General features: G+C 40.4%; 1 protein-coding gene across 1 annotated transcript; it reads right to left on the reverse strand.

Moving 5' to 3' along the window:
• Nucleotides 1-19,121: 19,121 nt before the first annotated feature.
• Nucleotides 19,122-69,221, reverse strand: LOC134209264 (uncharacterized). Its single transcript, XM_062685243.1, has 4 exons — nt 69,131-69,221; nt 66,258-66,366; nt 19,737-19,804; nt 19,122-19,669 (listed from the first exon to the last, which is right to left on the reverse strand). Exons 1-4 carry the CDS (start codon nt 69,219-69,221, stop codon nt 19,311-19,313), a joined length of 627 nt encoding a protein of 208 aa, XP_062541227.1. The 3' UTR covers nt 19,122-19,310.
• Between the last annotated feature and the right edge of the window lie 74,958 nt (nt 69,222-144,179).

Consider the following 144,179-nt stretch of genomic DNA (forward strand, 5'->3'; position numbering starts at 1 on the left):
AAGAATTAATATGCGAAAAAAAAAGAATTTTTAACTAAAAGTTAATAGAAAATATTAAATTTCCCATTCTTAACACCATAAGCTGTTCTTCAAAAAAATCTTAAACACTATTTTATGTTACTAATTTCAAGAGAACACTTAATTTAGAGAACCATTCTTTATATCATAAGAAGTTCTTTTACGTGACTCATTTTTACAAACAAGTTTTACACATTTTTCCATTATTTACACATTAAAACATTTCATTTTTACTCTCCTGATTTCAAAATAAATGCATTAATTCTATCATTCTTGAATCCATGTGCTGAGATCCTTTAAGTTTTACACTACTAACTAAGTTTCCGTTATTTTACTATAGATTGTTCATCGATAATGAATTGAAACAATTTAATAAATTTCCAGATGCGATTGAAATTGAGCTGGAACCAAGATACATCATCACGGACTTCGAGAAGGCTGTGATAAACTCCGTCCAAGCTGAGTTCCCAGATGCCAAGCATTCTGGTTGCTCCTTCTACTTGAGTCAAAATCTCTTCAAATTTGTTCAACAACATAAATTGTTGAATGATTTTTGCCAAGATCCAGCAGTACTCAGCACCTTCAAAAATATCCAAGCTTTGGCTTTCGTTCCACCTGATGACATTATTAAAGCCTAACTTTAACTGTCACGGTTGAAAATTTGGTTTGTTGGTACATTTCTTCGGAACCACTACACTTAAAAAAGTTTGTACTCGCCGGCAATGGCGCTATTTCTTTCTAGAGTACACACTTAATTTTTTTCACCGAGATCTCAGCATTTTTTGTTTATTTTCCCGAGGTGGGCACCGCCGAGTTTCAGCAAACATGATTTTTACCGAGATCTCAGTTAAAGTGACGTTTCAGTTGCTGAGATATAGTAAATATTTTGCCGAAAATCAGTAATAAACCAAATTTTATGCCGAAGTTCAGTTCTGAAATTTACTGAGCTACAGCGGTGCCCAATTTTGCCGAGCTCGAGAAAGAAAAAGTTAGTGTGTAGAAATAGCGCCATTGCCGGCGAGTATAAACTTTTTTAAGTGCAGTGGATCCGAAGAAATGTACCAACAAACCAAATTTTCAACCGTGACAGCGCCATTGCCGGCGAGTATAAACTTTTTTAAGTGCAGTGGTTCCGAAGAAATGTACCAACAAACCAAATTTTCAACCGTGACATTTAAAGTTAGACCAAACAATAGACAAAACACGACAGTAATTTCCACCTAAGGAAGATACAATTCCCGTGTCGAAACGTTGGGTAAATAACATATTCGTTATACTACATTAAGACTGAGTAGCCGTTTTTTACTAAAATACAAAAGAAACAGTCGTCACACAAACAGTATTATTAAAGCCTTTGAGAGTGTGAAACAGGAAGCTCAGGAGAAAATGATGTCATTCCTGGCTTACGTCGAAGAAACATACGTTTGTGGTCGAAACAAACGGTCTGGAAAAGCGAAGAAAGCAGCTAAAATTCACCTTTTTTTCACCTTCCTTCTGATCAGTTCATACTAACGTTTTGGATAATGTTTCACGGACTAGCAACCAAGCTGAGAGTTGGCATAGTCGTTGGACTAAGATTGTTGGTGCGAAACATGTTGGCGTCATACGAATTCTAGGAGAAATAAAACGAGAAATCAAGTACTCTGCAGGTTGGATATCCGGAATACTGGCGGGCACATCGACCAACCAAAGAAAACACGAAGATGTTGCCAGGGAGGCTAGGATTTTGAAAATAGTTGAAAGCTACAGTCAATTTTCTTTGAAAGATTACCTAAATGCTATTAGTGCTAATCTTGGTTCTAAACGTTGAAGTGACCACCTAATATTGTAAATAAAGTCATTTTTAATAACATTTAAGATTTTCAATAATATTGTTGGGTCCAAAAGGAAGTAAGTACAAATATTGTCAATCATGATTATTCAAATTCATTTATCACACGAACTATTTGACTAGGATTAGGAATATGATCGAGAAATAAAAATGTATTCACTAAAAGTGAGTTATTAACCATTTTATGCCAAACGTCCATTATGCCTAACGTCCATTATGCCTATCGTCCATTATGCCTAACGTCCATTATGCCCAACGTCCGTTATGCCTAACGTACTTATGCCTAACGGACTTATGCCTAACGTCCGTTATGCCTAACGGGGTATACCCAAAAAAAAGTAAGCAAGACTTTTTCACTCATTTTTGTCTTCTTAGCCCATAGTTCGATTCGGCCAATTTTCAATAGGAAGCAATGGGACAGGATTCACCGCTGAATGCAGGATACCCCGTCCTATACAACTTATTGTGAGTAAGGCTAAGCGTCCTAAAAATAAGTGAATTTTCAATTGCATTTTGAGATGAAAAATGTAAATTATTGTAAAAAAATGGTGATTAAGTGGATAGTAATGTAATAATATTCTCTGAATCAAGTAATGATTGCATTTAAAAGTTTTGAGTAATACATTATTATGATTCAATGTTTTTTACGTTATCTGGCACCATCTTATTGTTCGCGTAACGATTTTAAATATTCACCTGACTGCAAGGCCTCCAGTTTTGAGGAAATTCGTGGCGCTCGCGTTGTTTCTAAAATTTTATAATTTCCACAATGAAATTTACTGATGAACATTTTTTTCTACATTTTTGACGTAGGATTACGTCCTTTGAGAAGATTTACAAATAATTAATTAAAAACGCTAAACTATTTAAAAAAAATGAATTTCGTAAAATTCTGTTCAAAATCTGTAAACTAGCCAATCCCGAACGTGCATATCAAAGACAGACCTCATAATTGTGTAACTTATTTATTATTATTATTATTTATTTAAGTATCATCTAAACAAAGCCCTAATTCAACAAGTTGACGCCACAATACACTGGTCGAGGCCGCATATCTCCATCCTCGGATGCGCTCGTCAAACTGTTTTGTCCTTGGTCAGTCCACCTCGCTCGCTGTGCTCCACGCCGTACCTGCCGGATCGAAAGCGAACACCATCTTTGCAGGGTTGCTGTCCGGCATTCTTGAAACATGCCCTGCCCATCGTACCCTTCCTGCTTTAGCTATCTTCTGGATACTAAGTTCGTCGTAGAGCTGGGCGAGCTCGTGATTCATTCTTCGCCGCCACACACCGTCTTCTTGCACACCGTCAAAGATGGTCCTAAGCACCCGACTCTCGAATACTCCGAGTGCTCCTCGTCCTCCTCGAGCATTGTCCATGTTTCATGTCCGGAGAGGACTACCGGTCTTATCAGCGTCTTGTACATGACACATTTGGTGCGGTGGTAAATCTTTGTTGACCGCAGTTTCTTCTGAAGCCCGTAGTAGGCCCGACATCCACAGATGATGAGTCTTCGTATTTCACGACTAACATTGTTATCAGCCGTTCGTTAGCAAGGATCCGAGGTAGACGAATTCCTCGACCACCACGAAGGTATCCCCGTCTATCATAACACTGCTTCCCAGGCGGGCCCTGTCACGCTTGGTTCCGCTCTCAAGCATGTACTTTGTCTTCGATGCATTCTCCACCAGTCCAACTTTTGTTGCTTGATGTTTCAGGCGGGTGCACAGTTCTGCCACCTTTGCAAATGTTAGGCCGGCAATGTCCATATCATCAGCGAAACAAATTAATTGACAGGATCTGTTGATTATAGTATCCCGGCTGTTACATCCGGCTCTCCGCATGACATCTTCTAGTGCAATGTTGAACAACAGGCACGAAAGTCCGTCACCTTGACTTAGTCCCCGGCGCGATTGGAACGAACTGGAGTGTTCGCCCGAAATCTTCACACAGTTTTGCACACCATCCACCGTAGCTTTGATCAGTCTGGCAAGCTTCCCAGGGAAGCTGTTCTTATCCATAATTTTCCATAGCTCTAAGTGGTCTACACTGTCGTATGCCACCTTGAAACCAATAAGCAGATTTTGAAGGATTTGCCGTACAATAAAGATCTGGTCCGTTGTCGAGCGGCCGTCTACGAAGCCGGCTTGATAACTTCCCACGAACTTTTTCACTAATGATGACAGACGACGGCAGATGATCTGGGATATCACTTTGTAGGCGGCATTAAGGATAGTGTTCGCTCGAAAGTTGTCACATTTCAGCTTGTCGCTTTTCTTGTAAATGGGGCATATAACCCCTTCTTTCCACTCCTCCGGCTCCGATACCATCCTTACCATCTGTTTTATTGGTCTTCAGCTGTTGGATGGCATCCTTAACTTCTCTCAAGGTGGGGGCTGGTTGGCTTCCATCGTCCGCTGAACTGACGTAGTCATCTCCTCCGCTGCCTTGACTTTCACTGCCTGTACTCTCAGCGTCATTCAAATGTTCCTCGTAGTGCTGCTTCCACCTTTCGATCCCCACACTTTCGGCCGCCAAGATGCTCCCATCCTTATCCCGGAACATTTCGGCTTGCGGCACGAATCCTTTGCGGGATGCGTTGAGCTTCTGATAGAACTTGCGTGTTTCTTGAGAACGCCACAGCTATTCCAACTCCTCAAACTCTGCTTCTTCAAGGCGGCATTTCTTCTCCTGAATAAGGCGGGCTTGCTGTCTCAGCTTCCGTTTATAACGTTCCACGTTATGCCGGGTACCTTGCTGCAGTTATCCCGCCCGCGCTGCGTCCTTCTCCTCCAGAATCTGTCTGTCGAGCTGAGTCAAACGATATATAACACTATTGGTCTCCGGGCCTCCTATAAAAAGTTCGTTTTTGGAGCGAACATATATCGTCGACGTATACTTTGTATACGAGAAAGGCAAAAATGAAAATATAGCTCTTCAGCTTTTCGTGACTATTAAAAAAATCTACCGAGGGGTCCCGAAACACTTTTTTTTTCTCTTTTGCACGGAGAGTTGGAAAACCATTGATTATTTATTGCGTCTCCTTTAAAATGGGATCTCTGGTTTTTTTCATTCCAATCATTCTATAAAAACTTAGGGGGAATCGAATATTACCTAGTTACAGTCTAAACAACTTGTTTATTGGAGCTCAAGCGTCAAAGTGCATAACGAAGCCGAACTCGATAAATTTATTTTATCCACTGCAAACAGCTAAGAAAGGCTTGGATGAAAATAATGCTTTGCATCGTCATGTTGTGCACACTAATGTACCCAATCATTTCTCAATTCGTACCAAAATTGAAACCTGATATGTGAATGATTAGGTTTAACTAGTGTCACAAAATTATTCAAAGCGATTGATCATGTTAAACAATAATTTGCCACATAAGGGCTTTAGTCGTGCGGAAAGATGTGCGGCTCAAAGCAACACCATGCTGAAGGTGTCTGGGTTTGATTTCCAGTTTGGTCTCGACAATTTTCGTGTTGGAAGTTTTCTGGACATAAAAGTATTAATGAAAAAATTGTAACGATTGTTTTTTTTTCGAAATTAAATGCGGATTCAAAATTTAATCCATTTTTCATTTTATCGTCTCATTATTGCTATTGGCAATTGCTTTCAACCAGAGCCTAAAATATTCATCTTCGTGAAGCAACTTGGGTCCGAATTTTGACAAACATCGCATGAATATTCAAAACGTAGAATGACAAGTCAGACGACTACTCCACAAACTCATTCATTCGACTGTCACTGAGTGTACTTACTATGTGCCGAAAAAAAAAACATAATTAGCATTGTTTATGTTGATGTTTACCATTGAAAGTGCCTCGCGGACGAATATCAGATTCAGTGCTATGTGAAAAATTACTTTACTCATTTGAAACGTGTTCAGATTTCAGATAATTTATTAATTTGTAAAATGCGCATAAATATTCAATGACTAATATGGCCATGTCTACACACTAGCCACATACCTGCGCAGGTTTCCTTCTTCGTCGACTTGCTGGGTTTCGCCGGCGCGATGGGGGCGAACCGGTTCGGAACGATGGCGTCAAACCTGTTCGTGGCGATGGCGGCAAAGCTATCCTTAACGATGGCGGCGACAGAAGGATCGCCTAGCTGCAGAATGGCGCGCAGCTGATGAGTCCGTGCAAGTATAGCCGAACTAAAGTTGCGAAGTGGGTGGCGGCTGGACGGAAGGCCTCTGATTTTCTCGTGAGAGCTGCGTCGACAGATGTCGCGCTTCCCGGGTTGATCCTCCCCTCCTGATAAGGGCAACGTACCTTCGCACGGCTTCGCTTTTTACGGCTATGACCGCCCGTGATGAAATGAACGGTTGATGAAACGATTAATTGGCGATCGACGGTTCACTTTTCGCTTCACTTAACACACGAAACTTCACCACACTTCGTTTCGCTACCCCGAAGGGCGGGCCTTGACGAGCGCACGGACTCCACAAAAACACCTCTAAACGATCAAACGGCGGAAAGGCCGCACGTCACGCGCTTTTTTGGTACACTACACTATTTAAAATAGAAATTTGCGAGAGTCGGCTACACCGACAACAGAATAAAATTTCGACAAACTGAACCTTACTCAAACTCTTTAATAAAAATTCTCAAAACTCGCAAAACTTTTAAATGTCAGCCGTTGTGGAAGCGAAATGCACGAGTTTAAGTTTGCTCTTGAAACCTTCTGCAACAATTAACCCATTATTTAGCAATTGCACCAATTTAAATTTCAAAAGGCGACATAGAGTTCGTGCCTTCGGAGACATCGAGCTAACTTTACTACATTGAACATTATCGTTCAGATTTTGTGTTTGCGTTTTATGTTGGTGTTATTTGGCTTGACCAAATGATTAAACCAAATGATAAAAGCATTAAAGCAGAATTTTTGGTGAAAGCCATCGTTCCGAACCGGTTCGCCCCCATCGCGCCGGCGAAACCCAGCAAGTCGACGAAGAAGGAAACCTGCGCAGGTATGTGGCTAGTGTGTAGACATGGCCATGATCTAGATAAACATTTCCATTTCCGAACCAATTCCAAATACGAGCTCAACCCGAAACAAATAAATCCCACGAATATTTGAGTAAGAATATCGAGTAGTTTTTTAGTTGGAGTAATCGCTGAGAGATCATTCCGTTCCGTTGTCTACTTTGATCATTCGCTTTGCATAATTTCTGCCGGGATTTGTTGGCGGGTTGGAAGAGTTTGAGAGTTCGAGTAACGTAACTTGGGAGGTGGCCAAGTTGGAGAAGCACTTGGTGCAAAGCAATATTTTAAGTTTCAGCCAGCGACCGTTCGAGTGACCCCTGAGGAGAGAAGTCGAGAATTAGTCGGGCAAAACAACTCGACCGGTGGTCTTCCGGATTCCGGAAGTGGCGCTTAAGCCGCCGGTTATAATTAAACCTCGAGCTGAAGCTACGAACGGTTACACGGTGAGTCGCTGGAGGAGTTGAAAATGATGGTGGCGGAAGCGACCGACGCAGTAGAAACCTGGATGAATGGAGTCAAGCTGCAGCTGGCTCACCACAAAACGGAAGCGATGCTGGTCAGCAACTGCAAAGTAATCCAGCGGATGCAGATAACCATCGGAGGCCACGACATCCCGTCGGTGTGGACTCTGAGACATCTAGGTGTGATGATTGATGTCAGGTTGAACTTCAACACCAACGTGGACTATTCCTGTGAAAAGGCGTATAAAATGATCAGTGCGTTAGCAAGGATCATGCCGAACGTCGGCGGTTCGAAAGGCAGCAGTAGGCGTCTTCTGGCGACAGTATCATCCTCGATACTAAGGTACGGAGTTCCAGCCTGGGGAGCTGCCCTCAAGACGAAACGTAACCGGAAGAAGATGAATAGCGTGTTTCGTCTAATGGCCATTCGAATCGCGAGTGCGGCCAAACCATTTCGTCGGAAGCAGTTTGCGTTATCGCAGGGATGATTCTAATCTGCATAACCCTAGCAGAGGATATCGAGTGCTACCAACGGAAAGATACCAAACATTTGAGAAAGGTGGTGAGACTGGACTCTATGGTGAAGTGGCGGCAGGAGTGGGATAATGCGGATAATGGAAGGTGGACCCATCGGCTCATCCCCAATGTGTCGACGTGGGTGAATAGGGAGCATGGTGAGGTGAACTTTGACCTTACATAATTCCTGTCTGGACACGGTTGTTTCCGCCAATATTTGCACCGGTGTGGCCATGCGTCATCGCAATTCTGCCCGGCGTGTACCAACGTAGAGGAGACTCCAGAGCACGTGGTATTCAACTGCCCGAGGTTTGCGGAGGCACGTAGAAAAATGCCTGTCATAAGGGCGGACAAAATCGTAGAGCAAATATGTCGCGATAAAGATACGTGGAATGCGGTAAACAGAGTCGTGACGCAAATACTGTCAGAGCGTCGATGGAGGAGGGACCAGCAAGTAAGCGTCGGTTCGGAAAGAAATCCAGCACAGTGAGCAGTGTTTGGTCTCGCTTCGTCGGGGCGAACCGGAAGTCTTCTGCCAACCGGAATCGTCGGACCGACCTCGGCACTCGAACTGCCAATCTGCTGAAGAAAAAAGTAAGAAGAGGAAGTGCTTCGGGTATGTAAGGCACCGTCAGTGCGGACGTCATCCACCACCGGTACTGTCGGACAACCTCTGCAATCCGAAGACGAAGTCGGCACAATGCGCGAAAGCGTTCCCTGCGATAGCCGCCGGTAGTCGGGGCACCATCAGTGTGGAATTTTCCTCCACCACAACTGGTCCACAGCCCTCGGCGTCGGGGAAGTCAAGTGAGTGGATTCGAGTGACGAAGTTTGTGGCACGACCGCCAAGGGATCGAGAAAACGTAGCCGTGGATCTAAGCAAGCCAGTTGGTGAAATCGCGTAAGCTAGGGGCCGGAATATTAGTAGAATTGCACCCCCCCCCCCCCAGTAGTCGCAGCACCCCGTGGTCCGGGGGGAATGAGGCAAGGAGGATAAGGGACCCGGTTTATCCGTAGGGCATATTTTTAGCAGGTCGGGAGGAGCTCAGCCCTGTTCGCCTTCGAGCATAGTGTGGATGCTTAGGTATCTGTCATGCAGATTTTTGATGGCCTTCAACCCTTGTAAAAACGCACACACACAGACATCACTTCAATTCGTCGAGCTGAGTCGATTGGCATATAACGCTATGAGTCTCTGGGCCTCCTATAAAAAGTTCGTTTTTGGAGCGAACATATAGCCTTTACGTAAACTTAGTATATGAGAAAGGCAAAAATGAAAATATATCTCTTTCCGTGGATTTAACTTATATTAATTCCTTATTCTACATATTATCGTAAAGTTTCTGAAAGTTTCAATTGACTACTGTCTAGCTTTCTCTGAAACTGGGCTGGAACCCCTTATCGACAGAAAGCAAGTGACGTAAAAACGACCGTAGTAATAAAAACCCAACTTAATTCACCGAGTGATGATACTGCCTTTCTCGCATTTAGCCAAGACACCTACCTTGTATGGCGTGAATATGATTCGATGTACCATTTTCTTTATAACTTTCAAACGCAACGGCCGATCGACATAAAATTCAATAGTGATCAACAAGGCTTTGTCCCCTGTCGAATGAAACTTGTTGCGAGAAAATTGGTTAAAGATTACTATATGAAAAGTTGGCTAATGTTTTTCTTAGATTTTGTGCACACATATACACACACATACACACGGACAGACGGACATTTGTTCAGCTCTTCGAGCTGAGTCGATTGGTATATAACACTATAGGTCCCGAGGATTTTCCAAAAAGCTCGTTTTCGGAGTGAAATGATAGCCTTTCGGTAAAACTTTGTTGTACGAGAAAGGCAAAAAAGATTCCTATAGCATTGAAACTGATTGAATATAATTTATATAGAATCGAATAAAATTAGACATGTTTCAATTGAAACGAAAGTATGTATTTTTATTGAAGAAAACTATTTTTGATAGATATAAATTACGAAACATAGAATCAAAAGGCAAAAACAAATCAAACCAAAATACCATTAATTTATTAATGTTAACACGTCAATAGTTGGTGTAATTTTAAAATTAACCCCTTCTACGACCTTCTATTAAAGTTTTAAGTGTTTCAAAATACTTCTTCAAACATTTTCCCTATTTCAGAAATCCTGAAGGCACCATCGCTGAAAATAAGCCCATAAGCGACATCTGCCGGGACATTCCGGTACCAAGATTCAATTGACACTCATTTACATTTCTCGTCCATTACTATGATAATTTTCCGCCGCCGCTGAATTGGTAACGCATCGACTCTACTCCCTACAAAGCCAGCACCAAATGGCAACGATGACGGACGGTGTGCTTGAACGGTAAAGTGCATACTTCACTGGCATCTGGTTTTCCCGGTTTTGCGTACGATGAAATCGGATGGTTTCCCCTTATTTTTACCACGCTGCCGCCACGCCAAGCTCTATAAGTGGATCAAGCGAGGTGGCAAGGTTGGTCAATTGGTTGGGCGCTGTTCATCATATCCGCCGTTGCGTGGCGCAGTGGCCCCTCTGCTTAGAACATGGAGTCAAAACTATGGATGAAATTTGAACACAAGCAAAAGAGAATAGACATTTCTCTCATGTTGTATTAATGAGATCAACATTTTTTTCTAATACAGGCTACAAACAGTTAACTTCGAACAAAACTTTGAAACATTTTAACTGTTATAATTTTGTAACGGTTTGAGTGTAGTCATCATTTTAGTCGTGGTCTCTGATGAATATGAACTCAAAAATTTGTCTTAGGAGCGGAATTTTTATTTACAATCAAATGTTTAGTTTAATCATATTGTACTTATACTGGACTAATAAGGACTGACTCACAGCCAGGCTTGTAAAATGTCATCTGCATGTCATTTGACTAATTTGCTCATAACTTTCTTTAGAAGCAAAATTTCTTCCATAATTTTGAATGTACTCATAACGCTTGAGTAGGGTTATATTTTTGTCCAAGGGTACATTGCTCTAAGTATAACATCAAAGGCTGGAGAGTGAAAACTCTCCAAAATGTCACGTGTCATTTGACATAATGTCATTTGAATGACATTTTGCCTCCCACGCCCCAGATCACATATTTACAGCAAAGTCTCGTAAGACAAAGTTGTAGGCCCATTTAACCGCTATAAGTTCGTCATACAACATGAATTGATAGCTACCTTCTGAAACAAGTTCTGGGAAAATTATACAAACGAATGCAAATGACATTTTACAACACTGCTCACAGCCATTGACAGAACAAGACCCACTGTGCAACTGGTTCGGCTGGCTGCTCGCTGCACCGTGCATGGATCGCCAATGGAGCGCAGCATCATTCCGGAACACGGACGAGTGGATCCATCCTGTTGGTGCCATTCTCCGGGACTGTCACGGTTTACCCACGGATGGACGGGTTGGATGGGCCGAGTGGTGTCTAACATGGTTTCTACTACCCGGTTTCGCAATGCAACGGGCACAAAAGCGCGTGAGATTGTCCGCCAGCCGCTGCCGTTACGACCGAAGGGGAATACCGCGTGTTGAAAACGTTTCAACGGTTTCGCATTCAGGGAGGTCGCTGATGTGCGTAAAATGGTTACAATTCAATACTTTGTGAATTGCAATTGAGTTGCACGGTTTTAACGAGCTGCATTTTCTTCAATGGTACAAGAAGCGTCGAGAAACTTGATTTTTGCGAACCGTATATTTGTGCTCGAGAGTATTGCTTCTATAAAAGAACTTATTCATTATCAAATTGATATTTTTTTGTAATTATTAGAATATTAAAGTAAAGGAGTTAAGTACCTATTTGCTGACATTTCTTTGAAACAAAGCACCACGCGTCCGCTTTTAATATCGATTATGGCTATCATTTCACTTGAAGTAAACCCACCAAAGAATTATTCTATTAACTAACATATGTTATTCAGAATTAACATGCATGAGCCTTACATCGGTTATGAGGTGTCATGAAGCATTAACAAGTTCATCGGATTGATGCTAACATCGCATCGACAGCAAAAAAAACCATTTGACAGGTCTGTGCCTCATGCATCTTGCATTAGAGGAATAATAAAGTTCTTCTTTCTACTTGACATACCCTTTCCCATGACAGGTCTCCTACTCCACAACCCGGTCGGGTGTTAGTGCCTAGCGATCTATTCCGAATTTCCCCCGTATATTTCGCGATTCTATACCACATACCGTCGGCACACTACAGTATACAAGCTTCGGCTGCACAAAGGTGTAAAATTGTTTCGTGCCACGTCAGTTGTAATAACAGTCAAATGCAACTCTGACAGGCAATCCTTACTGGCACTTCCTGCAATTGACGGACTGGTAGGATTATTGCTTTTTCACCTTCCTTTCCCTGATTGAAATACTCCACTCCTGCGAACACATTCACTTTCTCACATAAGTTCCGGGCTTACACTTGAGGCAACAACATCGATGGCTCTCAGATGTGCTGTTTGGTTTAAATTCGCAAAATTGGAGGTGAATCGAACTCAAGTGTTCTGAACGACGGATGTTTTCAGTTATTTTGTTGGATTTTGGCTCATATCCCAAAAGTTGATTTTTTAAATGTTTTGTACGGTTTACTCCCAACACGATTTTTTTTTTGTCTAGTTTATTTTTCGAAGTTAAATTAAAACTCATCATAAGATGACCAGTTTCATTGAATACCATATACTAAATAATAACACTGGACGACAAAATCAGAAAAAAAAATTGTGTTTTCGTCATGCTTATGTATCGCATTTGAAGATCATGACCTCTGAAATTGACTGATGACTGTTGATATTTGAATGATAAAGAAAATTCCGAAATTATTTGATTTCAAAGCAGATATTTCGTTACTTGTAGATGTTGAAAACCTCTTCGAATTATAATCTACCAGACTACCAGATAGACTGCAGTTGGTATTAAACCAAAATCAACCCAGCATGCCCATACAAGTCCTCAGAGTCCTTGTGTATTATATGCAGTTCAAACAAGTTCAATGCAGATGTTCTACGTTCTCCAAATTGTTCTGGAGTCAATTGGTCTATCAGTTCAACCAATCCTTATAGGGGAAGAGGCCCCAAAACGCCCCCCCAGGCAAAGCGCCTTTTGTGGTTTCCTTCATATTTACCATTAAGATGGCCGTAACAAAACTAGATCTAAAATTATGTAGGTTAGGCGAAAAAAGTTTCAAAATAGGTTATGGGAAGGTCGGAAAAATCGAAAATTTCCACATTTTGAAGAAACATCTAACATCTTGGCGAGGCAAAACGCCCTAGTGGCACTAACCTACAATGTACTTGCGTCTTCACGCACTATCCATACCAGAATGCTGATTCGCCGACGCGTGGTGCTTTGTTCCCTAGGAGCTGCCAGCTAAAAGGCTTTTTGCCTCACGAGTTTTCCGGCAACAGAATATCACCACGTTTTTTAAATGTGAATATTATCAATATGATTAAGCTTTTTGACAATTTTTGAATGGCATCAACTAGCTATCTTGTTTAACTGTTGCATAATGTAAAAATACTCATGAATAGCGTTACAAATAAGACAATAAAGCAGTCTTTGCTTAGCTAGGGCATATTGCTCCTCCCACCCCTATCAAACCGAAACCAACCCAGCTTGTCCAAACAAGTCCCGAGAGCCCCTGTGTGTTAAATGCAGTTCAAATTAGTACAGTGCAGATGTTCAAGGTTCTTCAAATTGTTCTGGAGTACAGCTAAATTGGTCTACCAGTTCCACCGCAGTTGATATCAAACCAAAATTAACCCAGCATATCGATACAAGTCCTCAGATCCGTGTATATGCGTCACGGTGTGTCTGTGACCATTATTAACGAAAAAAATGTCCATCCATTCTGAACTCGCCTTTCTAAAGATATAATATCCAGGTGTCTGCTATGAAAATTTCAAAATCTTTCATCAAGGGAATCGGAAGTTATAGCAGTTACAAATTTAATGATTTTTGCGTTCGATATCTCACTAATATGCAACCATATATACCGTGAATTTCCTCCTGATTACATCCAAATAAATTATCATCAAATATGCAATTTGCAACCTCGATCAACTATAACCTAAAACCTATTCTTTGAATAATAGGAAAAAATAGCAAAGGATGTTAGAGATAACATTGTACAAATATCGATGGCAAAATAGACAATACAACCAAAATACAGTATTCAAATTACAGAATTATTGCACTTCAATTTCCTAATCATACTAAAGTTTGAATATTGTCTATGACAGACAAGTAACTACACTCTGTATGATGATTCTGCTTTTATTAAATATGATAATAGTTGGTAACAGGGATGCACTGCTGGTGAACATGAGTCGATTCACGATTGTTCGTTCCACCGCTTTGTTATTGAACAAGTGAATCGGAGCATGCGGTTGTTCGTAGCCTCTGGAGAGTAAGGTGCCTCATCCGACAAAGTTGTTCGGGATTCAAAACAAAGACGAATAAACTTGCTCTCCATGCGCTAGCGACTATAGTTATAAGGTTTGTGGGAGAGTGTAACACTCAGCGATTAACTAGAATCGTAAGTTGTAACAAGAGAGGAGTAAGCTTGTTCGCTGTTGAAAAAAGAGAGCGACAAAGATGATAAGCTGGCGATATAGAGTGTATGGTGCGGGTGGGTTTTACTTCATTTAGTGTGGTTCAAAAGCGCATTAATCGATTTCAACTAAATTTAAACTACATATTCTCTATATCACGAAGCTAATCATTTCTGTTTTAGAAAATAGGGAGGATATATGGGTAGTGGACTTTGTATTGCTTTTAAATCATTTGTAGATTTCAATCACATTTGGAATACATCATTAATATAAAGAGGTCGATTATTCAAGGGTCGAGTGGGTTTTTAGTAGATGGAGAGGCTATGAATGAGGTGTTCATTTAGTGGGATGGGAGCGGTTTTTCGAAAATGAATATGTTATTCGGTATCACTTCCAAGCACATGAATTGATTTCAATCAATCAGGAATTGGAATGGTCATTTATAAAAAAAGGAGAAGATAAATCACACAAATCACACAAACATACACATACACAAACGCGCGCGCGCACGCACGCACACAGACATCACCTCAATTCGTCGAGCTGAGTCGATTGGCATATAATACTATGGGTCTCCGGGCCTTCTAGTAAAAGTTTGTTTTTGGAGTCAACATAAAGCCTTCACATATACTTTTGTCAATCATTGTATAAGCCAAGGCACTAGACTAAAAACTGTGTCCCATTCCAAGACTTTGAGGACTCAAGGAGTGTATATTAGTCCTCCTTGCAATGTCAATCCCAACGATTAATCCATCTTTACTTTCCCGTTCTATGGCTTAAATGTGGAGTCAAGTTGAGCATTCTTCTTCTTCTTATTGGCATTACATCCCCACACTGGGACAGAGCCGCCTCACAGCTTAGTGTTCATTAAGCACTTCCACAGTTATTAACTGCGAGGTTTCTAAGCCAGGTTACCATTTTTGAATTCGTATATCATGAGGCTAGCACGATGATACTTTTATGCCCAGGAAAGTCGAGACAATTTCCAATCCGAAAATTGTCTGAGTTGTCTGGTAGAATTTACCGGGCACGTAAGTTTTACGTGATTTTTTTAAGCATTTGCAGTGAAATGTAGCTGAAAATTCAGATAGAAACAACGTGAAGTGCACAGTAGGGAAAGAGATGGTTTGGTTTCACATTACAATTCAAACCGGATGTATTTATTCATGAACTGGACTTTCGAAATTAACAGCTGGCGCCGATCTTTAAGGTGATTATAGAATGAAGCCAGAAATCGGCCATTTTGTAAACCACGTGCTTTTCCAATATTTTTTTCAAGCGCACGAGATGAAAGAACCATAACGCGTATGGGGCTGAAATAATGGTAGATCGTTTGCTTAGTTATGCTGAACAATCATAATTTGAGTTTCGGCACTGTACGAAAACTATTCCGCCAGATTTGGGCTTTTTGAAATGTATGTAGTTAAACGTGTGGTGAATTTGAAATTCACCACGGGCTTCATTTTATAATCACCTTAAATGATCCATTCCACGCGTCGATGGTCATGTGGTCTACATGCAGGCCTATTGATCCCGACGTCCATGGTTCGAACTCACTTCACTTTTTTAAATCATTTTCATAAGGCAACATATTGAAACTTTTTCTTATGCCAAATTTCCATAAGACGTTTGATTATAATTATGAGGTCCTTTTACCTCAGTGTTAATTTTATAGCCGAACCAGCACCTGGAGTGCAATATTATATTCAACCAGAACCCGACTCAAACTGGAAATATTTTAAATATTCAAACACAAGTCGATCTTTTGACATCCGAATACAAATCCAGTTGGGGGTCTCCAGTCAGCCTGCTAGCAAAGACGTAGGATTTCCAATCCGATGATAGCCAGTTCGATTCTCGGTTCGGCCTTAGGATGTTTACGGGTGGAAATTCAATACAATCTGTTACCACCACAGAGGCTTGACATCTAATTTTGTATCATATTCTGAGAGTCCTCCGAAAATTTACCTGCATTTGGATAAAACTGATTTATTACAAGACGTTTTAAGTTTGTAGGCAAATTAGTATAAGAAAAATTATTTCTCCATTTTATACTGATTATGGAGCAGGTTAAAAGAAAATCTACATAGGGAAGATCCATTAATTATGCAACGCAAGAATTGGGTATTTTCAACCCCCCTCCCCCCTATGTCACACTTTTTGTATGAAACATCTGAAATTTTGTTTATGGAACGTCACACTTCGCTCAATCCCCTTTCCCCTCTAAGCGTTACGTAATTTGTGGACGCTCGCATGGCTGAACGGAGTACTCAGGAGCTTTCACTCAACGAAAACTCCAATAATTAGTACCTTATCGCTTTTTATAGAGGTTGAGTATCTTTAGTCATGATCGCTAAACTCCTCCGAGAGCATCACTGATACGTGCAGTGCAACATAGTAGTCTGAAATTGTCTGTGCTATCTTTCACGCCAGGAGCAGCATTGTTACTTGATGAGTAGTTACGCAATTAGCTCCAAAAAATACCATTAGATTAAATTCGATTACCGTTTTGACTCATATTCAGAACACTTTCAATTAATTTTATTAATTATTAATTTCAATTAATTTTATTGATCAATTGTTTCTATCGGGTAGCGCAAGAATAGAGAATATACGCGCTTGATAATTATATTTTATTGATTGTAACTATCAATGCTGAATAATTTTATTCTGTCAAAAACTGTCTCAAATGCCGAACACTTTGATTCGAATTCCAAACATCACCTTAAATGCACTAAAATGCAAAATTTTATTGTTATCACATTGTATGACGATTCTAAAGTCCTTGTACGTGAAAAATTGTTTATTTATGCAATAATAACGGAATATTTTACATATGAAATATATAAACTATACTAGTTTATTTGTGGACGCAGTAGCGCCCGTGGCAAGTGTTTTCTGTCTGTTGTCTGTAATTTTTTCATCAAATGCTGTGTCTGGTTGTCTAAGGTTGTCACTGGTTTTGTTTTCTGCATCTGATAGTAAAAAAAAATTAAGTGTCAAATATTTTATTTTTGGTGAGAATTTTCCCGCGTGCTGCGTCTGGTTGGCTAGTCACCGGACAGACAAACAGGGCTATTATATTTATGATATATATATATATAGATCTCCATGTTATGATTGTTCGGAATATGAGTTTGTTCGTGATTTGAGTCAAAACGGTACTAACAAATCACGAAATCAAACTGATTTAATTAAATGGGTGTATTTGTCAATTGTTTCAGAGCGTCATTTTTGTTCTTCTGATTAATCCTTCTTCTTCTTTGTTTTCTTTTTCATCTTCAATGGCTCTACATTCCTTCTGGAGCGTGGGCCGCTTTTCAACTTGGTATTCTAGTAGCATTACCTCAGTTATTAATTGAAAGATTTTCTTTGCCCGCCAATTTATGAGCATGTATCTTGGGGGGAAAAAGAATGATACAAACCATTAGAAAAAAAGTTACGAGATTTAAATGTGATTGAAATGCGTTCAAAATCATACGTTACTTAATTACCCACTTATTCCATCCATAATCGTCTTCAGAAAATAAAGAATGTATGTATACCCAATTTAGTTGAAATCCACCCATGGGTGTAGGAGAAAATAATTAATATATGTTCCTTATTTGTTTGTAATCGACCCACGTGTTCAGAATTCACACATAATTCTTTGTTTTCTACAGTAGTCCGTCCCTCTTTACCGAATGACCTATGAAGCCCTAAAAGTAATTCAGCGGAATTTGACAAAAAATACATGAGCTTAGTATCAAATCTGCCATTTCCGTCGCCGTTCCGGTGTATTGCGTGGGAGCCTCTAATCCCATTCATAAGTTGTTCCATTAATAATGAATGTGTATTACAAATTAGGTTAAAATCGAGCCATGCATTCAGAAGTTACAGTGAATTTTATGGGATTTCCCAAATGTACTAATCATCAAAAGCTGCACTTGTTCGTAAAATGAACAAGACGAGATTGCCTTTATTCGCTAACTGTAACACTCTCCGACAAACCTTTACTCCCTACGTATAAAACTAAGCGAACAAGGCTGAATCGCTGGAGACCACGACAAAGGATGAATCTTGTCTGTACTGTAACAACTTATGACTAAACGACTCTAGGAGGTAGGAGAGTCGGTCACATGGCATGATTAACGTTGCTCTCGTACGTTTTGTTCTCTCTCTGCTACGCTTAGCGAGTAACTGGTGATCGCATATCAGAACGAACACAAGCTACTCTGGTGGATCGTTACTCTCTTGTTCTTTGTCGCTAGAAGCGATTTCTTAGCATCCCTGGTTGGTAACATAGAATATCGCGCTGAAACAATGTTGTCTTTCATGGGTACTGGGTAGTTAGTAAGACTAGTAACCAACATTTAAACAACAATGTGCATCATTTGTTTGTAACCGTTCGTCAAAGCTCTAAATGAATTGCCGCAAACTCAGTGACTTATGCGCCACTCTCAACGTTGAGAGACCACTGGTCGTGTTATAATAAGTTGCCCGACTTAGCTTTAGGAAGCATGAGCGCAATCTACAAGGGGTTTTAGAACGGTTCCAAAGCTAGACAACGAAAATTCAGAGGTGAAGTGTCCTGAGGTGAACGCACCGAAGCAGTAAAGTGAACGTCGGCAAAAACGTACTCTATCTGTAGCGCATGAAACGTAAACTCAACACATTCCCGGGCAGACTAATAAACCACAGGGCTTAGCGAGATAAATGAATGAACGCAAGAGGAATTTATATTGAATTCATTTATGTATTATGTTTTTTTCAAGATTCATTTTAGTGTGTAGTGAGAGTGTGAGTGTTGTTGTGTGTGTTACATGGCCATGATTTGCGACATACCTGATCAGGGTTTATGCTGGCGGCTGGTATACCGACAGGGCTGTGTCGTCATCGAGCGATGATAACGACGGTGCCAGCTACAGGGGGTGTCCGATCAATGGTGCGACGGAACACTCGAGCTCTTCGGCAGATGCATCGCCGGAATGGGCACACGTGCGTTGATGGCCGATCTATAGTTGCGAGAAAGGGCGGTGGCTGATGGTCCGATACTCTGCCGTCTCCTCTCCTCAGGAAGCGTCACGGGTCTCCAACTGGCCTTCGTCTGTGGGACTACACAACCACCGGGACTGGGGGAAACTTTCCTTTGGAGAATCTCGGTAGGTCGGAATGCCTCAATCCTCGTTTGGCTACCGTAATGGCGGGCCCGCACGGCCGGGTTCACACCGCGTGGACGAGACGTGTCCAGCGGGAACGGGAAAAAGAAAAACCCGTACAAAAAGCGTCGTTCGGACACTGCTGTCCAACATGAATCTTGGTTAGGTGTGTAATAATTAAATAAATGAATTCAATGGATAATTACCTTTAAGTACTAAAATAAATTGCTCGAGAGTAGAGCGTTCGCCTCGTGCGAAATTAAACGTACTCGAACTATTTAAATAATTTTAAGAAAATAGAAATAAGAATGTATATTAAGTTTTCATCACTGCACTACAAGTTGTACTTTATGTAACTTCACTTTTGATACACACCTTAGAAACTTTTTAAAAATAGCTATCGCACTGAAACAGGCTTCTACTCTTCAGCCAAGTTAAAGTAGAAATGGCAGAACAGTTCCAGAAGCACATGTTAGCTCCTCAAATTTGCGTAGTCATATCTTTAGAATAATTGAAATTTACTAAAACATTCATATTATTTTTAGACGATTTTTATAGTATTACTTTGAAGCTAAATAATTTCTCTAATGACTCATTAATATTTAATCTACTTTAGTTCTAAGCTTTTATCCTAAAAAGCATATTAGAAATGGCAGCTTTTTTATTACACAACTTTATGGCAAGTGACAGTTGTATAAATGGTTCGTGAAATATTAAGCATCAATTTAACTAAATTAGTTTAATTAATTATTTATTAACTGGAACGTAAAAATTAATGTAAGAATATTCACGCAAAATACTAGACACCGTTACATGTTGTCAGTTATACAAACATCATTTCATTTCATTTATTTAGTTAACATCTAAACAGATAACACTGAATCAACAATTTGACGCCACAATACACGGTTCGAGGCTGCATCTCTCCATCCTCGGATACGCCCCACGCTCGCCAAGTCGTTCTGCACCTGGTCTGCCCATCTCGCTCGCTGCGCTCCACGCCGTCTCGTACCTGCCGGATCGGAAGCGAACACCATCTTTGCAGGGTTGCTGTCCGGCATTCTTGCAACATGTCCTGCCCATCGTACCCTTCCGGCTTTAGCTACCTTCTGGATACTGGGTTCGCCGTAGAGTTGGGCGAGCTCATGGTTCATTCTTCGCCGCCACACACCGTCTTCTTGCACACCGCCAAAGATGGTCCTAAGCACCCGTCTCTCGAATACTCCGAGTGCTTGCAAGTCCTCCTCGAGCATTGTCCATGTTTTATGTCCGTAGAGGACAACCGGTCTTATAAGCGTCTTGTACATGACACATTTGGTGCGGTGGCGAATCTTTTTCGACCGCATTTTTTTCTGGAGCCCGTAGTAGGCCCGACTTCCACTGATGATGCGCCATCGTATTTCACGGCTAACGTTGTTGTCAGCCGTTAGCAAGGATCCGAGGTAGACGAATTCCTCGACCACCTCGAAGGTATCCCCGTCTATCGTAACACTGCTTCCCAGGCGGGCCCTGTCGCGCTCGGTTCCGCCGACAAGCATGTACTTTGTCTTTGACGCATTCACCACCAGTCCAACTTTTGTTGCTTCACGTTTCAGGCGGGTGTACAGTTCTGCCACCTTTGCAAATATTCGGCCGAAAATGTCCATGTCATCCGCGAAGCAAATAAATTGACTGGATCTATTGAAAATCGTACCCCGGCTGTTACACCAAGCTCTCCGCATTACACCTTCTAGCGCAATGTTGAACAACAGGCACGAAAGTCCATCACCTTGTCTTAGCCCCGGCGCGATTCGAACGAACTGGAGTGTTCGCCCGAAATCTTCACACAGTTTTGCACACCATCCACCGTTGCTTTGATCAGTCTGGTAAGCTTCCCAGGGAAGCTGTTCTCGTCCATAATTTTCCATAGCTCTACGCGGTCTATACTGTCGTATGCCGCCTTGAAATCAACGAACAGATGGTGCGTTGGGACCTGGTATTCACGGCATTTTTGAAGGATTTGTCGTACAGTAAAGATCTGGTCCGTTGTCGAGCGGCCGTCAACGAAGCCGGCTTGTTAACTTCCCACGAACTCGTTCACTAATGGTGACAGACGACGGAAGATGATCTGGGATATCACTTTGTAGGCGGATTAAGGATGGTGATCGCTCGAAAGTTCTCACACTCCAGTTTGTCGCCTTTCTTGTAGATGGGGCATATAACCCCTTCCTTCCACTCCTCCGGTAGCTGTTCGGTTTCCCAGATTCTGACTATCAGTTTGTGCAGGCAAGTGGCCAGCTTTTCCGGGCCCATCTTGATGAGCTCAGCTCCGATACCATCCTTACCAGCTGCTTTATTGGTCTTTAGCTGTTGAATGGCATCCTTAACTTCCCTCAAGGAGGGGGCTGGTTGGCTTCCATCGTCCGCTGAACTGACGTTGTCATCTCCTCCGCTGCCTTGACTTTCACTGCCTGTACTCTCAGCGCCATTCAGATGTTCCTCGTAGTGCTGCTTCCACCTTTCGATCACCACACGTTCGTCCGTCAAGATGCTCCCATCCTTATCCCGGCACATTTCGGCTCGCGGTACGAAGCCTTTGCGGGATGCGTTGAGCTTCTGATAGAACTTGCGTGTATCTTGAGAACGGCACAGCTGTTCCATCTCCTCGCACTCCGCTTCTTCCAGGTGGCGTTCCTTTTCCTGAAAAGGCGGGTCTGCTGACTCCGCTTCCGTCTATAACGTTCCACGTTCTGCCGGGTGTCTTGCTGCAGCGCGACTGCCCACCCTGGGTCCTTCTCCTCCATAATCTGTCTGCACTCTTCGTCGAACCAATCGTTCCGTCGACTTCGACCCATATACACGACGTTGTTCTCCGCTGCGTCGTTAATGGCTGCTGACTGTATTCCAGCAGTCCTCAAGAGGGCCCCATCGAGCTCACCCTCTTCCGGCAACGCTGCCTCGAGATGCTGCGCGTATGCAGTGGCGACATCAGGTTGCTTCAGTCGCTCTAGGTCGTACCGCGGCGGTCGTCGGTACCGAACATTGTTGATGACGGATAGTTTTGGGCGCAGTTTAACAATTACCAGATAGTGGTCAGAGTCGATGTTAGCGCCACGATATGTCCTGACGTCGATAATGTCGGAGAAGTGCCGTCCATCAATCAGAACGTGGTCGATTTGTGATTCTGTCTGCAGTGGTGATCTCCAGGTGTACCGATACGGGAGTCTGTGTTGGAAGTAGGTGCTGCGAATGGCCATACTCTTGGAGGCGGCGAAATCAGTCGTAGGCCGTTTTCGTTCGTCAGCCGGTGAGCGCTGAACTTTCCAATAGTCGGTCTAAACTCCTCCTCTTGGCCAACCTGAGCGTTCAAATCTCCTATGATGATTTTGACGTCGTGGCTTGGGCAGCTGTCGTACTCACGTTCCAGCTGCGCGTAGAATGCGTCCTTATCATCATCAGTGCTTCCAGAATGTGGGCTATGGACGTTGATTATGATGAAGTTGAAGAACCGGCCTTTGATCCTCAACCTGCCCATTCTTTCATTGATCGGCCACCACCCGATCACGCGCCTTTGCATATCGCCCATCACTATGAAAGCTGTTCCCAGCTCGTGTGTGTTGCCGCAGCTCTGGTAGATGGTATGATTACCTCTAAACGTTCGCACCATTGATCCCTTCCAACAAACCTCCTGCAGCGCTACGATGCCGAATCCACGGTCCTTGAGCACATCGGCGAGTATGCGTGTGCTCCCAATGAAGTTGAGAGATTTGCAGTTCCACGAACCGAGTTTCCAATCGCTAGTCCCTTTTCGTCGCAGTGGTCTTCGCCGATGGTTCCGGTCCGTACTCTCTTGTTGATTGTTCGTTGCTTTAGTTTTTTAAAGGTTGGCTTGCAGGGCCTGACACCAAACCCCCTAAATTTCCGGAGGACCATTCCTCCTTATTTCCGGTGGACCATGGTGCACAGTTTCACTTAGAGTCCCTCGCTGGCACTCGGACGATGATCAGCCGCCCCTAACATGGAGAACAGACGCTGTTGTGAGCCGATCCTGACATGGAGAACAGACGCTCAATAAGATTTGCACCTCCGGAAGGAGCAAACCCCCTTCCTGTCAGCATACGACCATAGTTCACACCGGGGTTGGTTACCCGATCTTCCCTAAGGTTGCTCGTATCCCGGCCAGCACCGCGGGGAGGTAGGGATAGGAGTTGCTGGGTAAGAGGCTAAGGACCGCGAGATGGGGTCTATTTTATTCCTTCAGGTACGCGAAGGTACGCTTTACCCAGCATTTGCCGTGCCTTATACAAACATCATCCAGTTCGATTTAAGCAGTGGTACGAAAACGAGTTCCATTTGGAAAAAAAAATGGGAAAGGCTAGATCACCCGAGGAAAACCGCCTTTTCCGACAACGGTAGACGGAAAAAGCATATATGCACCACTTTGGAACGTCTCAACAATTTAACTGATTTGCTGAAAAACGATGCATTTACTTCATAAAATAATGCATTTACTGGCATATTTGATGATAATTTATTTGGATGTCATCAGGAGGAAATTCACGGTATATATGGTTGCATATTAGTGAGATATCGAACGCAAAAATCATAAAATTTGTAACTGCTATAACTTTCGATTCCCTAGATGAAAGAAAGATTTTGAAATTTTCATAGCAGACGCCTGGATATTATATCTTTCGAAAGGCGAGTTCAGAATGGATGGACATTCTGGCGTTAATAAAGGTCACAGACACACCGTGAAGAAGAAAATCGGAAGAAGGAAGAAGGAAAAAGAAAAAGGAAGAAAGAAAAAGTAAAAAGGAAGAAGGAAGAGGAAGTAGGAGGAAGGAGGAAAGAAGAAGGAAAAATAAGAAAGAAGAAGGAAGAAGCAAGAAAGAAGAAGCAAGAAAAAAGAAGGAAGAAGGAAGAAGGAAGAAGAAAGAAGGAAGAAGTAAGAAGGAAGAAGGAAAAAGGAAAAAGGAAGAAGGAAGAAGGAGGAAGAAACCCTAGTAGCACAGTTCATATCGAATTGGTTGCAGCAACTCCAATGTGACTGGATTTGGTTGCATATGAGTCACAGTGTCTGATATGTGATAAGTGTGCTACTTGGGAAGAAGAAAGGAGGAAGGAGGAAGAAGGAAGAAGGAAGAAAGGAGATTGAAGAAGGAAGAAAGAAAAAGGTAGAATAAAAATAATGGAATAAGGAAGGAGGAAAAGAAAGAATGGGGAAGGAAAAAGGAAGAAGGAATAAGGAAGAAGTAAGAAGGAAGAAGGATGAAAGAAGAAGGATGAAAGAAGAAGGAAGAAGAAAAAAGGAAGAAAGAAGAAAGAGGAGGAAATGAGAAAACTGGATTAAGAACATGGAACATAAAAAAGTGGAAGGAAGAAGGAAAAAGAAGCAGGAAAGAGGAAAAAAAGACGAATGTAGAAGAAAGAGGGAAGAAGGAAGATGGTAGACAAAGAATGAAAGAAGGAAGAAACAAGAAAGAGGAAAAACGAAAAAAGAAAGCAGAAGGACTTGTCTCTTGTCACGTCGTACTTCTCACTTACCACTCACTTTTCACTTCTCACTTCTTACTTCTCACTTTTTATTTTTCACTTATCACTTTCCACTTTTCAGTACTCATTTCCCACTTGTCTTTTCTCACTTTCCACTGTCTTCTTATTTCTTATTGCCGATATAACACCTTGTTTAAAAATGAAAAACCATCTAAAACCCATACTGCCGTCATTCGTATAATTGTCCTATGTTGGCTGGGATTCCTATGTACGTGGGACAGTTATGCGTGTAACAGTAGCATATGTATCTACAGGAAAAGCCCGATATCGTCTCATATTTGTTTCTGTTTGAACTGTTTCATTTACACTGGCTCAAATACTGGTTTGGTTTGAACAAAAATAGACCACTAGTCCTGTTGCCCTAAAAGCTATGTATTTGAACGAGACTGGCACGTTCAAAATCAACATTGCACGCGTCAACAAAAGCCGGCACAGATTTGTGCACATTCCGTACCTGGCTTTACATACTTTTCAGCTTGAAAACGCAACTAGCTGCGAATTGCTCTGAACGAAATGGGAACGACGAGAACCGAAACGTCCAAACAGCTCAAAACCGAGATAGAAAAAAAAATCTGCAAAGTTTAATAGACTTCATAAACAGTTGATACAGAGTTTCCAATTTCCAGAAGCAATATTTCATATTTTCCCTCGGCATGATTTTCCGGGACAATTCTGGAAAGCGAAGAAACACACGCATCCATACAAACAACATCAGCGATGACGACGACGACGTACGACGGCTGAAACGACGGCAGAGATATGAATTTCAAACATTGCAGTTTATGCAAATGCCATCATAACGCAGCATTCCACAATGCTTGGGATGATTCCCTTTTTTTTCGATTCCTCGGATGACACACAGAGTGCGCCCGAGAGCCTCGGAAGTTGTGAATACCATTTGGGTGCAGCGTCTGGGGATGGAGCTCCGCGGAAGCTGAAGCAGTATTTGCAAGTGCAGTGTAGCAACGCCGCCCGGCACCAACAGAAAACAACAGGAAACCAAAGAAACATCGAATCCAAAAATAAATATCCGCATCCGAATGCATCGGCCAAAATCACATGCAGTTGTTCTTCATCTGGATGGGTGAATGGAGTGGAAATGGTCAACAGGCACAAAAAAAAATCGGGAGCCAGAATGGAAAATAAATGGCAACAAACTGGTTGATATGCATGAATAGAGGGTTCAAATGCAGCAGTTGCCGAACCGGAATGGAAAGGGTTGGGCTTTGGCTGGATTTATGTTACAATGGATTACTTTTCACCGAATTTGTATTCCAGGGATGGCACCAATTCTATTCAGATTGGAATTTATTAATTGTTATTGTTACTGTTATTGGGCTGTATGCCCATAAATCTGTATATCTCTATTGACAACTGTTTGCACTGGAGAATTTAATGCATGACTGTTCACCGTGCTACAGATACATAAAAGATATTTATTTCACTTGACAAGAATTGGAAAAATATACAAATTCGCCAAAACTTTTAATAGAAATTAATAAAATTTACGCGCGGAAAAGTTTTTTTTTTAAATTGAAAATTTGAAAAAAAAAAATAGTTGGACCTTCCTAGAAAATTCGGAAGCATTTTATCTGAAAATTCGTAAAAAATCAAACTTGGAAGAATTTTCTCTGGTAATTAGGAAGATTTTCTTTGGAAAATCAGATTCTCTTGTGGCATTTTTTGTACTATGGATAATTGCCATCGAATGTTTAGTGTTTGTGGAATACAACAATATGCGTCTGAAGCCCATCACAAAATGTTTCATAATTAAATTTCTAAGTGTGGGCGATCATTTGATGGTTTTGAAAACTGTTGGTGGTTGATGGAAACTAACTGTGTGTGGTCTAAGAAGTTCACAAGGCCAGTCTGGAAGACCACCGATAGAGAACTTGATACAAAAAAGAAATAAGCGTCTGAATAATGAATGGAAGTGGGAATCGAGTAAATCCAAATAAGGATCTTTGAGGTAACATGTAGATTTTTCAAAAATGGTCTGGAAGATCACCAGGCAATAGTTTGAGATTGAGTAGAATAACTAAAACCCTTTTCAAGAACTGTGCAAACATTTAAGACTGAATGGGTATCCCAATGAAACTTCTTCTGAGCGAATAAACTAATCCAAACCACGAATTCAGTCGATGAGTTTCATAAACGCACTATCAATATTTAAGATATTGAAAGCCATCCCTGATCTAAACAGGATTGCCCGTTTTAAACCAGAGCAGTGAACACAGATCCTGTCGCCAAATGAGTAAACAACGTGTCTCCTCCAGTACTTGGCAGCTACTACAAAATCGTGCCACAACAATGTCTTTGGTTATTTTCCGAAATTGGTGCCACTGTTTCTCAAGCAAACGGTGCATACATAGAAAGTGAACCGACTATCAGTTTCTCTTACTGCGCTTGGCTAGGGCAGTGGGGCTACCGTATTTATGGCCATGGTGTGATTTATGCCTTTGACTTGACTGGTTCCTCCTGGAGGTCCGGTTCCCAGCACGCGAAATCGGAACTCGGCTGGTCGTCCTAAAAATGGAAGCGTAGTTTTCGATTCGCTACAAAGAAAATGGTCAACAAGCATAAATCCTTGGCTCCAGAAGGAAGCGTGCAGGTACGCGCGTTGTTTGCTTGTGTTTTTCCAGTACTGGAATCGGTGGGGCCTGGTGCGATGGGTCTCTCCTTGGGATGGCTGCATGCGCCGAACGAGAATGCACTTTATCGTGCTGCGTGATAGTGCATACATAGTCACATTTCGCACATATATTTGCTGAGCTTTTTTGTTCAGTATCCGGCAATGCAAATGCCGCTGCTTATTCGAATGTTACCGACTGGATTTATGGCTGAGAGAGATTGCTACGAACCCTGGCAACAATAAAGATGCTTCTGATTTTGAATAAATTTAGTCAGCGCAGCACGATTGCAATCTAGAGAGTGTGTCACCCCAAACGATACCCATTCAATCGACCCGGTTTAAACCGAAATGGTTGAATAATCAATTTCAAGTCTGGAAAATCCATATGTAAAACACTAAGTGCCAAAGTTGGCTCGTTCCAACATCATTCACTTCAATCAAACAACGATTCTGACTGCAAACCGACAACTTTTATGGCCATTGTACAAATTACATACATCAAGTTATTAATAGTTAAAGTTATTATTACCCAGTATTATCATTCAATCTTTTGGTGCTTACAACTGTTTGAAATTGCCACCCAGAAGACTTCTGTTTCGAGTAGCGAAGCCATCAGACCCGAGCAAGACAAAGTGCTACCTCATCTAATCATCTCGGCGCGCATACGAACGACCGAAAGGACTGCCCGACGATGCACTCAGTGCAGTGGGACACTTTTCCAACTGTAATAAATTCCCCCCTCAATATTCATAATTCTCCATCGTTTCCAGCAGTGGGCCCGCATGGCTCATAAGCAACAGAGCCGATTCGAGAGAAACTCTGCCGTTGCCAACGCGCGATAGTTCGGTTGGTCTGTCCTTTTTACTTGGCTGTTTTGAGGCACGGGGCAAGACTATTACAACTTTTGCGGATTGCAGCCTTTCACGGTGGAAAGTTGCTGCAACCACTCGAAGCCTTTGTCGTGCGCGGAGATTTCTACCGGCGGCAGTAGATCACGATGTGTTTCAACCCTATTTACAACGGAGCGTTTCAAACCAGTGAACACCGCTGCGGAGTACAGCGGAGACACTCATGAGAAAGTTGGGAAATCCTCGGCATCCCTGGAACACCGAGGCAGCCTGCGGCATATCAGCTAGGCCCCTTTTAGACATGACTGCGACCGCAGTTGACGATTTTGAGTAGGGGAGAATGGGTTAAGAGGTTTCAGTAGAGTAGTAGATCGGCTTAAAAAATATCAAACCATTTATATTAGATTTTGGGAGTCAATAATTGATTTACAATTAACAGAGTAATAAAATGATGCAACACAAATATGTAAAAAAATATTCGCCGATTTGGAATCAAGCACACAAAATATCAGGTTGATGTAGCAAACAGTTGCCATCTATGATTATGACAACATATGTTATATTTGAATTACGACTACCTATGCATTCCCTTCATCTATATCCGACAACAGCTTTAATCTATTATACAGTGTGATATTTATTTTTGACAAACACAAACGCCGTACATTGTATGATATGTGGTTTACTGAGAGCATTTTGAGCCACCATCCCCTTATTTCTCGCTACCACTCTCCAAGTAAAAATAGAATTTATTGAAGTTATTAGAAAGTGTAATTTATATTTATCACCGCTTTCCACATATGGGTGCACCTCGCACTTGTATGTATGAAATCATTTTGTTTTTCTTTTGGGCTAAGGTCTACTGAAAGGATATTGGCCCTGACGGCAGAGCGAAAGCAAAATTAGGAGTGGGTGATGCTTTTTTATTTCACTCGGCAAAGCTGACTCACTGACGTCCTACAGTTTTAAAATGTTTATTAAACGTTAAACACATTTAAGCTGAAAACGTTGAGCCACTGATCAATTTCCATGAATACGAGACGGGCCAGGACCTCCGAAAGGTTTTCGAGTTCAACCCAAGGTCTTTGTAATGTTCTCAGAATCGGTATACAATACACCCAACCCGTTTCAATAAGCATATGATGACCTAGTTTTCAGAAGAATTAGATGTCCAAGGTCGCCATTTGCAAAATGTTCTTGAGTTAAGATTACGTTGTCTGCAAAATGTACAATGACTTAATTTATCGAATGCTTTTAGCTTTTAGCTTTTCCTTAAGAAAGGACCATTGATAGTAGATGCATAAGTATTAGATTGCTAATGGCACTTTAAACCTTGTGATCAAGGTGAATACACAGCTAGGTGTTTTAATCTGCCCAGTTTATGGACGAGAAGAAGGCGGGGGTGAAAAATTCATTTTCGGTGCAAAACATAAACAAACCGGCTGGCTCTTCCATACTAAAATCCAAGATGGCTGAATCGTGAATTTGGAAGATTGGAACACCTAGTGGTGTACTCATCTTGCTTGTGATCAACATGTTTTGTTCAATACTAGACCAACATTTGAAAAGGGCGTAACAGCCAAAATTTATTCCTTCTGATTCTTCGCCTACATACATAGCTATATATGTAGACAAAGGATCAGAAGGAATAAATTTTGGCTGTTACGCCCTTTTCAAATGTTGGTCTAGAATACAGGTTTCAACCAATCACAGTAGTCCAAATTTCATAGGTGGAACAAGCAAACCAAAACAATAAAGTTGATAGGTATTCAAGGTACCGACCAATCCATTTATGAAAAATCCGGTTTACAGATATGCTCCGATTTTATCACGTTCCGATTTTGTTACGCTCCGGTTTTATCACGGTCCGATTTCGCCAACAAAATTATTCCATTTTTAGCAACAAGAAAATTTAATATTTTTTTCTAGAGCTAGCTTTTAAAACAGAATAACTTGAGTTAGTTTTTGGCCAAATGTTGTAATTATAATATTTCAAGCACTAGCGGTAATAAGGCTGTCCGATAGAATTTCACTCATTACTTTCACATGCAATTACAGGCCTTTTTGTTTCTCCAAAACGTCCTTGAATTCAAAACGGTTCAGAACATGTGATCTACCCGATTAACCAAGTGCTGAACGATGTATCCGTCATCGTTGAACATGCCAGCAGGTCTATTGAGCCGATTGGATTTCACTCATTATTTCTACATGCTACTACAGGCCTTTAGTGTTCTCCAAAACGTCCTTGAGCTCGAAACATGCGATCTGCCCGATCAATAAAGTCCTGAACGATATGTCCGTGCATTGTTGAACATCACAGCTGATCCACTGACCCGATAGAATTCCACTTATTACTTTTACAAGCTACTACAGGCCTATTTGGTTCTCCAGAACGTCCTTGAGTTCAGAACTTGTGATCTAGCCGATCAACCATGTCCTTAACGATGTACCTGTGTATCGCTAAACATACCAGCAGATCCGTCGAGTTGATGGAAAGGTACTCATTACTTTTACAAGCTACTAAAAGCCTGTTCTGTTCTCCAAAACGTCCTGGAGTTTCGAACATGCGATATACCCGATCAACCAAATCCTGAATTATACATCCGTGCATCACTAAACATCCCAGCAGTTCTATCGAGCTGGTAGGATATCACTTAATTATTTTATAAGCTACAGTGGACCCTCCATGAGTTGATGTTCTAAATCTCGATATCGAATCGTTGAAAAAATGACGCCATACTAAAATATTTTCACGGTTGCTTTGATAGTCCTTTCGAACAATTTTCCAAGAACTTATGTTTCTCATCTCGATACCGACTGTATTACATCTCCTTAAAACATCCTGGGTCTCAGATAATTTCAATACCGAATTTTCAAAACGACTTTGACCTATTCAATGATCCGAATTATGAATGATGTAAGATATGATGTCCTAGTAAGTCCATTTAGCTCGTATGACTTCAATCATCGCTTGTACCAGCCATTGCTGGCCTTTACGAAAGTTGTATTATATGATGTAATCATCCAAGTTCGTTATACGCATCAAGAAAAAAGTCTGCAGGCAAATTGTTCGGCACAAACACCTTTTTAGTTATTGTGCATCTAGTAGATATCTTGATGTTAACTCAAGATCATTTTGGAGGACCTTTGATAATGGGATAACCGCCTCTTTAGCGTTTTAATACTTATGCTTTTGATACTTATGTATTCCATGACTCTAGGATGTATCGAAATGTGGATCAGAAGCTCTGTGGAAAACTGTTCGTAAGGATCATCAGAGTAGCCGTGAAAATATGTGAACCGTTTGCTTGAGAAATTATATACAGTCAAGTTAACTATCTATATCTCAATGTTCTACCGTTTTGACTCAAATCCCGAACATGACCCATATTCCGAACACTGGCGTTTTAGCATCCTGAAGTTTTCATCGGTTTTTCGTATTGAGGATCAAGATTACAGATGAATTCAAGCTCCTATGGAGAAAATTACACAAAATAAGTCAAAATGGCCATTTAAAAACGAGTGTTCTGAATATGAGTCATGTTTGAAATTTGAGTCAAGAAGGTATATCTCGATATCTCTTCCTATGTCGTTGGTTTTCTTGGCCCCTTCAATTTACATACATTTGGATTTTCTACATCTATCAAGTTGATTCAAAAGTATAAGATTGCTAATGTCGTTCCTGTTCGCCTGACTGACATCTAGGTTACTTTGACCTGGCAGTCAAAGTACCGGTACTACAAGTGTCAAATCGATGTTGGTGACGGAATTAAACATGCACTACAACATGATGCATAAGTTATGGCCAACTGAAGCTCGTTGAAGCATAATTTGGCAAAATAATTCAAATGACTACAGCGCCACTAGCGTTCTAGTACTTATGCTTCTACTATCTATCTCAATGTCGAGATAGGTCTCGATATTTCTCTATCTCGATGTATTCTAGTCATATTTTGTTAAGGATTCTCTCTCCCTATGTCGATATATTCATATTTCTAGGCTACTAGACCATCTTTGGATGATCCAAACACATCAAAAACATGTGACATTTGTTTGCTGACGTTTTCGTAGCAACGAGGTTTTGTCAATCTAGTACCCATTTCAATTTCACTTCGATTTCTCGATTTCTCCTTATCTCGATGATCGCTTCAATATGAGATGTAGAGAGGCGACTGTATGTGATATTTTTGGCCAAATTAAGATTTCTATACATTCTGAATCCTTGTCCAAAAATACGTATTCTGACAAAAACACGAAAAACAAAAATTTTGTTCGAAAATGTGTGAATTTTTTTTTTTGTTTTTTTTAAAACACACACATAAAACACACACAATGGAGTACTGCCTGCCGTTTCCGAGCTGGAAGTGCTCCAGAGCGTCTAATTTCGCCTAGAACTATTGATCTGTATTGAAGAAATCTAAATATTCACTGCCAATTTTTTGGTTTCTCGGAATTGTGTAAATAGATGTATGTTGTATAATTTGCTTTCATGAGTCGATATCGAGTCATATAAAATCGACTCATGGAGGCAACACTGTAGCTTATACAAGTAATGAGCAAATTCTTTTCGGCTTAAAGATACTGCTAAGATACTTAGCGATGCATGGTTTTCGAAATTGGTTGATCGGGTAGATCGTATGTTCTGAACTCCAAAATTTTCGCTTAACGACGAACCAAGTTTGAATGTTGGGATAGTGTTTTAGAAAATCTCCGCAAGTATATTGAGCTGTAATGATAGAATGGAATTACCAGTGAATTGGTTTCTTCTAGCAAATATACCCTCATCATATCCCTTTTTCAGATTAATTACTCAGAAAAAAAACAAGTTAGTTTAAAGTACACCACATAATGCAATTGTCTCTGTTCTTATCAGCACGAATTGTAAAATAAGGATAAGATAATTGATAAAATTTGTGTTTATCGTATTTGAAATCGCTTATAGTAAGTAAAAAGTCTTGAAAATTTTTGTAGTTTTCTGTTCTTCTTGAACTCTATTGTATACCTGTTGCAAACGTTTAATTTGAGCATGCAAATATTGTTTTTTTGTGGGCTTCAAATGAATAATAGCTAAACGAATCTATATGACCGAACAATAAACGGGATTGTTGCTTCTCCATATAACTTTGAATAGTTGTTACCGAAGTGCTCAACTAACAAAAACAAGTGGCCCGCTCACTAGTTATTTCGCGTTTGAATCCAAATACAAAATATCTAAAAGTCAAGGGAGAACTTGCAATAATTTTAGAAATCTGACATACAGCATTACTAAAACGATAAACCCCAGACAAACTGACAGCATAATTAATCATAACTACGCTCAAAAGTGCACACTATCATATCTTACCAAGAAATCAATAAAGCTTGTTTGCAATATGCTATTCTACTATTTGATTCTCCACCGATTGTTGCTATGACAAATAATTTGGTCATGGATAATACTACACTCAAAATAATTTTCACTTAGAAGCTACTTGAAAACATATGCAGATATTTTCCATGTAGTTCCGGGTGTAAAAGTTAAATGATTCATTAGTGATGGCACTCATTATTCTTAATTCACTAGAAAATAAAATAAAATTTAAGTGAATTTTCGTTTAGCCCTGTACTTAAATTTTAAGTGAAATTTCGATAATTTTGTTTTCTATATTATCCCCGTAGTAGTAGTAGTAAAATTCTTCTTTATTTACACAATTTTTGTTCTACAATTATTTTTAACATGTACAGTGATCGGCCGGCTTGGCCCTCCAACTTCAATTTTAATTATTATTATTATTATTATTTTTATGTTTCTACTTAATTTTTAAAATATAATGTATCATGACGGCCTTCAGCAGGCGCTAGTGTGTTTTTTAAAATTTGATAACCTAACTACTATGTGCACTAATATTTACAATAAAAATTTGATAACCTAGATTAATATTATACCCGTAGTTGATGTCCCGTCCACTAGAAGCGGACGAGGGCAAAAAGGAGTAGAAAATTAATTCAAACTCAAACAGATTTTTTGCAAATACTTCTCATAATGCTTCTGCAAAATGTTTCATTAGCGATTGTTAATAAATATACATGTCGCTCTGAGAACCCCACTCATATATTTTTCATACATTCATTTTCATTAGAATTCACTAGAAGAGTATATAGATATTATTTTCTATGTTTTCTAATGAATTCCACTACATTTCTTATTAGGATGCACTTGTGATTTGAGTAAGTTTTATTTGATTCCAGTAGGCCGATGAAAGTTTCGATTTTTAAAGTCTACATAGCTTTTTATAGTGGAATTAAAGTGACAATTATTTTGAGTGTAGTGGAATTAACGTGACAATTATTTTGAGTGTAGTTTCCGCCCCGGAATGGTGGTAAAGTTCAAGATTTGTGAAAGCAAGCAATATGGAACAGCTGAAGCGATAATAACCTGGGATAAGAAAATTATTAATGTGATACAGCAACTCATAATAGAAAACATTGAAGTCGATTTTTCGTAGAGCTTGAAGATTACAGGAATTGATAAGTTAGTGAGAGTTTTGAGTCAGCAATTATCAAATCGAATATCGTACAACTTATGAAACGAGTAGGCATAGATTAACCTTTTCATAAATATTTCGATGACTAGTAAGTGTGCAAATAAATGGACCATACATTGTAATTTACCATAAACTTGTACAAAATACAGCTATCTATCTTTAAGGTGACTTGCGGTGGCACTCCAATCTTTCTGTAGTTGTACCATAAAAATCATCAACTCAATAATAGTAGTCGTGACAAACTTGACACAGACAAACTTGAGGCAGACAAAAATAAACCCTTTTTTGTTAACATCCGATCACCGTAAACATTGCATTAATGTGATCGATTTCAGTCTGAGTTGCACTCAGAATTACTCAATACGGTTTAACTATGTCATAAACTACCGAAATGTGTCCGAAAATCAACAGATTTGCTTTGATTTACGTTGATATTTATGTGTTATGTTTTCATTATGCTAGCTGTTTATGTTCACATCTTGCGACATTGTTGCCAGCTCTTCAAACACACAAATATCATAATTGAAATTTACTGCGTTTTCTCTTTCATTTTTCAAGACGTTCCAAAGTAGAATAATAATGATATAATTACGACATTGATAGATAACAGGTTGTAAGGAGATTTATTATTTTTTCGATATTTTACATGTTTTCACTATGATTTCACAGTGTTTTATGTTGACAGCACTGTCTGCTGTGATAGGGAATGATCAATGACTGCTTGCATACGACGCTGCCGACGACGAGCAACCGACGACGTCGTTGGCATGGGCGGTGGGAAGAGAAATTTTTTACACTTGCACAGTATAAAAATGTTACAGCATATATGATGTAACAAAAAGGCTCCGTTCGATTCGATTCATTTTTCCATCACTTTTTAAAATTACAGGTCGTCGTTACTATGGAGCTTGTATTCAATATTGCATACAATAAAAAGTTGGATGTAAAATTAGAGGCTATTGAACACAAAAATAAGCGTTTAAATATTTCCATGGCGTGTAATTTTCAGAATTTTTAGCTGTGTGGTTTTATTTTCATTGAATCGACGCCAAATGTGCACTAAATGATTCGATTATTTTGTCAATAAGTAGGTTTAGGTTCAAACTTAGTTCTGATACTTTTTCTTGTGAAAGGATAATCAGGTGTAACGGAAATAAGCTGCTTAGTGCTAATCGGAGTGAGAAGGTGGGTAATTGTAAGATTGTGTTGGTGAGCCGCAAGGTAGCCATTCTGAATGACACCGTAAGAGGCCTTAAACGCATTATAATTCTTAACACCAACAAATTGCAATCACACTAACCCCCACCCCATACCGTATTGCGACAAGTATCCCCTATATTATACAGCTTGCAGCGGCGGATTGGCCAACGCGAGTGATTCACAAAGCGTGATCTATATAATTTAAACTCTCGACGGTGTACAACACGCGTCGAAGTCGGACGCCGCGGCTTAACATTGGGCGGCTACAAGACGGTAGACTAGCCCAAGAATACGCGCAGCAGCTGGAAGTGGCACTTCCAACGGAAGAGCAGCTAGGCGCAGCATCTCTTGAAGATGGCTGGAGAGATATTCGATCCGCCATTGGTAGCACCGCAACCGCTGCACTTGGCACGGTGCCCCGGATCAGAGAAACGACTGGTATGACGGCGAATGTGAGCAGTTAGTGGAAGAGAAGAATGACTAAAATAAATACTCCCCCTAAACAATTAGAAAATTCCCATAAGAAAATAGAAAATTGCCAATAAAGAAATCAGGGTATGAGCAATAAATAAATATAAAATTTCCACAAATAAAACAAAATTTCCACAAACAATTAAAAATTTTCCACAAAACAAAAATAAATAAGCACTTTTAAGAGCAAAAATTGCAATTATAAAGAAGAATTTTCCATAAAAAATTAAAATGTTTCGCGAAAAAAATACAAAATTTACATAAATAAATCAATATTAGCAATAAAAAATTTCAAAATTTTCCACAAAATAAATATATTTTTTCCATAACAAAATAAAAATTTTCCACGAAATGATCAATAAAAAGCAATAAAAAAAATTAGAAAATTTCCATAAAGAAATATAAAAAAAGCAATCAAACTGTGCTTTTTTTCCATAGATGACCCCTTCTTTAAAAGCGTTTAAAATTCATGTAAAATTTCATCAGCTTTATTGCTTTCTTGTATTTTTTAATGGAAATTTTCTTATTTTTTTATTGCTCTTTATTGATTATTTTGTGGAAATTTTTTATTTTTTTATGGAAAAAATATATTTATTTTGTGGAAAATTTTGCAATTGTTTACTGCTAATATTGATTTATTTATGGAAATTTTCTGTTTTTTTCGTGGAACATTTTGATTTCTTTATGGAAAATTCTTCTTTCATAATTGCATTTTTTGCTTTTAAAAGTGCTAATTTATTTTTGTTATGTGGAAAAATCTCAATTGTTTATGGAAATTTTGCATTATTTGTGGAAATTTTATAATTATTTATTGCTCATACCCTGATTTTTTTATTGGCAATTTCCTAATTGCTTATGGAAAATTTCTAATTTTAAATGGAAATTTTATTTAGCTGCCGAGAAGAATGCAGCATGGGCGAGATTGCTGCAACACCGCACGAGGGCGAACGAGGCACGATATAAACAGGCGCGGAACAGACAAAACTCGATTTTCCGGAGGAAAAAGCGCCAGCAGGAAGATCGAGACCGTGAAGAAACGGAGCAACTGTACCGCGCTAATAACACACGAAAGTTCTATGAGAAGTTAAACCGTTCACGTAAGGGCCACGTGCCACAGCCCGATACGTGTAAGGACATAAACGGGAACCTTCTTACGAACGAGCGTGAGGTGATCCAAAGGTGGCGGCAGCACTACGAAGAACACCTGAATGGCGATGTGGCAGACGAAGATGGCAATATGGTGATGGACCTGGGAGAACGCGCGCAGGACATAATTCTACCGGCTCCGGATCTCCAGGAAATCCAGGAGGAGATTGGCCGGCTCAAGAACAACAAAGCCCCTGGGGTTGACCAACTACCAGGAGAGCTATTTAAACACGGTGGTGAGGCACTGGCTAGAGCGCTGCACTGGGTCATTACCAAGATTTGGGAGGAGGAAAATTTGCCGCAGGAGTGGATGGAAGGTGTCGTGTGTCCCATCTACAAAAAGGGCGATAAGCTGGATTGTAGCAACTACCGCGCAATCACATTGCTGAACGCCGCCTACAAGGTACTCTCCCAAATTTTATGCCGTCGACTAGCACCAACTGCAAGGGAGTTCGTGGGGCAGTACCAGGCGGGTTTTATGGGCGAACGCTCCACCACGGACCAGGTGTTTGCCATTCGCCAAGTACTGCAGAAATGCCGCGAATACAACGTGCCCACACATCATCTATTCATCGACTTCAAAGCCGCATATGATACAATCGATCGGGACCAGCTATGGCAGCTAATGCACGAACACGGTTTTCCGGATAAACTGACACGGTTGATCAAAGCGACGATGGATCGGGTGATGTGCGTAGTTCGAGTTTCAGGGCATTCTCGAGTCCCTTCGAAACCCGCAGAGGGTTACGGCAAGGTGATGGTCTTTCGTGTTTGCTATTCAACATCGCTTTGGAAGGTGTAATACGAAGAGCAGGGATTAACACGAGTGGTACAATTTTCAATAAGTCCGTCCAGCTATTTGGTTTCGCCGACGACATAGATATTATGGCACGTAACTTTGAGAAGATGGAGGAAGCCTACATCAGACTGAAGAGGGAAGCTAAGCGGATCGGACTAGTCATCAACACGTCGAAGACGAAGTACATGATAGGAAGAGGTTCAAGAGAAGACAATGTGAGCCACCCACCGCGAGTTTGCATCGGTGGTGACGAAATCGAGGTGGTAGAAGAATTTGTGTACTTGGGCTCACTGGTGACTGCCGAAAATGACACCAACAGAGAAATTCGGAGACGCATAGTGGCTGGAAATCGTACGTACTTTGGACTCCGCAAGACGCTCCGATCGAATAGAGTTCGCCGCCGTACCAAACTGACAATCTACAAAACGCTAATTAGACCGGTAGTCCTCTACGGACACGAGACCTGGACGATGCTCGTGGAGGACCAACGCGCACTTGGAGTTTTCGAAAGGAAAGTGCTGCGTACCATCTATGGTGGGGTGCAGATGGCGGACGGTACGTGGAGGAGGCGAATGAACCACGAATTGCATCAGCTGTTGGGAGAACCATCCATCGTTCACACCGCGAAAATCGGACGACTGCGATGGGCCGGGCACGTAGCCAGAATGTCGGACAGTAACCCGGTGAAAATGGTTCTCGACAACGATCCGACGGGCACAAGAAGGCGAGGTGCGCAGCGGGCAAGGTGGATCGATCAGGTGGAAGATGACTTGCGGACCCTCCGTAGACTGTGTGGTTGGCGACGTGTAGCCATGGACCGAGCCGAATGGAGAAGACTCTTATATACCGCACAGGCCACTTCGGCCTTAGTCTGAAAAAAAAATATAATAAAAATGAAATGGTCTGTGTTCGTATCCGCATATCTCGAAAACGGCTGGATAGATTTTCTTCATTTTCTCAGCAGATATTTTCATTATCGTTTCCGACAGGTTTATATGATATTTCCTCATACGAAAATCACGGGTAAGATGGAGTAAATCGTGAAAAACTAAAATTAAGAATCGTATGGAAATTTTGCATGGGAAGTTCATAACGCTCATTTTTGTCTACTACGCAGGACAACGTCTGCGACTAGTACTATATTTAAAAGCCCTGTTTGTCTGTCCGGTGACTAGCCAACCAGACGCAGCACGCGGGGACATTCTCACAAAAAAAAAATGATTTTTCAATTCTTTTTTACTATCAGATGCAGAAAACAAAACCAGTGACAACCTTAGACACAGCATTTGATGAAAAAATCACAGAGCACAGAAGTTGGAATGGAATGGAATTGAATTTTCCTATCATCTTTTTTTTTGTATCTTTATTAGTGAGACTTTCAGCCCGAGGCTGGCTCGTCTCCGGAATCCTATTATCCTATGAAGCTTGGAATTCATTATGACCACGATTCAACTAAGTTGATATTATATAGGTATAATACATCTCATCAGGTCTTCAAAGCTAGTGTTTCTCCTGTTTCCTTCCGGATTACAAAGTAACCAATCGTTTGCTCATGTTGCTGGACGACAGTGATTTTATGACAATCGGAATTACTGCTATAGGGCTTCGGAAGATAATTCTGGCCGCTGTCGAAAAGTTGTATGTCATCCAATCGCACTCACAACCTCGTTCTGATGACACCGATACCACAGCTCACGAGCCAAAAACCCAACTAATTGGTAAACAGGTTACTAAATTTACTGAATAATGATAACAATTATTTAGCACTAATTTGCTGACACTATGTTTGGGGATCTGAGAGTAAAACTTGATGAGGATGTTATGGAACGTACACACGGTCAAGCTGTTTGACCAACATTGACTCCACCTCTCGTTTATTCAAACATCCATCAAGTTTAACCAACAGCGGCACGAACAATCAATTTATTCGACCAACAATATCACACACGAACAACCGAAGCAACAACTTGAGCACCAAACCAACCATCAAAAAATATATGGGGGTTTGTGCAACTTCACTACACGCCAAAAAAGATTGCAGTCAAAACTACACTCAAGAAAATTGACTCCTCAAATGTATGTGAATTTGCTCATACGTTGCTGAAATACGCCTTCTCATTAAATTAATTTGATTCCAATGATCATCATACGTGCGGCACATACTATGTATTTGACAAAGGCCTGATTTAAATGAATCATTGGGTGTCCTTCAGGCATTCACCGACTAACTCGACGACAATGAAATATGCTAATGTAAAAAATGTAATTGCTGAAGCTGAAGCAACCAAATTGAGTGCGTTGAAAGGATATGCTAACTGGATACATTGTTCCGTGGCTAACTCGTTCCTTTGCTTGAATTGGTAAGTATTTCATGTATAAAATAATATAAGAAAATGTTGAAATCATGGACATAGACAGCACCTCACAGAGAACATGTGGGAAGTGGACAATTCAACGAACAACTACCAAGTTTTTTTTATGAAGGCAACATTAGCGTCCAGCGCTTTGCAAAAGTACTCGCTACTTCAGCCATCAAACAATTCGCTGCTACCACTATCAAGAATCGCACTGATAACAGTTTTCATGTAAAATCATATCAGCAATAAAATTTCCAACGTAATAAGCGATTTGTGGTTTGATTTAGAGAAAATAAGCTTGAAAAATTCAAGAATAATAATAAACGCAAAAATGCAGCAAATGGAAATCATTTTTACTACGCATGTATTACATGAACTGACCTTTTAAAAATTATGTGTCAACTTTATGGATTTCATTTTAATAAACTATGTATTTGATAGAAACACTTTTTGGCTCTACACATACCCTTCATGAGTACAACCCCATTGCAAAAATCCATGTGGGTTGACACATGAATCGAATGGTCTTTTCAAGATAAAATTTTCAAAACGACTTATCTGATTTTGTAAACAAAGATTCAAACGTCGATTTTACGAAACTGATAGCACTTCGACACAAACCAAAGCCATCATCAGGTAGCCGAAACCTTAGTGTTTGTTTGCGTGGAAGTGCTACCAGGTTCGTCAAATCGACGTTCGAATCTTTGTTTACAAAAGCAGATAAGTCGTTTTGAAAATTTTGTCTTGTTTTTTTCTTGAGTGTACACGGTTAGAAAAAAGTACCTAATATTAGGTACTTTTCACTCAAATCGGGTGTTCAGTCTGAGAACCCAAAATTATATATTTTTTTCTTGAATTAGAGTAGAATCCACTTAATATTAAGTAAAATATACTTAATTTTAAATGTAAACTAACCAAAAGTTAGGTAAATTTCACTCAACTTTTGTAAACATGAGATTACTCAACGTTGAGCTCCCACACTTTAATGCCCTTGTTGAGTGGTTTTGCTTTTCTTTTTCTGTCAACCAAGGGAGGAGGGAGGGAGATGCAAGAGAAAAAAAGTACCTAAAATTAGGTACTTTTTTCTAATCGTGTATACCATTCCGAGGGTTATTTTAAGGATATGCACCGACGATTTTCAGCAGAAAACAAATCCGTTTGATTTCACCATGCGCGCAGTAAAAATAAACTGTGGCCCATGCGAAATTGACTTTTCCAAATGAAAAGAAGTGTGCGGGATTCCGCAGTATTCCTCTCAAAGTGTTTGTGATAGTTTTGCTGCAACTGGATTACCACCCACTTTTATTTTACACATCCTATACAGTGACATGACATAAGTGTTGGTGATTCTGGCTTTGGAGGAGTCAATAGACCTGTGCAGGAGTTCATCAAATTCACTCACCCGATGGATTTTGACATTTGAGCGGGTCGTCTTCTCGAACAAAAGTTCATTTTGCGTTCATTATGCGACCCGCTCAAACGTCATAATTTCTTGGGGGAGTTCATTTTGCGTTAGTCTATATTGTCACATAAACTGATAAACAGTGATGAAATTCTCTGACACCATGGTAAAATTTACTGAAATTTCATGGTCGTTAAAAACAGAGCATAGTCTACAAAATAGCATCATTGCATTTAGCATGGCGGAGCATTGTCGGCACATTCGGCAAATGATATGCATTGAGGAAATTGTTTAAGATTTATCCATATTTCAGCCGGCATTTATCTGGTGGAAGAGCGGAAATGCAAGTTGGGACCATTCCGGTTACGTCTACCACCGAGTTCGCAGTATTGAAAAACGAATTTCCAAAGAAATAAAAAAATACTTCAGACCTCCTAAAGAACCATGTGACTCAGTTCCAACATTAGTTGTTGAACGAGCGATCAGTTTGGTGGAAAAAAATGCGAGTCCAATAACATTGACAAAATTTTCAAGGAAATGGAGGAATGTTACCCGTTGCATCGATTGCTGTTACGGGAGAATAAGACATTTGATGAAATACTACACACTTTTCCTCATTTTGCGTCGTACAACGGCATAATGGTGAGTACATATGCAATTACAGATTAGCAAAAGTAGCCGATTAAAATCTTGTCGCAATATATTTTAATTATTTGTTGTTTAATTGGCTTTTTTCGGTGATAAATAAATCAAACAGCATTTAAGCGTTACGCGTTTCGGCTTACTACGCTTCAGCCATCATCAGACGCTACTAGCTGGCAACCTCCTAGCTGTTCAGTCAGACAAACATAGCTTCACTGCACTGAACAGCTAGGAGGTTGTCAGCTAGTAGCGTCGGATGATGGCTGAAGCGTAGTAAGCCGAAACGCATAACGCTCAATTCTCGCTTAACTTTTCAAAAGGTCCTAAGTAACATTTTTTTCATGAATTAATTTGAATAGTGCAATCAATAGCTTTCATGTTGTTCTGTTTATTGCGCTATTCAAATTAATTCATGAAACAAATGTTACTTAGGTCCTTTTGAAAAGTTAAGCGAGAATTGCTGTTTGATTTATTTGTCACCGAAAAAAGCCAATTAAAACAGCAAATAAGTGTCCACGGTGATTAAACCCCAGTCAGTATTTTAGTTATTGTTGATAGTTGATATGAATTTCTTACATTTGGCTTATATTTATAATATCTAGTAGTAAAGTACAAACTACTAGGTATTATAAATATATTATTACTGAACAAAACTGTTTTTACCAGGTCAACGAGGCTTTCTACAGGATGAAACCATATGTGCCTCGTCAGCTCGAATTTTCACCGGTATGTTCTCAAGCAACGGATATTGCAATTAATTAAAAAGAAAGACGTTTATTTGACATCTTTGTGTTTTTATTTGGAGTTATTTTTTTTGGGAAATTAATAACAAGAATACTGACTCACCTCAAGAGAAATGAGTAGCGGTTACCCTGTTTCAAAACGTCAAAACGTTTACCCCAGGGATATAGCGCAGCTGTCAACCCCATACAGATGCACCGTAGTAAACATGAATTTGACACTTTTGGAAATTCTGACAGTTTTGGTAATTCTGACATTTTCGGTTTGTGCACGCTTAATTCAGTTGACCTTTTTCCATGAGTTTCAACTGGGTTAAGTCCTCTAAACGACTCGTTTTTTTTGGCGTGCACGTGAGTGCAACACACGATTCAGAGGAATAAATAATTTTCAAGTTATAAATCTGTGTAAGTCAACGAATAAAAGAGTAAACATATCTAGGTATGTATTTTATGTTTGCTACGGTGATTTTGACTTTTGCTATACCCCTGGTTTACCCCAGAGTGAATGTAAATAATTATGTAGTAGTTACATACACGGAAGATATAAACTACCCAATAGTGAGTTTAATTCACCCAACCTCGAACATCCGTACGGGAAGCCAAAATTGAGTAAGTAGGGTCGAAGTAGTTTGCCTTTACTCCCATGTTAAAAAAGTACCCAACGGAAAATTTATTTACCCAAATGTAAGTTTAATTCACTCAATTTCGACCTCAGGTAATAAAACTCAAAATTGGCTTCCCGTATTGAACTGGCGTCGTTGGATTGTTTGGCTTTTGGCTGGATGAAGTGGATGAAAGAGAAGAGAAAAAATAACTCAAAAGTAAGTTAAAAAATACTCAATTTTGGCTACTTTTTTTCTTCCGTGTACACTCTGGTTTACCCATATTTCTCTACCGCATCGTATACCCAAATTTGAGTATGGGTACTCTGACCCATGTTAGAGTAACCATGGTTTTGCTGAATCTGGGTCCCTTTGACAGCATTCTGGGTAGATCCAGGTTAGCGTGTACAGCAGACTACCACAGTACATCACGGCACAGTAGCGATCAAAAAACACTGAATGCCTGCCGAATAAAAAGTATCACAATCAAGTTTTCGGCGGAAAGAAAATCATGGCAAACTCCTGCAGCAGCTGAACATTGTGGTACTCGCAAATGTTGAAAAAATTTCACGTGGTATATGTTTGCGACCCGTACACCATCCGATCGGGTCCTGATTTAGCTGCTATCGTTTTTCGGGGTGACCAAATCGCATCTTCATCACCGCCGCCGTGACATGTGCGTTATCGTTGTCGATATGATATCGGTCGGGATAAAGCGTGTTCGTATCCATCAATCGGTTCTTCTGGAAGTTAAACTTGCCTGGTATTCGCCGATGACGACTGCTCAAGCGGTCTTAATCTGATAAACAGAAAACGCGACATAATTGTATATCACCAGACTAAGGCCGGAGTGGCCTGTGCTGCACATAAAAGTCTTCTCCATTCAGCTCGGTCCATGGCTGCACTTCGCCAACCACGCAGTCAGCGGAGGGTCCGCAAATCGTCCTCCACCTGATCGATCCACCTTGCCCGCTGTGCACCTCGCTTTCTTGTGCCCGTCGGATCGTTGTCGAGAACCATTTTCACCAAATTGCTGTTCGACATTCTGGCTACGTGCCCGGTCCAGTCTTCCGATTTTCGCGGTGTGAACGATGGATGGTTCTCCCAACAGCTGATGCAACTCGTGGTTCATTCGCCTCCTCCACGTACCATCCGCCATCTGCACCCCACCATAGATGGTACGCAACACTTTCCTTTCGAAAACTCCCAGTGCGCGTTGGTCCTCCACAAACATCGTCCAGGTCTCGTGTCCGTAGAGAAGTACCGATCTAATAAGCGTTTTGTAGATAGTCAGTTTGGTTCGGCGGCGAACTCTATTCGATCGGAGCGTCTTGCGGAGTCCAAAGTACGTAGGATTTCCAGTCACTATGCGTCTTTGACTTTCTCTGCTGGTATCGTTATCATCGGTCACCAATGAGGTCGTCGTGTACTTGGAATTCTTCAACCACCTCGATTTCGTCACCGTTGAATGATGTGGTGAACCGATTGATGCAGCTGCTCATTTCTATATTTAAGAAGCTCGACCCAGATCTAATCCTTCCTAGCAGCTGTACTGTTCACAAACTGCTCTGATACTAGAGACAAATTTCGGAATGAATTTATAAAATTAAAACACGGGATGTTCAGCAGAACTTAGTAATTATTGTCATTTTTGCTTTAATCCTGAGGAAATTTTTAATGAATCGCAAATGTAGCTCGCGTCAAAAAGTAACTTACTTCATCATTATTGTCAATCCAGTTGGCTAAAAAGTGGAATTCCCTGTCCAGTTCAACACGGTTATTTTGCGTAAACTAACCTTCTACATGCCTCGTCTCGCACAGTTATGAAACTATCAAGGAAAAATCTACTGAAGCACGTTCCTTTCAGTGTAAGCCGGGTGGTGGTATCTTCAACGGACAGCAACCACTGCAAAAGTTTCCCCACGCAAATAGCGGAATATGACAGCAACAGGGTGGCCTCTGCAATATCTTACCCGCTCCGAAAGGCGTAACTTACATCGAACGCCTCACTCGAAGTAGAGTCCGTTTATGCCCAGCTTGAATCTGCTACGAATACGAACAGATGTGCCCGGCAGTGATGGTCCAATCTCTCGGGAATAGTTTTAATTAATGACCATATTGTCCTACAGCAGCCAGGTTTGCGCGGTGACGTTTGTCTACCAGGTAGATCCATCTCCGTATTAATAGGCAATATACGGAATGGCTGGCAATTCACATTTGTTAAACTAAGTGCCTCCTTAATTACGTTGGAATGCAACTGCCAAGACTGAATAAATTACTCACAGGTTTCACTCTATTATGCAGGCAGGCAGTAGCACCTGCTCTGTCCAGGGCAAGAAAATGCTTCCTCCGGTATCGAAGTTCGAAGTGGAGCAGCAGTCGGTGTGCGCCTTCCAGCAGTGCTTAATGTCTTAATTTTCTCCCCACTCCGTCTTGGGGCCGAAAGACAAAGAACCGCTATCAGTGGAGAATGGAATGGAAGTGCAACTTTCAAGACTGTCAGAAGGGTGGGAAGAAATGTATGTGTTTACGATGTTACACACTCACTCATTCGATTGCAAATATGCAGACCTGTCTTTTCGTGCCTACTTGAGGATGCGGTACAAAAAGACGGGTAACATAGAAGCGTACATTTTGTGCCAACCAAATGAATTGTCGGAGTTTAAATAGTTGCCTTTAGTGGCAGCAAGACACGTGTACTTTCCCAGTAGGAACTGGGCCTAGATAGAAACCGAACCCTCGCCTGTGGCAATTTATGTTACTATCAGTGCTAATTTATGCCTAACTTCTTTGAGATTCCAAACCGAATGGGGTAATTTGTTGGTTTAGGTGAACAGTGCTCTCAAGTTCGAAACTTTGGAACATTAAACAAAATTTGTTTAAAATCATAACACCTGCGTATCAGCGGCAGTTGTGCATAATCTCTTAATGTTGTTTCGTATGAAACTTTTAGATTAACTTCATGCCTTGACTCGACGACCATGCTGAAACCATGGACCATGCTTCCAAAATAGAAACCTCTATGCATCTTGACTGGAGCCTTCCTTGAACTACCAGTGAGATGCAAATCTTAAATATTGGTGTGAACTTCTCTTTAGAAAACAGTCGAAATCTGGAGCATCATTGCGCATTAATAATCGACAGCACTTCCATACAACAGCTTACATGATTTGCTCGTTTCTCGTCGAGATGTTCCACTCCTGATTTTTTTTAATTAATTTTGCAACCTTTAATTTGCGACCTTTATTTGCCATATCAACTGATTTACGACAAGCTTGTCATTTATATTTCTTAAACAAACGCAAACGCCAATGTGCTCAAAAGTTAAATAATCCGACTATCATTCTCGTATCGACGTTGGAACATGAAAGCGAACCTCCTAATGACTTCAATTAAAGTTCGTCTTTCCCCGCCGTGTAGCATAATTCAATTCCAAATTTTTAATTAGTTCTTTTTTATGGCCGTCATCACAGAAATAACCGTCATCAGCGGCACCATCAGCATCTTCACCGACTTCACCGTAGGACGTCGCTCCTGCAAGTGAATGTCATTTCCACCATTGCCCGCGCGGATGTCATTTTAACTGCTACCATTTAACGGCATGAACAGTTCCTGCGATGCTCGCTTTGCAGTTCGCCCAATTTCCAGCCCGAATGCCTCGCGGAAAAATAGCTGTCAACTGTACTATTTTCCTGTCAACTTGTGACAAGAGACGCCTTCTGAACCGAAATTGATTAAGAACGGGGTTTTAAAACTTTGATGAGCAATAACGTCTGGATGATGCTGTTTACACTTTTACCGCCGAACGTCGTTCGTTGGAGAGCCATTTTGGCGCCTTAATTTGGGTGTCCCCCCTCATCATCGTTAGAACCGAGGCTATGACGACTCACGTCACTCCCACGCATATTACTTTGCCAACGAAATAATAATCAAAAGCATCATTACAGCTACTCCAGCAATGCCTGCCCGTGAGAGGACTTGTTCAAAACTTTTAATACTGCGACCCCCGCTCCCTGTTGGGATGGTTCTTGCTCAGTTAGAGAAGGATGAGGCCCTCATAATCTGTTGTTGTGTTGATCTTCTTCCTGTACCATCGTCGATTGTTGCAAAACGCATCTTCTGGTGTGGCGATGGCTTTCGTGAGTCATTCTGGTGTGCGATCTCAGGTGTTTATAAGCCTTCAGTGGACGGAACACACGGTTGGCAGGCGAGGCTCTTTGTCTTTTAATCTTCCATCCAACAAAAGCCCGGCCAAGACCGTTTCCTGAAGAGCAAGAATAAAGCTAGAAGATGCTGTTGGCTTGCTCGGTACCGGCATTATGGATGTAGAGTACGAGGTCGTCTATGGAAATGTGTCGGAACGATGCTTGCGATGGCTCGTTATGACGGGATTAAAAATGAAATAGGAACGTATGATTTTATCACACTGTTATGGCTCATTATGACCGGAAAGAGCTTAGATTGTGGAGATTATCTCTTTGATGTGCAAGGTTGTTAAAGTTGTGTTTTGCATTTTGATTACGATTTTACTGGTGACCCTAATAAGGGGAACGTGCTGCGTAAAATGAGTATTAGCATATTGTTAGAAGTGGATATTTACTTGTTATGGAACCATTGGAGTTAATCCAGCATGATGCGTGGGAGCACTCCAATCATTATTTCACCTAATAAATTTTGCATTATGTTATCCAAAAATAGTAGACTCTATGGGAATTCGATTTATATCTATTGAGGTATTTTTTACGTTTATTTTATTAACGTTCATTTTGGTTAGATAAATTTAGAGATTCATTTGTCAATAGTTCTAAATCTGTTAATGTTTTGACGGTGCTAAACTCATCCGAAGTTTATAGGCAAAAATGTATGCAGAAACATCCAAGTATAGTGATTTGCAGTTGGACGGCACAATTTACGATGAAGAACTATATGATACTCATCCAGTTCTTGTAGAATTAAATACAGAATGTTGTGCTGAAAACCGCGAGAAGAGTTTATTAGGCAAAGATATTGGCATTTTACTGGAGTGTTGTAGAGGTGAATTTATTTCTTTTCAAAGGTAAAAGAAACGAAATTTGCCCAAACTACACTTCAGATAAATGCTAATACCTACGCCGGGTAAACACCAATCTTATCGCGGTTTTCAGCATAACTTCTTCTTCTTCTTATAGGCATTACATCCCCACACTGGGATAGAGCCGCCTCGCAGCTTAGTGTTCATTAAGCACTTCCACAGTTATTAACTGCGAGGTTTCTAAGCCAAGTTACCATTTTTGCATTCGTATATCATGAGGCTAACACAATGATACTTTTATGCCCAGGGAAGTCGAGACAATTTCCAATCCGAAAATTGCCTAGACTGGCACCGGGAATCGATCCCAGCATGGTCTTGCTTTGTAGCAGCGCATAACATTCTGTATTAAATTCTTCAAGATCGAAATAACCATCATGGTTTTTCATCGTAAATTGTGTCGTCTAACTGCAACTCACTGTTTTTGGATGTTTCTGCATACATTTTTCCATATAAACTTCAGACGAGTTTAGCACCGCCAAAACGTTGACAGAGTTGGCTGAAATTTTGTCCAGAGCATCAGGACATTAAAGAGAATCGAAAAAGAAGGTAGGATCGTCATGTGATACTACAAGTCCAACAATGAAGGTATAATTCCTACATAATGCCTTCATTTCAGCTGCTGTCATTCTCAAGTTAATCGTTTTGCCTTTGATTTTCTTGCTGTGAACTTCTTCAATATATGGAATTCGGCGCAAACTTGCGTCAGTTGATACCTTCCCTACATAGTTGCTTCTGGTGTTTAAGATGGTTCGACAGAAATATTTTTTTACATATATGAAAGAATGCAAAGCTGATTAGAATCCAAAATAAGTCATGCATCACATCTACGCTCAGATTTCGACCACCATATTTCGACCACATGAAAGGATGGAAGCTGATTAAACGCAGAATATCCAGTAATGCCTGCTTCTGATTGCTTGTTGATATCAACGTCTTCATAATTGAATCTGTTACGTAGAACCTCTTCACACTCTTCACAATCTTTTTGTTGATCTAAGCGATGCCTAGAAACGACAATAATAATTGGCGTTGAAACCACTAGACAAGTGTATGCACTCCAAGATTGTCTCCATGGGCTAGGCGCAGTACAAAACGGACTCTCACCAATTGCGAATCTAATCTGAAGGTTAAGCCATCGTTTTTCAAGTTTTGAACGGAATTATCAATTTTTCTACTAGTTATTCACCCCGGCTTGAAATATTGTTATTTTTGCCTTTCTCGTATACTAAAGCCTGTCCACGTTAAATTTTGGACAGTTACACAATGTTCAATTGATTTGTCGTCATTCCATCAATTTGAACAAGAGCTAAGACATGCTAAAAGCAGCAGTAAAGCGAAGAGATTGAGCTGTCATGCAAATAGATAGTCTCGGTGGTTCGTAAAAATGTTTAAAAATCGTGTTTGTAGATGGGTATCCGAAATATAACCTGGACAGGCTTTAAGTATACGTAAAGGCTATATGATCACTCCAAAACCAAACTTTTGATAAAAGGCTCGAAGATCCATAGTATAATATACCAATTGACTCAGCTCGACGAGGGTGGATTAATCAGGTTTTTCTTTAGCATATCGCATATTTATTAGCATATCGTGATTTAATATTTTACATAATTTTACATGAAATGTGCATTATTTTCTGATTTTTCCAAATCGTTAGTATTTTGTTTTTTTCTAAATCATCTCTTGTTTCAAAAAACGACTAAATCTGAAAAATAATCGGATTCAAAACCAAACACGAAACTCTTCCAGTCTCATTGTTCGATTCTGTTACTTAATTTTGGTCAAAAACGAACGTTGTCGGTTTTTCAAATATTCTCAAGTACTTTATCTGCGCAAACAATTTTTGCTTACTATCATTGAAGTGAAATGCGTCTTTAAGTTGTTTCAAGTACGTTTCTAACTCATATTTAGTTTGCTTACTTAGAGCATCGATATTTAGTTCCTTTTAAAGGTCTACTGGTCGTGAGCAGAACTTTTCTGTCACCTCTTGGATATATCTTATGTCTTGCACTGTAAAATTATTTTTATGATGCATATTCAGTGTGAATTGTATAAAGCCGATTGCTGAATGGAATTCATATTTTTGTCGAATAGTTTGCTTGATTTCTGTTCTTGTTATTCCACTAAATATATCTGCCTGAAATATGTTATTCGGAATTACGTTTAATACGGAATCATGGGTTTTCTTGCATAATGTTATAATTACTCACATGTTTTTTGAAGCTTTTTAGATTAGTGAACACTTGTATACAATGTTTGAAAGGGCACTTAAAACGATTTTCTAGTGGAAACATTTGAAATGTGATCTATGAACTGAGAAATGTTTACAATTAGAAATGTTACAGGAAATCATTGTGCTTGACTTTGCAAATAGTTGAATAATTTGTTTACACTCAAGTATTCTCCTTGTGTCGGCTGCACGCCGTAGATATATTTCTCTTTAAATGTCCAAACCAATTTAGACCAGCTATAAACGAGCAGTTTCAAGTTTCAACAGAACGTCGACACCACACGAAATACAAGGAAGCTGATATTGAATCGATTTGTACACTACAAAGCATAGTCCAGATGCTGTTTGTAATGCTTCACTGATAACATTCAGCTTTGACACTACAAGTATCTTCTGTTTTTCGTAGATCTCCAGTTTTTTTTTCGCAATTCAGTTCGGCCTGTTTCTATGTTACTTGCAATGGTCGATTTGATCCCTTGTGCTACTTTGACGGGGATGAGAACTGTTCTCAATGCATTCAACAGATGCAACGAACGAACATCAAGAACAAATCTATATACATAATCTATATCTATATTCTACTAGTCGACCCGGCAGACGTTGTCCTGCATAGTAGGCGAAAATGCGTGTTTTGAACTGCCCATGCAAAGTTCGCATAGGAATCACAATTTTAGTTTTTCACGATTTGCTCACCTTTACTCGTAATTTTCGCATTAGGAAATATCATATAAACCCGTCGGAAACTATAACGAATGTTTCTGCTGAAGAAATGAAAAAAATCCATCCAGCCGTTTTCGAGTTATGCGGATACGAACACAGACCATTTCATTTTTATATATAAGATATCTATATACATAAAAATGGATTTCTGTCTGTCTGAACCTTATAGACTCGGAAACTACTGATCCGATCGGCGTGAAAATTTGTTTGAAGAGGTTTTTGGGGCCGGGGAAGGTTTATAAGATAGTTCAAGACCCCTCCCTGCTTTGAAAAGGGGGGCTCCCATACAAATGAAACAGTAATTTCTTCATAACTCGAAATCTAATCAGAGAATAAATATTTTTTTGGCGAAGCGAAGTTCGTCGGGTCTGCTAGTATGTACATAAAAATGAATTTCTGTCTGTCTGACGCTTATAGACTCGAAAACTACTGAACCGAGCGACGTGAAAATTTGTATGTAGAGGTTTTTGGGGCCGGAGAAGGTTCTTAAGTTGGTTCGAGACCCCTCTCCTCTTTGGAAAGGAGGGCTCCCATACAAATAAAACACCAATTTCATCATAACTCGAAAATTAATCAAGCAAATGGAACCAAATCTGGCATGTGGAGGTTTTGGAAGGGAAGATATGTTTCAGTGGTGGTTTGAAACCCATATCTTTATGGAAAGGGGATCCCAGACAAATGAACCAGAAAATTCTGCATAACTCAAAACCTAATCACGAAACGAAGTTTGTCGGGTCTGCTATGAAACAATAAAAAATAATTTTTGGAGAAAAATACATACATTGTAAGTTGGACAATCCATGATCGTTAATCAGTCTCATATAAACATCAAGCGGTAAGAAGCGCGACTACAAAGCAAGACCATGCTAAGGGTGGCTGGGTAAGATTCCCGGTGCGGTCAAGACCATTTTCGGATTGGAAATTGTCTCGACTTCCCTGGGCATAAAAGTATCATCGTGCTAGCCTCATGATATACGAATGCAAAAATGGCAAACCTGGCTTAAAAACCTCGCAGTTAATAACTGTGGAAGTGCTTAATGAGCACAAAGCTGCGAGGCGGCTCTATCCCAGTGTGGGGATGTAATGTCAATAAGAAGAAGAAGAAAAAGAAGAAGATATAAACATCAACACATATAGGGCTAGTATGTGATTCTATTCGCAACCAATAAAAAAAATAAACTAAATAAGTTTCATAATTTTCTTCAATATATCCAATCAAGGATGTTAACGATCATTCAGTAATTTGCGTTCGATCATTTAGTAGTTTGTCAATAACACATTCCAGAGACTGAATTCTAAAATATGTTGTATGGAGGACTTCTAGTGCGAAGGTTTTTCTACAACTTTGCCTAATGGTTCGTGATTAGAAATCAACTAATAACGGAGTTAGAGCGCTAGTTGCAGTAACTCAAACTAAATGATTGGAATTTTGTCTTCATTTAGTCTAAGTTACCAGGGCAGCAGGGACTATGTCCAAGGGCTTGACGATCCCTCCCCAGGCCATCTGCGAGTTGTGGGGCTTGCCTAGGATGTGGTGGGGTTTCACAGTGGGCCCTGTTAAACCTCTATAAAAAGCTGCATGTATCCGCAAGTAGGCCCCACCAAAGCGACCGTGTGCCGCTCAAAGCGCACAAGCCCAAGTCCTGGTGTTAGGTGGGACGCTAAACAGCCCTGACACGACGGCCCTCCGACGAGACAGGAGGTTTGCGCTGGCCCAATAAGCCGCCTAGAAAACCAATCATTACGAACAATATAAGAGATAATGCGACTCGATATAATCGGCAAAGACCTAGGCGACGAATACAGGATCACGATTGGAAGCTTGGAACATGGAATTGCAAGTCGCTAGGTTTCGCAGGTTGTGACAGGATGATCTACGATGAATTACATCCCCGCAACTTCGACGTCGTGGCGCTGCAGGAGATTTGCTGGACAGGACAGAAAGTGTGGAAAAGCGGGCATCGAGCGGCTACCTTCTACCAAAGCTGTGGCACCACCAACGAGCTGGGAACCGGCTTCATAGTGCTGGGTAAGATGCGCCAACGCGTGACTGGGTGGCAGCCAATCAACGCAAGGATGTGCAAGCTGAGGATTAAAGGCCGTTTCTTCAACTATAGCATCATCAACGTGCACTGCCCACACGAAGGGAGAACCGACGACGAGAAAGAAGCGTTCTACGCACACCTAGAGCAGACATACGATGGATGCCCACTGCGGGACGTTAAAATCGTCATCGGTGACATGAACGCACAGGTAGGAAGGGAGGAAATGTATAGACCGGTCATCGGACCGGATAGTCTGCACACCGTATCGAATGACAACGGCCAACGATGCATAAACTTCGCAGCCTCCCGCGGAATGGTAGTCCGAAGCACCTTCTTTCCCCGCAAAAATATCCACAAGGCCACATGGAGATCACCTAACCAAGAAATGGAAAACCAAATCGGCACTTACCGCAGTGCGAATATTGAATCCGACCACTACCTCGTTGAAGTATGCCTGCGCTCAAAACTCGACGGTGTACAACACGCGTCGAAGTCGAAAGGATGGTAGACTAGCCCAAAGATACGCACAGCAGCTGGAAGTGGCACTCTCAACGGAAGAGCAGCTAGGCGCAGCGTCTCTTGAAGATGGCTGGAGAGATATTCGATCCGCTATTGGTAGCACCGCAACCGCTGCACTTGGCACGGTGCCCCCGGATCAGAGAAACGACTGGTATGACGGCGAATGTGAGCAGTTAGTGGAAGAGAAGAATGCAGCATGGGCGAGATTGCTGCAACACCGCACGAGGGCGAACGAGACACGATATAAACAGGCGCGGAACAGACAAAACTCGATTTTCCGGAGGCAAAAGCGCCAGCAGGAAGATCGAGACCGTGAAGAAACGGAGCAACTGTACCGCGCTAATAACACACGAAAGTTCTATGAGAAGTTAAACCGTTCACGTAAGGGCCACGTGCCACAGCCTGATATGTGTAAGGACATAAACGGGAACCTTCTTACGAACGAGCGTGAGGTGATCCAAAGGTGGCGGCAGCACTACGAAGAGCACCTGAATGGCGATGTGGCAGACGAAGATGGCGGTATGGTGATGGACATGGGAGAACGCGCGCAGGACATAATTCTACCGGCTCCGGATCTCCAGGAAATCCAGGAGGAGATTGGCCGGCTGAAGAATAACAAAGCCCCTGGGGTTGACCAACTACCAGGAGAGCTTTTTAAACACGGTGGTGAGGCACTGGCTAGAGCGCTGCACTGGGTCATTACCAAGATTTGGGAGGAGGAAGTTTTGCCGCAGGAGTGGATGGAAGGTGTCGTGTATCCCATCTACAAAAAGGGCGATAAGCTGGATTGTAGCAACTACCGCGCAATCACATTGCTGAACGCCGCCTACAAGGCACTCTCCCAAATTTCATGCCGTCGACTAGCACCAACTGCAAGGGAGTTCGTGGGGCAGTACCAGGCGGGTTTTATGGGCGAACGCTCCATCACGGACCAGGTGTTCGCCATTCGCCAAGTACTGCAGAAATGCCGCGAATACAACGTGCCCACACATCATCTATTCATCGACTTCAAAGCCGCATATGATACAATCGATCGAGACCAGCTATGGCAGCTAATGCACGAACACGGTTTTCCGGATAAACTGACACGGTTGATCAAAGCGACGATGGATCGGGTGATGTGCGTAGTTCGAGTTTCAGGGGCATTCTCGAGTCCCTTCGAAACCCGCAGAGGGTTACGGCAAGGTGATGGTCTTTCGTGTCTGCTATTCAACATCGCTTTGGAAGGGGTAATACGATGGGCAGGGATTAACACGAGTGGTACAATTTTCAATAAGTCCGTCCAGCTATTTGACCGACGACATGGCACGTAACTTTGAAAAGATGAAGAAAGCCTGGATGGATGGAGGAAGAGTGGAGGACCAACGCGCACTCGGAGTTTTCGAAAGGAAAGTGCTGCGTATCATCTATGGTGGGGTGCAGATGGCGGACGGTACGTGCAGGAGGCGAATGAACCACGAGTTGCATCAGCTGTTGGGAGAACCATCCATCGTTCACACCGCGAAAATCGGACGACTGCGGTGGGCCGGGCACGTAGCCAGAATGTCAGACAATAACCCGGTGAAAATGGTTCTCGACAACGATCCGACGGGCACAAGAAGGCGAGGTGCGCAGAGGGCAAGGTGGATCGATCAGGTGGAAGATGACTTGCGGACCCTCCGTAGACTGCGTGGTTGGCGACGTGTAGCCATGGACCGAGCCGAATGGAGAAGACTCTTATATACCGCACAGGCCACTTCGGCCTTAGTCTGAATAAATAATAATAATAATACGGTCGACAAATTTGTCTCTCACTCCGAATTTTCAAAACCAGTTTTTCATAGTTTTTGGATGTGAAGTAAATTGATTGGTGTTCAAAATTGAAGAAAAATGTAAAATGGATTGTTACCTGAAATCAATCCTCCAACCATTGGTACAGTGTTCCAATAGTTGCGGAACTCCTGTATTCATGTTCCTATAGTTGCGAATCCCTAAGGTTTTATACCGGATTCGCAACTAATGGAACACTACCGTAACTACTGGTACAAAGGTGAGAAAAAAATGGAATTTTAAAGATACTTTACCAGTTTGAAAGGAACTACGATGCTGTTTTTGTCTCTATCGTATTATGGCAGGTCAACTAATTGACAGGTAATGTGGATTGCTGCGACAAATTTGTAGATTATCTGAAAACCTTACTATCGTAACCTGGATCGTAACTATAGGACCACCCATAATGCAACGTACACACCAGTCAAGCAGTTTGACGAACATTGACTCCACCCCCAAGAAAACGCTTCGGTTGCTGCTTTGTTTGAACGTGTGTGAAGTTGTTCGAACAACCATTTGACAGTTGGCGGCTCGGTTGGAAAAAATTAAAACGGTTTGATTTTGGTTTGAGTTGTCGGGGTGGAATCAAGGTTCGCCGAACATGTTTGAGCATTTGTAGTGAAGTTGCACAAACCCCCATATATTTTTTGATGGTTGGTGCCAAGGGGCAACTAACTCTAAACTTTGCGTTAGTATTACTCATGTTCCTACAATAGTATTTCGTGATATTTCTTGTATCCATGATTTTCCACAAACAAACATTCGGTTGCTAGTTCGGTTGTTATGGCGTTTGCCAGTAAGTTGTTGAAACACAGTTTTCCCCCGTTTTGGAAACACCTGATTACTACTGTCTACAGATTCTAGGAAACTTTCAAACTGCATTTTATATTCCTTATGCCATCAAACCAAAACAGGAGCCCTAGAGATTGTCCAAAAAGTATTAGTAATAGAAATAGGTAGTTGTTCAGTGATTTTTTAGAACTTGAAGGAGACAGAAATTATGTGTTGCATAAAACGGGGTAGACTGTGTTGACTGTGTGGCGTTATGCTTCATGCTTTCCCAACCAGGGCTTTTTGATCAATTTGCCATAGATACGACGTAGTTTTTCGCTAGTATTTGTTAGTATTTCTGAATACTGCCGAAAGTTTAGAGTTAGTTGCCCCTTGGTTGGTGCTCAAGTTGGCGCGCGGTCGTTCGTGTGTGATATTGTTGGTCGAATAAATTGATTGTTCGTGCCGCTGTTGTTAAAACTTGATGGAAGTTTGAATAAACGAGAGGTGGAGTCGATGTTGGTCAAACTGCTTGACCATGTGTACGTTCCATAACTATCAGAACTATTATCCTAGTAACCGCTTTTGGTACGTCGCATATTATTTGAAGGTTCTTAGACGAAGGATATCTTGGGTATGTTCTCTTTGTCCAGACATCTATCGAACGATATTTTTCCAGCATGGATCAAAGAATAAAAGCATTATGAGCATTATTGACAATCTTCTTCACATTGTGTTTGTACCTCAACAGAGTGCACATTGATAACATTTACTTTATAATGTGCTTATTGAACTTTGCGTACCTTATATTCTGACCAAATTTAAAATCCAACCTGAAATAAATGCAGCCACTGCCAACTTTTTCGCCACTCAGCCAGCCGAAGAATCTTATCTCTTTCAACTCGACTTATCACCTAATGGATTACCCAGCACCGGTTTTCGTTCATGATTCGGCTGTCAAAGTGTGATATATTTCGCCGATCTTACTCCTTTGCAATTGGTGCAGGATCTGAGCAATGGCAATTTAAATTCAATGGTTGAGTTTGCAAGGACCGTCATCATTGGCGGCGTCGCAACCGCAGAGCAGCGACCAAAGCGCACACGGAAATACATCCAAAATGTAATCAAGTGGAAAAGTTTGTTTTTAATCAGCTTTTCGCGAAAGTTTGCTAATTTGGGAGAGCCCTCATAGCGTAGTCCTATTTCACTTTGTCGAACGTTTCCAAGTTCGCTGGAACGCTGACCGGCTGAATAGGTACTAAGAGCAATTATCGGTTTCTCAAATTTTTCCCACTCAGCGCCTCCAGCGGGTGTTTCCGGGAGGTAGCGTTCATCGTTCAAGCGTAAGCAATTAATCTTTATCCCTCCAACCGAAATGTATTTATTTACTTTCTTAAGTGTAATCAAGTAGATTTTCGTGGATCTTCTTGACGGTGGTTTTGAAAATATAAGTTGATAGGCTTGTTTAAAAAGGCTTGTAATAATTACCATACTCTACAAATATCTCGAGACCTTTTTGTTTCTGTTTAATTCAACAAAACGTTACCAGAGAGATTGGTTTTGAGCATGTTACTCTCACATTCGAAATAAAAATAAAATCAGAACATGCGACCGGTCTAATAAGTAATAAGACTCATCAAAATCCCATCTTCAGCATCATACAGACTCTCGATTTTCCGCCAACCATAAACCAAAACCCGAACCACTTGGAAAATTATTCCGAGTTTGCGAAAAATTTATCGATTCACAGCTTGGCTCAAGCTGGGCTTCTTAAATCGCGGTAACCAACTTAAGCCAGCAACTTTAGTCACCGCAGGATATCGCAGGAAAGCTTCACTGGAGTGCAAAGCAATTAATGAATTAAAGTGCTTCAGGAATATTTCATGAGCGAACGGAAAGTTGTAAATTTAATCCGGTACGGGGGACTTGCTTTGGAAAAAAAAACACCAAACCAGTCGGGAAAAAGACGGATGCAGAAACTTTGGGCAAATCACGAATTTGCCAAACCGTCTGCCGGAGCATAGTTTCAGCAGTTCTTATTCTTGCGCTTTTTCGCTCAGCAATGTGCATGTTTATGAATGTTTAATAGTTCACAACTTTAGGCACTTTTCGCTGATGCTGAGAATGTCGAGTATCGGAGAAGTGGAGAAACTTTTATAGTTTATCGGGACAAAACTTGCGTGGAACAATGTGGAAAAAATTACAACTTTTTGCTCCACCGAACACCACTTCATCGAAGCGATGCTTATGGCTAAACAGGCGTGTAGACTCCTGGAAAATTGTTCATTGAAACTTATAAACAATAAAAATATGTTAATTATTCAGTTTCCCAAAAAAAGGAAAAACTGCTCTTTATTTTTTTTTTTTCAAAACAGCTGACAATTAATTAAATTTTAAAACGATTGGCTTCTGAAATCTCGACGTTTAAGCATGCTAAGTGTATTTTAAAGCACAGTGGAGAGTACAAGACTGGAGCCCAAATTTAGAACAAAAGCGCTTGCCACCATAGTTCTAGGTTCTCAGATACATTTTTATATTTTAAACCAGTTACTTGGTGATCAAGTCTGTTCTCTCGATCTCCCTTAGTGAGATTAAACGGATTTCAAAACATTTTTATTCAGGTTTGTACATCAACTGGTTGGGTGTACCAAGAGATTAGTTGGGAAAAGCAAAGCCATGCACATAGTTAAAAAGATAAAAATTGTTTCATTTCGCTCTGATATCAAACTCTAAATATAATACAAATGTGAAAAATATCTTCACATCAAGGGTAATTTTTAACACTCTGTGCCTGGTACTTCTGATTCAATTCCAAAAGTATTAAAACCATAATTGGGTTATGCTTTCCCCTCATAAAAGGAATAACTCACCCAACAAGCCAAGATTACGACAGATGCCGGTTTTTTCGCGACCCCTGTGTTTTGTCATTTGCCTTTTTTCTCTCCATGTTGCCACTCGTTGCGCTGCTTTCTCCCACCTTATGTAGATTACACTGGGAAGGTGTCGATGACACAGACTAACGCCTATCTCGTCAAGAAATGTACTTCTCGTTTCCCGGCAATGAACTTCCGACTGCTGATGGGGCGGGTGGCAAATAAGGCAGAATAGAAGAACCCTTCCCAGAGCAACCAGCCAGCGACACACAATAAAGGCAGACCGCCAGAAATAGGGTGAGAGGGGGATGTCAGGACGAAAGGCGAAAGTGAAAATCAAGAAGAAAATTATACATCTCGGGTTCATTTAGACCGGAGCCATTTGCATAGATATTACTCCCTGGGGATACTTGTTAACACCGCCGTTGTCTTTTTAATATTGTGCTTCGGTGGGCTGCCGCCACTCGGGTGGCCTGGGGCCAGTCAACGAGAAAAAAAGAAATGCAATGGAAACAAAAACTAAGCAAAAATAGAATAATACGAAGTTTTTCTGAGGTAGATTTGATGTTTTTTCCCTTTTTGTATTGGATTGTCGCTGGAAACGATAATTCAATGGAATGAGGATTTGTAATATCTTATGTAAATGCAAAACAAATACTCATGTTGGTCTCGCAGGAAAAAAAAGTAAATATGGTTATGTCTCGGTATGTATGGTGGTGTTTGCAGATATTGTGTCAATTTACAACAAGCAGCCGAAGAGAATCAAAATTTCAATTTTTATTGATTGCAATACACGTTCCGATTATTCTTCGAAAATAGATTTTAATAAATGAGGGGGTCAAACGCAAAGGGGTGTAAGTGGCAAAAAGTTTGGTTAGAGAAAAAATGGATGCGAAGTTTTTTTTATATTTTTTCGCTTCATACAAATTGTATGGAAGTTAAAAAAATAAAAATTTTCTGTGACTATTCACATTTTTTATATACAACGTACATACAATAGCCACACATTCCCGCAAAGCTCTAGAACCAAAGTATTTTTTTGCTATAATCAATTCAAATTTGACCAAAATATCCCTTGCAGCCCTCTGCTTCTAACCCTCTAAAATGTATACCGTCAAATGGGGTTACTTTCAAAACTTTCTACTTTCAATATCATTGTATTACACAAAATGCAGTCAAGAAAGAGAATTACCCCACCCATATCCTAATGGGTACTCGTAGAATGTTTTATACATCTAACTTAAAAGACATAGCGATTGGATTAATTTCGATGAACGAAGAACATGCTTATTGCAAGTTACCCATATGAGGGGTGATTTGCGATGGCGAGCCAAACGCTTTTTTCTATATCTGGCGACCAAATGAAAGAATCGTGGGTTCATTGATCAATTTTGCATGAAAAGCAGTCATGAAAGGATGTTGTGCTTTGTTTTAAAATTAAAATTTCTAAATAATTTAAATAAATATTTGCACAGAATAATAACTGGACGATAAATTAATCACATTCCTTGAATCCAACGAGTTAAAAGCGGTGATAAACACAATAATAAAGCAGTTATTACAAACTTTCATGTCCTGTCACGGAATAAAAATTGGTGTAATTTTTGCAGCATGCTTTTCATTCTTTGCGTTTCTATAGAGAATGAGAGGAGCAGATATGTAAACATCGCGTGACATCTCTCATTGAATTTGAGAAATTGCAGTACTGATCTTAATCACTCACTCTCTCTTATTCACTCACTCACTTTTACTCACTCATTCACTCTTGCTCACTCTCTCACTCTTACTAACTCGCTCATTCTTACCACTTACTGTCACTCGCTCACTCACTCACTTTTACTCGTGCACTCATTCTTACTCACTTACTCACTCACTTACTCACTCTTGCTCACTCACTCATTCTTATTCACTTACTCACTTACTCACTCTGACTCACTCACTCTAACTCACTCACTTACTCTTACTCACTCACTCACTCTTACTCATTTGCTTACTCACTCTTACTAACTCTCTCTTACTCGCTCACTCACTTTTACTCACTCACTCGCTCTTACTCGATCATCACTCACTTACTCATTCTCTATTACTCACTCGCTCTTACTCATTCACTTACTTTCACTCATTCGTTCACTCATTCTTACTCACTCTTACTCATTCGTTCATTCACTCTTACTCACTTACTCACTACAACTCACTAACTCACTATAACTCACTCACTCACTCACTTACACTCACTCGCTCTTACTCAATTACTCACTCTAACTAATTCAGTTACTCACTCATTTTTTGTTTCTCACTTGCTCCACTCAGTCAACCACTCTTACTCATTCGCTCACTCACCCACTCTAAATCACTCATTCACTCCTACTCACTCACTCTTACTCACTCTTACGCATTCACTTACTATTACTCATTGCTAACTCACTCTTACTCACTCACTCACTCTCTCTTACTCACTCAATCAGACTCACTCATCCACTCATTCAATCGTAAATTCTAAGAATTGGATCACGCTTCATCCGGAAAAACTATAGCGACCAAGGAGCAACTTCAACCTTGTTGCCTTTGTAGCCTTGCTGACGTGGACCGCAGCTAACCGCATTGGATGAAATTGACCTCCTCAATCGTCAAATCTGAAACACATGCAAGTTGGCGGCCATTACCACTTGCGGAAAATTGGATACTTATTTCTATACTGCGTTGAAACAATTCCAGGTGAAAGGCAAATTATGATTGATTTATATGAATTCTGAATAAACTTTTATGGAGTAACATTTTTTTCACCGAAATGAAGTATAAACTTGAAATAAGGACTTATTCGGGGTAATGGCATTCGGGGTAGTGGCCTACGGGGTAATGGCATTATGGGTAATGGAATTATGGGTAGTGTCATAGAGTCATTTGCAACACATCCCGAGCAAAAGAAAATACCTCAATAATATAAAATTGGGATTTGATAGCGAAATGCCTCTGGCAGTTTGGATTTTTCTTCTGGTTGAATTGAACCATGTTAGAATTACAATGTTTTTAACTTTTAAAAATTTTAACGATTTTTGTCTAAAATTGTGAATTATTTTATTGGACATTTGTTGCAATGTCTCAATATAATTGAAAGTAGAACTGATAGGATTATAAATGGCTTCTTGTGAGATTTCAAACGCCTCAAGAAGGTCATCAGAGTTTTTCGCTTTGGGGATAATTTCCGATCAGCCCGTAGACCATTATTTCATCTTCCCGGATAGTCTTAGTTCTATCGAGGCACTCCGGTCGATGAAACCTGTTAAGCACGCATCTTACTTTCTTACAACTATAAGAGAGCAGATGTGTGATTTGGTCGAAAGATCATTCAAGATTACCTTTGTATGGGTCCCATCCCATTGCCTAATCTATGGCAATGAGAAGGCGGACTCGCTAGCAAAGGTGGGCGCACAGGAAGGTGAAGTTTATGATAGACAAATCTCGAACATCGAGTTTTTCCCATTAGTCCGTCAGAGTACTCTTCAAAATTGGCAAATGATTTGGTCACACAATGAACTTGGACGGTGGCTATTTTCCATAGTTCCTAAAGTTTCTGCGCGAGCGTGGTTCAGAGGTGAGGACTTAAGTCGAGGCTTCATTCGCACGATGTCGAGACTTATGTCCAATCACTATTCACTAAACACACATCTCTACAGAATAAACCTGGTCGATAGCAACCTATGTAAGTGCGGAGCCGGTTACGATGACATCGATCACGTAGTTTGGTATTGCTCGGAAAATGACGCCTCCAGAGAGCAACTATTGGATACCCTTGTGGCCCGAGGTAAACAACCCTTCCGGGATATAAGAGGTGTTTTGGGAGATCGCGATGTGATATATATGCAGGCCATCTATGCCTTTCTTTGTTTGGCTGACATCAAAGTTTAATGCCTATATTCTTCTCTTTCTCAGTTTTTTTTCTTGTCCGATTCTGTTTCTCTGTACCATGTACCCCGAAGCTCTGGCCATCCGGAAGATGCTCCCTGACGAACCAAAATCGAGCACGACGCCACGCAAAACCGTTTTCAACGTTCAACGTCAAACGCCCGGATGAGCAGTTGAAATAACCTAAACCCAAATCCCTACCCCGTCCGTCCTGTATTAAGTTTTTCTAACCTTGAGTCGCCACGAGTATTATGGTCTATGTCCCCTCCCAACTAACTGTTAAGATAAGATGATATATCATGTAAATATATCATACTTGAGAATTGCGGCTCCGCAAAGTGTCACACACGACTGAGCCTACAAAATAAATGAACTGGTTAAAAAAAAAAGGTCATCAGAGTCAAAGTCAGCATGAGTTACCAACTTTTGTTAAAGTGCACTAAATAAAATAATTGAAAATTACTCCTCTGGAAAGTACCAGAGCTAAAATTTTTTTTCATCTCAATTACTTGGACTGGTTAAATTCCATGTAATTGAGAATTTAAATTTTAATCTCATCCAGTGATTTATCATCACCTTTCAAGACGACTTTGAACAATCGCTCAGTTTTGTCGTCTCATTCCTAAAGCCAGAAAACTCGGCAACAGATACCACAATTGACGGAATCCTTTGCTTTTTTGCACGAATCGAATCACCTGGGCTAGAGGTAGATTCGATTTGCTCAATTTCATCATTAATCAAATCGAACCTATTGCTCAGTTCGATTAGAGAAGAATTATTTTGAATGTTAGGGTTAGAAGGAATATCTGAAGTATATCTCCAGAATATCTCCAGCTTTCTTCTATTTTTCTGCGCTTAGGCAGAACGGTCTTGAAACCTTGTTTCTTAAAAGGAAGTGGAGAATTCAGCGACTCCCCCTCCTCTTGTTTTTATTAATGCTCATTGCTGAGCGTGGAGACGTGACCTTCTAAAAGTTTTTTTTTCCAACGTAAACGAAGGCACGGGTCCAAGCAAAGATCACAACGGGATCAGTAAGTACAAATAGCGCTGAGAAGCACTGTTAAAATCAAAATAGTTAAAACCTTCCTTCATCAAAGAGAGAAAAGAACCTCTCAGCACGAAAGCACGTTGCGGTCTGGGATTCTTGGAAGTCGTTTACGTGTTCCAGAATGATACGGTGTATGGCATTCTAGCTCACATAAAGTCGTCCAGCGGGGAATGACCAGCTGCCACCGTACTGTCGCATCGATCTTCTCCTGAATCACTTTTCATAGAATTTTCAGAACAGTACATAGCTATATACTGTCTCGCGACTTATTGCATATAGGTTACGTTTAGGCCACCATTTCCAAGCAGGTTCGCTTAGATTCATTCAGTCGGCCGAACAAATCTCAAATAGCACAACTCAAATTGAATTGGTTGCAGCCGCTCATATGCTCGTACATTAGCTACAGAAACTGTCAAGCGAGATACTTGGAAGTTTATCCTTATAATATTAAGTAGCTTGACTGGTTGTATTAACACTTAAACTGCAAATTGTTCCCATGTTTATTGCTTTACTCACCACGCTCAAACGTTACACGGCCACCGATTGAGGAAACAGAAAATCTTAGCAACAGGAAAATAACCCGGGACGAAACAGTTTTTTTTCTCAACATAGCCACATGTAAGGAAAAATAATGCGCTCAATTTCCCAGCTGGGAGTAGACCACTATCAAGAACCGATCCCTTTGCGAAAAGTGCACATCACAGTGAAAAAAAGTAGCAAATGCCACCAGCGTCAGTCACCACACGTCCTCGCTACTCGAACGACCTGGGTCTATCATAATAATCGTAATCGTAAAAAATGTGCCACTCTTGAGAGAGAACGCTTTTTTCTGGTTTTTACCTCATTTCGCCGGAGCCGCTATTGTGTGACTTCACGCCTCGATATGGCCTGGCCACTCTGTAGCAGGTCTGCGGGTCCCAGTCAATGTAGCGGTCCTCTAACCGCTTAGCTGTAAAAGACTCTTTTCATGTCATAATGGGACGTCTAAACCGAGGGACTTCCCCACTCATTCACGGAGTTGCGAAGCTTACGAACAACCAACAACGGTTATGACGGTGAATGTGTGTTGTGGTAAAAAGTGTGAAATTTTACTTCCATGAATAATCAAAGGTATGGCCGCGCCACCGCCACGGAAGCTGCGATGGGGCTTATAAAGACTAATTTGAGTGAAGTAATGGAATGCAATTTGCGACAACGGTATGGCGAGGATTTCGGAATGAATAAAATAAGAAGAGCAGCGGTGACTGAAGTCACGATCCGTAATCCAAGTGACATTTTTATTTGCTTCGTGGATTTATTAAGTTCTTATAAGGGATGTATTTCAGTCATATTATTATCGAGCTAAACAAACTATTCTATTCACCCTATTCTGAATTTAATCGGATAAAACACCCGTGTAAAAAATCCCACACAAAATTTGTTCAAAGTTGTTTTATTCTGCATGATTGGGTGAGAAATGATAAAACTTTTCTTACACGGTTTTTTTTAAATTTGGAACTGAAAACTTTGATAAGAAAATAATATAGAGCTTTTAGTGGAATGTCTTCACTTGTATTCAATACGACGAGTTTGTACTATTCCATTCAACTCCACCACTTAATTGTTACTTTACCAGGTACATATTTCGCCCTCAGCCCGACTTCAGTAAGGCTGGGTAGTACAAACTCGTGTTATGACAACTGAAATTTTTGTTTTACGTGGAAAGCATCCCTGTGTAAAAAAAATTGGATGTACTAATAGAGAACTCAAATGTCTAGCGAGTTTACGAGTTGTGACTTCACGGTTTTGCCGTTCTCGAATCGCGGGCATGCAAACATCACATGCTCTGCCGATTCTACCTCACCTACACATTCCGAGCACTCCGCAGAATCAGCGAACCCGAACCTATGCAGGAAATTTTTAAAGCAGCCATGTTCGGACAACACCTGTGTTAGGTGGAAGTTGACCTGACCATGCTGTCTACCAACCCAGTTTGACGCATCCGGAATCAATCTGTGTTTCCAACGACCTTTGACTGCAGTGTCCCATGCTCTTTGCCATTTGAGCAGCGAGGCTGCTCTCTTCAGGCTGTCTCACTTGCACCGAGTCCCTTTCGTTGTAGCACTCCACATCTTCCTCTAGGAGTATGTCTATCGACATTATCCCCGCATGTGGTATGTGCTTGCAACCCGCAGACACATCAGCGGATGTACCCTGATTAAGTTCTTAACATTGCACCCGGCCTCTAGTGCTTTGGACCATGCTGGTACGCCGTATCGGATAATAGACAAGTGTCTAGCAATCCAGCCTGTGATCATCAGCCGTCCCGGCCCTGTGTTTGAGACCGGTGAAGGGACCTTCCAACAGCAGTTATCAGGCAAGTACGCTCTCAATACGTTCATTTCATCCTCCGAAAAGTATCCTGTTTCCAGCCAATGCGCAGCGACGTTTCATTCATCAGAATATCTTTTTGATCGCTTTGTGGAAGGTCCCTGTCCGCTCATCACAGTCGAGCCAATCCAGCCTGCGATCATCAGCCGTCCCGGCCCTGTGTTTGAGGCTGGTAAAGGGACCTTCTAACAGCGATTATCAGGCAAGTACGCTCTCAATACCCCTCCTTAGCCGTGCGGTAAGATGCGCGGCTACAAAGCAAGACCATGCTGAGGGTGGCTGGGTTCGATTCCCGGTGCCGGTCTAGACAATTTTCGGATTAGAAATTGTCTCGACTTCCCTGGGCATAAAAGTATCATCGTGTTAGCCTCATGATATACGAATGCAGAAATGGTAACTTGGCTTAGAAACCTCGCAGTTAATAACTGTAGAAGTGCTTAATGAACACTAAGCTGCGAGGCGGCTCTGTCCCAGTGTGGGGATGTAATGCCAACAAAGAAGAAGAATATGCTCTCAATACGTTCAGTTCATCCACCGAAAGGCCTCCTGTTTCCAGCCAATGTGCAGCGACGTTTCTCGCATCTGAATATTCTAACGATCGGACACCGGGTCGCACACTTGCCCCCAGCCTTGTGAAAGGTCTCTGTCCGCTCATCACAGTCGAGCCTATCCAGCCAGCGATCATCAGCCGTCCCGGCCCTGTGTTTGAGGCAGGTGAAGGGACCTTCCAACAACGTTCATTTGGCAAGTTTCCATTCAACGTGTTCAGTTCATCTTCTGATAAGATTCCTGATTCTAGACAACTCGTGACCACGCTTCTTCCGTTTGAAAATGATGCTCCCCAACATTCCAGTACTCGTCACTCCCACATCAGCAACGAAAACGGTGGTCTGCACATCTACTATCAGAATGTTCGCGGGCTTCGTACCAAAATCAACGATTTCTTTTTGGCGGTATGCGAAGGAGATTGCGATGTTGTTGTATTAACCGAAACTTGGCTCGACGACGCCATACAATCAGCACAGCTTTTTGGACGCCACTACTCGGTGTTCAGAACTGATCGCAATCCTTTGAATAGCCGTGAAACCCGTGGCGGTGGTGTACTAATCGCAGTTTTATCTAAGTTCAATTGTGCTCGTGATTCTGCTAGCAGCGTTAGTGATACCCTCGAACAATTATGGGTTCGAGTCAATATGCCTGGATTCATTATCAGCATTGGGGTTGTGTACTTGCCACCTGATCGTATGAACAATTTTGATGATATTCAACGCCATCTAGAATCTATCGAAACGGTTAATTCTACACTCAGGGCTAACGACAAGGCCCTGCTGCTCGGTGATTACAATCAATCTGCGATTCGTTGGTGTTCGGTCGAGAGTTCTCACCCGACTGTTGACTTGATACGTTCTCGTCTATCAGAATCCAGTTGCGCATTGTTGGACGGATTCAACTTTCATGGATTGACCCAGATCAACTCAATCGTTAATCCAAATGGTCGTGATCTCGTTCTGGCAAACGATGCAGTGCGGCCTAGTTGTGCAATACGCCCTGCTCTTGAACCGCTGACACCTGTTGATGTCAACCATCCTCTGCTTACCTTGGAGTTGTCGTATGCAGTTATAATTTCCGAAAAGCAGATTACTCTGCATTGAATGAAATGCTACTTGCAATGGATTGGGATTGCATCAATTCATTTGATAACGTCGACGGTGCTGTGGACTTTTTCACTGACAGTATCGTTCGTGCATTTGCTATCCATGTTCCGATTGTGGGAGCTGCACGAAAGCCCGCGTGGTCCATCCAATCACAGATTACGAATACTTAAACGTCGCCGGTCCTCTGCACTTCGGAGATACTGCAATTATCGTTCCACTTACAACAAGCTACAGTTCAATAGTGCCAGCAGTGTATACAGAAGTTATAATCAGTTTTTGTATTCCCGATTCATCAGTCGCACACAACGAAATCTGCGTCTAAATCCCAAGCAATTCTGGACATTTGTTAGGTCCAAACGGAATGAAGATGGTCTTCCTACGTCAATGCAACTGAATGGTGTTTCTGCTGACACTCCAGCTGACAAATGCGAGCTCTTTGCTGAACAGTTTAAGACCTCCTTCAACGATTTCTCAGCTCCGCTATCTCTTGTCATCGAGGCTTCTCGTGACACTCCTCGAGATGTTCTGGACTTAGGCATCTTTCCCATCAGTGATGAAAATGTGTGCCGAGCGATCCGGAAACTGAAATTTTCGTTCTGCGCTGGACCGGACGGGATACCGGCTGCTTTGCTGCGCCGGTTCTCGAGCGCTCTTATTAAACCGTTAGCAGAAATCTTCAATCTTTCCCTTCGAACCAGAACGTTTTCCATGCGCTGGAAGTCGTCATACCTTTTTCCAGGTCATAAGAAAGGAAACAAATGCAACGTGAGCAACTATCGTGGAATAACCACTCTCTCCGCTTGTTCGAAAGTTTTTGAAATAATAATGAAAGACACGCTTTTCGCCTGTTGCAGGCAGTACATCTCTACGGACCAGCATGGATTTTTTCCTAATAGATCGGTCGCGACCAACTTGATAGAATTCACAACAACTTGTATTGAGGCTCTGGACAATGGGCGGCAAGTGGATGCGGTATACTTAGATCTTAAAGCTCCTTTTGACCGAGTGGATCCTCGTATTCTACTTGGTAAACTTGAGAAGTTGGGAGTTTCCATTGCGTGTTTTGATTGGTTTCGATCTTACCTGACGGATCGAAAATTGCGTGTGAAAGTCGGATCATCTCTTTCGGATCCCTTCGTAACGCCGTCTGGTGTATCACAAGGGAGTAATCTAGGACCATTATGGTTTCCGATACTCGTCAACGATGTGACACTGGTGCTACCACCTAGTGTGAGACTGCTCTATGCTGACGATGCAAAGCTTTACATTGTTGTCAACAGTCTTGAAGACTGCATTCAACTACACGGGAAATAATCCGGAACCAAAAAGTGGCAAAATGAGTCATGATTTCGAGAAAAATGTGTGTTCTTATGTTATGAAAATACACCATGAAAAAAGGTCATGAAATCATGACTCTTTTTGCTGTGACGCAATCTTGCCGTTACGTTTTCGATATTTGATGACGAAAAGTGGCAAACTGAGTCATGATTTCATGAAACATGCACTCAGGAACCATGAGCCAAAGTTATGAAAACATAATCATAATTCATGAATCTGGCATCTGTCATTTATAATTCCGATTTATTTGATGAAAAGTTGGCATCTAGGTCATGATATCATGACGCATGCACTCTGGAACCATGAACTAAGGTCATCAAAGTAGACAAATAGTTCATGAATCTGGTATCTATCATTTATGATTCCATGGCTTCACTTCAAATCTTCAAATCTCAGAATAAAAATCCCTTACTTTCCAGTCCATTTTTTCCACTCAGAGATGCCTAAGACATACCTATTTATTAGAATATTTGTTGTGGCAACCTCAGTTAAAATCATGTATAACTGACTAAAAAATCTGTCAGCAGCTAAGGGGAAGCAGGGGAGTTTATGATTTTTTCCTTGTTTAATTTTTTCTATACTTACAATTATCCATTTGTTACATCACGTCGCAATGATCGCAAATAGCTCGCCCCCAACAGCTGGACCATAGCTAGTGTGGTTCTACAGTGCCTCCTTCAGCCAACCGAACTCGCACAGGAACAACCCCAACTGGAGGTCATTGTCCATGCAGATAAACGCCATCCGTTCAACGTGAGAACCGAGAAAGTCCTCCAAGCGTGCCTCCTTCAGTGCCGGAACGTGCTCGTTCTTCTGACAGTACACGTTCGACAGAATTTGATACGCAGCTCTGTGACGACGGGCGCCCGGGCCGTCATTAGTGTTTGAACGAACTTAAACATGATCTGCTTGAGGAAGGGCTTTCGAATCACTATTTAGAAGGTGTTGATTTCGGGGGAATGTTTGAGTGAATCGTGGTTGCACTTCTGTTCTAAGACGCTTGCCAGTACTGCAGTCGGCAGCATCGGTAAATCGACTGGAAATCTTATAATCCAGGTTCCAGGCGCATAGGCCAGCAGGCAGAAACTGTACAGTGTAACAGATTCACTAACCATCCTTCCCGTCGTTTCTTGCTATGTTACTCCCTTTTCACAAATACAAAATGATGGCTCGGGACCAGACACTTCCGCGACTCGATTTCAGACCGGAGACAATATAATCACACTATCTATTCACGTACAAGAACACAATTTGGTTATACAAACAAACGAGAAATAAAATCGATTTAACCCCTATCCGATTCGGATTCGACTGCAGCGGGGAGAATTTGTTTTGCGAAATTGGACTACCTGGAGACGGAGGATTGTCAACACACAAATTTTACACTATTCGATAGAAACTTTTTTTTTCAGTTGCTTCGCGGACACCCAACTGACAAAACTGCGTTACGCTGATTCCAGAAATTTTTGATATTTTCATGATTCTGAGTCATGTTTTCATGACTCTGAGTCATGTTTTTAAGACTCAGCGTCGTTTTTCATGACCCAGCGTCATGATTTCATGACTCCGAGTCGTGATATTTAATTTATGAAAATGGGAGTAGCATTTTGATAACGCCTCTGGAGGTTACTACCTTACTTTAAGATAAAAATGCTATTATTATTCATGGTTATCGTATTTTAGGTCATGATATCATGCATTGTAGTCATGATATCAAGAAGTAACAAGTTTTATGAAATCATGACTCTTTAGTCATGGATTTGGCAACGGATTTTTACCCGTGTACAAATGCTTTTAACCCGTTTAGAGGGGTGGTTCGTGCGTAACTGCTTGTCACTCAGTATCCATAAATGTCAGACAATAACATTCAGCAGAAAACGAAAACCTATCATCTATAATTACATGCTTTCTGGGACAGTTCTTCAGCGAGTGAATCACATCAGGGATTTAGGAGTTATACTTGATGACGCACTAATCTTCCGTTTCCACTACGATAACGTGATTTCTAAGGCAAATCGATAACTTGGCTTTATAATGAAAATCGCCAAAGGATTTCGTGACGCTTATTGCCTGCGATCACTATATTGTGCGCTTGTACGATCAATACTGGAGTTCGCTGTCACTGTCTGGTTCCCCTATCAAACTACTTGGATCTCGAGGATCGAATCTGTGCAAAAAAGGTTCGTGCGCTTTGCATTGCGCAATCTCCCTTGGCGTGATGACGCATTTCACTTCTTAGTCTTTATGAAAACCTCTGTCGGTTGCTTGGGCTGGATACTTTAGATGTTCGACGCCGTGTGGTACAGGCAATGTTCGTAGCGAAAATCCTGAATGGTGCTTTTGACTCTCCAGCAAAACTTAACAGGATGAATTTTTACGCTCCTATGCGTCCGCTGAGGAGAAGGGATTTAATTCAGCTTGGTGCTCGAATCAGTCGTTAAGGTTAGCATGTTCCAGTTCGATATATGTCGTCCAATTTCAACGCAGTGTTCCATCTCTTTGATTTTAGTCTATCGCCAACTCCTCTACAGCGAGTTTTTACAGCATACTTTCGTGACACAAATTGACACTACAACCATAGATTATTTAGTTCAGTTTTATTATAGTGATGTATTTCGTGTGTATATATTCAAGTGTAGCGTCGGATTGAAAGATTTGCTCATCGGTTTTGATTTGTGATATCGAAGGCACTCTGGAAGAGCGCTGGATTGAAAAATGTGTTGTTCCCAACGGTATCGACATAAAAAATCGAAGGCGCATACATGATTTGTTTTTTCATCGGTTTCGATATGTGATGTCGAAGCTGCTGTGGTAAAGTAAAGAATAATTTGCCCATCTGTTTTTGGCTTGTGGCTTCGAAGACGCTTTGAAAGAGCACCGAAATAAGTTATTTGTTTTCTCATCGGTTTGACTTAAACGAGTTAAAATATCTAAAGAAGTCTGGAGTAGCGCCGAAGCAAATGATTCGGGTTTTCATCGGTTTCCACTTGTAATGTCGAAATGGCCCAAGTACTCCAAAATTAACAATTTTTTCATGTGATGTAAAAATTATATTTTAGGGAAACAATGACATACTTTCAATGCGAAACTACGCACCTACGAGGGCACAAAATGTTGGCTTCAAGGGAGTTGATAGTAACTATTAGTGCACAATTTTAAGAGACTGTTAAGGTGTTCGGCCGTACGGCACACTATTTTTGTACACACATACTCTCTCACATCCACACATATCGCTTAAATAGACGAAATGAATTTTTTGCATTAGGACAAAGCTTCTTAGTTGTCGACCAATCGTCTGGCTGGTCGAAGGCACGAGTTATTGATTTGTTGTTTTGATCGGTTTCGACTTAATATAATTTGTTTCCGGAATCAATGATTTGTTTTCTCATCGGTTTTCTGCTGGTGTTGTCGAAGTTGCTCTGGAAGAGTATCGGATTGTTGCAGCTTTTGATGGTGAAAGTTGTGTAGAAGAGGGGCGGATTGTTCGCGTCAAAGAAACGTTAATGCGGTTTACCAGCAGAACCCAACGATTCAAATTTGAATTTCGAAGGTGTTGTGTGAGAGTGCCAGCCTGATTGAACAGGATAAGATAAATTGTTTGTAAAAATTACTTTGAATCCCCTTTAATTTATTAATATCTTTTGAGATGGACGGATTTCGGTGCTGTACGGATTTCGGTCCCTCACGGTATAAAAGATTTGTTCTAAGATGGTTTTTTCCAGATGTTTTCGTTTCGTGACCATTTCTATATATATAAAAATGAAGTTCTGTCTGTCTGACCTTTATGGACTCGGAAACTACTGAGCCGATCGTCGTGAAAATTTGTATGCAGAGATTTTTTGGGGCCGGGGAAGGTTCTTGAGATGGTTTGAGACCTCTCCCACCTTAAAATAGGGGGGCTTCCATACAAATGAAACACCAATTTTTTAATAACTGGAGAATTAATCAAGCAACTGGAACCAAATCTGGCATGTGGAGGTTTTGGAAAGGAAGATATATTTCTGTAGTGGTTCAAAAGCCTCCCATTCTGGAAAGGGAGGCTCCCATACAAATACAATAGCAGTTTCTGCATAACTCGAGAACTAATCAAAGTATAAATCAATTTTAGGCGAAACGAAGTTCGTCGGGTCTGCTAGTTCTAAATAATGAACAACGTGAACATCGTTTCTGAGCAACTGAATATAAGCGTCGAAAGCAATTACTAGTGTTTAACGCGGATTTTGAAAACTAAACGTTTCCCTAAAAAAAATTTTTTTACGTCGGTTTGGGGGTCTAACGAGTTTTTTAAGCAGAATATGAGGATACATGCTGACATAAAGGATAGTCTATAAAAAAATCACGTATGAATTCATATGAAATGATTTTTGTACGAACAAAATATCACAAGTCAGTCAAAAAGCCGCTTGGCAGAATCCCGACCATATTTAAAGCTCATAAAGAATGAAGTTGAACACCACAGTTTGCCATCAATTCAAACATACAGTTCCGATGAATCATCCGCCAATGAAATCAATGCAGAATTTCTATTCGTACTGTGTCACTAGTCAGTACACAACCAACAATCAACTTAGTCCAGATGCATGAGAGCATTTTCGAACGTGATAGGAAAACATTCAACCGAAGCGCCAGTCTGTCTGCAAGCAAACCTCCAGTCATACACCACATACTCGATCATATAATTTCCAGTAATAGTAGATGAAGCGACCACTGCTACAAACGCTAGGAAAAATGAAATTACCATTCGTAAAACCCAGCATTATCCGACTGCATATCGCAGAAGCAGCAAGCGCCTATTTTCCCACAATATCCCACCCCCTTCATTTGGGTGGACACCGCAAACGCAGGGAGGCCGAGGTGGACATTGCAAGTTAAGAAACGATAATGATTTTAATGAGTTTAATTACACAGGCACGTATTGCACTGCATACTCTTACTGGTAGTCGCAGAGGGAATAAAATTGACCACAATTTGTGTGTTTGTGTGCGATGGCCTTTTTCACATGAAATATGGAAAATTGGTTAATTTTGAATGCGGCATTTGTATGTCGTGCGCGCAAAAGTTGCGATTGGAAAAAGTTGACCCATTAAAAATCAATCAAATGCTCATACGCAATTCTGTAATAGATGTCATTGACAATGGTGTAGCTTTGTTGTATGGTGATTGATTAGTTGAAATATTTTATCAGATGAATGAATTCTATTGGACATTTGTTGTTACGAGTTGGACATACCAAAAATGAAAATCGTAACCCGCCATAGCACATTGGTAAACAAAATCGAACCCACTTTTGATATCATGTTTTCAATTCCAATATTTAAATCGCGAAAGACCGATGGTATCCTCGGCTTCCAAGGCCAAGGCGTGGTGGTGCATCTTGTTAGACTCCAGGAAGGAATCACTTCGCAAGTACCCGCCTAGGCAAATGTTTATTCTTTAAATGGATTTTTATTTTCCCATATCCTTCTTCCAAGATAGCTCTTTCGATCTGGTGGCGCTTTTGCTCGTCAATCCATTTATTCCTTCGATCAAACGTTTATCGGTCTGAGAAAAAAAAAGTTTCACAGGGCTGTCGTAAGGTTACGAGCAGTATTTACAGTCTTATTTTGATTTTTAATTAATGCAGTGCGATTTTTGTCTATCACAGGGAATTGTCGTTTCATTCTAGCCTCTGATGAAGCAAACATTCCATGCGATTGGTAGGTGTAAGTAATCTCTGAATCAAGTATTGAAATAGGCAAGAACTAAACTCATCCTGCCATTTTAATACTCTTTTATATAAGGCATGTATATGAGTTGCTTTCAACTTTAAAAGTATAACTATACTAATTCTATTTGGCCTGCCTTCCTACGCCGTTGGCAATTCAAAGTCTTTAGTATCTCGTCACATTTTGGATGAGACACTCTCATGAAATGATATTCCTCGGCGAAGCATCATCAGCACCCGATTGAGCGAAGGCGCGTGACGGAACGATTGAATCGATTGATGACTGTTTGCGGAACACTCAACTAGGTCCTTGCTCAAGCAAAGAGCCCAGAAACTCGCCATAAAAATCTCACAAAGAGCACGTCGAGGCATTTTTGGTTTAGTAAACGCGAATTGATGCACGTTCTAAGTGGATTTTGCAAGACATCGAAACGGTGGGATAATGTAAGCATGCTTCCTTTTCTTCAGCTCGACATCATTGGATGACTGTGGGTTTCGGTACCGACAATGTTTATGAATAATTAAATTAGAACATATCATCCGTGGAGAGACATGTATCCGGAACATGTCGTAGGGCTTCAAGCTTTATCATGTGCTACTGTTATGCAAGTGTCATGACCCGCCGGTCATGAGATAGGATATTAAATAATTTATTGGCGAAAATCAAAAGTGCACATATACTCCGGTTAGCATGATGCTGTCAGAGCAACCATTAAAGTCAAATCTCGCATAAAGGAGTGCAGACTAATTTTTTAGTTCAAATGAGAAGACAGGAAGACAAGAAGACAAGAAGACAAGAATGCAATAAGGTATTCGACGGGGAATCCTATTCTATTGTTTCCTGTCGAAAATTGGCCGGATCGGATCACTTACCCTTAATTGATTTGCTCTTAACAAGTTGCAGTCAATGGATAATCATGTCCCATTGTTACTTATTGAACATTTTCCGGATCGGACTTTGGGCCCAGAAGCTATGGCCAAAATATGACTTTTTATGCCAAAAACGTGCAGTAAAGTGCAAGAGTTCTCATTATTCGCAACGCACAATTGGAATCGACACTATCCGGTGATCCCAAATGTCTCTACTGCAGTGTAATGTTTCATTTTGATGAGGCTGAACCCGGGTGAGGTATTTTGCACGTCCTGATCGTGAGTCGTGAGGGACGTTCACTTTTCTGCTGGTCACGGTGAAAATATTACTCTATATGAGCATTCCAAGCATGTGTACACGTACCAGCGAACTCCCTCTTCCCCCCATTTGAGATGGCAGAGGGACAGACCCTGAACCCGTTCGAACACGACCGACATGCAAAAGAAAGGACACTTTGTGCTTATGCTTATCGAACATTGTCTCATTAAAATTCATCGACTATGAGAGAAGAGCCCGAGTTGCGATACGGTCTAATGAATCAATTTAGGCGATGACACGTCGTACGAGTTGAAGTTGGCACACTGTGTGAATTGGAAACTGGGCTACCCGCCCACGCATAGAGTGACTATATCCTGCACCCATGAAGTTCGGGTGTTGTATCCCTACGGAAAGGACGGTGCAATGATCTGAACCTAATTTGAAATTTTGATAGGGTCATGTGGAACTTTGCCTCGTATCGGTATTATCTCGGTTGAATGTAAATTACCTGAGCGATATGCGGTGACGCCGTTGTCACAGGTTTGAAACTATTTGCGATGATAGGGAGGTGCCTTTACGCTTGAAGCATTGTATAATGACGGTGTTTGCATTTCAAAGTGCATGAAGTATTAACTCGAACCCTACAGTTTCACTTATCAATTGATGATAGTCTTTGCTATTTTTTTTATCAAAACTAAAATTTAATCGAAAACTTGTACATATATACAAAAATTCGCTTGATATTATTGCAATTGTTACTCTTTAAAGACAATATCAAAAATTCGACAGATGTTAAACGGTATTCCAATGCTTGCACCCAAAGAAGTTTCAATAGTTTCCCACCCGAGCATTTGAATAATTCCAATACGATAACCCGCACCCGCAATCCGATTCCTGGAATAGCGGAAGCACTTTCGTGCGGTTGGTGGGCAAACAGAACCATTCAGCTGCAATTATGGGGGAAAACTGCGCTTTGAAGCGCATTTCAAATAAATCTTGATAAGCTTTGCTTTTTCCGTTTCGGTTCGTATCGTGCAAGTTGAAGCTGGCTGCTAACTGAATATGGAACAAAACTGCATAGGAAAACGTTTGACCGCTGCTATTTGCTGCATTCGCAAGCTACCCGCCCGCTTAAATGAGCAGCGATTTACGGGCTTTTGAGAATTGTTTGAATTTGATTTTACCTTATTTTACTTTGATAAGCAAGCTCTTAAATAGAAAGAAAAAAGTACGAAAATGTAAAGAAAATAGAGAATACGTAAACCCCCAACGAGGGAAAAAAATACCTGTGAGAAGCCAGGAATTTTCGTTTCTCCAAAACGATTTCGAGTTCAGCCCAGAGGATCTATTGCAGTAATGTGACCAGGCAGTGAAAGCGTGATTGAAGCGGACGAGCATTGATCTAATTCAATCATAGCATCCAATACCAGTGAGTGAACAGCCTTGCTCAGATAGATACCAAACAACGATTATGAGCGATCGTTGCTGCGTAAACAACGAGCAATATAGTTCGCCAAGCCAAACTTGGTATGGTATCCAGGGAAGCTACGACATGAGCGTTTGTGTTACGCTTGCTTTACTAGAATAAAACCAAAACACATCAGTTGTTCTGCTTTATTCACTCTGCTTCGAAGTTGCTGGGATGGAGGAGAGAAAGTATCAAAGCCTCCCATGCAGTGTATCCGAGTTCCATACTCTTAGCGGACTTAATTTCCCTAATGTCTGGAAAGATTTTTCTAACAGCATGTGGTAACAACAGTCATTGTTAGGTTACCAAGTGATTTGCCTCGCTCAGTTGTCTCCCATTGGTGAGCGATGAAGATCTTTAAACATTGAATCAACGAACGCCAAATTTCAACGATCTAGAAAGCATCAGCGATTAGACCGTAGGAGAGCATCAAGTTGGCATGAATTTATTCGATTTTTACTCATGATCTGATTTTTTTCAATGCCTGAATGTGACAAACCGTCTCACATTATATAAGTTACGGACGTAAATGCAACCAGAGTCAAATTGCTGGAACGGCAACTGTTAGCGTCCAACTCTAAGCTAGCCACATTGGACCGGACGTAACCGGAGACCAACACCTTGCATATTCCGCACCGGTGTTATTGGAGCCGCGACCGACGCCCATGATTGATGGTTCTTGCCAGTATCAGCATAAAGTATTCCCCAGCTAGGTTCCATAATAATTAGTTAACAATAAAATTCATTCGTATTTCTTCACTCGAGCAGACAGGTCGATTGTTTAGTTTTTAAAAATGTATCTCGAACGACCAAAAACATAAGTGGCGCAGTCGGTAGGATCCGGTAGTTTTCGGTTGAGATAAGTGTAAAGTGAAATCGCCCGCCAACTGGAAGAACGTGGGAATAACGTCACCGACAGGAGGCATCTTCGACGGATTATTGAAGATTCGAGACGATATCCAGCACTCATCAAGCGAAAGCCTGCGGATCAACTTAATCAACCTATCCCCCACGCGACGGTTCATCGCGGAAAACTAACTGTAAGTAAACGAATCTATCAACAACATTATCGATTGATAGTGATAATAAGTGAAACAGTGAAAGTGAATTAACAATAAATCCCTAAAATCGTTAGATAAAATATTTGTGAATATTAAGTGAATGATTACAAGGAGAATGTCTGAGGAAATTACACAACAAATTGAGGCTCTTACAGCCCAAATTGAGCAACAGAGACTACAAATTGAAGCTCTATCATCCCGTCCCCGTTCAAATTATGAAAGTGAAGTAGAGTCTAGAGTAAGATTGCCTTCCAATCCTACTTCCTCATTTAACCCATCTAGAGTGCCAGATGCAATCAAACTAATTGTCCCATATAAAGGAGATAAAAAATCATTAGCCACCTGGATCGCTTCCGTTGAAGAAAAACTTGATCACGCAAAGCAATTATGTCCATCAGCAGCAGATGTCACTATGGTGTTACCTCTTTGGACAAGTATTATTAGGGACAAGATAACAGAGGAGGCCAGCGAAGCTCTTGAAGCGCGACACACCCCTTGCGATTGGAATATTATCAAAAAAGTACTTATCGAGTACTTTGGTGATAAACGAGGTCTTTCTAGTCCTGTAACCCAGATTTGCTATTTAAAACAAGGCAACAAGAATATAACGACCTTTTATAACGAATGCCGTGAATTATTATCGGATATTGTTGCAAAGCTAGCCTTAGATCCTGACTTGAACAGAAATATTCAAACCCTTTCTCGCAGTTATGAAGACATGATCCTCAATTCATTTATTGATGGCCTCGTCGAGCCATATTCCACACTCGTTAGAACTACATGCCCTACTACTCTTCTGTTAGCTTATCAACGTGCGCTTGATCAATTTAACACTGCTCAGCGCAAGAGAGAAAAATTTCCAAAACTTCAGTTTCTTCCGAATAACACTAACAGAGCCCCGCCTCAGCAAAGTGGAAATTTCAATAGATACCAAAATAATTTTAGGGCTCAACCAAATTACAACCCGAATTATCGCCCATACTATCAAGATAATTTCAAACCTCAAAATCAGAACCAGCATAACGGTCAATTGCAGAACGCAATTAAATTCGAACCCCAATCTTCCTCAAACTTCAGACAGAACAACCCACCCCAAGGCAACATGAGAATTAATTGTCACGAAGATCAACATGAGTCCGACCAAACTTTCCCATATTGCACTAATTCCGATCAGTACACAGATGAGCCATATGAAGATCCTGTTGAATATCATGACGACTCAAATTTTCAACCAGGCCAAGATGCGGAAACCAAAACGTAAATAATTTTCTTCCCTACATCGTTGTGCAAGTACAAACGAAGCAGCTAAAATTCCTTATTGACACAGGTGCCAACAGGAATTATATTGATCCAGCCAAAGTTTTGCCAAATGAAATTTTTGAGTGTAAACCTACATGTGTGAACAATATTAATGGTTCATATGAAATTAATCAAAAAGTAAGGTTGACCATTTTCCAAAATAAACCTGCATTAGATTTCCAATTATTCAAATTCCACTCCTTTTCGATGGCCTTATAGGATATGAGTCCCTTAAGAGTCTCAGGAGTAGAAATATTGACTTCCACTAATACATTAAAATTTCCGGAATATTCCATTCAAATGTTACGAAAATATCCTGACTCTTTTTCGATATCTCTCAATGCTCACGAAGAAGTTCCCGTAGTTTTGAATACAAAAGTTAGTCATGGAGATTTTTACATCGAATACCCTCTTCCCCTAACACAAGATGTGATGATTGTACCAGGTCTGTATAGGGCTGACCATAATAAAGCCCACATTTTATTGAAAAACTGTTGCAATTTCACCGTGAAATGCAACCCAAACTGTTTAATTCCCTCTGAATTGAATAATTTTGAAGAACGTAAATTGAACACAACGTCTAAAAATGAATGCCGCTTTGATCCCGCTCCAATTAACCCGAAATTGAGAAATCAACTTCGTATCGATCATCTTAATGGAGAAGAAAGGGATAAACTTCTAAAACTTATTTCTAAATATCAGGACGTTTTCTTCATTAAAGGCAATGACTTGACCTTCACTAACGCAATCAAGCACAAAATTGAAACCAGGGATGAAATCCCTACCCATGCGAAGAGCTATCGGTACCCCTATTGCCATAAGCAAGAGGTACAAGATCAAATAAACGAAATGTTAGCTCAAGGCATTATACGGCCTAGCACATCCCTTGGTGCTCACCAATTTGGGTTGTCCCAAAAAGGCGGATGCCTCAGGCAAACAAAAATGGCGTTTAGTTGTCGATTATCGTAAACTAAACGATAAGACAATAGACGACAGATACCCGCTACCAAATATCACCGAGATTTTGGACAAACTTGGTAGGTGTCAGTACTTCACGACGCTGGACCTCACCTCGGGTTTCCATCAGGTAGAAGTTCATCCTGATGATGTGTCAAAAACGGCGTTTAGCGTTGAACATGAATTATACGAATACTTTCGCATGCCGTTTGGGTTAAAGAACGCGCCTGCAACATTTCAGCGCGTCATGGATAATGTTTTACGAAATTTATTAGGCAAATGTTGTCTTGTGTACATGGACGACATAATTGTCTTTTCAACTTCTCTGCAAGAGCACATTGAAAACTTAAATAAAGTTTTCCTAGCTCTCAAGAATGTTAACTTGAAAATTCAACTCGATAAGAGTGAATTCCTAAAGAAAGAAGTAGCATTTCTTGGTCACATTGTCACCGACCAAGGTGTGAAACCAAATCCTGATAAAATCAATGCCATTCTTAAATGGCCTATTCCAAAAAATCAAACCGAACTAAAAGGGTTTTTAGGAGTTCTTGGCTACTACAGGCGGTTTGTCCCTGATTTCGTCAAAATCACGAAACCATTAACCGCCCAACTACGCAAAGGAGAATCCGTAGAGCACACGCCTTTGTTTATGAAAACCTTTGAAACCTGCAAAAGTCTACTGACTCATAGTAACATTTTGCAGTATCCCGACTTCGATAAGCCATTCGTTTTAACTACGGATGCGAGCAATTTCGCCCTAGGAGCGGTGCTTTCGCAGGGACCTATCGGAGCGGATAGACCCATAGCTTACGCCTCGAGATCATTGACCAAGTCCGAAGAGAATTATTCGGCCATTGAAAAGGAATTGTTGGCCATTGTATGGGCAACTCGATACTTCCGCCTGTATCTCTTTGGTAAGAAGTTCACACTCTATACTGACCACCAGCCTTTAACATATGCCCTAAATTTAAAAACCCCAAACACAAAACTCGTAAAATGGAGACTTCAGTTATCCGAATACGATTTTGAAATAAAACACCGGCCAGGGAGACAAAATGTCGTGGCAGATGCTTTGTCTGGAATACCTGAAATAAATGTAAACGAAGAATCATCCGATTCAAGTTCAATTCATTCGGCAGATACTAACGTGTCAGAATTCATCGAATGCACCGAACGTCCCATTAACTTCTTTCGCAATCAGATTATTTTGAAAATCGGCACTGAAGATTCTGAAACCTATGAGGAAATCTTTCCGAGAGTTCATAGACGAATCATTACCAAACTAAATTTTGGAGTTCCATTAATGATTCGAATCTTCCGGGAATGCATGGACCCATCAAAACAAAATTGCATACTTTGCCCCGAAAGCTTGATTCCAACTATCCAAATTGTCTATAAAAATTACTTTAGTAGACATAAAATCTTCAAGATCAAGATATCGCAGAAAATGTTAACAGATGTAACTAATATTCAAGAGCAAGATTCGCTCATAGAACAAACCCATGAAACCTCACATCGAGGCATCAAAGAAAATTACGCAGAAATGATTAGACGTTATTATTTCCCTAACCTTAAGACTAAGATTAGGAAATTTATTATCTTATGCCAAATTTGCAATAAGGCCAAGTACGAGAGGAAACCGTATAAGATAAAACATGGCGAAACTCCCATCCCTAAAAAACCATTGGATATCATCCATATCGATGTTTTCATTTCGCAACCCTACTTATTTTTGTCGGTAGTCGACAAATTAACTAGATTTGGAAGCCTCATCCCCATAAAATCTAGAGCTATTCCGGATATCAGAAAAGCTATACTGAAATACTTTTGCCTTGTATGGAACTCCTCAGCTAATAGTTTCAGATAACGAACCGGCTATAAAGTCCATTGAACTAAGAGGCATACTCGCAGATTTGAACGTCCAACAATATTTTACTCCCGTTGATCGTAGTGAAACCAATGGCATCGTAGAACGCTTCCATTCTACAATAGCCGAAATATTTAAATGTAATAAACATAGGTACCCGAATGTCACTGTCAAAGAAATGTTCCTTATTTCCTGTACTCTTTACAACAATAGCATACATTCAGCTACCAACATGAAACCACGAGAGATATTCTACGGGATAAAAGACGACGAAGAAAGGCCATTGGATCGTGAGAGAATGTTAGAAGCTCGGAATAAAATCTATGACGAAGCTGTGCACCAAATCTCACAAATCCAACGTAATCAAAATGCTCAAAGAAACCAAATTCGAGAAAACCCCCCACCTCTGGATGTAGGTCAACTGGCGTTCACCAAACGACACGGAGTAAAAAACAAGAGACAGGATAACTTCACCCCCGTCGTAGTCGCCGAGGACGGGCAACAGACGTTCCTTGATGAAAATCAAAGGAAGTTACATAAAGAAGCCCTTCGTCGAATCAGAGAATAGGAATACTTCAAGTGAAAGGCTAACTATATACAATACTGTAAGAATATTCCTTTACGCAGAACGTACTGCTTGGACATATCCCAGCACTTGCTCAACTTTTCCAAGCTTAATTACAAATCGCAATAACTCCTAAACCAGATAGTCGACCTGCTAGCACTAATCCAATTAAACCCTATCACCATACAAATTCCATTCTAAATAATCCATCTTTGCTTTAAGCTATCGTACTAAACCAGAATAAATTTAGTTATTTTCACTAATAAAAGTTTTTCTAATTTTAGGACAACATTATGAAGGCTACCACGCTCATCATTTTCGCCGTGATCATCTCTTCATCTACAGCAAGATCCTCCCCTAGCATCCAAATAACCGATCTCCAACGAAATCCTGGTTTATTAACACTAGACATTGGGAAAACCTTTGTAAAAATTGGGAAGCATCAAATTTACCACACAATTGACTTGAAACGATACGAACCAATTCTTGCAAAGCTCGAAATTATCCTTCAAGGAATCAAAAGTTTTGAAAATTATACAGATATAACCAAAATGCTTGAGTCAAAATTTAGCAATACTCAAACTCTGTTTCACAACCTAATGCCAAGACATAGAAACAGACGAGGATTGTTCAATTTTCTCGGTTCTACTCTAAAACAAATTACAGGCAATCTGGACGATAATGATCTAATAAGAATTTCGGAGAATATCAAAAAGTTAGAGTCCAATAACGAAATTTTGATAAACGAAAATAACGAACAAGTCCAAATCAATAGCCAACTTCAAGATAGGATGAATGGAATTATCAGACAGTTAGAAAAGGACCATGATCAAATCAAACGAAGTCTAATAGATTCACGAACTAGTTCAGGTGTAGCGAATAATTTGATAATTCTACAAGACATTTTAAAAACCAATATTTTAATTGATAATGTAAATGATCACTTTAGAACCATTTTTGAAATAGTACAGCTAGCCAAATTAAGAGTTATTTCCAAAGATATTTTGACTCTGATGAATTAAAAATTATAATACAACAATTTGAAACCCAAAAGCTTAACGTAGAAACCGTAGATCAAATGTACGAATTCCTTGAAATAAGCAGCTTCCATAATGAACTCCAAACTAAGATTATTTTTGTAATTGAAATTCCCTCGCTCGAAACTCTTGCCTATAAAACTCTCTTACTAGAACCTTTGATAATTAAAGATAGGACGCTGAAGGTACCGGCAACCATAGCAATCATCAACGATTTCAATCTCTACTTCATCAACAAACCCTGCCAGGAAATAGGACGCAACCACATCTGTAGCTTGGAAAACCTTCAAAACTCGACAAACGATGGCTGTTTCTCAATGCTTCTCAACGGAAAACAAGCAAACTGCTCATTTAAGGAAGTAAGCCAAGTATCGGTGGTAAAACCATTAACCCCAAATCATTTGGTCGTCAAGCAAATCAAAAACCAAGAGATCATTACTTCTTGTGGAATACATAACAGAACTCTAACTGGCACATTTTTAATAGAATACCATAACTGTACTATCTATATCGATGGGTTGGAATTCACCAACAAAGAATGGTATAAAACAGGTCAGTTATCAATCGTTCCACTGGACGGTTTGGACATCCAAATTAAAGACCTAGAGCCTGAGATGAGTTTCGAAAAATCCACATCAACAATAGACATCATCTGGATTCTCTAAGAAAAACCATGAATTCTGTCGTACTAACGTCAATGTCTTTATCAGGCGTCAGCCTGCTTGCCATTATAATCGCCATTTTATTTTTTTATATGAGCAGAAAAATTTTCCATGAGAAGCAACGTGCCAAACCAACCGGAAACGAGGACGTTTCGGACTTCAAGGAGGGGCCAGTTACGGACGTAAATGCAACCAGAGTCAAATTGCTGGAACGGCAACTGTTAGCGTCCAACTCTAAGCTAGCCACATTGGACCGGACGTAACCGGAGACCAACACCTTGCACATTCCGCACCGGTGTTATTGGAGCCGCGACCGACGCCCATGATTGATGGTTCTTGCCAGTATCAGCATAAAGTATTCCCCAGCTAGGTTCCATAATAGCAAATATACTATATTAACAATATGATTCACTCTCACGAAATTTTGGCGACACCACATGTGGCGCCAACTCGCGTCCAAAAGGATCGATACACACGTAAATCGAACTACCCAAAATATGACGATCGTTTTACACACACTTCAAAATGTCATCATGAAAAAAAATAGGGATGCTTGATGTTTTTTTGCAAACTTAATCGATTATGTTTAATCGAATGCAAACGGAAAATCAAATGTTGTAGCAGAAGTGTGGTAGGCATATTTTGTGGAAATGTATAATAAATTTGATTTAGCTCGCTGAACTGTATCCGGCGGGACCATTCCGGTGCACCATATCGAAATTGACGCACGCTGAAGCAGTTGGAGAGCTATACGAGGTTGCTGTGGAAGTTTACATTCTTCTAGCATTGTACCTACTCGCTCTCTGTTTCGCACACCATGTTGCTGTTTGCTCATTTGACTGCAACACTTTTATCAAATATACTATTGTCGCGCTAATCTTCTAGAATGCTGCGGTGGTCTTACACTCGCAGGCTCGACTGCGAAGGTAAACGTCAAGATAGCCGCCGTGTTAAAAGATAGGCAGAATTTTCCCGCTCAAAACAAAACCACGTGCTTTTCGCGAAATGACAGCAGTGTTCGATTGTTTTAGTGAGAGGCAACCGGAATCACTGAGTACATGGAGAGTGTTTATCATGGCAAGTGCATACAGTGGGTGAGATTTTCATCGACACTGTTGTGTTTAGTGATCGTTGCGATTACCTGAGAAGCAACCAGCAGGAAGCCGCAGTATTCTATTTTATCTCGAGATGCATAATATATTAACAATATGATTCACTCTCACGAAATTCTGCGACCCCACATGTGGCGCCAACTCGCGTCCAAAAAGTTCGATACACGTTATAATTAAACTACCCAACATATGACGATCGTTATACACACACACTTACGGAGCCGAATTTATTGAATTCAACATTTGGCTAGCAAACATTACCGCTAGGCAATGGTTAAACTCACTGGTATTTTTTAACAGCAAGGAAGTGACCCTGATCAATTTACTTATGTTTTGTTACACTTTACACTTTACACAGCTACGACAGCCAAATTCCTTTTTTTTTCCCTAAATACTCTTACAGGGTATTCAATAAGTTCGAATACACTTTAAAAAAATGTTTAAAAATTGTAATTAAATTATTTCTTTTCCGGTTACATTTCATTGAAAGTATTGATTATAAGGAACGTTTGTAACATCTCTTCTGGAATGACCTTTATTTTGTACTTCTTCACGAGCTTCAAACGTTTCTGAAATCCATCGCAAGCGGCACGCACGGTCTGCATAGGCATTTCGTTCCAGATTTTGAGAATTACGTCTTGAACTGGTCCAAGTTACTGACCTTGTATTCGTACAGCTTTAACATAATAAAGGATCAAACAAGAAAGTTAAGAGGGTTCAAATCCGGGAAGCTGGGAGGTCGCAAAGTTTTGTCCAAAAAGTCGATGAAATTGTTCCCATATAAGGCTTAAATCGCATGGTTATCGTCCTATTGGAACATGTAGGGCTGATCTCCGTCTTATCACCGGCCCACTGGGGGTATCAATCATCCCCGAAATCTCAGTTTTGTAGTGCGGTGTACGGTGTTGATCTTCAAAAAATGCTGTTTGCAATGCCCCAATCCATTTTCACCGCGCGTAATAAACAAACAACAAGTGACAGAATGTCAACACCACTCACATCCGTTAGCGTATATATACCGCTAACGCTGACACCAATACTTGTACAGAATATGTACATTGGGCTTATAAACACAATGATCAAACATTTGTATTCGAACTTATTGAACACCCTGTATAATAGGTTTATAGTGGTTATCTAGAGGGCCACTTGGCCATATTTTACACTTATAGTGGTCATCGGGAAGTTGTCGTGTAATATTGGGTTTTAGTAGTAGATCCTATAAATTGATCTTGAAAACCATCCCTAGAACGGAATAAAACTTGTAATGTTGCTTGGGATATCACCGCATGGCTAAGGAAGCCTTTCATTTTACTATGGTAGATTATTGTTTAGCATGATCAATCGTTTTGAATAATTTTATGACACCAGTTAAACTTATTCATTCGCATAACAAGTTTCAATTTTGGCAGGTGTTGAGAAAGAATTGGATATATGTGTAAAAAAGATATCGAACCAGTGCATAATCTTCATCCAAGCGTTTCTCAGCTATTTTCAGAGGATTACATACAATTATCGAGTTTGGCTTCGTTATGCTCTTTAACGTTTGAGCTTCAATAAACAAGTTATTTAGACTACAACTTGGTAATAATCGATTCCTCCTTAATTTTTTATATGATGATTGGAAGAAAAAAATCGAGGAAACTCATTTAGTAGTGACGTGGTAAATAATTGACTGTTTTACAACTGAAAGGTTCCGTTTAAGGGAAAAAAAAGTTGTTTGGGACCCTGGGTAGATTTTTCAAATAGTCACGAAAAAAAAAGCTTAAAGGGTCAAACACAATGGATACGTTTGCGTGCGTTTTGACAGTTTTCCCATGGGAAAACTGTCAAAACGCACGCAAACGTATCCATTGTGTTTGGCTCATAAAACTATATTTTCACGTAGTGAAAGTATTAGCGATGCTAATAATAAGCTCGCATGCATAATCCCATTTTTGAGAATTCCCAAATTGTTTTAAATTTTTGAATATGATTTGACAGAGAGAAACGAAATTTTGTGAACAAACTGCCCGAAATGAGCGTCTGATATAAATACAATTTAAACATGATAACGTTTGTGGTACAATCTCTCTATATAAAAATGAGTTTCCATTTCCTTTGAGGCAATATAACTCACGAGCGGGTTGACCGATTTGTACGGGTTTCTCATTAATCGATTCGTCTTGAGGACTGCGCTGTTATAAAATATCACTAAATTTTGAGGAGAAAGTTCAGAAATTGTAAAAATACAATTTTGATGCGAGTTGTAAGGAAACCCAATACGATCGCGCTAAAAATGATCTGGAGTGCGGCGCTGAATGAACTCAACAATTGACAGTAAGAATGCAAAATATAGGCGACTCTATAAATCTCGATGTTCTATAAGCCATTTTATGAGACAGATTCGATCAGCTGATCGAAATTTTGAGTGAACGGCTCGGTCTTTGTTTTGGTAAATTTGCATGCAAACCATCATCATTTCGTCATCATCATCATCATTTCATTCCATTTTCGCAAATGTTCCTTGTAAAATGTAAATATTAGTGTTAGGTCTCCTGTCATATGAGCTTTCTATAAAATAGCTTATATCTCGATATCTCTCCCTATGTCGATGGTTTCCTCGGTCCCTTCAATCTATATACATTTTGGCTTTCTACATCTCGATAACTTCCCTATCTCGAAATCTTTCTATCCCGATGTGTTATAATCGTATTTTGTTCTGGATTCACTCTCCTTATGTCGATATGTTCAAATTTTTAGGCTACTAGACCATATTTGGACGATAACAATACAGATCAACAATAAGTAATGATATTTGTTTTGTTGTCGTTTTTCATAGCAACAAGCTGTTTTGGATCTAGTACCCATTAAAATTTTCTTTCCATTCCTCGATCTCTCCCTATCTCGATGGTCCCTTCAATATCGAGATGTGGAGAGCGACTGTAGTATCCAGTTTTCCGCGAGCGGTAATGGTCGCCAGCTTGCTTGCGGTTCAGTCTCTGATTTGACGTGTCTGGAGGTCAGCTGCACCCACCGCTCCGAGCATTCTGACCAATGTAGCATATAAGAAGGTGCTGATTCAATGAATTCAAGCCTTCTTATATACCACATTGATCAAAATGCTCGAATGGTGGGTGCAGTTGACCTCCAGAAATGTCAAATCAGAGACTAACCCGCAGGCAAGCTGGCGGCCATTACCGCTCGCGGAAAACTGGATAATCCCGAGCAAGGTCGGGTACGTTCAACTAGTTTTTCTTGCGAAAGTATCGAAAAACAATCTATTAAATCCCAAAAAATATCTGATATTGGATACGAAATCGAGAAAGCACAATAAAATAGGCGTGATTAAGTTTAGCCGAAATATCTCACCGTAATGCTACGTTTTGAAAGGGCAAGTGAATTGAACAACTTAGTTGATTGCAATTTACTTGCAATAGAGTTGAACATGTTCAACTTACTGTCCGTTCAAGTGAGTTGAGCGAAGGTGTTTGGACGCGTTTAATCCAAGCGACTTGTTCAATTCACTTTCCATGTCTAAATGTAACAAAATAATCATACCCATTATGATAAGCGCAACATAACAAAACGCAATCGGATGAGTGTCATCATCATGGCTTTCCATTCAAGATACATATTCATTCAATCAATGGTGGGCAGCAAAAGTTTTCAATTCATAATAAGTTGAAACGCAGGTGTTAAGTTCCAGTAGGAATTTAGGACACTGAAGTGGAAGAAGAATGATGCATTGGAATAATATCGATAATATTCAGAAAGAATTAATCAAATTTCTTGCTCAAGAAAATGATAGAAATATTTACAGTGGAACAATCATTTTAATGTTTGCGGAACGGCTTTCACAGTTTAAACGATTGAAGCAAAGGTGTAGTTTGTCTGCTTTGCACTGCTGCATCGAAATATTTACAGTAGTGTTTGCATTTAACAAAGTCGATATTCCGGTAATCGATTTATTGAAAAATGTATGGACATCCCCACACTGTAAAATGTCATCGAACAACTGTATGACTACTCACCGGAAGATGGCAGGAGGGTTTTCCAGCACAAGCTAGAAAAAAACATGTTTAGATTCCTCTTTGCTCGCTAGATGATGTTGTTATCACCGGCAAATTGTTCGCCATTTCGTTGTATGGGAAAACTCGAAGTGAACCATATTGTTAATATAATATATTTGATAATAGTTAGTTAACAATAAAATTCATTCGTATTTCTTCACTCGAGCAGACAGGTCGATTGTTTAGTTTTTTTTAAAAACGTATCTCGAACGACCAAAAACATAAGTTATATATATATATATTGAAAAAAAAAATTAGCCTATGTTTTGTAAGACGATTATTTATTGACGGAAGTTTTGAGGTTGGACAACGTCTTACCCGAAGGTACTTGGTGTCAAATCAGAATATTAAATTTGGGGACTTTGCCGATGCCAGTAAGGCAAGAAGAACATCATTAAGCCCGGCAACAGCCGAAGCGGAAACCGCAGAGGAAGTTTACGACTTTTTCGAGCGCATCGCAGCCGAACCCAGCCAACACAAAGTCGCATATAATAGCGAACAAGTATACAAAGTGGAGGCGATATAGGCGCATGCCACCATTTGACTGCATGTAAAATGTACCTATATGGCCTCCACTTTGCACTAGGGTGGTTTAAACGGTAGTACCGAAACCGGTAATACCGGTATTACCGACCAATTTGGGATACCGAAAATACCGGTATTAGAGACGGGAAATACCGGTATTTTCGGTATTTCAAATTTTGCTGACAGTAAAAAAAATCTCGAATATTTTTCATAGACATAGACTTAGATGGAACAAATATTCGGTTTCAAGCAATAAATACTTATCGTGCAATAAATTAACTTTGCTCAAGTAAGCATCATTGACAACGTTCACGGTACAACAAAAATTGATCATCATCGTCATTAATCATACGTGCTTTATTCTCTTAGACCCTGCCGAATTGCAAATAACTTTTTTTTCAATGAACATTGTTGACATCGTCGAGAATTTTCCCGCAATATATGAAATTGTGAAAAAAGTTTGTGACGTAGTAGTTTTTTTTTTCGGAGATCATCTGTAAAAAACGATTTTCTACAAAAACATTATTATTTATTATTTATTCAGACTAATTCTACAAAAATATGTCCGTTCTGAATTCGGAAAAGAATTTCAATTAGTGGCTGATGCCAAGGCACGCTGGAATAACATGTTATGTATGCTCAAACGGATTTATGAGTTGAAACTTTAATCCAATTTCAACTTCAGTTGGTGAAATAATTCAAGTCTTTGAACCTGTTCAAGATGCTGTGGAACTACTCAGCTGTGAGTTCTGTACTCTATATGAAGCCGACGTGGCGCTCCAATTTATGTTGGAATAATTATTGTGCCTTGCAACAAAATGACAACTTTCGTTATCATTTTCCAAGGCTCTCATAGATGTGAAAAATTTCTCCGCAGTACAAAAAGCACGTGCTATCCAAGCATTCACCGCCGGAATGTACCACGTGGCGGTCAAATTTAAAAAAATATCGAAGTAGCTTTTTTTCTGTAGGTATGTTTTTCTTAGTCGACTATCTGGCGCGTATTTTTTTTTTGCGACCAAAAATGAGCGGAGGAGTAGATTTTATTATGAGCGGTACAGTATCAAATCAAGCCACAGAAATTTCCGCCACTTATTCGATGCTTTTAAGGAATGAATTCAAGAAAGACGATCGAAAAACGCCGATCTTTTGCTTTTTGAAAAATTCTGCCGTGAAGCAATTGATAGGAAACAATTTTGGCATTTTCTTCAAGACATCCAGAACTACTTTGATTAAGCAAGCGGACGGGATCTTGAAGCATCTAATCATTCCTGATGCGATCGTTGAAACTGAGACAACGACATACCTGACGATTGGTACGAGGAAGATGTCTCTATGAATAATTTTTCTCTTTTATCGGTTAAAGAACAACTTGTGAAGAGACTGTAGCAGAGCAAAACACTTGCGTTACTGGTGGCAAATACGTTGACGCCAGGATGCTTGCATGCAATCCGTAAGGAATTCTCCTATTATGAAGCTGAAGGGATTAAGGGCAAGTACTTGACACTGATTTTCGACGGTATCTAAGCAGTTTGCATCATTGCCAACAAAATCAAATGCAGATTGGGGAATGAGTCGCTCAGTATGTTATATATACTTAAGTTTCGCTTCGCCCAGCTCAACAAGCAATGATTTTAACATTTAAAGTTTGTCAACAATAATACCTGAAATTTTCACAAAACCGGTATTCTACCGGTATTACCGGTATTGACTCCACCAAATACCGAATACCGGTATTTGTCAAAAATGGCCAATACCGACCACCCTATATACGACCTTATGTTTGCTGGGAAGCCTCTCATCTGACGCACAACAACACAAGCTCAACGATCACCAGCCGCAAGATTCAGATCGACGTCTGCCTCCTGGATCTTTTTGAATGGTGAAGCATTCTCAAGGGTTCTAGGGGCTTAAATGGACACGCTGGATTGCTATCGGTTTGGTACCAGATATTGTTGACCTGGTAGACAGAATGAACTCTACTTGAAACCGATTTCTATTAGATCTCCCGTATTTTGACCGACACGGCAAGGCTCATCAACGCTTGTAACAGTGCAATTTATGAAGTGACCAAAATAAGCAATGGACCACGACTCGTCAAGTCAAAGCACACCTTTCAGTCCGGCTAGCTACACTGCATCTATGAGCTGCAGTTACAGTGTGCGCAAACTCTTCACTAACATGAACTCAAAACAATGAAATATAGGCATGGCGATAATGGGTCTAGGTAATTGGTGGTCTTTATTTGCATACATACTTGCTAATTCTCCTACTCACGAATTAAAGTTACAAACTACTCGTTGGGGGCCCCGTTGTGTCACACTTGCTGCATCTATCCAACGTTGTCGCAGCCGATGCACCGATGGATGTAGCGCGACCAGCAAGCCTTGCTGGTCAGTCTATCCCTGCTGCTCGATGTTGTCACACGATGAAGAGTGCGACGCTACGTGACACGTTGGACTGCACACGTTGCATGTGTCTTTAGATGCTGCAACAATTATTGCGATGGCTGTAGCCGATGTTGTAATAGCGTGCGCTTGCTTTTGTCGTTCCGTCGCCGCCCAAGCATGCGAGCGATGGCGTTGCTCCCCAACACACCTTCAGCCCAACCACCCGTCCACTACACACCTTACGCGCTTCTGCGGCTCGCTCCCGACGCAGGATGAACGATCTCTTGGCTGCGGGCAGCCCGTGCCGTGGTTGAGCCGAGTCGAGTTTGTTTAGAGCCTGATGAGAGCCTTTGGATTGCGCCAGATGGTTCGTTGGCTTTGCAGTACATGCAACAATTGACCTCTGATGGGTTCTAGTGTGCCTGCATTGATTTCTTCTGGGATTGCTGTTCGAGCTTGATCGAAGATCTTTTCAATTGATTTGTGCCGCGGCCGATCAACACTTTGCAAAAAGCACGTGGATCAATTGCCTATCATGGCCGTTCCTTGCATTAGAAAGTAATTTGTTCCGATAATGCTCACTCTTTAAGTCACATGCATTGATTTCTTGGCAATAATTTATTCCGCGTTTTCGGCCACTTGCATTCGATTTATGGTCACTTTATGATGACACCATGCACTTATTGCCACACGCCAACTTGGCTTCAGGTATAATGATGGCTTGTTGTATCAGTGAGTCCGGTCTTGTGATCGCGCACATGTATGTGCTAGTGTGTTGGTCATTTGGGAGTAATGGTCAGCGTTGGTTGTTGGGAATGAAGAGAGAAATCATCAACATGTATTCGAGGGCTGTATTTGTCTTGCGGGATACACAGTGAAAATTTTGGGTTGCATTTTGTCGGCATAATCTCGTTCATGTAACATACTCCCGGACAATTTGGATAATCTAGAACATCTGCGTTGGACTTATTTGAATAGTGAAGCATTCGAAAGCGCTCTAGAGACTTATACGGACATATTGGATTACTAGGGGTTCATGCTTCATGCACCTAAAATTTTTATTTAATCAGAACAACTTTACCGAAATTTTCCAGATGTATTGAGGGATTACGATAATTTTTGTTATGTTATTATGTGCACAAATCTCATACAATTGAGTTATGAACGAGCTGTTAAACGGACCATTAAATCGTCATGTATGACTAGTTTCAAAAAGCATTGAAAGAGCCGTAGCATGGACTTTCAGCGCCCTTGGCAAAACCTTTATTGGGCACCCCTTCTAAGAAAGTAAAATTTACAATATTTTACATTTTGTGAATAATTTTAATTTTAGGAAAATGATAAATTTTACTGCAGTTGGGTCGACTGTAACGTCGAACCATAAATGAGGGGGTAAACGCAGAGGGGTGTAAGTGACAAAAAGCTAGTTTTGAGAAAAATGGGCAAAAAGGTATGAAAGTTTAAAAACTAACTAATTATCTGTGAATTATCACATTTTTTATAAACATCGTACAAACTATATCAACATATTGCCAAATGAAATTTGAAATTTAAAAAATAAGGAAATAACAGAAAAGAATTTTTGACTGTGTGTACCGATACCAGCTAAATCAGAAAGTTAAAGTTAGACAAAACATAAGACAAAAAACCCAGATTAATCCACCTAGCGGTGATGGTGCCTTTCTCGTTTTTTTTTTCGAGTGAGTAATTTCTACGCACTTTTGGTATGAGTATTTTGGGCATATCTACCGAGCCCATAGTCCGATCTGGCCAATTTCCAATAGGAAACAATGGGACATGTTTTTGCGTCGAATGCAACCTGTTGCGAGGAAATTGGTTGAGGTTAAGTGCTAAAAAAGTGAGCTATAAATTTTTACGCGCTTTTTATGAGAAAAAGTATTTTGACCATAACTTCTGAGCCCATAGTCCGATCCGGTCAATTGTCAATAGGAAACAATGGAACAGGATTCTGCGTTGAATGCAACTTGTTGCGAGCAAATCGGTTAAGGGTAAGTGCCTGAAAAATGGGCTAGACTTTTCCACTTGTTGTTGCCTAAAAAAAAGTATTTTGACCATAACTTCTGAGCCCATAGTCCGATCCAGCCAATTTTCAATAGGAAACAATGGGACAGGATTCTGCGTCGAATGCAACTTGTTGCGAGCAAATCGGTTAGGGCTAAGTGCCTGAAAAGTGGGCTAGACTTTTTGCGCACATACACACACATACACACACACATACACACGCACACACATACACACACATACACACACACAGACATCACCTCGATTCGTCGAGCTGAGTCGATCGGTATATAACACTATGGGTCTCCGAGCCTCCTATAAAAAGTTTGTTTTTGGAGCGAACATATAGCCTTTACGTATACTTTGTATACGAGAAAGGCAAAAACGTACAAATTACTCTTTCCCTAAAGAAGATACTAAATCCGTGTCGAAACGTAGGATGAATAACAAAACTCGTTTCAATTACATGAGACTTCGTACCGGTTTAACTCATATTTATAAAAATGTTAAATAGTTTAAAGGTTCCCCCCAACCTACGAGACGCGTCTGTCGCCGCCGCTGGCTGTCTTCAATTGTCTGTCGCATTGAAATGGAAGTATCAATGCAAACTTTCCTGCAGTTACTCAGCGGTAGTCATGCCGCGTGTGTGTAAGTAGTCATTGGCAGTGTATAGGAGCTAGTACCTGATGGTCGATGTGGATCAAAATCGATATCGGACCTTGCCGAATCAAGAAAAACCTTAGGTAGAACCGGGTTGGTTGATGGCCATCGAACTTATTCCAGTCAAGTAAGACAAATAAGACTAATAAGACAAATAAGACAAATAAGACAAATAAGACAAATAAGACAAATAAGACAAATAAGACAAATAAGACAAATAAGACAAATAAGACAAATAAGACAAATAAGACAAATAAGACAAATAAGACAAATAATATAGAACATCCATCACACTTAACAAAGAGCAATAACATTTTTTTTTCCTTGTAGAAGACATCGAACCCGATGCCGAAACGTTGGACAAAATTTAAAAATTTGTTCTAACAAACCTGACTGCATAGCCAAAAAATCTCAAAAATTAACACTACAGTCGAAGTCAACAACTGTTCCATATAAATAAAAAATGAATTCAAAACGACGTGTTTTGTTTTGCCCGACGTTTCGGCCTTTAATTTTGGCCTTACAAATCTTCCAGTCGATCTCTCTCTTCAATAAAAAATGATTTGTATGTGAAAAATCTTACATGGGGGGAGGCGGGGTTTAAAAAGCTAGGAAAATTGCTTACGTAATTAGTGTACAGCCCCTAAGGCAAATAAAGCAAATAAGACAAATAAGACAAATAAGACATATAAAACAAATAACCCAACTAAACCAAATAATTATTTCTTGATCTTCTTCCAGCTATAGGTCCAAGAATACTTCCGGATATTCCTCCAGGAATTGTTCTTTATATTCCTCCAGAGGTTTCTCCTGATATTTCTCCAGGAATCCTTCGGATATTCCTCCATGCTTTAGTCCAGATATTCCTCTATGAATTCTTTCATTAATTCCTTCAAATATTCCTTCGAATATTCCTCCAGGAACTTCTTTGGATATTCCAACAGGAATTCATCTGGAAATACCTCCAGGAAGACTTTCGGATATTTCTCCAGGAACACCTCTGGATATTCCCTCAGGGGTTCCTCAAGATTATTTTCACCAAGAATATATCACCAAGAATTCCTTCGGATATTCCTCCAGGAGTTCCTTTTGATATACTCCCTGGAATTCCTTCGGATATTTGTTAAAAAAAATGCTCCGGGTATTCGTTCAGGAACACCTCCGGCAATTCCTCCGAATATAGATCCTAATATTCCTCCAAGCATTCCTCCAGGCATTCTTGCAAATATTTCTCCAGGAATTCCATATCCTTATATCCAGAAATTCGTCCAGATATTCCTCCAGGAATTCCTCCGAAAGTTCCTCCACATATTCTTTCCGATATTCATCCAGAAATTCCTCCCAATGTTTCTTCAGAAATTCCTCTTGATTCTCGCTGGGTTTCTTTCAGATATTCTTCCATGAATTCTTCCGGCTATTCCTCTAGGAAGTCGTCAACATTCCTTTGAAAATTCCTCCAGATATTCCTTCGATTATTCCTACAGGAACTTCTCGGGATATTCGACCAGGAATTCTTTCGTATGTTCCTCCAGGAATTCATCCGGGAAATTATTGAGGAAGTCTTCTTAATTCCTTCAAGAATTCCTTCCAATATTTCTCCAGGAGTGCCTCCGAATATTCCTACGGATATTTCTCCAAAAATTCTTCCGAATATTCCTCCAGGAATTCCTTCAACTATTCTTTCGGATATTCCTTCAGGATTTAATCCGAGTATTCGTCCTAGAATTCCTTCGGATATTCCTCCAGGAATGCTTACGGATATTCCTCCAGGAATTCCACTGAGTTTTCTTCCAGGATTTCGTCCGGATATTCCTCGAGGAATTCTTCCGAATATTCCTCCAGATATTTCTCTGGATATTCCTTCTGGAATTCGTCCGGATATTCGTCCACAAATTCCTTCGGATACTTCTCCAGGAGTTCCTCCTGATATTCTCCCAGAAATTCATTTAGATGTTTCTCTCAAAATTCTTCCAGAAGCATTCCTAGAAGAATATTCGAAGGATCCTGAAGGAGCATATCCAAGGGAATTTCTTGAGAGGTTGCAAGTCGGGTGAAAGTACATTTTTGTACAGAATAATCATATCAACGTTTGTTATACTGTTGATATAAGGATATCAACCTCTGATTTAATTGTGTTACGGCTAGAGGGATGTTATTTTAACAACTAGCCAGCCAAATTTGTAACACATTTTGTTACAATATTTTTTTGAAATAAAATAATCCCCTTGTTATAATTTTGTTATGCATTATTGATGGGGAATGTAGCCACAATGGACTTTTTTTTAACCATATGAAGAATATATATATACATATACATAATTTATTATATATTTATATATTATATATTATATTATATATTATTTGTATAATTTACATAAAAATGAATTTCTGTCTGTCTGAACCTTATAAACTCCGAAACTACTGAACCGATCATCGTGAAAATTTGTATGCAGAAGTTTATGGAGCCGGGGAAGGTTCTTACGATGGTTCGAGACCCCTCCCTCCTATGGAAAGGGGAGCTCCTATACAAATGAAACAGACATTCCTGCATAACTCGAGAACTAAGCAGAGAATAAATCAATTTAAGGCGAAACGAAGTTCGTCGGGTCTGCTAGTTTCTGAATAAAACGAAAATTTATCTCAAATCTACAGTAGATTAGGAGAGTAGTTCCTGAGGGAACCAACAGAGATAAATTGAATCATTCCAAACCTGACTGTACAACATTACAGACCTGAAAGTCCCTCGTTGAGTGGCCAAAAATGAAACGATGTATATGATAGTAGCAGATTTTCTGTTTTCTATTTAACTGATCTCTAATGACCGGAAATTCTTGATAAACCTGAGCAGCAGCGATTCAAATTAAGATCAATTTGCATGCATGTATAGGAGAAAACATAATTAATATTATGAAATATTATTTGTTTGATCTAGCTTAAAATAGCTCTACCGATGACATTTTAATTTCTGTCGATTTGTTATTAATTGTCCTTAAATTACACTTTTGAGCCACCTAGTATTTACATAAAAGAATAACCATTCCTTTGATTTTAGTGATAATTCCAAACAAAACCTCTAGTCTTGGAAGTGATAAGTTTTAATAATCAGTTTAAATCAATTTGATTTTTGTTTCGGATATGGATTATCTATTTATCGAGACAAAAGTATATTTTCGATTTTTTTTAATAAACGTAACAAAGATTCAAATTCAGGTAAGCCTAAATTAATCTAAAATGAACATAATGTGAAACTCCGCCTTGAACAGGACATACTGTCCAATCAACGTGCACTCAGGCAAATGAACATACGAAATACATAAGGCAAAAATTATGAATCCGCAAGATTGCTGTAAACGGTTGCATATAAAGAATTTCATAAGACACATTAAGGAATTTCGTTCAAAGCTGGTTTGAAGGAAATCATAAAGCATATTATGAAAGACATCGTGCTCATTTTAAAGAAATGCGTTTCAGTCAAGAGAATCACATTCTGACATATTGTAAAATTTTTCAAGTCGCGCGGTTGGAATTTACATCGAGGAGGACAGAAATAAAAATAATTTTGAAGTGTTCCTCAGTGTCAACGGTGAAATAAAAAGTGTTCAATGGTGAATCAATAATTTCACCAGCATGTGCATCGAAATCTTTTCAAATCGAAAACATGCAATTAACATATCGTAGACATTTAGGAATGCGTTCAACACCGCTTTTTATTGATACCTCCTCGATGACCTCGATACAACTAATAAGCGATTTTGAAACTGTACATGTATGCATAACTGTTATGAACAATGAATGAACTCAATTTTTAATTTATTTTAAACAATAAGCACATGCTTAAAATCAGAGAAAATTTTCATTATACTCAGATAGGAAATTCATAATGCAGCATTTTGAATTGATTAGTTTGCAGTAAAATGCAATAAAAATTTCATAAAGCTGCATTATGAATTAATTAAGATGCTTTATTAAAATTACGAATTCCATACGGCGTGGTTATGGCCTGCAAATGCTACTTCTGCATTTCATAAGGTAGGGTTATGGATTGAATAATATCCAGCGAACAATGTTCATAATGCTTCATTGTGATTTCATAAATAAGCCTTAAGAAAATGTTATATTTTGTATTGACCATGAAAATTTATTTCATAATGAGTCCTTTTGAATTTCAAATTCAAAACTTGTGGCAAATTTCCAAAAGGCAGTATTATGATATTCGATAGCCAATTTGCCTGAGTGTGGGCATCAAGTCTGAGATTTGCCATGAAGGACTCGGACTTCGTTCCGGAGGTCAATCGCAAGACCAAACACCCGTGTTTTTTTTCTCCTTTATTTAAGTGATTTTTACATGAACACCCGTGTGACTCGTTCGTCAATAAGCCGTGCGGCGGGAGCAAGCATACTGAAAGCTTGTCACTCCACATTGAAGGGACGCATTTATCCTTATTTGACGCCGGCGCGCGAGTCTTGTTGTGATACCAGCCCGCTGTAGTTTGCCATTTCTGCGATCCGGTGAGTGAATAACCGGTAAGTCGGCCTCCGAAGAGCTCAAGCCATCCATCGGACCCCGTGGGACATCCGACGATGGATTGACCCGTGCGAAGGTAACGTTTTAGCAAAATCTGAAGGTTACTATTAACTACGAAAAACACGTGACGTCATAGTAGGGTAAATAGGTTTGCGGTAATTCGATTCTTAATCAATAAATTTTGCTTTGAATTTAAATTATAGAACTAAACTCGATAAATTAGAATACATTTGATTAAATTTAACATCGTTTTGGATTTGAATTACAATAAACTTACTTCTAGATTAGTTAGACTACTCTACTATTTTTGCTAACGTCACGAAATAAATGAATAATAATTAAGGATTGGTTTGTGTTCATTCTAGTAGCTAAGCTTTTCCCCAAAATTCATTACTCAATTTCTATTTATTCATTTTTGATTGCATTAAATTTGGCTCAGCTTAATTTTTTTAGATGTTTGGGATCTGATTGCGACTTCGGTTCTAAGAAAACTTAATTGACCTGCCCTGAGTAAAAGGTTGCAAGTCGGGTGTTCGAGACTCGAGCTAACTGCCTTTCAATCGGAAGGTGGCGCTTTAAGCTGTTTGCTTTATCGTACTCTCATGCAGGCATCATACTGGTACAAATGTGGGACTTATTTCTGGAGAGAAATGGTTATACATTCTACGAAATTCATACAGCAATGTTTCTTTACAAAAAAAAACTTAAGCCCAAATCCCAAATCGATCCCGATATTGATTTGCAAATAAAAAAGGAGAGTTTTAATGATATATCAAGTGCACACAAATCAGCAAATTATATCAAAATCCACATACAGTATAGAAAAATACGAGAAAAAATACATCGTATTCCATCTGTTTTCAGCTGCACTGCAAGAGTCTTCTCTTCATATGCTTATGAATTCAAATTGGCATCCAAAGCACATTCTAAATATGTTTTATATTGGATCTATCGCCATTCTAAATCGACCATATCCAAAAAGCGAAACGATTCTTGCATGTATATATTTACATCACCACCAAAAAATTGTATGATGAATATCTCCGCTCTCATCGGATGGCACCACCAGTAACTACAAATAGCTTACAGCCAGCAGCATCTTTCCATGCAAGATGGCACGAACCGCGCCTAGTAAACCGGAAATTTAATTTCCCGCTCTTTTGAATTTTCGACGGCAACAAGAAGTATGTACTCTGATGCTTCCAACCAAGAATTGCCTCTTTACGCCCATACATTGCCTTTGCGCGGTTTACGGCTTGTTTTTTTGACTATGCTCCATCCATCCATCGTACCGAGAGGGCATCATCCCAACGAAAACCCGAGTACCATCATATCAAACTGCCTCCATTGCAGGAAATTCGAGCTGATCGCTATCTGGTGTCTCGTCCCGGAGCAGATTCGCCGTGTGGTGGTTCCACCGAGACATGCAGGAGAATGTTGATACAAATTCGAGAACCATGCCGACGCGTCGCGCCGTATCGAAGAGGACGACGACGAAAACGATGGTGGACGGGGTTGCTCTTTGGCAGTTGAGAACTTCAATTTCTTACATGTCGATTCTTGTTGACTGGAAGTAGGTTCGTCTGCAGATGTTAAAAAATGAGGCTATCCCTGAAAGATTCATACGAAGGGAGCAAGCGGTGGAGTTACTTGGTTCTTCTGTACGATATCGACGGGAAGGATTCAGAATGGTAAATGAAACTCCCCAGTCTTACCCAGCAGCAGCCGCAAATACGGCAGGAAAACGGCACTTCCGGAATTGGTATGATAGCAGACCGTGCGCTTACAGATGAATTCTGCTGTCGTACCTGTGAGCCGTTGAAAATCAGAGGGGAATATGTGCGGCCAAGTACAAAGTTGAGTACAGTTTACAACATTTTGAAATATTCGTAGCAATTACATTTCGTAACCAAAATTGGGTTGTGTATGTTATAGACTGCTGCTTTTATGATTAGTTTGATTTTCTTATCAAAATGCCAGCCGCATAGATTTTTTTTCATTTAACTAGAACTACTAAGGGAAATGAAGCAGTGAAATGTCCTGAAGCGATGGTCTTCCATAATAAGTACAGTAATATACATAGTTTCCTAATGGGGGCAATTTGACAAACATCAATGTTGCTTACTTTTTATATTCAACATAGCGAGTTGATGGTCTTTTTATACGGAAGTAATCAAGTTCCATTTCGACTCTAGACAAGTCAGATAAGCATTGTGCAAAGTTTAGGCAAGTTTCGAGCTACAGAACTACTAATTTCATTGCAGATGCATAAAGTTTGATCTTCTATTACACATCTATTAGTGGTCTAGTTCTTATATATGCTGCTGCCTTATGTAACATGACGCAAGAAAAGCCTTCTTTACAGCTCGCGAATTTGTTTTATTCAATACATAAAGCCGCGTTCTAATCCATGACTAAGCAGTAAGATAACAGTGGCAACTCGTATATTTGGAGAACCAACTGTTGTTTTGAGTTCAATCCCATCGGGATTCCTACAGCAAACGTCACCTTGCTAGGCATTGCGAGAAGCGGATTTTCAGACGATATACCGTCAGTACACCACCCACCGAGACTGGAGTGACGAGATGAACGACTTGTCCTTTCTGCTCCATAGAAGGATTTATATTTGTATAAAATTATCTTCGACTAAAGAATCCAACTGTCTGTCTGTCGCATCCACCGGGGAGACTATGAACGAGCTTTGACATATCCTGGGAAGATTATCGTGTGCTGAAGGTGTGAAAATTGTTTTCTGCTGCCGTCTTCTGCAGCCATCGAGGCAACGCCAGATATAATCGAGCCTAGACGAAGCGAAAAGCGGTTGAGTGACAGTGAGATTGTCTCCGGAGTCGGTACTCCCCAATCCGCATCCTGCTCGCACCCGGTTGAGAAGCGGCAACCGATATCCGAAACCGTTTCCGAGACAAAGATTCCCTGAAAATTTAATTTTGGAACATGACTTCTAACGGGGACATACCGTGCTATTTTCTTGCCTTTGTGCATCACACGCACTGATTGAAGGTATGCGATATGTTAGTTGGGTCCGTTTGCGTTGCGTTTGATATAGTCAATGGTTATTTATCATTGTAGTTAGTAACACTACCTTTTTCGCATTTAGCCAAGACATCAACCATTTTGATCGAGCCACCACAATCTTAGTAAATTTTGAACGCAATGGCTGATAGTTTTCAATACCAATGGAGATCAACTAGGCTTTGTTTCCTGTCAATTGATATTGATGCGAAATATTTATAAATTTCCTAAAAAAACCTTCTGATGTTTTCTTCTAATGTAAAAAGCCAGTAGCCAGTTCTTTACTTGGCTAAGCGAATAAGTATGACGACATGTGTATGAACAGTACCAAGCGTTGACTCTCAGTCATACTCAATTCTAAATACCAAAATGTGAGTATCCTTTCATATCGCCACCAGGGACCTCAGATCAACTTGGGAATACCCTCTCTTACAACTTATAAGTTGTGTCGAGTAGACAATGGGTTTTGGTTTCTCAAGCATTGGCAGCAGCATCAATTTCTGCCGGTCTGGGAAGCTACTTTCGTCCATACATATCGTTGCAGGCAGCTCCCAAACATAAATCTATACCATTTCGTCGAATAACATAACATTAATTCGAACGACATTTGGACGAAAACACATTACGTCGAATGGACATTTGGTCAAAGGGAAATTTAGTCGAAAATGATTTTCTATGTCCACTACAGACTTGGGACATTTGGTCGAAAGGACACTACGTTGAATGGACATTTGGTCAAATGGTCATAAAGTCGAAATCAAATTTTAGATTGAAGAATCTTCGTACATTTGGTCGAAAGGACATTTGGTCGAATGGACATTTGGTCGAAAGCAGATTTTCGAATGAATAATCTTGATACATTTAGTCGAATGACGTTCTTTCAAATGCATATTTGAGAGAAAGGAACTTTAGTCAATGATAATTTAAAAAATAAATATTTATGGCGGTATTTCAAAAAGTAACATAATTATTGCTCCAATATTGTCCAAAGATAATGAGTTCATAAAAAGAATAAAACATAGGAAAACACCGAATATTCCCAACAGGATATTGACTTGGGTGAACCCCTCTAACCAACTACGATGAATCTATACCACCTGGTCTAAAGATATTTAATCCAATGATGTTTCGTCAAATGACACGGAAAGACGTAACGTCTAGACATTAGGTCATATGACCATTTGATCGATCGACCATTTGATTTCTGGTTCGGCCAATAATTAACAAATTATGGTTTGAAATGAATTTGATTCGGGACAAATTTTTGTATAAATATTGTGCCTTGCAACGAAATGACAACTTTTGTGATCATTTTCCAAGGCTCTCAAAAAATGTGTAAAATTTATCCCCAGTACAAATAACACTGTGCTATCAAAGCATTCTCCACCAGAATCCTTCATATGACGGCCAAATTTTCGAAAACATCAAAGTAGGTATGTTTTTCTTAGGCGACTATCTGACGCTTATTTTTCGTTGCGACTAAAATGAGCGGAGGAGTAAGTTTTTTTTATGAGCGGAAAGAATTTAAATGAAAAGAATTTAAAAAAATCTATTTCCATTCGACCATATGTCCCTTCGATTAAACGTCCTTTCGACGAAATGTAATTTGACCAAATGTCATTCGACTAAATGTCAATCAACGAAATGCCCCAAAGCCGACTACGATGAAGCATTGGCAAAATAACAATGATATCATTGGTTTTGAGCTTGTTCCGAAAAATAGAATAGAACGTATTTCACCATCACTGCCATAATTTTAAGAAAGTGGCGAAAGCGCCAAATTTCAACATGCATGTTTGCCATTTTTCTGTTGAAGAGCTCGATGAGTACTACTCGTTTATACCATTTTTGGAAAATGGCGTAAACGTAACTTTTTCAGATTACGGCAGATCAGTACCGTCATCTGGGGGCAAGATGATCAAGAAGACAAAACATGCAATAACAATGTGTGTTTACATTTTAAATCGAAACAAATATTTTAAAAACATGTACTGCTGTACGTTGCAATAATCAACAATAATTAGTTTCCTGAAATGTGTTCGCATTTGATAAAATAAATAAAATTAAAACAAATGTTTTGAGTAATTTGGTTTGGGGTGAAGTTGATCAAGACAACTCTACTAAAATCATTATGTCCTAGTCGTCAAAATACTCTACATTATTTGTTGTTGAGTATACCACGTAAAGAAGTATACGAAGTCAATATTTGGAACGAAAATAGCGTCATTTATGACTATCTCTCTCAAGGGGCCCTCCTTAGCCGTGTGGTAAAACGCGCGGCTACAAAGCAAGACCATGCTGAGGGTGGCTGGGTTCGATTCCCGGTGCCGGTCTAGGCAATTTTCGGATTGGAAATTGTCTCGACTTCCCTGGGCATAAAAGTATCATCGTGTTAGCCTCATGATATCTTCTTCTTCTTATTGGCATTACATCCCCACACTGGGACAGAGCCGCCTCGCAGCTTAGTGTTCATTAAGCACTTCCACAGTTATTAACTGCGAGGTTTCTAAGCCAGGTTACCATTTTTGCATTCGTATATCATGAGGCTAACACGATACTTTTATGCCCAGGGAAGTCGAGACAATTTCCAATTCGAAAATTGCCTAGACCGGCACCGGGAATCGAACCCAGCCACCCTCAGCATGGTCTTGCTTTGTAGCCGTGCATCTTACCGCACGGCTAAGGAGGGCCCCAGCCTCATGATATACGAATGCAAAAATGGTAACTTGGCTTAGAAACCTCGCAGTTAATAACTGTGGAAGTGCTTAATGAACACTAAGCTGCGAGGCGGCTCTGTCCCAGTGTGGGGATGTAATGCCAATAAGAAGAAGAAGAAGAAGATGACTATCTCTCTCTTTCTTCCACGAACTACACTTTCATGATTATAATCGAAAAACTCGGATTTTCTACCTAGCGGTAACATTATTTGAACAGATTATAATTTTTGACCTACTACATCACCGTTTCATAAAAAAAATTAGGCACTTTTGACTGACACATCAAATGATCATCTTCGCCCCAATGATCATCTTCCCCCCATATGACGGTACCTAATATTTTGCTATTTCTGTAGGATTTCTATTTTTCTATAGTCCTTCAGGATCTTCAGAAGTTTCCATTCTCTCAGGTGAAAATCCTCAGTAGCTCCGTATTCATTTCTTCCTCTAATCAGTTCATCCATGTCTAATTTATGCAAAAAAAAATCTGCCCGGGACATCCTGGCTACGATCTGGCGATGGGCTTAACAATATTATGTCAGGAATTTCTTGAGGAACTTCTGGTGGATCTCCTGAAGAAATCTCCGGATGAATTTATGTTGGAACATCCAAAAGATTTTCTGAAGGAACAACCAGAGAAATTTCTGAAAGAACTTCCGAGTAAATTGCTGAAGGAATTTCAAAGTGAATTCCGGAGGGATTTTCTGGAAGAATTGGTGAATTATTTTTCTGAGTTATTGCTGGAGGGATTTCCTATACACAGCTTTTCTATTTCACCGGAGTGGGTAAAATTTTACTGAGTTTTTGGACCACCCAGTAATTTCAATAACAATATCCTACATTACCGAGTTTTCAGCGAAAATGTCAAATAAATATAAACATAACTGAGTTAGTCAGTAAAAGAGGATTTGTTTTATGGAAAAATATTTTACTGACTGGACAGTATATTTAATCAATGTTTATTTGAAAAAGAGAAATAAAGACTTTGGCAGAATGTCAGACAGAGCCACGGGATTGAATGAAAATAAAATCTATTATCATCTTCACTTACGTAGATTGCTTAAGCCAAGTAGGAACGTATGAATAGTTGCGTGAAAAATTCCAATAATTAGCGGCAATTTGTAGGCATGTCTAAAAAAAGTCACTGGAGATCACAGCAAGTCATACGCGCGGATGGTTGGTTTTGAATTTGCTGTCACGTTTTTGTTCGTTCACGCAAGAAACAGATTCGGCTGATGTTTATATTTTGCATGTACTAGAAAAGTGTTTTGAAGTTTGGAATTTACCTTTAATAAAGATATCTAACAAAAAAAAAAAAAATAAAGTGTATTTCTTAATTGAGTGCGCGAAGTCGTTTGTGTATACGGGGATGTTTTTGGTGAAATATGTGTGGCTGTGTGATAATACCAGAGATAGATGGTTATTTATCCATTATTTATCAATTACTCAGTACAGCTTTGAAAGAATGAAGTAAATTGTTCGTGGAAGTGATTGGATAAATTTGGTGAGATTGTTTCAATATGTTTTTATATGATTCCAAAATTAAATGCGCGTTGGATTAAAAAAATCCGGAAGTTTGTTTATGGATCCATTATCCAATTGATAATGGTAGCATAAACAGACGGGGCTTATTGCTAGTGAAAGTGACCTCGGACTGGACGTGAGTTACCAGGCAGTCTGAAATGGGTCACTGGAGCTGCAGTAGAGCTAGCACCTTCTTATTCCCGGGCTAAAGCTGACTTTATTAAAGACAGCTTTCTTCCATAATACCACTGCCGGACAGTGGGGGTTAGATTGAATAAACAGATACACACACCTGTCCTAAAAAATTCATTGATCGCTAGAACTGTCTTCGAACGCCGAACAACACATGAGCAGGTTGAAATCGCTGTTATTTTGGCTGGCTTGGTAAGACAGTTCCCATCAGCCAAGCCGCTCCCGGGTGGACGTTAGGCAAAATAACAGCGATTTCAATTTCGTGTTGTTCTTCAATGGCCCTCTGCTTACTTTTCAACTTCTATACGATTTCATACTTGTCGCTCGCTTGCTATAACTTTCAATTCTGTGCTCCATCGTGCTTTGTTAAAAATGCTCCCTTCCACTTTGAGCTTAGGTAGTTCGATCTCACCGATAAAAGCGAATGAAAATCAATCAATAAATGTCATTCGACGAACTTTCCCAAATCCCCTAAACATATATGCTGCAATCACGTGCTTAAGGATCAGGTTTGGAATAGAATCCAGACCAGGAGCCTTATTTAATCTAATAGCCTATTCAGATTACGCCATTAATGACATAATAATTGGCGTTTCAGGGTAAATACGCTTTATGATGTCATTATTTACGTAATATTCCATACATTTTGCGCTGTCAAAAGATACCCGCTAAAAAGAGTCATGAAGAATTTATTACGAACAATTATTACGAGAGAGCTTTCTTTCTAACTGGGATGCAGGGAGAAATTCAACAAAACAAAACTGACAAGCGTCACGCTCTCTTTGCCAGAGAGAAAATTCTCTCTGTTTACATTTCGTTTCGTAGTTGACAGTCATGCTTTTTCTGTCGCAGCAGGGTCGAATGCATGTTAGATGGAAATCTTCTGAGCGCTGAAGAATAACTCGGATTGTGATGGTTTTGTGGAAAGCATTTTATATGATGAAAAATAATGATGATAATTATTTATTCTCCACTTATTCAACATGTTTTCTTTAAAAAACAGATGCTCTCTAGAATTAACATGAAGTATTTAACTTAAACCTAGATTTAATAGAACAAATCGAATAAATTTCAAGGGCCAATGCGGAAGACAATTTAAAACGTAGGAATGGTTGTAAAACGAATATATTTGATGAATAAACATGGTTTCATAAATTGTTTCAATTCTGCTCCTTGAATGGCTTAATATACTTTGGATTTCAACATTTTTCACGTGAGACAACTGTACGATTTGAATGGGATGTATATATAAAGTAGAATAACCTTAAATAAAACATGGATTGGTTATGCATTAATTCATCAAAAATCCAGTTTAAATTATATCACATTCACACGATTCGTTTTTGTTAAAAGCTGTATCATTGATTGTCGAGTAGAACGCAACAGTTCAGTTTCCATTTTTGAAAAAAAAAATAAATTGCTGAGTTGCCCTTCATATATGGAGATACTGGTGGAAATACATTTTAGTTCGATAATATTTCTTGAAAATTGGTCCAATCGTCCTTTTTTTATTTATTTGTGAGAATTCCCAAAAGTATCTAAATTTTTCTATCAAATCTCCGTTCGATCATAGTACAGAATCAAAATACTTTTTAAACGTAAAAATAAATTGAGGAATAGTCTGATTCCCCGAAGAATGGCGCACCCAACTAATGAATGTAGCTTCGCTCATTATCCTTAATGAGAGCTTCAAATATTCTTCGAAAATCCCTTTTCATATTTTTTTTTATATTTTTTTTCGTAGAAACTTTGTTCAGAAAAAAATGTTCGATTGTCGCCACACAAATTGTTGATTTCGTAAATTAAATTTTTAAACTCTCCTTGAATTCAACCCTGTATTAGCGTGCAAATGAGGAAACATGGAAACGTCAAGATATATTATCTTGCTGCAGTCTGAACACCTCGTAATAATTGGATACCCTCTCACTTAACAAAGTCATAAATAGCCCAATCTGAATAGGCTATAAGATGTTTATAGTATTTAGATGTTTTATACTGAAGTAAACTTCTTAATGATCGCTCGGCGTGGAAAAACGCTCCATCTGGGATCATTTGTCCATCCCACGCTGTAGAACGTATGAAGTAATAGCAGCAAAATAGACTTGTTCAATATTTTAAATTGCTCATAAATCACTGTGATTTTGTTTTAGATTTTATTTTAATAGTCCTGCTTGATTGTTGGGTATTTCGAGAGCCATGTTGATATATGTTGAAAGTTGCCCTCTTCTGGATGCAACTAAAATTCCTGGTTTTCAGGCATTTTTTAGTCTAATCTGCTGAAAAAACTCAGAATCAGCATTCTAATCACTCTTATATCAACGACAAAGTAGTATAGTCCGAAGAAGATATTAAAGTCCAAGCTTCTATTATGTGGAGTGGAGTACAATTAAGTATTCAGACGACATTAAAACTAACACATCTCGTTTGAGGCACCCCTAAATCTTCATGGATTCGGCTGGAAATTGGCCTGTAGACTTCATCCAAGCTGTTAATTGAAATGAAGGGGTGTCACTTTGAATCTGAAATATTTTCGAAATAGTGAACAGATCTACTGCAAAATTGAATTCCGTTCACTTTCGCTGTAACGAATTCATCCTCATCAGGAGACGATATTAACCGATCGACTTCTGGGTGGTAACCTCACTACCCGTCGATCGCATGCCGTGTTAGAGACCTAACGGTGTCTTTCACTAACTTTCACTAACGTTTTGGAGACGAGTACCCCGGCAACAACCACCGCGCATGAACAGCAGTGACTTCCGTATTTACATACGTTGGTCCTGCAGCCCAAACTCGACATGTTTGCTGCCGGTGTGAGCTTAGTGTTTATAGCATAACAGTACACACTTAATTTTTTTTACCGGGATCTCAGCAAAATGTTGAACTTTTACCGAGATTCGCACAGCCGTGTCCCAGCAAACATGTTTTTGTCGAGATTTCTGTCAAAGTTGCTGAAAATCAGCAAATAATTTGCCAAAAATCAGCTAACAAACGTCATTTTTGCCGGGATATCAGTTTTTATTTTGCTGGGCAGACGGCTGTGCGGATTTGTGCCGAGCTGCAGAATTAAAAACTGAGTGTGTAGTCTCTACTGCATTCGCTTGTTTTGTTCAAGACACTAAGCAGCACAATTGCCATAAAAGAATTACTGTGACCTATTTACGACCGAATCCAGTCATATATAAATTGCAGCAAACAAAACGGCTTAAATTGTGCTACTCGGGCCGCCATAATCTGTTGATCTATCGTGTTAACTGCATTCCAAATATCCTTGTCACGATACATTCTGCCAGCGAGGTTGTCCGGAGTCGTATCCATGCCGCTGACAAGCAGCATGTCGTTGCATGATGGCCATCTGCTCTACGGCATAGCTTTCTACGATCGGGTCCCTTACAGTCAAATGACTTTTGACCACAACTGGGACACTTATAGTAGGCCTGAGGAGGCTGAATTATGTTCAAAGAACATACCGACCAGCTCACTTTCAGTTTAGAAGCTTCTCGGCGTCAGCCCGAGGTACTTAGAATGAGGCCACCTGCATTCCCGCTAAGCCTTTCTGAAACCGAATCTCGACGCTACACTGATCTCTCAACGCATCTACTAGATCTTCGGCTTCGGTTATCTTATCCAGGCCTCTCAAAACTTTTCGGAGCAGCATCCCGTTTCAAGACGAGAATCATCTCACCTTTCCGCATTCGATGGATGCAGTTGATATACCCTCCTTGGCCAGAAAGCTTCTCGTCGCTTCTCATGGCCGTCAAGATATCAGCGTAGCTTTTATCTTCAGACTTGACGATAAACCCTTCATCTTTGTCTTTTCGTTTACCACGGCCATTGGAAGGTGCACCCTTTTGAACACAGTCTCTATCCTTCTTTGCCGCAGCCCGGCTCTGTGTCATCCGTTTTTCCTCAGTGAGGAAATAAATCTTCGATTCGGCATTCGACACGCCTCCACCGTCAACTTTTTTTTAAGAATTTGTAGAGCTTATTGCTATTGAGTTTCCCTTGCGGCAGCTCGCGAATCATGCTCTGCCGTAATCTGAAAAAGTGACGTATACGCCATTTTCTAAAAGTGGTGTTAACGAGTAGTATTCATCGAGCTCTTTAACAGAAAAATGGAAAACATGCATGTTGTAATTTGGCGCATACGTCACTTTCTCAGATTACGACAGTGCTGCAGTAGTCGCCTTTGTGATCCCATGGTTATCTATGCATGCCTTGCGGTATGCAGGGAGGCCATGTGTGCATTGACACTTACATGTTAAGAGCCTGGTCAGCGCTAGTCAGGGAGGAACATCTAAGCCTACTACCACCCAGTAGACAAAACTGGGTGACAGGATTGGACAGCGTGCTACAAGGTCCACCATGGTTTTATATACAGTCTGTTTTTTTAGACAGTCTCGCCATTAGTCCACTTGCCGTTTCAGGTCGGTGTCACCCGGCCTTATTAAGAGAGCCCTCGCTTTCACAAAAACCGTGTGAAAGGATAAAAGCATAAAAACGGAGCTCCGCAGTCTAATATTCTGCCAACTGCTTTTCCTCACGCTGCAACTGCTTAGCTGCCAACTCATTTTCCTCAGAAAGAAGGGAAATCTTCCAGGTTTTGTTGTATGCCAAGTTAAATGATCGTCTTCTTTGAAGTACCAAGACACAGCAAATAGAATTGAACTTGTAGAAAAAAGCGGAAAGTGCCTCGTCAATAGTACTAGACCTCAAAAGAACATCCAGATTTCAGCGAAAGCTGCTTTCAAGAGGTTGTGAACGCACGATATAAAATCATAAGCAACGAGATCGACGGCGTTTTCGGATGATATTTAATTATGGTTGTTAACATCAATAAGTATTCCAAAATGGCGATTATGAGTATAAAATATTAAACTTAATTAAGCAATTCCACCTCGAATTTTGACAAACGTGGGATTATTATTAAAACATATAATGACTCAGTTTTCTTCTTCATAGACTCACCTAACTTACTGACCTAAGAGATCCGTAAGTACTGAGAATGAGTTCTGCATAGCTTAGGAGACCCCCTTTCCGAACTCTAACGTAGGACCGGGATTACTGCAAGTCACTAGCAAGAGGATTAGCAGGCGTAGACCCGGAGCGAGTAACGATGGAAGTTGATGACAGCTTCACATGTCTTGTAGTGTCGGAAGCAGGGATTGGATCCAAAAGAGAATGAGCAAGTCTCTGTATACATATACGATATGTAGCATCCCCCATCATTTCTTCGCAAGTTATCATTATAGAGAACTGATTTGGGAGGCTATACCCCATGATAAATTTCTTTTACAAAGCTCCAAATGCGGGGAGCACTGGCTCTGATGATGCATTTTAACTTGTTCTACACAGCTGTGCAGTAACAAACACGAAATGAGCGAAAACAAAGCGAGAATCACTATTCTGCTGTGGGGGCTGCCTATCCGATTCTGTTTTTTCGCACTTGTATACAAGTTTGATAAATTTGTTATCATGGCTTGTTATGATTTGGAATAGTTTTTGCCTCTCTTTTATCGTTGTTCGTTATCTATTGAGACCGATCTCTACAAACCCTGGTCGGAAGTAATGTGCGATGTAGTGATATTTGGTAATGTGAAAAGAAACTCGGAAGAATTACGAACACTAAAGTAGAACGGTGCGTCTTCTGGACCATTGCACCAAGTTGCATTGTCACCAAAAGTTGGATTGAGTTACTAAGTTATGCAGCTGGTTTCGAATTGTTGATTCGGATGGTTTTCGTTGTCGAGTTTACGAGTTGGTCGAGAGGTCAGAGAAAAATTGCACAAGATTCTACAAAAATCTATCCGGATTTTAAGCAAAAGAGCTGTTTATCTCATTCAGGATCTCGAACAAAGACTTTTCTTCATAGAATCTGGTTCGGTTTGAAGATCGTCAATGGGTCGTCAAAGCTCAGCTTCATTTAGTCGAACGTATTGGTCAATTTACAGTGTTGATACGTTACCCGCCTTTTCAACTATTGAAGATTTTCAACGCCTTTTCAACTATCGAAGAGTTTATTCGGATTATCTACCAAGTGGATAAATTCCAAATTTTCTTTGTCTTCTCACAGATTTTAAAATGGCTAACTCAAGAATATTTGCCTATATGGCAACAGAATCATCGTGTTCGATCAGATGTCGCACAGACTAAACAAAAAAGTATTTGACAAAAGACAGGACATTTATACAACACCCAATTGACTAGGGGAGAATTTCCCGCTTCACGAAAAAATTTCTCATTGCCAGGGTGTTAATCGAGCTCACACTTCATGGCACATTTTTTCATTTTTAGAAATTGTATATGTTTCATATTTGTTATACTTTTTCTACCGTTTTGGTGCATGTGCTTTTTATATACCTACCTGCCAATTAATATGTTATTAGTGGTAACAATTCGCATATGTCACACCACGATCTTTGGTCATACCACTCATAACGGGCTTGACCAAAAGATATTTTAGTTACTAGATAAAGATTGTCGCTGTCGTCGCTGTCCGAAATATCTTTTGCTGGCGAGGATAGGGGAGCTAAATGTCAAAGAATAAAAATCCATACGATTTGACAGGTATGTACCACACATGTTTCGGACAGCAGAACAAAGGGAACCGAAGCGACAATCTTTATCTAGTAAATAAAATATCTTTTGCTTGAACATATCCTATCAAATTTACTCTATCTGAAACTTACTTTGTGGATGTTGACATTGAAAGTTCTTTTTGATAAGAAAATTATTTTGAGCTTTTTAGTGGAATGTTTTCACCTGTCATAAGACGAGTTTATACAATCCCATTGAATTCCACCACCTAATTGTATCTTGACAGATACGTATTTCGACCTCAACAGTAAGGCCGTCTTTAGTGTCTCTTGACTCGACTTAAGTCGAGTCAAGTACGAGACACTGAAGACGGCCTTACTGTTGAGGTCGAAATACGTATCTGTCAAGATACAATTAAGTGGTGGAATTCAATGGGATTGTATAAACTCGTCTTATGACAGGTGATTGAAAGTTCGTTTTTATGTGAAACAGTCATCTTTGGTATAAATGAGTGAGGAAAAAAGGAACTTTATTTGATTTTGTGAAGTTCGGTTTCTTCTCTGGAAAAATATATACCGCATCCCATTGACATCCGTATGGGTTTGGGAAAAATGAATTTCCACACGCGGAAAATTGTCTTAGCTTTCGCATCACGCACGTTCCGGGTGAACATTTTTGCCTCTGCATTTGAACAACGGGAAGATGCGTGCGTGTTCGCGCGGATCCCGATGCGGGAATGCTATAACAATCGAATCACGCTGAATCATCGCGTACGCAAGTCATGTGAGAACACTTCGGTGTGAATGGGCTACGTACTTTGTTGAATCATCTCTTCGAATAAGTTTGGCTTCCACCTATTTGTTCAGGAATTGCTTCGAAAAATGAGTCACGTCACTGTTCATTTGTATGTAATCAATAATCAATGATGAACATAATAACTCACGACTCACAGTTTTATGGTGTTGTTCTGCTTTTCCACACCGTTGACTTTAGCCTTGAGTCAGACATCGGTTTTCCTGGCACGTGTTAGTTTTTATTTGATAATAAAAAAGAAACTACTGAAACATTTTTATCTGTTTGTCAATTCTATTGTCATTGAATGGAAATTTTAATAAAACTTGGATTTCGTAGCCTATAACCTAGAGATATGTATACGATTTGAATTATAGTTTGAATACGTCCTCTACACTAATATCTATTGAAATTGTTCATTCATCCTGAGCACATTTAAAAGTACATAGGGCCAACGTAAAGGATCTCCATCCTTGGCTGCTGCTTAGTTTCAAACCGGAAATGCTACTTTCCTTTTTAATATGTGAACCCATACTGCTTTGATTGAAGGATGACTCAAGTATAGTGTTTTAGGTTTCAAATAAAAATAAAAATTATAATTACTATATGAAGCTAGGCATGAGTAACATTTAAAATAAAGCATGAGGTTCCCCTTCATACCCATGAAATCATAAATGTTAGAATTTGAAAACAGAACAGAAATAATTTTGCTAAATAACGTATTGATAACTGGGAACTATAACTTCTAATTAGGCATTCTTCATTAAATTCTTTATCTTTATTTCAATCTGTGCCCTACAAAAATAAAAATCAACCCCATGAATAAACATCAATGTTGTTAATAAACTTCAGAAGTTCAGAAGCAAGAATCAAAAGATGCAATCTCTACAATTCCATTCCCGCAAAATCAAAAACAAAAAACCCATCATCGCTGCATTAATTAAAGAAACAACATCTTTCAGAACCTCCACCGCGTGGCACGGAATCATTCATTACGGTTTTGCATCAAAACTTATAAACAGTAGCTGCAAACCACCGCCGCTCGTTGAGTAGAAAAAAAAACACAACATCTTCTCGAGCTGGCCTTTCATCTTTTCTTTCCCATTGCATGGATTCTTGATTAACCACTTGTGCTATTTTATCCACTCCAAAAGTGCTATTTTGCTCCCACCGTTCTTTGATATTATTCTGAACTTGAGTTTTCTCTAGACGACAATTTCCATTAGTAGAAAATTAAGTAGCTCGCAGAATGCAAACACGATAAGACGTTCGCAGCCACACAAACGGATGTGTGGATTGTGGAAGTCATGCATTCCGTATAGTGTACCTGCCCGACAATCCTTTCCGGTTCTGGCACGGTCGGCCGATGGTGGTAAATGCGCGCCACTTGATTATTCAACTGTTCCCGTCGAGAGATTATGTGCATTTTGGAATAACATGCGACACGACAACTGTACATTTGAACGTCTTCCGGCGTATCCCCCAGGGGTGTTGCGTTAGCACTCATTATGTTGACACCAACTCACAGTGGGGCAAAATCACCTACTAGGGAATCCATTTATTGCAACGGCTTTCCGCTTCTAAAAATTACTGCTACCGAAATCTTAAGATCCCTTATTCATTTGGCTGGTACTTTTTTGGTTCGATGTAACTATTTCCTCCATAAATTTCCAACGGGTAGTACACTCAGTTGTTAGAAACAGGTACATGCATGACATAGTTGAAAGTTTGAAGTGAAAAAGGATAAGCGTGAAGTAAGAAATGAGAAGTGAGAAATTAGAAGTGAGATATAAAAAGTTATAAGTGAGAAGTGAAAAATGAGAAGTGAGAAGTGAGAAGCAAGAAGTGAAAGGGGATAAGCGAGAAATGAGAAGTCAGAAGTGAGATATAAAAAGTTATAAGTGAGAAGTGAAAAATGAGAAATGAGAAATAAATAGCAAAAGGTGAGAAGTAAGAAATTCGAAGTATGAAGTGAAAAGTGAGAAGTGCGAAGTAACAATGTGAGTAGTGGAAAGTGAGAAGAGAGAAGTTGGCAAGTATGAAATTCTAAGTGCGAATTCGTTGTGAGAAAAATGAGAAGTGAGAAATTCGAAGTGTGAAGTGAGAAGTGCAGTGTAAGATGTGAGTAGTAGGAAGCAAGAAATTAGAGATGAGAAGTGTGAAATTAAAAGTGAGAAATTCGAAGTGCGAAGTAGTGAGAAGTGAAAAGTTAGGAGTTAGAAGTGAAAAGTGATAAGTGAGAAATGAGAAGTCAGAAGTGAGATATAAGGGGGGCAGCAGGGACTATGTCCAAGGGCTTAACGATCCCTCCCCAGGCCATATGCGAGTTGTGGCGCCTGCCTAGCGCCACAGGCCACTTCGGCATTAGTCTGAATAAATAATAATCCGCAAGTAGGCTCCGCCAAAGCGGCCGTGTGCCGCTCAAAGCGCACAAGCACAAGTCCTGGTGTTAGGTGGGACGCTAAACAGCCTTACACGACGGTCCTCCGACGAGACAGGAGGTTTGTGCAGGCCCAATAAGCCGCCTTTAAAAACAACCATTACGAACGACATAGAAGATAATACGACTCGATACAATCGGCAACGACTAAGGCGACGAATAATGAATAACGATTGGAAGCTTGGAACATGGAACTGCAAGTCACTAGGATTCGCAGGATGCGACAGGATAATCTACGATGAATTACATCCCCGCAACTTCGACGTCGTAGCGTTGCAGGAAATCTGCTGGACAGGACAGAAAGTGTGGAAAAGCGGGCATCGAGCGGCTACCTTCTAATAAAGCTGTGGCACCACCAGCGAGCTGGGAACCGGCTTCATAGTGCTGGGTAAGATGCGCCATCGCGTGATTGGGTGGCAACCAATCAACGCAAGGATGTGCAAGCTGAGGATAAAAGACCGATTCTTCAACTATATCATCATCAACGTGCACAGCCCACACGAAGGAGACCCGACGAAAAAAAAGAAGCGTTCTAAGCACAGCTGGAGCAGACGATGGATGCCCACTGCGAGACTCAAAATCGTCATCTGTGACATGAACGCTCAGGTAGGAAGGGAGGAAGTGTATAGACCGGTCATGCTAGGCGCAGCATCTCTTAAAGATGGCTGGAGAGATATTCGATCCGCCATTGAAGGCTCCGCAACCGCTGCACTAGGCACGGTGGCTCCGGATCAGAGAAACGACTGGTATGACGGCGAATATGAGCAGTTAGTTGAGGAGAAGAATACAGCATGGGCGAGATTGCTGCATCACCGCACGAGAGCGAACGAGGCACGATACAAACGGGCGCGGAACAGACAAAACTCGATTTTCCGGAGGAAAAAGCGCCAGCAGGAAGATCGAGACCGTGAAGAGACGGAGGAACTGTACCGCGATAATAATGCACGAAAGTTCTATGAGAAGTTGAACCGTTCACGTAAGGGCCACGTGCCTCAGCTGCACTGGATGATTACCAAGATTTGGGAGGAGGAAGTTTTGCCGCAGGAGTGAATGGAAGGTGTCGTATGTCCCATCTACAAATAGGGCGATAAGCTGGATTGTAGCAACTACCGCGCAATCAAATTGCTGAACGCCGCCTACAAGGTTCTCTCCCAAATTTTATGCCGTCGACTAGCATCAACGGCAAGTGAGTTCGTGGGGCAGTACCAGGCGGGTTTTATGGGCGAACGCTCCACTCTTTACCAGGTGTTCGCCATTCGCCAAGTACTGCAGAAATGCCGCGAATACAACGTGCCCACACATCATCAATTTCTCGACTACAAAGCCGCAAATGATACAATCGATCGGGACCAGCTATGGTAGCTAATGCACGAAAACGGATTTCCGGATAAACTGATACGGTTGATCAAGGCGACGATGAATCGGGTGATGTGCGTAGTTCGAGTTTCAGGGGCATTCTCGAGTCCCTTCGAAACGCGCAGAGGGTTACGGCAAGGTGATGGTCTTTCGTGTCTGCTATTCAACATAGCTTTGGAGGGCAGGGATTGACATGAGTGGTACGATTTTCACGAAGTCCGTCCAGTTATTTGGTTTCGCCGACGACATTGATATCATGGCACGTAACTTTGAGAGGATGGAGGAAGCCTACATCAGACTAAAAAGCGAAGCTAAACGGATTGGACTAGTCATCAACACGTCGAAGACGAAGTACATGATAGGAAGAGGCTCAAGAGAGGTCAGCGATACCTGCAGAGAAATTCGGAGACACATCATGGCAGAAAATCGTACGTACTTTGGACTCCGCAAAACGCTCTGATCGAATAGAGTTCGCCGCCGTACCAAACTGACTATCTACAAAATGCTCATTAGACCAGTAGTTCTCTACGGACACGAGACCTGGACTATGCTCGTGGAGGACCAACGCGCACTGGGAGTTTTCGAAAGGAAATTGTTGCGTACCATCTATGGTGGGGTGCAGATGGCGGACGGTACGTGGAGGAGGCGAATGAACCACGAGTTGCATCAGCTGTTGGGAGAACCATCCATCGTTCACACCGCGAAAATCGGAAGACTGCGGTGGGCCGGGCACGTAGCCAGAATGTCGAACAAGAAGGCGAGGTGCACAGCGGGCAAGGTGGATCGATCAGGTGGAGGACGATTTGCGGACCCTCCGCAGACTGCGTGGTTGGCGAAGTGCAGCCATGGACCGAGTTGAATGGAGAAGACTTTTATGTGCAGCACAGGCCACTCCGGCCTTAATAAAAAAAAGTGAGATATATGAAGTTATAAATGAGAAGGGAGAAGTGAAAAATGAGAAGGGAGAAGTATGAATTGAGCTGTGCGAAGTGAGAAATGAATAGTGAAAAGTGTAGAGTGAGAAGACACAACTCCCTCTAAGTAGTAGTGAGAAGTTAAAAGTGATAAGTGAGAAATGAAAAGTGAGATATAAGGGACTTTAAGGGAGAAGTGAAGAATTTCAAATGGGAAGTGAGCAAGGAGATGTGCGAAGTGAGATGTTCGAAGTGAGAAGTTATAAATGAATAGTGAGAAGTGAGGTGAGAGGTGTGCGAAGAGGAAAGTAAACAGAGGTGAGGTGAGAAGTGTGCGAAGGGAAAAGTAAACAGGAACGAGAAGTGAAAAACGGGGAGTGAGAAGTGAGTTGTTAAAAAGGAGTAAGAAGAAGTGAGAAGCGAGGACCGGGGAACGAAAATAAGATACGAAATTCTTTCTCTTTCCTTCATTTTTTTTCTCTTCTCCCTTCTTCTATCTTCCTTCTTCTTTCTGTCTTATATCTCTCCACTCATTTCTCACTACTCAAGATCTCGCTTCCAACTTCTCAATTATTTTTCATTTCTCACTCCTTGCTTTTGTTTTTGTCACTACTCACATCGTACTTCTCACTTCACAACTATCTCTTCTCACTTTTCACCACTTACTTCTCACCACAGACTTCTCACTTCTCATTTCTCACTTTCCACTAGTCAAATGTTACTGCACATATCTCACTACTCAATACTCACTTCCGTTTTCAGTACTCGTTTCTCACTACTTTGTACTTATTTCGATACCTCCCCAACTCGATGGTCTCTTCAATATCGAGTGAAGGAAAGGGAGAGGCAAGGGAGAGGCACTGTTTCGTCTTATTTTAGAAGGTTTGAATCAACAATATTAAAACCCATCGAATGCATTCTGATTATGTAGAGATGGTATATTAGTCATATTTCAAATAGCGACCATGATTTGCTAGATATATAATGTATCTATGGTGCAAAATCAATTTCTGTATCTGGTAGCTGTCCCCCGGGTCCGGACAGTGCGTTTTTTCATGTGATCAAATAGCCATCCTTCACACCTGTTATGTTAAAGTTATGTTAAACTTACTTCAATTCAGTTATTTTTTCTTACTGAGGTATCAGAAAGCTATAGAAATAAGCAGAAACAAAAATTGAAGATGTCATTGAAAATGGAAGGAATTTTGAGTAAGATGTAAGAAATTGAGCTGGGGATTCAAAAAAGCTCTACTAGCACGTGTTAATATCTACAACGTGAAGCAAGTGAAAAATATTACTATTCTAAATGATTTTCATACTCATGTAATAGGAACTTTGTCATATTTGAACATGATGCAATAGTGTCCGGTACTCGGGGACACTTTTCTGAACCGTGAAAATTTTCACTAAAATTCATTATAAAAATACATCGTCCAAAAACGTGTTTAAATAATCAAACATAGTTTGTATGAATCATCAATGATAATATTTTGTGTAAATGGTATACAAGTAAGCATAATAAGGATAATTAGAGAGTTTTTCGTTAAATGGCATATGTGTTCGGCACTGAGGGATCTCTCCCTATATAATAAATTATCAAAATGAAGTTTTTGATGATTTGGCTGCAACTATCTCTTATTTATGCTAAAGCAATGTATACTTGCAATCATGATGACAAACTATTCTCGACCTACCATATACAGCATAATCAGCGATGCCCATTGTCCATTCTTTGATTGAGTGACGTTTCCGGCTGTCTATTAGTAACAGTCCATCTAAAAGGCTTTTTGTACTACGTTGAATAAGGTTTGTTAAACGAATATTGTTTGATTATGGAATTTTTATTTAACTTTGGCGACCCTAGTAGATTCAATAATGTATCCCTATTTTCTGTAGAACTTTTTCATCTCATTTTAAAGCTGTTCTTTTGAATTTTCCCTCCCAATGCCTGCACCTCATCATTATCCACTAGTTTCGCATCGCGATGCGGAGAAAACACGATGAAAAATCATTTTCCGATAGCTACTCGCATCAAATGACTCGGAATAATTATTGTCTTCTGTTTACCCCACCCACATCAGTGCACTTGAATTTATAATCCCTCCACAGACAGACCGACAATCGGGAGGCGAAAAATCACGTCAGCGTACAGTCGAACTTTCCGTCTGAAAGTGGAAGGAAAACGTAGCAATTTCACCCGCAGACAGTCTGGAGCTGGAGCTTCTGGTCTGCAAGCGTAAGAAGCGGTCCCGCAAACCTTTTCAGATTTTCCGAGCATCCGAATCGTCGAAGGGCAAATGCAACGTCACAAATCGATTCTCCCCTTCGTACATATATTTACATAATCCTCTCGAAATCGACTCAAAGGTTACCAGGGGTTCGTGACTTAAAGCGATCCCCCACCATCTGCAATCACGTAGTTATCTACGGTGGCGTTTCAGCAGTTTCCATCTCTCGGGTGTTTTCTCTATCCCAGATTTGCACTTGAACCGAACACTGAAGATTGGATGATTTAAGAAAATTTTCATCACCATTCTTGGAAGGGTGCTCAATTCTCAAACATTGTCGTAGCAGTGAGTAGCGTTTTCCAAGAGAGCTCTACACAATTTTCCTATATTTTTGTAAAGGACTAAGATAGACAAGTTCGTAGGTAGGAATCCATCTTTCGCTCGGCCACGGAATACAACACAACCCTGTCATCTTTCGTTGAATCGAATGGTTTTACTTTCTTGTCGCGGGCATAATGCCCGGGACCGCATAAAGAAGATCACCGTGGGAAAGAGGCCAAGTTTTCTCCGGAGATGGTGTTTCCAATTTTCTTGCTCAAATTCACGTGTGCTTTGCAAACAGTTTTTTTTCTATCTCAAAGCACACATATTTGATCTCCTTTGAATGCACCTTCTCTGTCGTCGATTGGTCGACTATCGAGTCTAGGGCAAAGATGGCGAAATGATGCACGTGCATAAGGATTGGCGATTTGATATGCTTGGTGGATCGTCTTAAAATGAAGGGTTCCCCGTGGCAGCTGACAGTGCAGTGTGTTACGAGATAATCGAAAGGAAAAATTGCCATTCTGAACAGGCGGGAGGAGATGCAATTTGGATTATCAGTTACTTCGCTGCGACAATGTAATTCGGGGTATCACTATAAGTGGTTGACTGTTTGGGGAGTACGTGCAGTGAATCGAGTTTGTATATAAAGATGTTATTCTTTGGTGTATTTTTTCGATGGTTCTCAAAATTGATGAACATTTTACCGTTTTACAAGAACCCATTTCACAACGTTTATTGGTAACCATTTCTCTTACGCTCTTACTAGACTAGATAATTTCTTGGATGATTTTCAAACGATTAGACGAGTTTGAACAATTTTCCATTTAATTCCACCTCTTGATTGTACCTTTGACAGATACGTATTGCGATCTCAACAGTAAGGCCGTCTTCAGTGTATCGTACTATACTCGACAAGTACGAGGCACTGAAGATGGTCTTACTGTTGTGCTTAGCCTAGATTAGCTTGATTGACTATACCCATTTTAGTTGATAGTAGTGATTGACCAAGAAACAACAAATAATGCACAGCTCACCAATTGAATAGTTTTCTTGGGACTAGAAAGCTATTCTCACTGTACATGCTTCGGGGTTTCTTTAATTCAAGACCGGCCACATCCTCACAGTCAATTAGGATAAGGGGAGAAAAATTAGTTCGACACTCATTGCTACAAGAGACCGAGGAATCCTCTGCATCTCCATAAGAGCACTAGAAAGGAATAGTATGTTAGTTGGGAAGGAAATATATTGGAAATCGCCTTGGTAAGCGACTTATTATTTCTTCTGAACGACGCCATATTCATGATGATACAAACACGGAAAAGCAACGCATGTCTTATGTATTATCCTGAAGACTGATTCGATATATCAACTACTTCGCGACGGCTAAAACACGCACTGCACAACGCTTGCTCGATGGCTACTGCAAACCATTGAAGATCGAGCTAGTATAGTAACAGATTTATATCAGAACTTGTTATTCTGTTACATCAGTTTTTTATAACAGCGGTTGTTATAAAACATGAACCATTAGTAGTTAAAATAACAAAAAATGTAACAAAATTTCTTATAATTTTAACAAAAATATTACTAAAATTGTTATTATTTGAACAAAAATATAACTTGAAGTGTTACATGAAAATGAGTGAAAATAGCTTAAGCCCTCCTTAGGGCCCTCCTTAGCCGAGCGGTAAGACGCGCAGCTACAAAGCAAGGCCATGCTGAGGGTGGCTGGGTTCGATTCCCGGTGCCGGTCTAGGCAATTTTCGAATTGGAAATTGTCTCGATTTTCCTGGGCATAAAAGTATCATCGTGCTAGCCTCATGATATACGAATGCAAAAATGGTAACCTGGCTTAGAAACCTCGTAGTTAATAACTGTGGAAGTGCTTAATGAACACTAATCTGCGAGGCGGCTCTGTCCCAGTGTGGGGATGTAATGCCAATAAGAAGAAGAAGAAGCTTAAGCTATAACAAATTATGTTATTGAAAAGATTTTCATTATTCATAATGTAGGCAATTAACTTTGTCCAGATGGTTCTACTTTGAATGTAGGTTCAAGTTATACTGAAGGTGATACCTTCGTTTTCTTTCCAACTCCTGTCTACCAAAAATGTAGGCAATTTTTTCGGAACGAATAAACATAACATATTATGTTATAATCATGTTATGACGATCATAAAAATTGTCTTTCCTCCATTTTTGACAGAGAATTTATAACAAAATTATTGCAAGTTTTGTTATTTGTAACACATATTGATATAATTGTGATTAAATTTTGTTATAACTAGCTGGTCGGGTATGTATGGGAGATGAGTAAAATGCCTTCAGCGTGTGTGAATAGATTCACACATCAACGTGTGAATCGGCGAACAGTAAGCCATGACTTTGCCCTCTTCTAGTCAGACCTCCGCGGCGTGCACACACATCCAAGAGGATTGGTGTCATAACTTCGTTCCGCCCATTAGGGCCACACATTTTGGCGATCCTGCCATTCTTTTTTTGGTTCATGTCACTAAATTCATGACGTGAGTTGTATTCAAGTGGTTCAATTGTGATATATTTCAGTTTGCAAAATCATAAGACGCGTCTAGAAGACCGTCGGAAAATGGTTTGTGGTTTGCTAAATCATAAGACGCGTCTAGAAGACCGTCAGAAAATGGTTTGTGGTTTGCTAAATCACAAGACGCGTCTCGAAGACCGTCGGAAAATGATTTGTGGTTTGCTAAATCATAAGACGCGTCTCGAAGACCGTCGGAAAATGGTTTGTGGTTTGCTAAATCATAAGACGCGTCTAGAAGACCGTCAGAAAATGGTTTGTGGTTTGCTAAATCACAAGACGCGTCTCGAAGACCGTCGGAAAATGATTTGTGGTTTGCTAAATCATAAGACGCGTCTCGAAGACCGTCGGAAAATGGTTTGTGGTTTGCTAAATCATAAGACGCGTCTAGAAGACCGTCAGAAAATGGTTTGTGGTTTGCTAAATCACAAGACGCGTCTCGAAGACCGTCGGAAAATGATTTGTGGTTTGCTAAATCATAAGACGCGTCTTGAAGACCGTCGGAAAACGGTTTGTAATTTGCTAAATCACAAGACCGTCGGAAAATGGTTTGTGATTTGCTAAATCACACGACGCGTCTCAAAGACCATAGCGAAATGGTTTGTGGTTTGAAGAACATCAAAGCATCGCCTGGAAGACGTTAAGAAATTGGTTTGTGGTTTGCAAAATTACAATGCGCGTCTGGAAGATCGGTGGAAATTGTTTGTTGTTTAGAAAATGTTTTACGATCTAGCAAATTTCAAAGTCCTGCGAGCATTGATTTTGATTAAAACAAATTTAGATTTCATGAAGCCACTTGGTGGCTTGGTACATGAGACTACCAGTCTGAGAGAAATGAAGAAATATTCAATGCTGTACTGTTTGAAATTGTTCTGAAATCCAAATATATTATATATAAATTTATCTTAGAATGTACTGACTTAGTAGCCATAGCGAGATTATCTGTAGAAGCAGATATCTCGGAATTTGAAAAATTAATAAGGTTGCCGGATTTTACAAAGCTATTCGCAAGTTCGAATATATATGCATAAGATTAGTTTGGATTTATTGGCTAGCAGAACTAGTTGATGGCAAATGGTTGATGGTGTACCATACGCGAAACTAAAAGTTGGATTAAATGTACGGACTTGCATTGGCTTCCCGACCAGTTAGTCATAACAAAATTTTATCACAGGTATATCAATATGTGTTACAAATAACAAAACTTGTAATAATTTTGTTATAACAGGGACAAGTCGGAGGAAAGAAAATTTCATGATCGTCATAACATGATTATAACATAATGTGTTAAGTTTTTTTTCCGAAAAAATAATTGCCTACATTTTTGGTAGAAGGGTCAGAAGGGTTATATACAAGATACGACCGCCCGACGTAAACTACGTAAAACAGATCATAAGATAATTATTTTGGTTAGAGCCTAGAGTGATTGAAATTTTGACTTTTGCGCTCCCTTATGCTTGAACGATAACATTTGCTGTTTTGGTGAACCTCCTGAATTTTCAACTGAATTGGTTATAATATAACTAAATACGAGCAGTTTGAAGTTTGTATGAAAATTACTATAGAAATCGCCCCGTATGTGAGAGATCGTTTCGTGAGGCTGATCATTAACTATTTAGGGGGAGATCTCCCAACGCCGCGGACACCTCCCAATACCGGACACTACTTGCAGAGGTCCCTCATTCATCTTATTAAGTACAAAAGGAAGCTATTGAAAAGGCTTCTAACGGCAAGGAATATCAGATCTTCATGTGATAAACTTTGTACAAAACTTGAAGTTGAATAAAAAGTCTTCACACCTGTTTTGTTACACTTACTTCAATTCAATTGTTTCTTCTTGCTGAGAAAGCCACAGAAATTAGCAGAAACAAAAATTGAAGAGGACATTGAAAAAGGTGGGAATTTGGATTAGGATGTAAAAAATTTAGCTGAAGAGTCAAATAAGCTCCACTAACAATTTTTAATATTTACAACTTAAAGCACGCGAATAATTTACTATTCTGAATGATGTCTTTACTCATGTAACAGGAACTTAGTCACATTTGAACATGATACAATAGTGTCCGGTACTAGGAGACATTTTTCTGAATCGTAAAATTTTTCACCAAAATTCATAGTTGAAAAACGTGTTCAAATGATCAAATATAGTTTGTATGAATCATCAATGGTCAATAGTCATATTTTGTGTTTCTTCCTTCTATCTATTCTTCCTTTGAAGCAATATAACTCACGAAGAGGATGACCGATTTGCGAGATTTCCTCACTAATCGATTCGTATTGGGATCAGCTGTGTTTCTATATGCAAAAGGTTAGTAAATTTCAAAGGAAAATTTGGGAAAATTGTCAAAATACAATATAAGGGCGAGTTTGAAGAAAACCTAATGCGATCGCTCGAAAAATTATCTAGAGTGCGGCGTCGCAATCAACGCAGAAAATGACATTTCCAACGATGAACGTAAAAACCCGAGCAACGCAGGGTACGTTCTGCTAGTATGGTATAAATGGAAACACAATCCGGATAGTTGAAGTTTTTTTTTGTTAAATGGCTTATGTGTCCGGTACCCGTAATGCTGGGTAGATACCTCTTCGTGATGTGTTACGGGGTAAGTTCTACCATGGTCACATTGCCAGCTACAGGCACATCCTGACCCAACGAATACCTTCCCAATATCCAACTCCGTGGTACTTATTACTTCTCTCCCTAGTAACGGTACAGATAAGCGTGGCCAGGAATAGTAATTCTAATCACCCATATTCTTGTTTGCGTACGAGCGCGCTTTCGAACGAAAGTTAAGCGCATTCCCGTTTTCGCCAGCAAAATCAATTTGAGAAACGGTTCGAACGAATCGCATTCGTTCGAAAGTATCGTTCGTCCGTGGACAAGAATAAGAGTGAATGCTTTTGTCATTTTTGTCATAGATTGAAATTAAGGACTACACCCACCTTGATTTCTGATAGCAATCTGGACCAGTGTTGTAAAATGTCATTTGCATTCGTTTGTATAATTTTCCCAGAACTTTTTCCAGAAGGTAGCTATCAAATCATGATGTATGACGAACTTATAGCGCTTAAATGTGCCTACAACTTTGTCTAACAAGACATTGCTGTAAATTTGTAATCTGGGGCGTGGGAGGCAAAATGTCATTCAAATGACATTATGTCAAATGACACGTGACATTTTGGAGAGTTTTCACTCTCCAGCCTCAGATGTTATATTTAGAGCAATGCACCCTTGGACAAAAATATAGCCCTACTCAAGCGTTATGAGTACATCTAAAATTATGGAATAAATTTGGCTTCTAAAGAAAGTTATGAACAAATTAGTCAAATGACATGCAGATGACATTTCACAAGCCTGATCTGGACAGACATTTCAAAGGAAACATGAGTATCACTAGTTTCCAGTCCACGAAATATACCGTAGCAATGCCATGCTTTCGTATTTTCATATATTCATAGGGTAGAATACGGCATTGGCAGGGTGCGACCGTTGTTGGCACCCCCAACAATATTTGCGTTTTCCAGCAAACATACACTATTTATGAACATAATTTTGATTCAATCACACAATTTCAAGTCTAAGCTTTCATTTAAATAAGTTGTTTGTGAAGAAGTAACAAGATTTGATGTGTTAATCACCGAAACAAATTTGCACCTACGAAATCCTTGCCATTATTGCATTGCCAAAGAAAGCAGCGCACGAAAAGCAAACTGTTACTTACTTTTTTGGATCGCCTGTTTCTCCTCTTTATTGCGTATGACACGACAAATTAGGTACGTGAACTACTTTTTACACTTTATCACCACTAGATTATCACTATAAAGAGCAAATTTATGCAATATTTGCTCTATGTTTCACTAAATAAAATCGGGACTGTTCGTTTTCTTTGGCAGCAGCACACTTCGGAACAGAGCGGAAGAATGTGTTTGTGAGCATATCAAACACACGCTAAAAAGATACCACGCACAATTCTTTGTGATTTGATTTTAGGAAAAATACGAACAAAAAATCCGGCAATGGCATTTATTTAAAAAAAAAGTGTTAAAATACAAATGCTTCTATTCAGATTTTTACGCAGACCATGAATTATATCAAAAGTGATAGCAACACCGTAGTATTTTTACCCTTATGTGGCTGACAGGACCGTTTTCCTTTTGCAACTTCAATACTTTCCAAGCTCATAAAAAAAATCATAACCATCCCCGTTCCTACATAGCGCATTTCAACCATAAATAATTGCCTACTTTTAGGGTATTATTTATTATTCAACTGTGAAACGTAGGCTGGATAGTACAGTGCTGCCCATTATTCAGCATATGAAGACTCACGAGGTGGAATATATTGTTAATATACTATACTACCAGAACCGACGAGCTTCGTTTCACCTAAAACTGATTAATTATATATTTATTACATTATTTAAAAGGTTAAGTATTCGAAATTCGCAAATTTGGATTCCATTTTTAAGATTAATTTTTGATTAAAGCAGAAATTTGTACTTCATTTGTATGGGAGTCCCCCTTCCAGAAGAGTAGGGGTCTAATACCATCATAAGAATCTTCATCGTTTCCAAAAACCTCTACATACAAATATTCATGCCGTTTCTTAGTCTAAAAGGGCAGACAGACAAAAATTCATTTTTATGTGTATGGATTTGGTTTTACGTAGTTATGTCGAGCGGTCGTGTCTTGTACACAACCACCATGATTTTTTTTCTATGAAACAAACATATCATGTAAGGACCGCAAAGAGCAAGTTGTTTATTTGAAACTGGTTGATAGACTTTTGGCATTACAAAACTCTAAGACTCTAAGGCATTACAAAAGACAAAAAATGTAAATCTTGGCAGCGAACAAAAAGCATATAAGTTCCCTTCTCTAAAATGGCCAACATTATTCAAATAGGTTGAAAATGGTAAATGTTATGAAACGGTCAATATCTGGGTACACGGGTACCCTATCTGCCATTCACGTCTGTTCTTTATTGGCCGCATAAGAGTTAAATTTGTATTACAATGTGTTTAAATGCTTTTGCCTATCTGTCTACATGACATAAAATTGATGCCAAGGCTAAAAATTCATGTTTTGCTTTAAACCAGTTTTGATAAACCATAAAGTTTGTTCCAAAATTGAGTGAAGCAAGATGAGCGTGCGGCCGATTAATATGAATGAATTTTACTACTGGAGGATATAAACAACCAGCATTTGGCACCAATACATTACCAGTTTTCTACTTCCATGTCTAGTTGCTAAAGGGAGCAAACTCATTGCTGATAATAGAAATTGCTATGCCAACAGAAGAAACGTTAACCTGTTACTTTATATTATATTTACTGAGTTTGTGGTAAAAGCTGTTATATTTAGTGAACACCAACCATCAAAGAAAGAGCATACAAATGTATACCAGTTAAACTGGACCTGTGTTTTAGTGTAATTATTCATTATTTTTATTATTCAATTTGGCGAATGTCTTAGACTGCCAAGAATAGGTATTTTCCCCTATTACATTTATTTTCCATATTTCATTATACTTATTTTTCATACTTCGTTATATTTATTTTTCATATTTTTACATTTTATTTTTTAAATTTCCATATTTTTATAATTTCATATTTTTACATTTCAATGTTTTTTATTTACGTATTTTATACTGTCCGAATTTTACACTTTCATATTTAATATTTAATGTTTTAATATTTTTAGACTATTATATTTCATATTTTTGTATTTCCATATTTATATAATTTCATGTTATTACATTTTCATATTACATATAATATTTTTATATTGTCATATTTTCCATATTTTTCCTATTTTTATACAAATATTACATTATATGATGCTTTTATATTTTTATATTTTCATGCTTTCAAATTTTTTATACCTGTATATGTTCATATTTTTATATTTTTGTATTTTTAAATTTCAAATTCCATATTTAAATCCTTTGTATTTTCATAAATGTGTATTTTCTTTTTTCATGCTATCATATTTTCATATTGTTATAATTTCTAATATTTAATTTTCATATTTTTTTGTCTTTCTTTATATATTTATACTTTCATGTTGTTATAATTTAATTTGCATATTTATATATTTCTATATTTTCAGGTTTCCGTTTTCATATTTTTGTATTTTTATATTTTTATGATTTAATTTTGTATATGTACTTTAATATTTCCATGTTATATATTTTTGTGTTTCAATATTTTTATATTATCTTATTTTCAGATCTTCATATTGTCATATTTTCAAAATTTTATACTTTAACATCAATTACAAGATACAAAAATATGAGTGCATAGAAGCATGGAGGCGTGCGATTGTGGAAATATTGAAAATTTTAAAATATAAAATTTTCAATATTTTCATATTCTCATGCTTTTATGTTTTTGTGTACTCATATTTTTGTATCTTCATTTTTTAATTTCATGTTTTCATATTTTTTATTTTCATATAGCAATTTTTATTCTTTTATTACATTATATTTTTATGTTTCTTATTTTCATAATTCTAGCTTTTTATTTTTATATTATAGTGTTATGTACCTTCATATTTTCATGATTTTACATTTTCATAGTCCACTATAAAACATCCCAGAAATGAAAGCTTCACAACCTGCCATGTAACATTTATACAGACGACGTCCTGGCACATAACCTGCTATCTGATACTCATAACTAAAAAATTCTATATAATTTCCAGCTTCTTCTACAAGAGATGTACATCCCGAGTTAACTTCGGCTCCTAGTTGATGTTATATTCTACAAATATATATAAAATTTGATATAATTTCTTATCATAATGTTATTCATGTTACTACATATTTATATACAACCACCAAAATAAGAACTTAAAAAGAACGCGGTGCGTATGGTACGGTATGTCCACGCATCCTTCAACCCCTGTAGATTCGTGATATGTATCACACGATACATCTCTAAGAATTATCTCTGCGGCAAACCACTGGTATGCTGTGAGCCTCAATATTGACAAGAAAAATTATAGGGCGTCATCTAACTCAATGATTTTCCAGGATGCTCTCTTTGTACTGGCTGCGTTTGTATTCGATTCGATTCGATTAGATTAGATTAAATACCTAGCTTATGTGTCCGGCACTGGAGGATCTCCCCCTAAATATAATCAACTCGAAGACTTCGTAGAATATTTCTAAATCTGTAAGACGATTGTTGTTGCAAACCGATCGGATTTTAGTAACCAAAGTATAAATAAAAGTAAATAAAAATGCTCATTATTGTTATTCTTTTACGTGCTCAATTATCACGATTTTTCATTTTTCACACGATTTAGTATTTCCTTAATAATTTTTCTTGCAAGCAGCGAATTGTTTGGCAATAAAGACGATTTATTCACTTGCTAAGTTTCCTATGTTGCCAATGTATTCATATATTTTTAGATATTAATGACCAACGTTGCAAAACGGTTTTCCGAAAAATCTACTGTTCTCATAGTAATTCTCATACAAACTTCAAACCGCGCGTGTCAAATTACAACCATTGGGATGTTGGATATATGGGGTCGGGAGGTAGCGAGGCTTGTTTTGGTAAACGTTTCGCCGCGTGTAATGTGTAGTTTTTCCGCAAATCATGTTCGATCGCAGACCAATCCATTTATGTTTCGAACAAAATTGGCGTAACTCACTATATATGAAAATGGTTGGATATGACAATTTAAAATTTTCATTTAAAGCCCCAAATTTATTATTCCACAGTGGTGATGATGCCTTTCTCCGATTGTTATTCGACTTAGAGTGATTAATGCATTTAATAGTTAATTGCCTATTAAATGGCAATTAATGCTTTTGAAGTGTTATTTTAAAGGGATGCTGCCGAAATATATCCTACACGCTAACTTTCACCTACTCAGTGACTGAGTAAAATTGCATTGCTCTCTCTTTCTATCCCACAGAAATTTTACTCAATTCCCGTCAAAACAGTTATAGTGTAACCTTGTTTAAAGTTGATAATCAATTTTATATTCACCTCTTGCTAACATGAACATGTCCAGCATCTGTAGCACTTTTTCATAAACACTACTTTTTTGGCTCCGGCCGCTGTCATTGCTCTGGTTCTATTTTGTACTTTTTGTGCGAATCACCGCACAAAAGTAGAGCGCAAGAACCAACCGCAGACGGCGGTCGTCGTAACGAAACTGTGAAATTTTACTAGGTTGGTAAAGATTTGGAATTTTTAATGTTTTTACGTTGATAATTAATAGTTCCAATAGGCTTAAAAATTGCTGGAGAGTTGCCGATTCGATTGATAATAAAATCTCGAAAATCCATTGAAAGATAAAGGAGCTGTTAGCGTTCGAAATCTATCCTAATTTCGTGACGGAATTTGGAAATTTCCGTTTTACACCCTGTATCAGAGTCTTCCCCTTAGACGTAGTTTACGTCAAAAGCGTTAATTTATTAAGTATTGTATTTCTTACCGTGTTTTAACCGTGTTGTTGCTAACCGTGTTTTAAGCAGCAAAGGCAATCTGTTAGACTATCCCCTAGACAGAGAAAAGCCATACACTTTTTGGGTTTTATGCAATACTAGCAGACCCGACGAACTTCGTTTAGTCTAAAATCGATTTATTCTCTGCTTAGTTCTCGAGTTATGCAGAAATTTTTGTTTTATTTGTATGAGAGCCCCCCTTTCCAAAGGAGGGAGGGGTGTCAAACCATCTTAACAACCTTCCCCGGCCCCAAAAACCTCTGCATACAATTTTTCACGTCGATCGGTTCAGTAGTTTTGGAGTCTATAAGGTTCAGACAGAAAGAAATTTATTTTTATGTATACATATAAAAGAAGAAGATAAGTAACAGTCAATCGAACCATTTAAATGATACTGAATTTACAACAGGCGGAGATCCTTCCATAAGACGAATGTGATAAGTTGGCTATATAACAGGTCAACAATTTGATAGAAATGGATTGAGAATTGATTGAGATCCGTTTGCTAAAGCGACCTGGTGGAAAATGACTTGCAGACCTTCTGCAGACTGCGTTGTTCATGACGTGTTGATGTGGGCCAAGCGTTATGGAGAGCGCTTCTACATATACTGCGCACGTAATCTGGACCTGCACATTACTTTTATTATTGAGGATGGCTCACTTCAAATTTCATAATAATAATTTCTAAAAACAGCAGGTGAACCATCTGCCGTGGTCAACAGCTCGTTTAACAAGTTAAAAAATGGCATTCACACGCCGTAACTCAATATAATCCTATTTTATTTGCGTACAAACTTTATTCCATCCTTCAAAAATTTAATAAAACCATAATTACCAAAGTTCTCTCCACCGCGGCGCGACGTTTGACTATCAATTATGTGTATGAATCTCATTTTGGCATAACTGCATGGCACGCGGTGACTACCCATTCTAACCACGAAAATCCAGACGGAGCAATTGTCGGAGATTTCCGAGCCCGACTGCGGAAACATTAACATAAAATGACACATTTTCGGCAGTGCCTAATGGATCTCGCGAGTAAGGGCCATCCCCACGGTGGCGCCTCTCCTAGCTGTAGAATATGATTCCATTTTTCCGGGCACGCGGTTTGCAGGGAAAAGGGGACGGAGAATCTGGGGCCAAAAAGCCGAAATTCCATCTCTCAACCGCGACATAAAATCCCGTCAAATTGCATTATCATTATCGTTACCATTGTTTCCCGCGAGCTCGATGCCAAATGGCTCCATCCCGAGCGGTGTACGCGAAGGTACGACGACGGGTACGATGGATGTTTTTCTGTCTTTCCGTGCAGGGTTATCCCGCTGGGCATCATTGGGCGTAGGATATGATGAGGTTGGTTTGGTATCCGCCGGCATCAAAGGAACTTCGTTGAGCTGAAAATTCGGAAATATGTTCGCGGAAGGATGGCGCACGTGTTCCGCGCGACTCTAGAGGACGTGGTTGGCAAATTTCGAAGTCAATCAGGCACGGATCGCGCTAAGGCTCGAGTTCGCTGGAAGAAGTAGGTGGGAATGTACCACCGAGTAACGTAACTAAATGAAAATGAAGAAGCATATTGGGAAGGTGAATTAACATAGATTGCGATTTACATGACGTGTATGAATTATTGAATTAAACTCCGAGTCGGTGAAGGTGTCATTCGGTGTCGGAGGGAGCTGCTCAGAAGATTTCGAGATATGAGGAAAATTACAGTTCATGGATAAATATTTACCAATGTCAGTTTTATGTTGAGCTGTCAGCACGTAATGAACTGTCACAAATGAGACAAATGTATGCCCTCGTGTGATTTAGCACACAATCATTGCACCATGTGAATTGGCAAGATGTATAATTTAATCACACAACGTTACCATATTTCATTAGTAAGATCCATTCTGCTGATTGTACCAGAGTGTAGTATATCCAAAATCTAAGTGGTATGGTACATTTAAGTTTGCTCCAGTATTCGTTTGCTAACAGTGGTTGCTTAGAATTTACGATTTTAATTTTTATTAACTATTGCGTCAAAAGGGCTGCGAAATGGTGAGTTGACATCCGGGAAGGGGCGCCTAACATAGCTCTGGTCCTCACAAGTTCCAATACTCACGCTTCCACGGGTCTTCCGATGACAATTGACCGCCAGCTAAGAGTTGCGTACTTAGCTGGTAGTGCAGCCTGGGCATTGTTGTCCTTCTGACATCAGCTAGAGTGAGAGGGTGCGTCCTGTGGGGTCTGCCTAGGATGTGGTGAGGTTCGACAGTGGGCTCTGTTGAACTTCTATAAAAAGCTGCATGTGTCCCCAAGCAGGCCCAAAGCGACCGTGTGCCGCTCAAAGCGCACTAGCATAGTCCTGGTGTTGGGTGGGACTTTAAACAAATTTGACCCAACTGATCGAGCGTCTGTCCACCAAGGATGTGCGGCTCCAACAGATTCTGTTCCGGCATCCAGCGGCTGAGTATGAAATGCTATTCCCCGGAAGCTACACCTAAGATGGCAGCCCCATCACAGTGGATAGGGAACCTTGGGCCAACAACCTACTGTTCCCGAAACATCAATTTGTTCGAGAATCCGATAATGAAAGAATACGGACTGATTTTACGGCGACGACTCTTAGCGCGAAACAACGGACACGAATAGGAACATGGAACGTTTTAACCCTAGCCCAGCAGGGTAAATTGGCACAACTTGCCAATGAGGCACGCCGCATGAAGCTTGAGATCCTGGGACTGAGTGAAGTCCGTTGGCCAAACTTTGGAGAACACAGAACGCCGTCGGGACAAATTCTGCTATACTCTGATTTACGAGGTGAACACGCTCCCCGGCATCGCGGAGTTGACTTCCTACTAAGCGCTCAGACACACTCTGTGCTTATGAAGTGGGAACCTATTAGTTAAAGGATAATCGTTGCCAGATTTAGAACACGGGTCCGAAACCTTACTATAATCCAATGTTATGCGCCAACCGATGCTGCCGATCTGCAAGACAAAGAGAACTTCTACAGTCAACTCAATGCCGTCGTAGATAGAATTCCGAAGGGTGATATCATGATCTGTTTGGGCGACTTCAATGCGAAAATCGGATCCGACAACTCGAACCATGAGCGCATTATGGGACGCCATGGTATCGGAGAAATGAGCGAAAACGGAGAGCTGTTCGCAGAATTTTGTGGTAATAACGACATAGTGATCGGGGGATCGCTCTTCCCTCATCGACCGGTTCACAAGGTCACGTGGGTCTCCCGTGACGGCTTTACAGAAAATCAAATCGACCACATCTGCATCAGCCGAAAATGGAAACGGAGCCTTCTTGATGTACGGAATAAACGTAGTGCCGATATCGCGTCTGATCATCACCTCCTCATCGGCGAAATACGCCTGCGCAGTGCGCGGATTCGTCGGCAGAAGGAAAGAGTTGGACGACGATTCAACACACGCCGACTGGAAGATGCCACGGTGAAACGGTCCTTCGTTGAAGAACTGGAGACGCGTGCTGCAGATATTCCGGAAGGTGGCAGCGTGGAAGACCAATGGACCGCCATCAAGAATGCCTTCATCGCCACCAGCGAGAACAATCTGGGCGAACTACGCGCCCAGAGAAAACAATGAATCACCGATATGACCTGGAGGAAGATAGAGGAGCGAAGAGAAGCCAAAGCCGCGATAGAGCGATCGAAAACCGTCAACGATACGTGGCTCTTGAGAAGGAAGTAAAACGCTCATGTCAACGGGACAAGCGAGCGTGGGCAGACTCTCTGGCCGACGAAGGAGAGAGAGCCGCCGCAACCGGGGACATTCGCCTCCTCTACGATATCTCACGACGCTTAAGCGGGGCGAAGATGAATGCAACGATGCCTGTGAAAGACGCGAATGATCAGTTATTGACCGACCCAACTGACCAGCTGAAACGCTGGTTCGAGCACTTCGAACAACTTTTTCAAGTGCCAGCCAGGCTACCACCACCTCGGCATGATCTGCCTAGGATCCGACGTATAACACGCGTCAATACCGAAGCTCCATCACTGCTAGAGATTCAAACAGCCATCCAAAGCATGAAATCGAATAAAGCCCCAGAGGTCGACCGCATATCAGCCGAGATGCTCAAAGCTGACCCCATGACATCCGCTCAACTACTGCATCGTTTATTTCATAATATCTGGGACACCGCAACTTTACCGGTCGACTGGATGCAAGGTATCTTAGTGAAGGTACCCAAAAAGGGTGACATGACTGTATGCGAAAACTGGCGAGGCATTATGTTGCTGTGTACCGATCTCAAAGTTCTATGCAAAATTATCCTAGCCCGGATTCAGGAGAAGATCGATGTGACTCTTCGGCGGCAGCAGGCCGGATTCCGTGCCGGAAGATCCTGTGTGGACCATATTGTCACGCTCCGCGTATCATTTTGGAGCAGGTCAACGAATTCCAAGAGTCCCTTTACTTGGTGTTCATTGACTACGAAAAAACTTTCGACCGTCTCAATTACGAGAATATGTGGGGCGCCCTGAGACGCAAGGGAGTTCCTGAGAAAATCATCGGCCTCATCGAGGCACAGTACGAGGCCTTTTCGTGTAGAGTGCTGCACAATGGGGTCTTGTCCGACCCTATCCGGGTCGTAGCTGGTGTGAGGCAAGGATGTATTCTATCACCGTTACTGTTCCTCATCGTAATCGACGAGATTCTGGTAGATGCGATTGACCGTGAACCAAACCGCGGGCTATTATGGCAGCCTATAACCATGGAGCACCTAAACGACTTCGAATTGGCTGATGACGTTGCACTTCTCGCTCAACGGCGCTCTGATATGCAGAGTAAGCTCAACGACCTTGCCGAGCTCTACTCTACGGTAGGTTTAGTCATCAACGTCAACAAAACCAAATCTTTGGATGTAAACACGGTGACCCCTTCCAGTTTCACAGTACCCGGGCAACCAGTGGAGAATGTTGAAAGCTTCCAATATCTTGGCAGCCAAATGGCGTCAGACGGAGGTACCAAGATCGACATAGGCGCACGGGCTGTCTTTGCGAGTAAGGTCACTCCTTACAGAAACCAAGTTTTAAAGTGCTCGCGTTTTCGGGGCACACCACTCGATACGGAAGCAACGCACAACTGTCATCTTTATCATTTCACGCATGCTGCGACGCAGCAAAGCTAAATCAACAAAAATGACAGTTGTGCGCCGCCTCCATATCGAGCCCCGAAAACGCGATCACTTTGAAACTTGGATTCCGTGGGGAGTGTCCTTAAGAAATATCTGGAAAAACAGGCAGATAAGTGAACGCACCAAAATACGAATTCTCAACTCTAACATGAAATCTGTGCTGTTATACGCTAGCGAAGCATGGTGCGTATCAGTGGAGAACATTCAACGGCTGCAGGTGTTCATCAACAGATGCCTGGTGGCCTCACAACTGGATCTAAAACAACGAGTTCCATCGTCGTTGTCACCAGAGGCCGATAGCAACAGAAATTCGGGATCGGAAGTGGGGCTGGGTTGGCCACACTCTACGTAGGGACGGAAACGAAATCTGTAAACAAGCATTAGACAGGAACCCAGCGGGACATCGCAGCATAGGCAGACCCAGAGGCTCATGGCAGCGAAGTTTCAATAAAGAAATAAAAGAAGTCGACCAAAATCTAACCTGGCAACAGGTTAAAGCGATAGATGGGCAACGCTCAGGATGGAGATCTTTCAATTCGGGCCTTTGCACCACCGGAGGTGTACAGGATCCATAAGTATGTAAATAAAAGATTGTGCACAATTATTTTTGTTTTTGACTACTTTGCGTAACAACCAAAAGTAAGCAAGCCGTCTGATGGTACAATTTTGGTTAGAGCTTCAATATATGTATGAAGATTTAAAACGATAAGTGTGCTCAACCACAGCATAGTAGGATGAGGTTTGAGTTATACACTATTACAAAGTGGAAAATGAGAGCTCATCACGAAGGAGTTCAAGTCTTATATGAATAAGCTAAGCGTCATCGACGGAGTACCCCAACCAGGGTAGAAATATTTCACAGTCAATGCAGTGGAAAACACGGATCTTAGTATAATCTGCAGTCGCGTTCATCGTCGCCGTGGTGAGTGTAACTGAGTGCAGCCGAAAAATCATTTCCAACACCGACCATTCAATTTCGCATTCAGCCACTCACAAGTCGCTCTGACATGCTGCTCAGTTCGCGCCTTACCGTATGACTGTGAGTGGCCCATTCAAACGCGTGGTGATTTTTTTCAATTTGCTGGGTGAATGTGTACATTTTGCTGTGGTAAATTTCATCTTCGCGGCGCTGTGGGTGATGTGAGTTCTGTTGTTTACTTTCCTGCCTCTCCGGGAATTTGAGGTTGATTTCAAAGCAGGAAGAAAATAAATACATGATATAAAAGAACATCTCCTTCCTAGGATATGGTGGGGTTTGACAGTGGGCCCTGTTAAACCTCTATAAAAAGCTGCATGTATCCGCAAGTAGGCCCCACCAAAGCGACCGTGTGCCGCTGGGACGCTAAACAACCCTAACACGACGGCCCTCCGACGAGACAGGAGGTTTGCGCAGGCCCAATAAGCCGCCTGGAAAATCAATCATTACGAACAATATAAGAGATAATGCGACTCGATATAATCGGCAAAGACCTAGGCGACGGATACAGGATCACGATTGGAAGCTTGGAACATGGAATTGCAAGTCGCTAGGTTTTGCAGGTTGCGACAGGATAATCTACGATGAATTACATCCCCGCAACTTCGACGTCGTGGCGCTGCAGGAGATTTGCTGGACAGGACAGAAAGTGTGGAAAAGCGGGCATCGAGCGGCTACCTTCTACCAAAGCTGTGGCACCACCAACGAGCTGGGAACCGGCTTCATAGTGCTGGGTACGATGCGCCAACGCGTGATTGGGTGGCAGCCAATCAATGCAAGGATGTGCAAGCTGAGGATTAAAGGCCGTATCTTCAACTATAGCATCATCAACGTGCATTGCCCACACGAAGGGAGACCCGACGACGAGAAAGAAGCGTTCTACGCACAGCTGGAGCAGACATACGATGGATGCCCACTGCGGGACGTCAAAATCGTCATCGGTGACATGAACGCACAGATAGGAAGGGAGGAAATGTATAGACCGGTCATCGGACCGGATAGTCTGCACACCGTATCGAATGACAACGGCCAACGATGCATAAACATCGCAGCCTCCCGCGGAATGGTAGTCAGAAGCACCTTCTTTCCCCGCAAAAATATCCACAAGGCCACATGGAGATCACCTAACCAAGAAACAGAAAACGAAATCGACCACGTACTAATCGACGGTAAATTCTTCTCCGACATCACGAACGTCCGCACTTACCGCAGTGCGAATATTGAATCCGACCACTACCTCGTTGCAGTATGCCTGCGCTCAAAACTCTTGACGGTGTACAACACGCGCCGAAGTCGGACGCCGCGGCTTAACATTGGGCGGTTACAAGACGGTAGACTAGCCCAAGAATACGCGCAGTAGCTGGAAGTGGCACTCCCAACGGAAGAGCAGCTAGGCGCAGCGTCTCTTGAAGATGGCTGGAGAGATATTCGATCCGCCATTGGTAGCACCGCAACCGCTGCACTTGGCACCGTGCCCTCGGATCAGAGAAACGACTGGTATGACGGCGAATGTGAGCAGTTAGTGGAAGAGAAGAATGCAGCATGGGTGAGATTGCTGCAACACCGCACGAGGGCGAACGAGGCACGAGGTGATCCAAAGGTGGCGGCAGCACTACGAAGAACACCTGAATGGCGATGCAGGACATAATTTTACCGGCTCCGGATCTCCAGGAAATCCAGGAGGAGATTGGCCGGCTGAAGAACAACAAAGCCCCTGGGGTTGACCAACTACCAGGAGAGCTATTTAAACACGGTGGTGAGGAACTGGCTAGAGCGCTGCACTGGGTCATTACCAAGATTTGGGAGGAGGAAGTTTTGCCGCAGGAGTGGATGGAAGGTGTCGTGTGTCCCATCTACAAAAAGGGCGATAAGCTGGATTGTAGCAACTATCGCGCAACCACATTGCTGAACGCCGCCTACAAGGTACTCTCCCAAATTTTATGCCGTCGACTAGCACCAACTGCAAGGGAGTTCGTGGGGCAGTACCAGGCGGGTTTTATGAGCGAACGCTCCACCACGGACCAGGTGTTCGCCATTCGCCAAGTACTGCAGAAATGCCGCGAATACCCGCGAATAGCCGCATATGATACAATCGATCGGGACCAGCTATGGCAGTTAATGCACGAACACGGTTTTCCGGATAAACTGACACGGTTGATCAAAGCGACGATGGATCGGGTGATGTGCGTAGTTCGAGTTTCAGGGGCATTATCGAGTCCCTTCGAAACCCGCAGAGGGTTACGGCAAGGTGATGGTCTTTCGTGTCTGCTATTCAACATCGCTTTGGAAGGGGTAATACGAAGAGCAGGGATTAACACGAGTGGTACAATTTTCAATAAGTCCGTTCAGCTATTTGGCTTCGCCGACGACATAGATATTATGGCACGTAACTTTGAGAAGATGGAGGAAGCCTACATCAGACTGAAGAAGGAAGCTAAGCAGATCGGACTAGTCATCAACACGTCGAAAACAAAGTACATGATAGGAAGAGGTTCAAGAGACGACAATGTGAGCCACCCACCGCGAGTTTGCATCGGTGGTGACAAAATCGAGGTGGTAGAAGAATTTGTGTACTTGGGCTCACTGGTGACTGCCGAAAATGACTACAAAACGCTCATTAGACCGGTAGTCCTCTACGGACACGAGACCTGGACGATGCTCGTGGAGGACCAACGCGCACTTGGAGTTTTCTAAAGGAAAGTGTTGCGTACCATCTATGGTGGGGTGCAGATGGCGGACGGTACGTGGAGGAGGCGAATGAACCACGAGAACCATCCATCGTTCACACGAAAATCGGACGACTGCGGTGGGCCGGGCACGTAGCCAGAATGTCGGACAGTAACCCGGTGAAAATGGTTCTCGACAACGATCCGACGGGCACAAGAAGGCGAGGTGCGCAGCGGACAAGGTGGATCGATCAGGTGGAAGATGACTTGCGGACCCTCCGTAGACTGCGTGGTTGGCGACGTGTAGCCATGGACCGAGACGAATGGAGAAGACTCTTATATACCGCACATGCCACTTCGGCCTTAGTCTGAATAAATAAATAATAATAAGCTAGTTTTTTGGCTGAAAAAACTAAGGGTATGCGATAACACACTTTTTCCTAACGAAACGAAACGAAACGAAATTTAAAATGTTTATGTTGATTCGG

This window comes from Armigeres subalbatus, chromosome 2 (assembly GCF_024139115.2).
Source record: "Armigeres subalbatus isolate Guangzhou_Male chromosome 2, GZ_Asu_2, whole genome shotgun sequence".
Taxonomy (NCBI): domain Eukaryota; kingdom Metazoa; phylum Arthropoda; class Insecta; order Diptera; family Culicidae; genus Armigeres; species Armigeres subalbatus.

Bases quoted from the DNA above. Each gene is read 5' to 3' on its own strand.
- LOC134209264 (XM_062685243.1), bottom strand. From the start codon at position 69,221: ATGCGCAACTGGATTCTGATAGACGAGAACGTATCAAGTCAACAGTCG. The intron at 66,367-69,130 runs GTAATCACCGAG...AGTCTTTTACAG, and splicing joins CAACGAATCGCAGATTGATT to CTAAGCGGTTAGAGGACCGC. The intron at 19,805-66,257 runs GTAAAAACCAGA...TTATTTAAATAG, and splicing joins AGCGGCTCCGGCGAAATGAG to TTCGAGTACGTTTAATTTCG.